Source organism: Eublepharis macularius, chromosome 8, assembly GCF_028583425.1.
Source record: "Eublepharis macularius isolate TG4126 chromosome 8, MPM_Emac_v1.0, whole genome shotgun sequence".
NCBI classification, from domain to species: domain Eukaryota; kingdom Metazoa; phylum Chordata; class Lepidosauria; order Squamata; family Eublepharidae; genus Eublepharis; species Eublepharis macularius.
Window position 1 is genome coordinate 3929542 of NC_072797.1, and position 143711 is coordinate 4073252.

The window sequence follows — 143711 nt, forward strand, 5'->3', positions numbered from 1 at the left end:
GTTCTTACACCTGTGATTGTGTGGAGGCAGGGGGCGGGGCCAGCATGCCTATACAGGACCCAGCATTATAACTGGAGAAGCAATGCAGAGAGGCATCGGGCACACATGGCTTGAGTCAGTGAGTGTCTGCTGGGACCCATGAAACATGGGGAGCCCCACACCAACCAAGATCTCAGCCTTTCCAACCAGTATCTTCTACACCTAGTCAGGATTCAGTTTCAACGGGTTCACAACCAGCTCTTTAACCACAGCAGTCAGGCAGTAGCTCAGGACCTCTACAGCATCACTGAGGGACTTGGATAAAGAGCCATAGAGCTGGGTGTCATCCACAGATCAGTGACAGCCTACTCCAAACCCACAAATTATTTCCCCTGGAAGCTTTATATATAAACGGAATGGAACCTCACTGGACAAGTCGCACATCTGGGTGCCCCATTCCCCTCCGTGTGCTGCTTGGCTTGCATGGCCCCAATTATTCTTTGCCTGTTTAGTGAGGCAGGAGGAGGAGGGGAGCAGGTTGGCAGACCTGAAATGGCGTAACTTGCCTGGATGAGAAGGGGCAACACCCAGCCATGCAGTCTGATCAATGCAGTCTGGGACTGCACTCTTTCCCCTTGGCTCTCCAGAAGGGATCTGCCCTTTCCGGTGTAGTTGTGGAAAATTCCACCTGCGAAAGAACAGCACAATTTTCTAGTTTACAGTATTTTTAAAGTGACAGTGCTCATAACACGTGAAAATGCTTCATACAAATTCAGCAACTCAGTAACAGTATATACATACAATGTTATGATTCATACAAAGACAGTCTGTAATGGACAGAACATTCCCCCCCTCGTGGTATTCAATAGGAGTCAGGGTAGTTGCTCCGGGACCATGAAACAGGTAAGTATCGAAGAGTTCTCATAGAGTCTCAAAGGTAATTGTCTCTTTTCTATTTCAGTTGTCTCAACCTTCATCCTAATAAAGTTAAAGGTGCAGCGACCTAATCCTAGTGAGACTGTCATCCTAAAAAACTATTCAGTAACAGTTCACTATTGAGACCATGAGGCTCCATACTGTTCAGGAAAAAAATCCACTGAGCTTCTTTCTGCAACAGTACATATTGTGTACATTGATTGAGCCCTTTATGCGCTACAAAATAAAGTTGCTACTTTGATGTCACATATATTATGCTGTTGATCAGAGAAATGTTGTGTCAAGGAGGCTTCTAAAACGTTATTCCTTACTCAAGAGTGGATTTTTTATCTGAACAGTCTTCTTTGGTGGAAAGGCAATCACCCACTCCGACTAAAGCATTTCCCATACTCCAAGCATTTATGCGTTTTCTTCCCTGTGTGAATTCTTTGGTGGGAAGAGAGTCGTCCACTCAGAATGAAGCTTTTTCCACACTCCAGTCATTTACATGCTTTCTCCCATGTAAATTCTTTGGTGGTGATTAAAGTTTCCAATGTGACTGAAACTTTTTCCACAGTCCAGGCGTTTATATGGTTTCACCCATGTGAAATCTTTGGTGGGAAGACAGTTGTCCACTCTGACTGAAGCTTTTCCCACGCTCCAAGCATTTATATGGTTTCTCCCCTGTGTGAACTCTTTGGTGAGAAGACAGTTGCTCACTCCGACGGAAGCTTTTCCCACACTCCAAGCATTTATATGGTTTCTCCCCTGTGTGAATTCTTTGGTGGGAAGAAAGGCTTCCACGCTGACTGAAGCTTTTCCCACACTCCAGGCATTTATATGGTTTCTCCCCTGTGTGAAATCTTTGGTGGTCAGAAAGGCTTCCACGCTGACTGAAGCTTTTCCCACACACCAGACATTTATATGGTTTTTCCCCTGTGTGAATTCTTTGGTGAGAAGACAGATGTTCACACCGACTGAAGCTTTTTCCACACTCCAAGCATTTATACGGTTTCTTCCCTGAGTGAATTCTTTGGTGGGAAGACAGTTGTCCACGCCGACTGAAGCTTTTCCCACACGCCAAACATTTATATGGTTTCTCCCCTGTGTGAATTCTTTGGTGAGAAGAAAGGCTTCCACTATGACGGAAGCTTTTCCCACAATCCAAACATTTATACGGTTTCTCCCCTGTGTGAATTCTTTGGTGGGAAGACAGTTGTCCACTCTGACTGAAGCTTTTCCCACACTCCAAACATTTATATGGTTTCTCCCCTGTGTGAACTCTTTGGTGAGAAGACAGTTGTCCACTCCGACGGAAGCTTTTCCCACACTCCAAGCATTTATATGGTTTCTCCCCTGTGTGAACTCTTTGGTGAGAAGACAGTTGTCCACTCCGACGGAAGCTTTTCCCACACTCCAAGCATTTATATGGTTTCTCCCCTGTGTGAATTCTTTGGTGGGAAGAAAGGCTTCCACGCTGACTGAACCCTTTCCCACACTCCAGGCATTTATATGGTTTCTCCTCTGTGTGAAATCTTTGGTGGGAAGACAGTTGTCCACTCTGACTGAAGCTTTTCCCACACTCCAAGCATTTATACGGTTTCTCCCCTGCGTGAAGTCTTTGGTGGGAAAACAGTTGTCCACTCCAACTGAAGCTTTTCTCACACTTCAAGCATTTATACGTTTTCTCCCCTGTGTGAATTCTTTGATGGGAAGACAGCTGTCCACTCCAACGGAAGCTTTTCCCACACTCCAAGCATTTATATGGTTTCTCCCCTGTGTGAATTCTTTGGTGGTAAGAAAGGCTTCCACGCAGACGGAAGCTTTTCCCACATTCCAAACATTTATACGGTTTCTCCCCTGTGTGAAATCTTTGGTGGGAAGAAAGGCTTCCATGCTGACTGAAGCTTTTCCCACACTTCAAGCATTTATACGATTTCTCCCCTGAGTGAAATCTTTGGTGGGAAGACAGTTGTCCACTCTGACTGAAGCTTTTCCCACACTCCAAATATTTATATGGTTTCTCCCCTGTGTGAATTCTTTGGTGGAAAGAAAGGCTTCCATGATGACTGAAGCTTTTCCCACAATCCAAACATTTATACGGTTCCTCCCCTGTGTGAAATCTTTGGTGGGAAAAAAGGTTTCCACGCCAACTGAAGCTCTTCCCACACTCCAAGCATTTATATGGTTTCTCCCCTGAGTGAAATATTTGGTGGGAAGAAAGGCCTCCACGCCGACTGAAGCTTTTCCCACACTCCAAACATTTATATGGTTTCTCTCCTGTGTGAATTCTTTGGTGGGAAGAAAGGCCTCCACGCCGACTGAAGCTTTTCCCACACTCCAAGCATTTATATGGTTTCTCCCCTGTGTGAATTCTTTGGTGGGAAAAAAGATTTCCACGCTGACTGAAGCTTTTCCCACACTCCAAACATTTATATGGTTTCTCCCCAGTGTGAAGTTTTTGGTGGGAAGAAAGGCTTCCATGTTGACTGAAGCTTTTCCCACACTTCAAGCATTTATACGGTTTCTCCCCTGAGTGAAATCTTTGGTGGGAAGACAGTTGTCCACTCTGACTGAAGCTTTTCCCACACTCCAAACATTTATATGGTTTCTCCCCTGTGTGAATTCTTTGGTGGAAAGAAAGGCTTCCATGATGACTGAAGCTTTTCCCACAATCCAAACATTTATACGGTTCCTCCCCTGTGTGAATTCTTTGGTGGGAAGAAAGGCCTCCACGCCAACTGAAGCTTTTCCCACACTCCAAGCATTTATATGGTTTCTCCCCTGTGTGAATTCTTTGGTGGGAAAAAAAGTTTCCACGCTGACTGAAGCTTTTCCCACACTCCAAACATTTATACGGTTTCTCCCCTGTATGAATTCTTTGGTGGGAAGACAGTTGTCCACTCTGACTGAAGCTTTTCCCACGCTCCAGGCATTTATATGGTTTCTCCCTGCTGGGAATTTTTTCAAGGGATGCTATTCCATATTCTGGGCATTTAAATGTTTTTCCTCTATTAGGGATGTTCCAATACAAATTAAAATCCGATTTTTCAGAGAAACTTCTTCTGTGTGCAGGGCACTCATTCCTATTGTCTCCTTTGTACATTTTTTGAAGGGGAGGAGTTTGAGAATTTTCACCTCGTAGATCATTGTAATTTTTCCTCACATTAAGTACAGTTTTTCGCTCCCCCATCCTTAATACATCACAATATTCAATGCTGTCTTCCACATCTGAAAACATGTGTTCTCCCTCCATCACTGGATATTCAGTCATTGACTCCCACACACCATCTGCTGAAAGAAACAGAAACTGGGCATGAATGCACCTCCGAGTGTGTACACACAGAAACAGAGCCTATAACGAGGGAATTAACTAACTGAAACAGAACATGCAAGAATGCAAAGGCTTGGTGTCTGGTCACACTTTCAAAAGTCTAGGTTGGGATTCAGTCCTGTGACTTACTAGATGGTACGGACAGGTCTCTGGGTAAGGACAGTTAAACAGGGAACAGGATGTCACTGGGACATTGGCTGTCAGAGATCCATTTTTAGATGAACAACAAAGAGGCAGCCTCGGTATATAAGCCACACTGCAAACAGGAAACCCCCACCGAGGACCTAATAACAAGAATTAGCTCATATGATCTGGACTGATCCCAAACTGCGTATATCTTGTTGTAGATGTTTGAAAAATACACTCAGGATTTGGGACTTAGTGAGATTAAAAATAGCTTCAGGAATCTCACCAATTTCGACCTTTGTTGCTCAGAACTGGTTTCGCCCTGGGTAAGAACTTAAAGCTTTCCATTCTTGGAAGAATAAACAAATGATCGTATTTCAGATTGGCTTAAGTCAGATGCATACATTACTAAAGAGAAAGCCGAAAAGAAGATGGAGTGCTCTTTGGGGTGGTTTCAATACTTGCAGATAAGAGACCTCTTTCATAAATTAAACGAATCAGGGGAACTCTTTAGGCCACTTACTAAATTTGAAGAAATTATTCATATGGAGGGGAAGAAACATAAAGGTGTATGTTCCTTATTGTATAAATCATGTGATCTAGACCATCCTGCTGCCCCCATCATATTAAAAGAGTTGGAAAAAAGAATTATTATTATTAAAGACTAGAAACAGAGCCCGTTGTGCAAATAAATATGACGGGCTCTAGAAAGCAGGGGCTGGGAAGGGTGGAGAGGCAAGAGGGGGGTGGGGAGGATTGGGAGGTAAAGGGGCAAGGGGGTCTTGGGAGGGCTGAGAGGCATGAGGGGTGTGGAGAAGATTGGCAAGTAGGGAGGCAATGGGGGGGGAGCCAGGGAGGGCGGGCAGGCGGAGAGTGCCGCGCCGCGGCTTCTGCGGGCCTCGTAGGGCGGCGGCAGTCCGCTTGCGCCCCCTTGGCTGGGCCCGTGGAGAGCGGTATGCCTGGTTCCAGCGGGGCCGACGTGGTAGAGAGAGCGTGTCGCCCTCACCCTGTCCCCACTGAAGGTGACGCAGCTGGGCTCTGGTGGGGGTTAGAGGGATGCGGGCAGCAGGCGCTTCGCCTCCTCCGTGGTTTCCCCATGGCTTGCTGGCGCACCGCCCTTCCCACCCGCTGCTAACTGGGTTACGAAGCTGGCAGCAGCAGGCTGGGCCCCCTTGCCCGGCCCTCGCCGCCCTTGAAAGCGGCCTTCCACGGGGCCTTTTTATGCTGGTGCGCCCAGGCATGCGCACCAGCATAAATGCATGTCGTCGGGAAGACGCTAAGGGAATTATATAGTAGGATAAACTACTTGTTTTTTCTATTTTCCCTTACAGGGTCCAGTGCCAAGTACTAGAAGATTGCATCCAGGCAAGTACAGCAAAATATAGTCCAATTAATTAGTATGTAATATTTGTTTTGTAGGTATGACGGCAGATAGTCTCTCCGTTTGGGGGAGTAGATGTAACACCCCGAAAAGTGCAATGGTCAACAAGCTTGCCAGCTTGAACCTCAAATCCCATTTTGCAAGAATCTTCCTCCTGGGCTGACTATAATCTAATTAAAGTCCACACTACATCCTGGAACCTCTTGCAATAAATTACTATTTATTCTAATGTAGAACACTTTAACTATTATAATCAGTGCTATTAGTAACTGTTTCAGCTGGTTTTCTTCCTTGTTGGGTTTATTGTTGTACTGGATTAGCCTTCTTGGTTGTTTACAGAAATCCATTTTTGCCTGAATTACAAGTCATAGGAGCTACCCATGAATGCAGCCACAGGCTAAGAAGTTTGTATCCAGACAACCCATTGGTTCATTATTTCCTCTTCCCAGGTCAATGGTGGATAATGGGATTATGGCAATGCTAACGGCAGTGGGGATTTCCTCCCTATGGTGTTTAACCCTTAATGTTTCCCCTGGTCATAAACAGAATGACATGTTCTCCTATCCTCAGAAAGGCACCCAACAATTGAGGAATAAATCATCATCCTTTCTCTCCTATTCCAGTAAGATAGAGGAATAGGATCCCCACAAACTCTTCAGGACATATCAGGAAGAAAGCAGGTCAAGCATACATTCAAAAAGATCACTCAGCCTGGGGAATGACATCACTCTCCATTCCCCTTGAGATCCTCCTCCCGGAATTCATGCTGTATCCAACTCAGCTCTAGGCTCTCTACTGGGCTACCCGTCCCACTTGACTGATGAATGTTCTGTGTATCTGTCTTGCCACTCGTGTTGAGGTATCTGCTGTGCAGACCTCCCCTGTTAATATCACTTATGCTCTTTGCTTGGGGTACTCGAGTTTCCTGACTGGCTGCTCCGAACATCATGCAATTGTCGGTTAATCAAAAGATGGGAATCCCGCTTAGGGGTTAAAATACGCTAGGAAAAAATAGGATTGCTTCTGCAAGTTGCTGCATTTTACTTTGGTAGGCTCTAGTGTTGGCAAATATTTATAGGCCAGGCCCTTCAGAATGACTGACAAACTTGCTCTTTGTTGGGGTTGAGGAGGAGATAAAGTCTGCTCATGTGCACACTAGCTGGAGCTGTTTGGGTCATGATTCTGTGAGAAAGTCCATGCTTTCCAAGTGCAAGAGCCCTGGTGACTTCCGGTTTGGGATCCATGAAGGTCTAACGCAGTTCAGGGAGCTGAGCTGTCTGTGCCGCTGTTTGTAGGGGCTGGAGGGGCGCAAATTGCCCATAGCCCCGTTCTCAGGTGGAGAACAAGCAAGTACGCTCAAGACCTCGAGAGTGTGTTGATCTCGGGTATGAGGGGGGGGGTCTACGCAATGATCCCCCATCCACCCTTGAGGTCCCGCTTGAAGACAGGCAGCCAAGATCTCTGCAGCGGCTCTGGAGTCAATTTCTGACATAAGACCCTCATGCCCAAGCCTCAGCAATACTAAGAAGTACTTTGAAACGACTGGATAATTGAATCAGTGATTACAACCCAAGAGAAACATCTAAGAAGGTAAAGATTGCTATCTCTCAGTTCGGGACAGATTACAATAAGAAATAAAGTGATAAAGAGAACTAGAAAACTGCGAGAGACTTAATAAATAATTGAGTAAGTTCCGGTAAATAAACTGCTAAGAAGTGACTTTTTAAAGAGAAGTTAGAGCAGAAAAGTGAATATTGTATTGTCGAAGGCTTTCACGGCCGGAGAACGATGGTTGTTGGGGGTTTTCCGGGCTGTATTGCCGTGGTCTTGGCATTGTAGTTCCTGACGTTTCGCCAGCAGCTGTGGCTGGCATCTTCAGAGGTGTAGCACCAAAAGACAGAGATCTCTCAGTGTCACAGTGTGGAAAAGATGTAGGTCATTTGTATCTACTCAGGAGGGGTGGGGTTGAGCTGAGTCATTCTGTAAGAGTTTCCCAGGGTGTGGAATGCTAATGGCGGGAGGCTTCACTGTGTCCTGAGGCGGTTCTTTTGCATATGGATTGGTGCTTGATGTGCTAATCTTCTCTGCAGGGCTATTGTCGGGTGTGGAGTGTTTTGTTGGCCTGGTGTTTTTCAGAACTGGAGCCCATGCTCTGTTCATTCTTAAGGTTTCTTCTTTCCTGTTGAAGTTTTGCTTATGCTTGTGAATTTCAATGGCTTCCCTGTGCAGTCTGACAAAGTAGTTGGAAGTGTTGTCCAGTATTTTGGTGTCCTGGAATAAGATACTGTGCCCTGTTTGAGTTAGGCTATGTTCAGCCACTGCTGATTTTTCAGGCTGTCCAAGTCTGCAGTGTCTTTCATGTTCTTTTATTCTTGTCTGGATGCTACGCTTTGTGGTCCCGATGTAAACTTGTCCACAGCTGCAGGGTATACGGTATACTCCTGCAGAGGTGAGGGGATCTCTGCTGTCTTTTGCTGATCGTAGCATCTGTTGTATTTTTCGGGTGGGTCTGAATACTGCTTGAAGGTTATGCTTTTTCCCAGAGGATGTAACAGCCTTATTCCATCATTGTCTGACAACCAGTTACTTCCAATGGGACAACGAATTCTATGAACAGATGGATGGGGTGGCCATGGGGAGCCCACTCAGCCCAGTTATAGCAAACTTCTACATGGAACATTTTGAAAAAACAGCTCTAGAATCAGCACCCCACAAACCCAGTGTATGGTTCCGGTTTGTGGATGATACATTTATCATTTGGAGCCATGGGGAGGAAGAATTGATGGAGTTTTTGAATCATCTCAACAACATCCACCTGAACATACAATTCACAATGGAGAAAGAAAGTGAGGGAAAACTCTCATTCCTGGATACCTTGGTCATCCGCAAAGCAAACTTTCAGTTAGGTCACAAGGTCTACAGGAAACCAACTCACACTGATCGGTACTTACACAAAAACTCCAATCACCACCCCCGACAGAAAAGAGGCATAATGAAAACATTAGTGGATCGTGCAAGACGGATATGTGAGCCGCGCTTTCTCAATGAGGAAATTAATCATCTAAACCACGCACTTCAGGCAAATGGCTACTCCAGAAATGAAATCCGAAGAGCAATCAAACCCAGGATGAATCAAACAACCAAAGAAAAACAGTCTCCCACAGGAAAAGTGTTTTTGCCATATATCAAAGGAATTACTGATCAGATGGGAAAGCTTATGAAAAAGCATAACCTTCAAGCAGTATTCAGACCCACCCGAAAAATACAACAGATGCTACGATCAGCAAAAGACAGCAGAGATCCCCTCACCTCTGCAGGAGTATACCGTATACCCTGCAGCTGTGGACAAGTTTACATCGGGACCACAAAGCGTAGCATCCAGACAAGAATAAAAGAACATGAAAGACACTGCAGACTTGGACAGCCTGAAAAATCAGCAGTGGCTGAACATAGCCTAACTCAAACAGGGCACAGTATCTTATTCCAGGACACCAAAATACTGGACAACACTTCCAACTACTTTGTCAGACTGCACAGGGAAGCCATTGAAATTCACAAGCATAAGCAAAACTTCAACAGGAAAGAAGAAACCTTAAGAATGAACAGAGCATGGGCTCCAGTTCTGAAAAACACCAGGCCAACAAAACACTCCACACCCGACAATAGCCCTGCAGAGAAGATTAGCACATCAAGCACCAATCCATATGCAAAAGAACCGCCTCAGGACACAGTGAAGCCTCCCGCCATTAGCATTCCACACCCTGGGAAACTCTTACAGAATGACTCAGCTCAACCCCACCCCTCCTGAGTAGATACAAATGACCTACATCTTTTCCACACTGTGACACTGAGAGATCTCTGTCTTTTGGTGCTACACCTCTGAAGATGCCAGCCACAGCTGCTGGCGAAACGTCAGGAACTACAATGCCAAGACCACGGCAATACAGCCCGGAAAACCCCCAACAACCAAAGTGAATATTGTTTACATACCTGCGGCTTGGAGGAGATAGCGGACTGTGAGAAAGTTTTAGTATCGCGAGAGCTGCTGTGCAACAGTGAGGAACAGGAAGTACATCATAACCACAAAGAGATGGGTGAGAAGTGGCTTGTAACCAACGGAAGTGGAATATAGCCATTTTGAAGAAAGGTAGAGTTTTGACTTCAAGGAAAACGGAAGTAGGACATTTTGGATAAGGGTAAGGGCAGCAGCCCCAAACAAGACCATAGAGAAAAGACGCCCGGCATTTTGGATTGTGTAAACATTAACTTTTGGAAAAACTATTTAAATTTGGACTTTTTAAAATAAAGGAGAAGAATAAATTGGCGCCACGGAATTAAGGAAAGGAGCGGACTCGTGGGAGCAAAGTAAATCTAGCCCCACAATGTCGAAAAAGGACTGGCAGTTGGCGCTGGAAAATTTAGATTAAAAAGTTACAGAGGAAAATAAAGAGATGGAGAAAAAAGTCACGGAAGGAAATAAGGAGCTTAAAGATATGATGCAAGAGATGGCGAAACATCTGAAGGACTTTAAAGAGACATTTAAATCAGAGATGGCAGAGCTATCTAAAAATATGGACCAAGTCCAAAAAGACCTACAAGTCACACAGCAGAGAGTTAATGCAGTAGAAAATGCGGCTGACACCTTGGAGGATGTGCACAGAACGGAGATGAGAGGAGTAAAGGGAAGAATGGCCGTAGCGGAATGTAAGCAAATGGAAAAACAACTTAGATTTCGTGGAATCCTGGAAGTTTTGGAAAAATTAACCCAAGAGCATATTACAGAAATTTTGGCAGGCTACCTGGGCAAAGAGGAAGTAGAAATAGCAGCTTTTCTGGATGTGGCATACAGGATTAATTCAAAATTTGCGGCCCAAAAGAAGTTACCAAGAGATATGATTGTGCAATTTACAACTATAAGCATTAGAGAGTCAATTGTGAGTAAACAATTTCAAGATCCATTAGAAGTCGATGGGAAAGCGGTGAGAATCATGAAAGAGCTGCCCAGATCGGTGTTGCTGGAGAGGAAAAAGTACAGAGAGCTGGACCAGATGTTAAAAGATTTGAAAATTAGATACAGATGGGAAATACCTGAAGGGCTGGCTTTTGAATTTGGTGGAATTAGGAGGAATATCAGATCGGGTCAGGAGATGGAAACGTTTATCAAAGACAATGAAAAAGACTTACCAAAGAGAGCTAAAATTTGATCATGGAGTGTAAAATTATATCTTGGAATGTAAATGGACTAAATTCACCTTCTAAACGCTAGATTATATTCCACTGGCTTTTAAAACAAAAATGTAATATAGTGTGTTTGCAAGAGACACACATTAAAAAGCAGGATGTAAAATATTTAAAACTTGCAAAACTTGGAAATGAATTTGCAGCGGCCTCCAAGAAGAAGAAGAGGGGAGTTGTATTGTATATAAAGGAAGAGCTGCAGCCTAAATTAGTTTTATGTGATTCAGAAGCAAGGTATATAGCAGTGGAAATAATCTGGAATTCAAACAAGACTTTGGTGATTGGAATTTATGCACCTAATGGTGCAAAAGAAAATTTTTTCAAGGACTTACAGAAACACCTAGACGAACTGACCTATGATCAAATAATTTTGGCAGGCGACTTCAATGGAGTTACAAACTTGGAAGAAGACAAGAAATCCAAAAGTGCACACACAAAAAAGAGGACTTTTGCCAAAATCTTTTTTTGTGGTTAAAGAACAAGAAAGTCTGGAGGATGTATGGAGGAGACAAAACCCCAAAAGCAGACAATATACATTTTATTCTGCAAGACATTTTACACTATCAAGAATTGACATGATCTGGGCCTCCAAGGAACTGGCGTTATGGACTAAGGATGTGGAGATAATGCCCAAGGTAGGCTCAGATCACAACCCAGTTATGTGGAAATTTGGGAAAAATATTAAAAGAAGAGGATGGAGGATAAATGAGGATTTGCTGCAGATAGAAGACAATATGGCGTTGCTACGAAGGGAGACCAAGTTCTTTATACAATATAACATGAATAAGGATGCACCAACTCACAAGGTATGGGACACATACAAAGCTGTGACAAGAGGAATATTAATGGATTTAAATGCAAGAGACAGAAGGAGAAAGGAAGAAAAGAGATATGAAATTATGGAAAAAATCAAAGCCAAAGAGATACAACTTAAGAAAAGACCAGAGAAGAAGAAAATATATCAGGATATAAAAATTCTGCAGGAACAATTGACGGCAATGAATAATAAAGAATTGGAGTGGAATTTGAAAAAAATGAAACAAAAATCATTTGAGGGCGCAAACAAACCTGGGAAATATCTAGCTTGGCAATTAAAAAAGAAAAAAGAGAAGAAAACTATAATTAAGATTCGAGAAGAGGACAAAATAATGTTGGATCAACCAGCTATTAGCAAAGCTTTCTATAAATTTTATGCAAAATTGTACCAAAAAAAGGAGGTGAACAGAGACTCAATAGCGGAATATTTGGAGAAAATGAAGCTTCCAATGATGTCAGAGGAATGGAAAGAAAAGTTAAACAGGGAAGTGACAGAGGAAGAAATTAAAAAAGCTATACAATCAACTAAACTAGGGAAAGCACCAGGTCCGGATGGAATAACGGCAAAGTTCTACAAAATGATGGATAATGAATTGGCACCTTTTTTAAGGAAGGTAATGAATGAAATCTTGCAAGGCCAAAAGATTCCTGACTCATGGAACGAAGCCAACATATCGTTGATTCCAAAAAACGGACAAGATCTGACTAATGTTAAAAATTATCGGCCAATTTTGTTGTTGAATAATGATTACAAGATATTTGCAAAAATTTTGGCGGAAAGGTTAAAGGGATGGCTGTTGGAATTTATTGCAGAAGAACAGGCTGGATTTCTACCTAACAGACAAATTAAGGACAATCTAAGGACAGTAATAAACGCTATTGAATACTATGACAAGCATTGTGATAAGGAAGTTGGTTTCTTTTTCGTGGACGCGGAAAAAGCATTTGATAATCTGAATTGGGACTTCATGTTTGCCACTATGGAGAAGCTGCAAATGGGAGAAAAGTTCATACAAGCAGTTAAAGAAATTTATAAAGACCAATGTGCAGCGATTGTAGTGAATGACATTTGACCAAAAAACTGAAAATAAGCAAAGGTACAAGACAGGGCTGCCCTTTGTCTCCATTGTTGTTTATTTTGATTTTGGAAATATTGTTGATTCAAATACGAGAGGACAATACAATTCAAGGCATAAAAATAAAGGAATTTTCCTACAAAGTCAGAGCATTTGCGGATGATGTAATGTTAATAGTAGAAGATCTAATAGACAACATGCCAAAAATAATAGATAAAATAAAGGAATTTGGAGATTTGGCGGGATTTTATGTGAACAAAAAGAAGTCGAAGATATTGTGTAAGAATATGACAAAGCAAAAACAGCAAGAACTAATGGAGATAACGGACTGTGAGGTAACTAATAAAGTGAAGTATTTAGGTATTGAGCTGACTGCGAAAAATATAGACTTATTTAAAAATAACTATGAGAAACTGTGGCTACAAATAGAAAGATCTGATAAAATGGAATAAATTAAACTTGTCATGGTTAGGAAGAATAGCAGCAGTGAAGATGAATGTGTTACCATGTGCGATGTTTTTGTTGCAAACAATTCCAATTATCCGAGACTTCAAACAATTCGATAAATGGCAAAGGAAAATCTCAGACTTTGTGTGGGCAGGTAAGAAACCCCAGGTGAAAATGAAAGTATTACAAGATTCGAAAGAAAGAGGCGGACTGCAACTGCCAAATATAAGACTATATTATGAAGCAATATGTTTGGTATGGCTAAAAGATTGGATAACGTTAAAAGACCGTAAATTGCTGGCTCTGGAGGGATATAAAAAACTGTTTGGATGGCATGCCTATTTGTGGTACGATAAAGTAAAAGCGGACTCTATGTTTTTGCACCATTATATTATTAGAAATATAAGGACTATATGGAAGATGGAATCCCCTCATGGGTGGTACCATATGAAGTAATAGATCCGAGAGCTGTTTATAACGAACAACAATGTTTAACTTATAAAGAGATAACATTAATGCAACATAAAATGTTAAAAATAAAAACGGAAGAAGAGTTCTCTCCTCATTATGGATGGTTTCAATATAGGCAGATCAGAGATCTTTACAACTTGGACTGTTCAAAAGGAGGAATAAGATTGGAAAATTCGGAACTAGAAGAAGTGATTTTACAAGAAGGTAAAAAAGAAATCTCGAAAATTTATAAAATACTTCTAAAATGGCATACGGTGTCAGATCTGTGGCTAAATAATAGTTGTATCCAGACTACCTTCTGCAATCAGACAAGAGTCCGTTGATTTCAAAAGATTTACTGAAAAAGGCAACCATTAGAGTCCACGAGCCCAGATGCAATATCTGGGTTGGTACACGTGTATTGTTACGAATGATAGGCAAAGAACAAGGTACAAAGTATCAGAACCCAGCAGGCCCAGCCTCCCCCCATAGTTCTCAAAACAATCCCTTTGAAGCTGAGAAAGTGAAAGTTTCCCAAGGCTGGAAAAGCTGTAGCCAAAACATTCCTCTTCTGTGAGATAGCTGCTAGGGAACATCTTGGCACCTGTGAATGAAGCACTCAGAACACTAAAAGAATGAAAATGGAGTCTCTTTGGTTATAACATACAGGAAAGCATTCTGAACCTGACAGTTGGAAGATGAAACAGTTAAAGTCCAGATGGTGAAATGGGCAATAAATTTTCATAAAGAAATAACAATGGAAGCTTGGGAGCATTTGTGGAAAAATACATTGAAGATTTCAACATGTACGAATATTAAAGAGAATGTATATAAAATGATGTACAGGTGGTATTTAACACCAAAGAAAATTGCGCTAGGAAATACCAATATGTCAGATAGATAATGGAAATGTAAAAAGCATGAAGGATCATTATACCACATGTGGTGGACTTGTGAAGTAGTTAAGCAATACTGGGGAGATATAATTGAAGTAATTAATGAGGTTTTGCAAACTCAAATAAATAAGAAGCCAGAATTGCTACTACTGAACTTGGGAATGGAAGATGTTCCAACGCAGTACAGAACATTGTTATTTTACATGATTACAGCAGCAAGACTTTTATATGCGCAGAAATGGAAGGTACAAGAAATACCAACTATAGAAGATTGGATTTACAAATTGCTGTACATGGCAGAGATGGACAAAATGACAAGAAAACTCAAAGATCTTGATCCAGGAGAATATATTGCAGATTGGGGGAAACTGAAACAATATTTAGAAAAAAATGGGATGTGAAAGGAGGACTGTGGCAGTTTGAGAACTATTAATTTGTGATGTTTTAAATGGAAGAGGAAAGTAACTTTACCATTAATGGGAAAATTTAGCTATTAATTAATCTAAGCTAGTATTATTATTAAGGAGATTTTATTCAAAATATACAGTTTAAATAGTGATGTAGAGAACGGATATATTAGTGGATTTAATATAGTATATATAAGAGAATTTGAATATGCTTAGAGCAAGAGATATAATACATATATGATTTAGAAGAATATAATTGAAAATAAGTTAAGTAATAAGATAGGTTAAGGGTTGGAAAGCTGTTGGAAGTCTATAAGGAGGGGGAGGGAAAGGGTGGGGGTTGAAATAAATTAGGTAGGATGGGGAGTGTATGTATCAATTTTGTATTATGTACTTACCAATAAAAAATTTTTTTTAAAAAAACCCCAAGTGCAAGAGCCCTGGTTTGATCCCTGGCATAGCCAATTAAACAGAACTCGGGGCAACGGGGCTGGGAGATCCTGACCCTAAGATCCTAACCCTAAATATGGACTGAGTGGGTAGAAGAAGCACGTTGCCTATTTACAGCATTCACAACCCACCCAGGTTCTCCTGAGGAGCAGATGTGGGGACAAACAGGACCTCAGAAATACAACAGGCCTTGGAAGGAACCACAGGCAACAAAGAGTCCTATGACAGTCTTAGATAGTTACCTGCCAATCCTTCCTCTTCATCAGAGATCAGGAGAAACAGTTCTTCCTCTTCTTCCAGCCAGGATATGAGGTCAGGTTTGGTAATCACAGGTCCTTTTTGTCAGAAAAAAGAACAAAATGATAATTGTTCCCTGTGCACAGAAATCCAACAATTCCAATATGGGCTCACTCTGATGCTCTGGATATACACAACAGGAAGGTAAGAGAGGAGAGGTGAGATGCAGAGTACATTATGGGCCATGAATCATCCATTTAATATTGGCAGTCCTGTGCCTGCTCTCAGCACCTCTGGGGAACTCAGTCAATGGAGGAGAAGTTGACAGACTTCCCTCCCCAGCAGTGTCTCAGCATAGGTAAGACAGGCCTGCTCTGACCTGGATGGCCCAGACTAGCCGGATCTCGTCAGTATCTGAAGAAGTGAGCTGTGACTCATGGAAGCTCATATCCTACCACAAATTTTATTAGTCTTATAGGTGCTACTGGACTCTTGCTCTTTTCTACATTGACAGATCTAAGCAGGAATAGTGCTGGTTAGTACTTGGTTAGGAGATTACCAAGCAAGTCCAGGGTCATGTGCAGAGGCAGGCAATGGCAAACTACCTCCGGTCATCTCTTACTTAAAACCTCATGTGTTACCATAAGTCAGCTGCGAGGTGAGGGCACCTTACACACACAGAAGGAAAGGCCCAGCCTGGAAGGAAACCACTGCTTACACCCTCCCACCTTCTCCAGAGCACTGAGAAGTTCCCACAGTGAAGGAGACAGTCGGGGAGAAATAGATCCTTACCCAGAGAGGCCACGTTCTCAAAATTCCCCAGCATGACCTCTTTGTAGAGAGTCTTCTGGGCTGGACTCAACAGGGCCCACTCCCCCTTGGTGAAATACACAGACACCTCTTCAAAGGCCACCTGGTCCTGGAATGGAAAAAAAGAGGAAGAAAGAGTTTCTTAATATGGCTGGAACAAAGGTTTGTAGGAAAAGAAACCTACAAACATGGACAGGAAAACAATTCTTGATCTACAGCAGCCAGGGAGAGGGGAGAAGAGTCCTCAATTGGCAGCCATAGGGGCTGCCCTCACTCGCAGGGGGCTTCAGCCTGGGGTGGAGGAGGCCAATAGGGTGCGCATCACAGAGGAGCAAGCTGTTTTCCGGGGGAATTTGGGGTGCAATTTGGGGTGCAGTGTTGCTCGATTGTTCCCGCTTGGCCTTCTCTGAGCCTTGCAGCAGGTAAGGCCCCCTTCCTGCCCTCTGCTGTGCCTCTCCCCGGTTATTCCTCCCCCTCCCTTACTTGAGATGGCTGCATGGGGGCTTTCTCCATGTCGCCGGTGGGAGGAGATGGCGGAGAAGACACCGAGGCGTTGTCTGTCTGCCTGGGAGGGGAAGAAAGAGAGAGGGAGGGAAATCAGTCCTGCCACCTGCCAGTCCTTCCTGGCACCATTCAAGACCTGGGTGAGGAAGGCCAGGAGGCCCCATACCTTCCCCCCCGCCCCAGCCGGCCATTTTGCGCGGGGGGGGGAATGGCCCCTACCTCCCCCTCCCCTTCCTGGACCCTGAGGAGTCCCTGGACCGCCAGCAGCCCCTCACTCCCTCCTGCGCCCTGAGGGAGGCCCAGACCCTCCGGCCTGCCCCATCCCCTGAGGAGAGGCCCTGCTGGGGGCGGGACTGCCGGCCCCTGCCCTGGGCCAGGCCCACCCTGCTTCTTGGCCTCAGGGGGGAACTCCTCCCCTCACGCAGAAAGCTAGCCCCGCAGGGAGGGAGCCTCCGCCCTCCGTGGGAATAACCAGGCCAGTGTCTGGCGCCTCCCGAGCGGGGCCTCTCCCTTCCCCTCCCGCCCCTAAGCACCTGGAGGGGATCCGGCCAGCCTGGCTCCCGGTCTCCGGGGCGCGGGAACCGGCTCCCACCCGCTCCCCTCACGCCTCGAGGAGCGGAAAAGTCGCCCTCAGCCTGAGGAAAGCAGGAGCGCCACGTAGAGGGCGGGACTGAGAGGCTCCTGCATCCTGACTGGCCGCGCTCTACTCTCAGCATCCTCCCATTGGCTGTCGCTGGTGCTTGTCTTAAGCTCCCGACTGAGAGGATAAAGTTCTCCACACCGAGGACGGGACTTAGAGGCTCCTGCATTCTGATTGGTAGTTCTCTGCTCTTACCATCTTCTTATTGGCTCTCTCCGGTGCTTGTCTGAGGCCACATTCAAAGCCTGCCCACCTCCCCTCAGGATTTTCTCTACAAAAGCTCAGAAGGCGGGACGTGTATCCTCCCGCTTCCCGGTTGGCTTCCTTTCTGGTCTCTGCGCCCTCCCATTGGCTCTCCCGTTTGATGGGCGTTCTGCCCTGTGGAAGGGGCCAGATCGAGGCTGCCCCCGGTCCCGCCGCGCTGCATTCCATTGTACGCTTCACTGTCAGGGAGAGGCTGAGAGCCAAGCAGGGCAATCTGCCTGCGTCCGTTTGTGGAAATAGCCGGCTGAAGATTTTACAGGGGAAATCAACCTAAAATTCTAGCTGAGGCACTTGCTAGACTGAATTTTTATTCATTATTGTTATTTAGTGTTATTTTATTGATTTATTGGTCCCCTATAACAGTGCTTCACAAGCAGAGCTAAGAACCAAATGGCAGGCAAAGTCCCTGCCCCGGTGTGTTTACATTCTAAAATAACCGGCATGGGCAGCCGAGCCCTTGGCCTACAAATTAGCCAATAGACAGAGGGGAAAGGGCGTTCCCTCCTACACATTTCACTGTAGGCTAGGAGTTAGAAGCTAGATACTAATTGGTTGCCGCTTCGTTAGCGCCGTAAAAATGGGCCTCGTGATTGGATCACTGATATATCGATCAAGCGACATCCCTTACTGATTGGTTGCTAATTTTCCAGGTTGCATTTCTCATTGGTCTCTTTACCCGCCCTTCAAATAATACAAGGAACAGTTGTCAGTCTTCGGTCCCCGCGCGTCAAAACTGGCAGCCAATAGAAACCAATCATTGCGTTGACGGGCAAACGGCTGGACCAATTACCGAGCAAAGAGGGAGTACGGGGAGGGTTTTTCTTCTTTGAAAGTTTTGGTTTTTAAAGCTGGAACATTTTTAAAAATACCATCGCGTTGCAGTTGCGCGCTAAAAGTCTAACAGATTTTTATTTCCAGATGACCTTTCGAGAGCCAGCGCTCGCTTCAGAAACGTCGGCGGAAGACAAGAAGGGAAAATCTCCGTCACCTCAGCAACCCTGTGCCGTAAAGCAGGTCGCCAGACAAGTCGCCCTCTCGGTCAATTGTCGCACTCGGCCTGCCCTGGAGATAGGAAAAGAGTCCCGAATTCCACGCTAGGAGGCTCTCTCGCCCCAATTGGATCCTATCTACATCGTCACGGCCCCCGTCCGCCCAGCAAGTTTGCTTGAGAAAACAGGCCGGCCTGGGAGAGAGACAGACCAATCCAGCTGTTCGCCAGGCGCTGTGCCTTTTGTCCAATCGTGGAGGAGACTAAAAAAAAATTAACTTGGATTGTCCAATCAGGAGTCGATTCGGGCTTGGGTGCCGGAAGCGAGCGGAGGGTAAGTGGCAGTCAACGTGGTTGCCGCTCAGCCTCATTCACGTGCATAGAGAAGGTGGGTATTGGGCGGGTGGGGCGTGTAGCCCTTTGCTTATTCCGTGCATGGGTGGGGGTGTTGTTTTAATTCATTTTTAAAAATGAATATTGATCCCCCCATTTGTTCCAATGTGGAAGCAGCATGCATGGTTCTCCCCTCCCCTCTTGTCTTTGGTTGCCGATCTCCAGGGGGTGGCTGGAGATCTCCCGGGATTGATCTTCAGATATAGCGATCAGTTCCCCTGGAGGAAAAGGCTACTTTGAACTCATTGAGTTCCTTCCCTTCCCCCAACCTTGCCCTCCCCAGACTCCACCCACCCCCCATCTCCAGGAATTTCCCAGCCTGGAGCTGGCTGTCTCAATCTTCTCTTAAGAACAACTTGGTGATGTGGCAGCAGAAAAGAGCAAGAGTCCAGTAGCGCCTATAAGAGTTAAAAAATTTGGGGTAAGGTATGAGCTTTCGAGAGCCACAGCTCTCTTCTTCAGATACCTTCTTCGGGCATCTGAAGAAGTGAGCTGTGACTCACGAAAGCTCATACCCTACCCCAAATTTTGTGAGTCTTACAGGCGCTGCTGGACTCCTGCTGTTTTCTACAGCTACAGACAGACTGACATGGATGCCCATCTTGATCTATTTGTGATGTTGGGATGTGGTGGGACAGTCAGTAAATGGGTGCTTGAGGACCGTAGTTGGCGGACAGGGACATGAGGAAGGAGACAGTCCTTCCAGTATGTGGGTTTCAGATTGTGAGAGGCTTTAAAGGACACAGCTGGCACCTTAAATTGAACTGAGAAGCAGACCACAGCCAATGTAACTGTTTCCACAGGGCAACATATGTTCCTGGCAACTAGTCCCTGACCACAGTTGGGCTGCTGCACCCTAGGCTAGTTGCAGTTGCTGACTTTTGTTCAGGGGGAGCCCCATGTGGAGCATGCTGCAGTAATCCAGCTGTGAGGTTTCAGAGGCATGGCTCAGCATGGCCTGATTGGCTGAGTCTAAGTTTCCACTGCAGGGACAGAATCAGTGGGTTGGAATCTGTCCTGTGAAGTGCTTCAGGATTCCCAGTTCTCATCCATGCTCTTCAGCGCATGAGGTTGTCTGGAGCTTTGGGGTTGGATGTTATCCATATGCATATGACGTCCAACTCTGAATTTTATATTTATTTATTTACTACATCTATTGAAGGTCCCTGGCCCTAGGGAGGCCCGCCTGGCATCAACCAGGGCCAGGGCCTTTTTGGTCATGGCCCCAGCCTGGTGGAACACATTGTCTCGTGAGACCAGGGCCCGGCAAGACTTGTTAACATTTCACCAGGCCTGTCAGACAGAGTTGTTCTACCAGGCATATGGTTGATGCCTGGTGGTGCCCGCCCCCCCCTAGGCACAGGGGAGGAGGTTAAACCATACGCCCTCCTATGTAGATGCTGTTGTCGATACTTTATACTTCACATATTTGTTCTGGGAAGAACTGCTGTATGGAACGCCTAATTTAAATTATGTGCTGCCTCTTTTTTATATTTTGTGTGTGTGTGTGTGTGTGTGTGTGTGTGTGTTTCTGAGGTCGGTAAAGTGAGTACCCAGTTTCCTGGGGCTAAAGTGTAGATGACTGGGGAAGGCAATGGCAACCCCCCCCCCGTAAAAAGTCTGCCAAGAAAACATCGTGATGCGACGTCCCCCCATGGGTCAGTAATGACTTGGTGCTTGCACAGGGGACTCCCTTTACCTTTATATATATTTTTATATTTGCATAGTTGTAATTTTAATGATGATGTGTAGAAATTTTAAAATTTTTAGTGATATTTAATGTTTGAATTGTGTTGTTATCTGCCTTGAGCCCGCTGATATGGGGAGGGTGGAGTATAAATCTAATAAATTACATTAAATAAATTTATTGACTGTCAGTCTTCCTTGCTGAGGCTCAGACACCGTCCATCTCTGCTCTGAACTGGTGCTTTGAGCCTGGTTGAGTGGAACAAGATTAATCTTAATCCTGGGAAGACAGAGGTGGTGCTGGTCAGGAAAGCTGATGGAAGGACTCGATTCACTTCTAGTGTATGCAGCAGACCCTTTACCTTTTAGCATTTGCACAACAGTTAAAGAACTTGGGGAGATTGAACAGCATGGCCTCAACCCCAAAAGCTGGTTGCAGTCGTGGCCGAGAGTGCCTTTTATCAGCTACGTCTGGTTCAGCGCTCCTTTTTCTTAGACTCTGCTAGCTTGGCTATGCTGATCTGTGCTTTTGTAACCTTATGGTTGGATTATTACAATGCACTCGGCCTTGGGCCCCCCTTGAAGACAACCAGGACACTGCATCTTATTCAGAATACAGCAACCTGATTATTGTTGGAACTGGACAACAGGCTAGTCTAAAAATCGTCATGCTTCATGTTTTGAGCAAACAAAACCTTTTAAAAAACATTTAATTCATGTCAAACACGGCACTGTTTCCAAAGAGGTTTTTTTTCACTGTCCCCTGAGTGTCCCATTTTTTTTCCTGCTGGAAAAAATTGGGGGAGAAATTTCTTTGGAAAACACAGGAAAACTCCATTGCTGGTTTTATTTTTCCGGATTTCCTGGGCTTCCCTATTACAGGGAATCACTCCCTCTCAGCCTAACTCTCCTGTTTGGAATTCGGGGTTAATAATGCTAGTTATACCTCTCTGTTGTTATAAGAGCACTGTTCTATAACAAAAGTGCTATATAAATTTTAAGTACTATTTTTGTCTGCTTTGTGGGAGGCAAGAGGTGCTCATTCCTTCCGATGAGATCAGAGGAGGAATGAAGTTTGTCTAACTTTTGTTGTTGTTGCTGCAGATGTCTGAAGATGCAGAGAGAGATGCAGAGCACAGAGATCAGGAAGGAGGAGAAGCCAACGAGGCTCCAGCTAAGGAAAGTAGATCCCGGGGGAAGAAAAGGCGTTTGGCTTCGGAAGGTCTCCTGCAGCCGGTGAAGATCTGCAAGGCGGAACTCTACAAGCCCCCCACCAGCGAAGAACTGAGTCGGCTGAAGGAGACGGAGAACCTCTTCCATTCCAATCTCTTGCGCTTGCAGGTCAGGGTGGGCGGGTTCCTTTGGGTGGGATTACTTTAAACAGTGCTAGAATGGACCCCAAAGTGGCAGCACAGGGGATTTCCTGCAATATTGTTGGGATCCTTCTGGTGTTTAATTTCAAATGGGTAGCCATGTCGTTCTGCAGTCGAACAGCAAGATTTGAGTCCGGTAGCAACTAGATTTCAAGGGTGTGAGCTTTTGAGCTCCTTTGAATTTCTCGAAAGCTCATACCCTGAAAATCTAGTTGATCTCCAAGGTGCTACTGGACCTGAATCTTGCTCTTCTGATGTTTAGTTCTTTGTCCTTCTCCACTAAAGCCACAGGACCCAGAGTACGTTTTGTTCCAAAGAGTCGTCTTCCGTTCTTTCCTACCTGAGCAGCTGGTTCTCCAGCCAAGCAGCTCCTTGGTGCAGCACAGCGACCAGGGTACTGATTCATGGGAGATGGCAGGCCTTCCCTCCTGGGTCTGTGACGCCAATGGCTGCCTTGCAGTGTGATGGTAAGAAGCGTTAATTCCAGTCTAAGCTCATTGACTTCGATGGGTTTAGACTGGAGTAACTCTTCTTGGGAGTTGCACTATTAGCGTTGCTTCAGTCACCTGTTGGAACTTGTTTTTGTTTTCCATGTTAGTGTTAGTGACTCACCAAGTCCTTCTGTCTGCATAAGTTTCTAGTCCTGAAGCTCTTGGCTTTCCAGTTCCCTACAAGTCTTCGTGTTCCTTGTTTTGTGCAGCCTCTGCTTTCTGGCCCTGTCTTTCACCCATTCCCTGTGTTGCTCTGGTCTCTCTCTGTCTCTCTTTGCCTGCTGCCTTTCCTGATGGCACTGCTGTGGTTTTGAGTCTTCCTCAAGAAAGACTGCCTTCATTGGGTTCAAATATAGAAAAGGGTTTTATGCTGCACCCAGAGCACCTCCCCCCCGTTTGCAAGCCTACCTACCAACAGTGTCAGGGATGCTTCTCTTTTCTGCAGTAAGTTCCCTCATGGCATGGGCTGCTTGGGAGAAAACGTCCCTGGGCCCTCTGTGCTCCCCTTTCCTGCTCTGCCGACTGCCTGTTCCATCCCTTATAGCCGTCTCTTGCCTCCCCTGCCCTGCTGTGTGTGGACTGAGAACCCTCAGGGCTGGGATTGCATTTTTTTTTTGCACTTGGTACATCACCTGCCACCTTGATGATGCGGGGAAAGTAGGAGCAGTCCCAACACTCCTAGGAGCCAGTTTGGTGTAGTGTGTCAGACTATTGAATCCCAGTTATCCAGAGTTCGTCTCCCCCCCCCCCATTCTGCAAGAAGCACAACGTTTCTTGGTTCCAAAAGGTTCATTGAAAAACTATGCTCAGGATACAAGTGTCCATATTCCAAGGACTAGAAAAGCCTTGGCTGAACGAAAGCTTTGTTGAGAATGACACACGAAATGAAAGTAGCAACACTTCAAACACCCCTTCCCAGCCTCCCCCCTCAGTCCTGTCTGCAAAGGCATGGGAAGACGTGGACGTCAAGGTCTTTGGCCGGAACGGGCTGATAAGAGTTCTTCGCTCCCATGGATATATGCGGCACCTGGGCCTAGAGGGAGAAAGACTAAACAACTACAGATTATAGCATGTTAACGTGGCGTAACCCTGGTTAGAAAACTGACAGGCAAACTGACATCCTGAGATAGTGGTTAAGAGCGTGCTGTAATCTGGAGAGCTGGGTTTGATTCCCCACTCCTCTGCTTGAAGCCAGCTGGGGGACCTTGGGCTAGTCACAGCTCTCTCAGAGCTCTCTCAGCCCCACCCACCTCACAGGGTGTTTTGTTGTGGGGATAATAATGGCATACTTTGTAAACCGCTCTGAGTGGGTGTTAAGTCCTCCAGAAGGGCGGTATATAAATCGAACGTTGTTGTTGTTGTTGTTATAACGCAGCCTTCTGATGCCTTGTGTCCTTTCCTCCCCTCTCCCTCCCTGCCTCCTGCACAGATTGAAGAGCTTTTGAAGGAGGTGGTGCTCAAGGAGAAGAGGAAACAGAAAATCGACGCCTTCTTGCACCAAATCAATGCCGCGCTGTCCAAGATCCCGGAGACTCGTGAGGCTGATGTGCGTCCAGATACGTGCTGTTGGCGTGGGCTTTAGCAGCTAGTGGTCAGCCCTGCCTAGACCTCCCAAGGTTTCCCTGGGAGGGGGCCACTGTCTTACACATGCATGAGCCTCGGCCAAAGGTCATCTCATGTTTCCAATGGGGGGCTGAGATGCTGTGTTTTCTTGGCAGCTGCAGATCTTTGATTCTGAATTTTTTTTAATTGATTTTTGATTGTTTTAACAAAAACGTTGCACTCCACTTGGCATGTGCTTTACATAGGCTAGGCATGGTGTAAATGTTTTTAATAACTGTAAATCTCCCCTGTATTGTCAAATCACTAGTCTTTTCAGCCTGTACTGTTTACAGGGGGTGGGGGTGGAGGGAAAGGGCGGGATCTTTCCCAGCCCTGCTGCTCTTCCACTGGAGATGCTGAGGACTGATCCTGTGGTCTTCTGCAGGCGTAACAGGCGCTTTTCCATGGAGCTATCCCATATCGGTTGCTGTCTTGTTTTCCAGATTGCTGACCAGTCCTGGCTCCCAAAGGATGTGAAGGTGCCCTTCGTGCAGGTCCCTTTCACTGTGAAGGGCAGGTTCCGCTTCCTGCCCCCTGTGTCGGTGAAGGTAGTGGGGAGTTACCTTCTGGGTACCTGCATCAAACCTGCCATCAATGTCGACGTGGCACTCACTATGCCTCGGGTGAGTACTGCTGCTGGAAACCTTCCTTTTTATCCCTTTCTGGACTTGCCATGGCTGATGACGTAAAATAAAAGCTTCTCAACTTCATTGCTGGCCTGTTGTACAAAACAGCTGCCCTAAAATTCGTTTGTACAAAATTAAACCGGTGGTATCAAAAGTGGCACATGTGTGTATGCAGCCACCCTAGTATTTTGTCACAAAAATTGGGTGCTGCACATGTTTAATTGAAATAGATGTACATTAAAGTGGCATGTTTATTTTTTTGTGTAGGAAATCTTCCAGGACAAGGACAACCTCAACCAACGCTACCACCGGAAGCGGGCCCTCTATTTGGCCTACGTGGCTCACCGCTTGGCCAAGGAACAGCTCCTTGGGAGCGTGATGTTTGCCTACGCCCATGGCAACCATCTCAAGCCAATGGTGGTGTTGCAGCCCCAGGGTGAGGCTGGCTCTTGCATGCTTGTTACAGCTTCCTTTGATTTGTAGTGCCGTGCTTTCCGCAGCGGAATAACTGTTGCGTGCCTGATAAAGACGGTGTCAGACTGAGCGCAAGTCCACAGTGCAATGCTGTGGCCAGAAGGGTCTCCTGCAGTTTTCACCTACATTAATAGAAGCAATGTTTGGAGAGTTGTAGACAATAAATTCTGGGTTATTGTGTGTCACAGTGGCAATGGTTGCTACTGACCACTTAATCTGTATGTGAGTGTGTGGCTCTCCCAGCTTCAATACTAGAGATGAGGGAAGAAGTTGAAGGCTTTGAGTGTAGGGTTAATGTACTGCTAAAAACGTAAATAAAGAAATGGGAGGCACGGGGTTCGACAGCTGTCAGCAACTCCCCTTGCTCCCTTTTCCCTTCCTCCAGAGAAAGATGCCAAGATGGTGACCGTCCGTCTCTACGCCTGCCCTCCCCAAGGCCTCTTCAAGGCCAGCCGTTTGCATCCCAGCAAGAACAATGTCCGCACTGCCTGGTTCACGGAGAAAGGCTCACCTGTGGCAGGTATGCTTAGAGGAAGATCCAGTGGAGAGAAAACGTTGGGGAAAGCATTTTGAAGACAGGCGTGGTTTGGAAGTTGGCTGTCACGTGTGTGCGGGAAAGGCTAGGATAGCCAGACCGATCAGAAAAATGGTGTTTGCAGCCCCGCTCTCGTAACTACTGCATTTTTACCCCACCCCTCCTCAAAGAAGCTAGTGAGGATCTGAGCCCGCTTCTACCCGTGTCCTAGTCAGACACGCTTAACCACAGCACTAGTGTTTGCTGTCCAGCTGCTCCTAGAGACACAACAGCAGATGAGGCCAGCAAGCTCAGGGGACGCCTTTACTATTCAGTGAGTGACTTCATAAGTAGGAGGGCTCTGGCCAGTTAAATTTAAAAGCAAGCCATTGGCTAATATGCATCCTGCAGTTGCTTATTTTCATAAGCTATACAATGAAGTAATGAACTTCTTGTGTTTCAGGGTTTTTTTGTTTTGTTTTTAATTGCATTCTCATGTAAGCTGCTTGAATCATAGGAGGAGCAGTACCCAGGCAGTTTAAATATCTGAATAATATTCTGTCATGTATCTTATCATCATGGTCTGTTAAATGTGGAACAACCTTAGATATGCAAAATCTATAGTTTCTTTATGCACAATAATGCAGGTATTTCAGTTAAAAGGTGGCTACTGCATTCCTTATTCAGAAAGCTTTAACCTCATTTTCTGAAAACTGTTTTTTCCTTTCCAAAATGTTGTCATTTATGTATCTAATAGGAAATTGACTGGCCTGCCACGCCAGTCATAAAAACATCCAAATCAGGCCACTTGTCAGCAAAATGTGGGTTTCTGCATACTCTTGGGACTCTCTGGCTATATACAAAAATATGACTTTGTCAGTTAACTGAAAGAAAAAAATTCCAAAACCGTCCCGAATAGCATTGAATGTGCTCTGGCAGGCATGAGATGTTAAGGACGTTAGAGAGTCACTTAAAGGGAGAAGAGAACTTAACTCTCAGAGGCTTAGAGTATTCTTGAGGGGGAGATTTTCAGGTGGTGGAAGACTTCCAAATTGCCCTCCTCCAAGCTGTTTGGACCCTGGCTTGCATTAATGTATTTTGCAAAGTGTTTCTGTCCGTATCCATCTCTCTTTCTGTGCGTTTAATGTGTCTGAGGTGAGTGCTCATTTCATGTCGTGCCTGTTTTTTGCTCTGAATGCTTTTAGATGTATGCTCTGCTGCAATGCGGCACCTGCCCCCAACTTGAGCACCGTGGCACCTGCCAACAACCATTCCTATGCCCACCAAGTGTTTTTAAAAGGTGGGAGGGGCCAGGTGGGACTTTCGCCTAGCTCACGTAAAGGAGATAGCCAGGTCAAATAACTGAAAAATGGACGAGAGGTACTGCCAAATGAGAGTTTCTAACTAGCTCAATACGTATATTTTGTGTATATGCAAGGAAATATTTTTAAACAATTCACTCACTTCGAAGGGCATCCCGTTAAACCGAACTTCTGCTTGAAATGTTTAAGCCTCATTAGCAAAGTTACACACAACTTGAGTTCCTCCTGCAGCAGCCGCTTTGTGTCTGCCCCTGCCACACTGTCGAAATTCCAAAGGTGCCCTCGAGCTCAAAAAAGTCGGACACCCCTGATCTGGAGGATTCTTCCATGACTTTTCCCCAAGGCCTTAAGCCGTTGTCTTTATTCTTCTCTTTGCTGACCAGGAAGTTTGTTCAGAGGACCTCCAGTTTACACTTGGAAGGTGGCAGGACTGGGCTTGGCTGCCGTCCATTCTGAACCCGCTGAGAGGGTCGCTTGGTTCACTTGTGCTGAGTTTGGCTTCTTGTTCTTTCCTTCCCCAGGAGCCGATGAGCCACCCACTCCCCACTACAACAACTCCATTCTGTGTGACCTGATGATGGAGTCCCACCTGCTGTTCCTCTCTGAGTCAGCCAGCGACTTCCCAGGCATGCGGGACGGAGTGGCTCTCCTCAAAGTCTGGTTGCGCCAGCGGGAGCTAGATAAGGTAATAGAGACCTTTCGATAGAGGCAGGAGAGAAGCAGGCCTAAGCCACCTTGGTTGCTAGCTGCAGGGGAGTCGTGATCTGGCTGGGAGAGTTTCCATAGGGCTGTCCTCCTGTGCTGCGTCATCTGCCCCGGCTTCCTGTTGTCTCCTGAGCCTAATCTAAGGAGCTGGTTTTCGTTAAAATGCGTATCGATTTTGCAGTTGCCCCAGACCAGCACGGAAAGGCATCTCTGCTCTGATGGAGTTAATTGCAATTTCAGGAGCACTATATAATTTATTTTTTATTTTTATTTCGTTGGACTTCTATTCCGCCCTCCCCGCAAGCGGGCTCAGGGCAGATCACATCATTTAAAACATAAGAGAGCCAGTTTGGTGTAGTGGTGAAGAGCAGCAGGACTCTAATCTGGAGAACCGGGTTTTATTCCCCACTCCTCTGCTTGAAACCAGCTGGGTGACCTTGGGTCAGTCACAGCTCTCTCAGAGCTCTCTCAGCCCCACCCACCTCACAGGGTGTTTGTTGTTGTGGAGATAATAATAACATACTTTGTATGTTATTATGGGCATTAAGTTGTCCTGAAGGGTGGTATATAAATCGAATGTTGTTGTTGTTATTAATAATAACACAATTACATGCATTTTCCATAAAATCAATAAAAGGCATTATAAAAATAAAATATAAACTTGGAAAGCAGTGCAGGTTGAGAGGGTTTGTTCTCGTCTCTCGCCTGCCCTTTCCCCTTTCATCTTAGCTGATTTTTCCTTGTTACAATACGGCGGGATGTCGGATCCTGTCTAGGTCAGCCCTTTGAAGCGCACCAGGGCAACGGTAGGAGCTAGACACTTGTGTTGCATTTCATCTTTTACTTTTTAAAATAAAAGCTGCAGTTGTCAGGAAGCTAAATTCTACAACCGCAACCCCGAGCACATGTTGTTCCTTCTCCCGCCATCACACGTAGCCTGGCCCTTAAGCATCCAGCCGTGATGGCTAGGGACCGCCTCTCCCCATATATCCCCCGGAGGGTGCTTCGATCAGGAGAGAAACAGCTGTCGGTGGTCCCCAGCCCCAGGGAGGCCTGCCTAGCCTCTGGACTATTTCAATGACTTAGTTTATTATTGATTTTATGGTTTTGATTGATTCACTGTGTTTTATGAAGGTTGTTAGCCGCCCTGAGCCCATTTGTGGGGCGGGCGGGGTATAAATCAAATCAAATAAATAAATAAACCAGAGACAGGGCTTTTTTGATCCTGGCACCAACCTGGTGGAACTCTCTGTCTATCGAGACCAGGGCCCAGCAGGATCTGTTATCTTTTCACTGGGCCTGTAAGATGGAGATGATCCACCAGGCATATGGCTGAGGCTGGGCCAGACCTCCACCAGCCTGGTAAGAGGGGAAGAGAAATGGTCTAAATCCTCCCAATTAGGTTGTCCACTCTCTGCTTCAAATGAGATAATATCGACTGCTGCCATCTCTCGCCAGTTATATTGTATGTAATGCTGAATGTTGACTGAATTTAAATGTTTTATTGGTTTTATGGAACAGATGATATTTATTATGGTTTTAAATAATGTGATCCGCCCTGAGCCAACTTGCAGGGAGGGAGGAATAAAAGTCCAGAATAAATAAATGAAAAGTAAATAAATGTTACCTTTGGTTTCTCATCTCTAAAACACAAAAACTGGAAACATTTCGTGGGCAGGGGCAACTGAAAGAAGTAAGGGTTGTAAAGCAGCACTCTGTGTACTGCGAGGGCGATTTGCTAGTAGGAGAATCGGTCTGGGGTCGGTGTGGGTCACGCTGCCCAACCGTAGCAAGTCCTAACTCTTAGGCAAAGATTGTGATAAATTTGGCTTTCGGGGACGGGCAAAAACAGCAAATAAGGACCTTCTAACGAATATCGCTTTCCCCAGGGTTTTGGATGCTTCAACGGCTTCCTGGCCTCCATGCTGGTGGCGTATCTGTTGTCTAAGCACCAGATCAACAGAGTGATGAGTGGCTACCAGGTACTGAGGAATGCCCTCCAGTTCTTGGGTAAGAGGATTTGAGTTCGTCCCTTGCCTGCAGGCTGAGCTGCCTGTTTGGCAAATTCCATGTTGAGTTAGAGTCTTTTCCCCTTGCAAGGAACGTCCCACAGCTAGAAAACTAACACATCAGGGAAAGAGCTAGGCTAGAGGAAGCATTCAAAATACAGTACTCTCACCTGCAGTAAATTAGAAGAGCCCTGGTAGATCAGACCTGTAGTCCATCTAGTCTAGCACCCTGTCTCTCACAGTGACCAACCAGTTACTCTGGAGGACCAGCATCTGGGCATAGAGGCTGAAGCCTCCCCTGAAGTTGTCTCCCAGCGCTGGTATTCAGAGGTTTGCTGCCTTTGAGTACGGACGAACCCTTTAGCCACCATGGCTAGTACCCGCTGATAGACCTATCCTCTATGACGCCATCTAATCCCCTTTTAAAGCCAGTTATGACTGTAGCCCTCCCTACATCCTGTGGAAGTGAATCCCACATTTTAATAACTTGTTGAATAAAGAAGTATTTCTTTTTGTCCGTTCTGAATCTACAGCCTGTCAACCTTATTAGATGCCCCTGACTTCTAGTATTTGGGGAGAGGGAGAAAAAAGTTCTCTCCGCCTATTCTCTCTACCCCATGCATAGTTTTAGAAACCTCTGTCGTGCCCCCCCTTAGTGGTCCCTTTACTAAACTGAGAAGTCCCAGAGTCTTCAGTCTTCCCTTGTAGGAACTGTGCTCCAACCCTTTGTCTTGCAGCACAATTAATGCAAAATACCACGTGACTTTTTTTGGCTCTATGTGTAAGTCTGCACTCTGACTTGCAGAGATCCTCATATCTCTGCAAATTGGAAGGGGCGTTATAGGTCATCTAGTCCAACCCCCTGCCCAGTGCAGGAACAGCCTCAACATCCCCGACAAGCCTTCGTCCAGCTGCTCCTTGAAGACTGCCAATGAGGAGGAACCCACCACATCCCCAGGCAGCCAAGTCCACTTAACATGAAGAAGTTTTTCCTGACATCCAGCCAGCACCTTCCCTCCTGTAGTCTAAACCCATTGTTTTGAGTCCCGTCCTCTGTTGCCAGCAGGAACAGCGCCTTTCCCTCTTCTAAGCAACATCTTTTTAAATACTTCAAGAGAGCAATCGTGTTTGTGGAGAGCGGGCTGTTTCTGTGTAAAGGCTCAGAAATTGCCGTGGGCGAACTTCCTCCTTCCGGGCAGATGTCCCAGTCATCTGCCCCATGAATTTTAGACAATGTCTTCCTGCTTTCCCACATCTGGAGCTCAAAACAAATGTATTGCAGATGTGCTGGATTAATGCAATTCAGGGTGCAGACTGCTGCCCGCCCCCAAGTCTTTAGACTAGGGTCACAATCTTTAATCGGGAAATTTCTGACCACCATGGTGGTTATCGCAGCGCATGTTGAGAGGCAGCTGATGATCTGTCCCACCTGTGCAAATGGGTTGTGCATCTGTAGTCCTTACCTAACTGAATGCTTTTAACAGCAGCAGCTCCAGAAGGGGACACCTCCCTTGGTATTTCCCACCTAGGAATTGGAGTAGCTTGCACCTTTTTCTTCCCAGTCACTTTTGCAGTAGGTTGGACAGCCCAGTTAGATATCCATGGTCACACATGCCCACTGGGGCATCTGAACTCTTGCCAGATGGCTGGGGAATGAGGAGGGAAGAAACTTTTCCTGCTCTGGTTCTTGGGTGTGGGGGAGGCTGCCACCCCACCCCCCACCCCAAATATATCACTTCGCTTCATTTTTATAGAGTTTTTTTTCTTCTTCCTTCCTAGCCTCTACAGATCTTACTACATCTGGAATCAGCGTCTCAAAGGACACAGACGGCTCGCTGGTAAGATGGCGTTTTTTCCTGGAACTTGGGCTGGCCGGTGAAGGCAAGGAATGGGGATTTAATTAATTAACTAAAAACATTCATATGCTGCCTTTCCAGCCAAAATAGGGACCTCAAAGTGGTGAACCGCACATTTAAATAACATTTAAAATGTATATATAAATACAAAAAACGTGTAAACAAACACACACACACAAACCAGGGAGGAGGCCAGTAAGAGTTTACTGGGGGTATGGCAAAAAAGTCTGCAACCACTGGCAAGTGTCAATGACAGAGGGAGACTGGCAAATCACCCTGGGGCGGGCTTTCCAAAGTTTCGACACCATGACCTTTTCTCCTGTAGCCACACATCTAGCCTCACATGGCAAGGAGGCCCAAAGCACGGCCTCTGAACATGACCAGAGTGGATGGGTAGGTTCATATGGGAGAAGGTGGTCCTTAAGGTATGCTAGCCCCAAGGTATAGGGCTTTAGAGATCAATACCAGCACCTTGAATTGGGCGCAGGAGCCAGTGTAGATGGAACAAGACTGGAGTGTTATGGTCCATGTGCCCCCGAACCTTGGATCAACATTCTGGCTACGGCATTCTGTACCAGTTGCACTTCCTGGATAGTCTTCAAGGGCAGCCCCACACAGAGTGCATTGCAGTGTTCTAATCTGGATGTCACCAGGGCATGCACTACAGTGGCAAGGCCTTTCCTGTCCAGGAAGGGCTGCAGCTGGCTCACCAGCCAGAACTGGTGAAAGGTTCCCTGGCCACTGTGGCTACCTGTTTATCCAGCAAGAGGCATGGGTTGAGCAGCACCCCCAAGCTACAAACCTGTTTTAGGGGAAGTGCAACCCCATCCAGAACAGGAAATATCCCCATTCCTGGGACAAACCTCCACCAGTAGCTCATCCATTTTGTCAGGGTTAAGTTTCATCTTATTAGCCCTCATCCATCCCATGTCTTGTAAACTTTATCCGGCTGTCCTTAACTTGTAGACGACTGTATTAAGATGGCCCATCACTTCTCCATTGGTGTGCTTGAGGTCGCAACGCAATTGCATCCAGCAATGATGCTTCATCCATTCTCACAGAGAAGCATCTAGGACAGGTCACTGCCTCGTGGAAATCAGTAGCCGGCTTGTCCATCTGCTGTGAGAAACAGACTTCCCTGTGCCAGCAGCAGGGCTGTCCAGACAAAAGTTACTTCTTTGCCACTTCTGTTGGGTAGAGGATTGGGCAAGATTTTGGGGGGGGGGGGTTCAAGCCACCTTATTAGAAGCTGCCATCTCTGTCCACCACATCTTTTGAATCTGAGCAATATGTTCTTCTACAGCCTACCCTGACAGACTTCCATCGAGCTTTCCAGGTGGTCTTTGTGGACCCTTCTGGGCTGGTGAACTTGTGTGCAGATATGACTTCCAGCAAATACAAGCAGGTAAAGAGGGAGAGGGGTTGGCAAATGGGGGGAGCTGTGACTGGCCCTTCCTGGGAGTGAACGGGTTTAGCCAGACGCCAGGTGCAAACCATGGTTGCCAGCAACCTGACTCCAGGTCAGTAGATTCACAAAGGGTCCTGAAAACTGGCTTCCCAGGAACGTGTTTAGATGTTGCATAGTAAAATGGACCCTTGAGGAGCTATAACTGATGCATGTTTAACCGACATAGCCTCTAGGAAGCTCTGGTTCCTTTAAGAATGGGACCTAAATATGATTTGCTTTAGTGGGGCTTCTTTCACTCTCCCATCCCGGGGAGGGACCATAACGGCACCTGCTTAGTTTCAGTAGTAGTACTTCTTGTTGTTAAGCCGTTTGTGGGCCCCAAAGGCATCACTTTTGGCAGCGGGAGAAGTGGAAAGTCTAAACTTTATTGGGCACATGAAAGACATTTACAGTGCACTCTTGTGCATGTTTACTCGAACGCTTACTGCCGCGTACGTGTGTGTGGGATTGCAGCTGGAGGCTCCTGTGACCACAGAAAGATTGCCGTGCAGCTTCTCTTTTCCATATCTTCTTTGGTCTAACGTAACAGAGCCATCACTGGGTTTGTAGAAAGGTTGTTATTCATTCATACATCATGTTGTGTGACTTGCTTCTTAGTGCTGTCATTCTATCACATTTGATTCTGTGTAGAACGCCAACGGTAGGGTAGAAATCTGTTATCGGAATGGGGTGGATTAGGTTGTGAATGGATGTGATTTGCCCTAAACTACCAGTCAGTTAGTCACATGGCTTTTCTGTTCCTTTCTCTGTTGACCCACCGCGAGGGCACCCCGAAAGCAGAACAAAGAAGGGAGGTGGGACTTCACACCTGTTTCCGGTACTATAAGGACGTGAACCTAAATTACTCTTCACTATTTCCCAGTTGTATTCCCTGCCCTCGCTGGATGTAGTGCTGGGATTTGGGGGATATGATCTTTGCCCGGGATGCCCTTCGAGATAGCAGCCTTGCTGGGCAATCCAGATTTTCACCTTGGTGCCCCTGGTTTAAGAGAACTAAAATTTTCTCCCGCTATCTGGCTGATCTCTCTGATGCCTCCTTGAGAAAGGCATTTATGCAAACTCCTTTTCCAACCGTGCCGTCTGCTTATCTCCAGGGTAGATTCTCAAAACTACCCCTGGAAAAGCGCATTTGCTCCTGCAATTTAAAACAGGTAGATGATATTGCACGCTATATTTTACATTGCCCTCATCATAAGTCTATCTGTAAGAAGTTCTTGCACTCATTTTTTACTAACTTTTCCGGTACAGAGCAGGGTTGTATATACTTTTTATTGGCTGACGCCATTCCGGAGGTTACCTTTAAAGTGGCTAGTTTTATCCTTCCATCAATTAACTTGAGGAAGAAATTAGCCTTGGTTGTTCCTAATAGGAGTTTAGCTAAATTAAAATAATTCTTTTATACATCATATGAGATTTATGTAATGTTTTAGGTATGTATATACGTTTGTGTCTCTTGTGGGGGTATGTATTAATTCTGTATGATTGTTTTGATGTTACAGCCTAGGGATACATTAATACACTTTGTACTTGGAATCACAGCTGTTCTGTAGACCCTTAAGGTGTATTGATGCCTAGACAATGGGAGAGTATCCCTCTACAGGGCGGCCAGAGTTGATCCTTAATATCTAAACACAACCGGTTTGGCTCTTTCTAGCTCCAGTTTGAAGCCAAACACTCGATGGATGTCCTGGACGACAAGACAGTGGATGGATTTCAGTTGTTACTTATGACCCACAAACCTCTGATCCGAGCCTTTGATCATGTGTTCCAGTAAGATTCCAACTGTACACTGAAATTATTGGGACAGTAAAGTTTTGGCCCGTCTGGCATCTTGACTGCTTTGGGGTAGTGTCTTTGGAAACCTTAGCTGCTGTCCCCCCTCATATAAGGATCCTAGTTGTCATGGTTTGATGTAGTTTCGTGTGCACCAGTTTGGTGTAATGGTTAAGAGCAGTGGGGCTCTAATCTGGAGAGCCGGGTTTGATTCCCCACTTGAAGCCAGCTGGGGGACCTTGGGTCAGTCACAGCTCTCTCAGCCCCACCCACCTCACAGGGTGATTATTGTTGTGGGGATAATACTGCTCTGAGTAGGTGTTAAGTTGTCCTGAAGGGCGGAATATAAATCAAATATTATTATTGTTACTATTATTATAGTTGCCGAAGCATTTGAAAAAGAAGGGGAAAGTGCAAAATAGGCTGGGAGAAAATAGTTTCTGAGTCTTAAGCTTTTTTTTGTTAACAATTTTAAAATTGCAAAAAGTATATTTGAAGAACAAGGGCCACACTGTTTCCACTGTTGTGATTTACACGATTAACTTTTTCACTGTTGTGATTTACAGATGTAGCATACCATTGAACATATAATTCAGCTTCTTACGGACCTCGGCTTTTTAAAAGATCTCCTTTAGCCTCTTGGTTTTTCCACAGTTTCAGGCATCTGCTAAAAGCTGCAGATTTGGCTGAACTGGCTTCTTGAAAAAGTTAGCTTCACTTAAAAGCAGATTTCTGGCCCTTGGGACTGCAGAGGTAGCTTTGAATATGTGGGATGCAGGAGATCTTGAAATCTGCGTACGTGTGCAGAATCTAAACAGGGTTTCTTGTAGTCTATAGAGAAGGGATTCCCTGCCAGGAACAGCTTTTTATGCCTCTCTTCAAAAGCCAGAAAAAGCAGGGGAAATGGCAGGTCTTAATTTGGAGCAATTACCCTGGTTGCACAGTATCACCGTTGAGGCAGGATGTGGCCTCTGTTGGTGCTGCCGAGTTTTGATTCTCTTTGAGAGGATTTGAGTCGAGAAGCCCCTTTTAAAAGAGTGCGCAAAGCCCTCCGCTTGCTTAGCAGCAGGCCGAGAGGTTCTTTGCAGGTACAGCCACCCAGGACCTCTGCCTTTTCCCTCCTCAGCCTCAAGCACGTCTCCAAGCTTCAGGCGGCCTGCAGGAAGATGCGGCTTCTCAGTGAACTGCTGGACCACAGTGGGAACTACGTGGCTGCAGCTTTGCCGTTCCTCCTCAGCTTGCTGGAACGTGGGCTGGCCCAGAGAGTGCTATTGCTGACGCACTCTCTCCCCCAAGTCGCTCCGGTAATGGTCTCTTTTCTCCCTGAGGTTTTGGGTAATGCTCCTGGCTTCTTTGATTGCGGTTTATTTCCAGCAGCGTGCTGGTTTTAATCTCTAATAACCGGGTAGCTGAAGAATGCCCCCTCCCTTCTGTGCCCCTGTCCCAACATATTTTAGAGGACCTCAGAAGAAGCCCTGATGTTGGCAGGCTCTGCTTGTCTCACCCTTGGCTGCTGTTTCTAGGGCCTTCTCCTCTGTGGCAGAGAATCCTAGCCAGAGCTCTAAATGCATCTGCTTACAACTTCATGTCTTTCAGAGCTGAGTGGTAGTGGCCGGACCCACTTTTGGCTAAGATTGAGCCTTGCCCCAGTGAGAACGCTAACAACAACTAAACGACTCTTTTTCCGGAGTACTCAATCAAAAGTGTATAGACATATAAAGACAACTTAAATATAAAGTGCTACGGTGCTCAGTTCCAAAACTGTCTACAGTAAATATGAAACGGTATACAATAATATCTGAACATTCTCACATCCAACTGTTGGGAAAAATACTACTACAAAAGTTATAAACCCTGCCGATTCAGAAATTAAGAACAGTCATTCATTCATTCATTTAAAGTGCACAACCAGTATTCAAGTCCATTTCTACAATAGAAGGATAATAATTCAATACAAAAATAGTTTATTCGTCTGTAGTGCGCAGTGAAAATCAATTAGTTTACAAAAGTCCAACATTCTTTGTTTGATGCTGTAGATGTTTATGAAGCCGTGAAGCTTCCAAGTGCCACGCCTACGGGTTTTGCCAGCATACGTTGTCCAATCCCGTTTCGTATAATCCCTTCTTCATAGGCATTTCTTCAATTGCAACTGCTTCAGTCCGAAACACACCACCATATTGGCAACCCCAGGTCAGTCTGACGCCGTGATGTATACCGTTTCATATTTACTGTAGACATTTTTGGAATTGAGCAGTGTAGCACTTTATATATAAATTGTCCTTATATGTCTTATACCCTTTTGATTGAGTACTCTGGAAAAGAGTTGTTTTGTGGTTGTTACTTTGCAGTTTCCGGAGCAGCCCCTTTTTATATTCTGGTCCAGTGAGAATGCTAGCAGGGGACGGGAGGTTCCTGCGTTTCCGGTCTGCTCTGGGGAAAGCGCCGAGGGAGGCTGTTTTTTACCCAGGGTGGCTCCCTAACTCTTTCCCCTTGCATCTTTCCCCACAGTGGCCCATCAATGTTGATCCCCCAAAGCACAAAGACACCGGGCCCCTTTCGTTCGGGCTTTTGCTGAGCCCTGACTTCGCTGCCAGCATCTTGGAGAAGGGGCCGGAAGCGGATTGTCCTGAGGTGAGCCGGGGACGGTGTCTTGCATTTGGTATCCAAGAGACTTCCTACTGGCTCTTCTCTTTCCTGTGGGTAACACGCACACAAGCCGAGCGCTTCTGTTCATTTCAGTTGGTTTTTCTCCACTATTGGTTTTGATTTTTCAGTCTATGGCAAAATAACAGTAAAATAGATGTACTGTCGAAGGCTTTCACGGCCGGAGAACGATGGTTGTTGTGGGTTTTCCGGGCTGTATTGCCGTGGTCTTGGCATTGTAGTTCCTGACGTTTCGCCAGCAGCTGTGGCTGGCATCTTCAGAACCTCCTCAGGATACAGTGAAGCCTCCCGCCATTAGCATTCCACACCCTGGGAAACTCTTACAGGATGACTCAGCTCAACCCCACCCCTCCTGAGTAGATACAAATGACCTGCCAACATCTTTTCCACACTGTGACACTGAGAGATCTCTGTCTTTTGGTGCTACACCTCTGAAGATGCCAGCCACAGCTGCTGGCGAAACGTCAGGAACTACAATGCCAAGATCACGGCAATACAGCCCGGAAAACCCACAACAACCATCGTTCTCCGGCCGTGAAAGCCTTCGACAGGACACTGAGAGATCTCTGTCTTTTGGTGCTACACCTCTGAAGATGCCAGCCACAGCTGCTGGCGAAACGTCAGAAACTACAATGCCAAGACCACGGCAATACAGCCCGGAAAACCCACAACAACCAACAGTTAAATAGATTTCACCAGTCATCAGAAAACTTAGACCTTATATTTAAGTAGAGTCTTACCATCACTCCCAACTTTTGCAGTCCTCGTAAGCAAGTTTGGCGTTAACTGTGCGAAGCTAATCAGTATTATGACATTCTGTTTTTATCTTTGAACTTTTCCTTTTATTTATGTCTAATAGGGAAGAAATTGAAAATGGACTGGAGCTAACTTGTGGTGATAGCCCTTGGAAGGGCTGTGTCTGCTGTGAAGAATTTTCTCCTCGAGTTTTTACCGCTTTGCCTCTGTTCCCGCAGGCAGTGGAGTTCCGGAAGTTCTGGGGAGAGCGGTCGGAACTGAGACGCTTCCAAGACGGGTCTATCTGTGAGGCTGTTTTGTGGAATGCTCCCAACCACAGCCAGAAGCGCCTCATTCCGGAGCAGGTCATTCGGCACCTCTTGCAGTTGTGAGTAGCACTGCTTTGGGAGCACGAGCAGCGGAAGGGGTGGGGGGAGGGAGGGAAGGAGGGCCCTGATGGACAGAATGGATCCTGCTTTACCCTTTGTCGGGCGGAAAGCGATGCTCGCCAGCAACATGGGGGTGCTTCTGGTACCACTTCCATACAAGAGAATGCAGCTGGAAATGGCTTTGGCACGCCTTTAGAGTAGTTTAAAGGGAACAGCCCTGACCTAAGTAAAGAGAGAGTTTTGTGATACTGTAAAGATTAATGAATTTATCATAGCACACATCTTTGCATTTGTTTTTTTGGTTAGCGGTGTAAAATTCCTGGAAATATTTGAAAATATTTGAAAATATGGGGGGAAATAGAAATATATGCAGTCCTTTCCAATCAAGCCCAAATATTTTACTGTTTTATTTATTTATTAACTTCATTTATTGTCCTCCTTTCTCACTGGGACACAATATAAAATGCTTTGTTTATAGCTTAGCATATACAATACAATAGCAGTATTTGACATATCTGTTGAAATTAAAATATCGAGACCGTAATTTTCTGCAAGCAAAATTAGCAAATAATTCAGTTCTAGAGACAGATGGACAGGCTGTGCTTCCCTGTGCTATCTACATGTCCCTTAGTTTCAAAGATAAATTGGAAAAAGGCAATGAGCACTTGTTTTGCCTAAAAGGCCCTACTGGCCCCCACATCTGGGATTAGAATGCTTTTATATCTATGCTGGATGCAGAAATTATCATCCTCTAATGCTATAGAGTTTCTTAAATAAACATCTCCAGATAAATAAAACCTTGTCTTAACAGTATTTTACTCATTCCAAAAGAGAAATGATTCATTGGAAACACCCCCTCCCCATTCCTCTGAACTTCCAGGTTTTGGGCTGGAAAAAATGTTTTTTTTTCCTTCCGGATTTTTTCATGCCTTCATGTCACTCCCTTTGGTTCATAAAAGCTTCCATGATAATAATTTGTCAGTCTTTAAGGCAGAGGTCCCCAATCTTTTTCCGCCTGTGGGCACCTTTGAAATTCTGACACAGGTTGGTGGGTGCAGCGACAAACAACTGCCGTAGGAGACAGAGCCAACCACAAAATACCAGGGAGAAAGATTCTGTATAATTCTCATAATAACCCTTTGATATATCAGGCAGAAGCTCGGTTTAACAGAAAGAATGCTTTTTTTAACTACACAGCCATTCAGATTTCCAGTGGCAAATCAGGCTCCATCTGGCTCCACTCACTTTCTAGAAATACCTGTTGGGCACCAGGAAAGACGTTGGCAGATGGCATTGGTGTCTGTGGGCACCACATTAGGAATCCCTTCTTTAAGATGTCACAAAACTCCTTTTGGCTACCGCTTTCCCCCTGAACTTGATATGGAAAGCCGGACTTGAGTAAGCAGTGGCTGAGAGGTTGGAGAGCAGGAAGTGATGTCACTGTAACCACACTGCCCTTTAGTAATGGGGCCAGGGGGACAGCCGTACTTTCCTCCAGTCGGAAGACAGAATTCTTAAGACAACAGATCTGTGGGATCCAGAGCATGGCAAGTTGGAAGATGCTTGGACACAGAGCAACAAGGCTGTATCTTCTCGACTACTAATATTTATTTAGAAAATTTGTGTGCCACCTCTCCTACTCTACAGTGTATGCTAATTCTGCTCTGAGAAAAACTCCATCTCAATAGCCAGAGTAAATTGTGCAAACCCAGCATATTACTAGCCTCCAAGCTCTTGCCAGCCATTCAACTTTTGAAGCTGCTTTGTACCAAATCAGGCACTTAGTCTCTCAAAGGTCGGTGTTGTCTGTTCTGACTGGCAGCGACTCTCCAGGGTCTCAAGTAGAGGTCTTTCATACTTCCTACCACTTAATCCTTTTATGGATGCCAGAGGTTGAATCTGGAGCCTTCTGCATGCAGACCAAACGCTCTGCCTCTGAGTCCTTCCTCTATGCGGTTTCAATATATTCTTGCTGTAGAAAAGAGCAAGAGTCCAGTAGCACCTATAAGACTAACAAAATTTGTGGTAGGGTAGGAGCTTTCGTGAGTCACAGCTCACTTCTTCAGATACGGCTAGAATGTGAGTCCATCTGTCCTTATATCTTGGACTCACATTTTAGCCGTATCTGAAGAAGTGAGCTGTGGCTCACGGCAGCTCCTACCCTACCACAAATTTTGTTAGTCTTCTAGGTGCTACTGGACTCTTGCTCTTCTTTACTGCTTCAGACAAACCCATCTTAATATATTCTTGACGGCTTAACTAGAATAGGAACTTCTTTTAGAAGGATGTGTTGAAGAGGTGACCCTGGTGAAGGACCTTGCACCTTGTTTAACAGTCACTCTTGCTTTGCTTGCAGACACATGGACATTCCTGAATCTGCCATCTGCTACACAGGTGCCCTTCTGGAGTCTGTAATCAAATTAGGACGGGAGGTAAGATCTTTATCCGCCCAGTCCTTTGAATGTCTGGGAGCGTGCAGAAGAATCGGTGTTTTGGTACCTAGAGAACCCACGTGGTGAAGAGCTTATAATGTTAGGTAGGAAAACACCCAGGCTGAGATCCAATTCAATGCTGCTGGGTAATTTTTCAGCCATTCATTCCCTCAAAACCAGGTGAGAAAACCATGTACACCTGCTCTGATCTCCTTGGAGGACAGGTGGAATAAAAATGTGAGGGGGTCTTTTTGAGTGTTGGTAGTCTAGAAGATAGAGAAATGAGATCCCAAATAAGAGGGAGGGTGCGCGGCGTGAACTACAGAGGCCCTCCGGATCTAATCCTTTGGCCTTAATGGTTCCTCGTAGGTGCCATTGAACATATGACTTGCCTGCAACTATGTTCTCTGGTTCAACCTGTCGCTTCTTGTCCTATGTGTAATGGAAAATACAAACACGTTCTCTCTTATTTCCTGATCTGTACCTCAGCCTAGATGTTTTGACTTTGCCTTTTGTGTCTTGTGTGGCTCTTGTAAACCTGTGACCGCGCTGTAAACTTTCCTCTCTTCTCTCTCTCACTTGTTCAAATCCAAGTAGTTCTAAAACCAAAACACCCCCCTCCCCTTGAGCATTATCACTGAAAATGACTAAACTTCTTCAGCATGAATCTTAGAGCCAAGCTACAAGTGACGCCTGACACAGGTTGGACTCGTCAACTTCCCTCAAGTTTTGATGGGAAATGTAGGCGTCCTGGTTTTACAGCTTGGCTCTCCATTACAGCTGCAAGACCAGGATGCCTACATTTCCCATCAAAACTTGAGGGAAGCTGACAAGAGTCCATCCTGTGTCAGGCGTCACTTGTAGCTTGGCTCTCAGCTGTTTGAAGACTGAATTCTCCTTAGGCGCCTTTTAGGAGTTGCCTGCAATGATGAGATTGGCCTCGAGGTGTCTCCTGCAGCTTGCAGTATTTCAAAGAGCTGCTTTGCAGCCTGTGCTTTGTTTAAAAGGAGTGGCAAGAAAGCTGCCGAAATCTGGTTTTGCCTAAGAAGTGGTCTTGGTTTGGCACAAAGGGAATGTGGCATGTCCCCTTTCAGTGTGTGTTTTCTCATTTTCGTCCACTCTCCCTCCTCCACTTGTTTTCATGTTCAGCAGCCCACACATTTTTTTACAAATGTGCCCATCCTGCTAACTTGCTTGGGAAAATCCCAGCACCATTTAGTTTGGGAGGCAGGGGGGCTCGATCTCCCTTGGCCCCTTAAGCCACCATTAGGGGAGGGGAGGGGAGGAATTTGGGGTGTAAGGCAGAGTGCTAGCAGTAGTGACTATGTAAGAAACGCTGGACGCTCTATGGTAAAGCTGCCACGAAAATATAAAATATAAAAGAAATATAATTATTTATTGCACAGTGCAAAAGCGATTAAAAACCATGGAACAAAGTTAAAAACCTAAAGACCTAGTAACATCAGTTACACAGGAGTCACGAAATTGTTGACACATATACAAGAACCAAGTCACAAAACTGATTGCACATTTACAGAGACCAAATGCGTTTTGGCCCTGTGGTCCTTCCTCTGTGTTCTAATTTGTTATTACACACCCATAAAAATTAGGACTGATAAATATAAAACGTTGCTGGTTCAGGCCAGGTAGTATAAAAACGGAACATTTATAGCCCCTAATATAAGTCACTTGTTAATATCTACTTGGGTGGCCTCAGTCCACAGAAGTGGTGCTCAGCTAGCATTCTGTCCCGAGCCAGAGTTTCATACCAAGTGCGTGTTCCTGTGCTAGTCAATGTGCAAATTATATTATATTTCTTATAATTATAATATAAGAATATATTTCTTTTGTATTTTATATTTTTTGGCTGCTCAACTTTGTTGGTTCCTGACTTGTTTATCAGGTTGGGGTTTTTTTCCCTCTTGTTTTTGTCACGTTCTGTAGTAAAACCATAGAATTTCCAGCGATTCCTAGAGAGGCGTGATGTCACTTCCGGGTGTTTCCCAGAAGTGATGTCACAGTGTTGCTGCTTTTTTAAAATTTCTTCCTCTGACTGCCGGTGTGCTGGCAAGCAATGCCCACTTGGGGGCAGGACATATGGCAACCCTAGATGGTGGGCAATGCTGCCTTGGCGGTCAAGTTGCCTCCTGCAGTTGCTTCAGAGCGGAATGGGCAGCTCAGCAAGCAGCCTCCTCCTCCTCCTCCTTTCAAGGCCTAGTAACTGTACGGTACCCTCTTCTGTGAGACCTCTTCCTCGGCAGCAAAAGTTTAGGTGCCACCCCACTTTTCAAGCCAGGGTTAGGAGGCTAGGCAAGGTTCCCCCCTCTGGCAGATATTTTTTTACATACAGTACAGCAGTTCAGTTGTGAAACTCACTGCCCCAGGATGTGCTACTAGCCAGCAGTTTCAATTGCTCTTAACAGAGGATGGGCCCATTGATGGCTGTGAGCTGTGATGGCTAAATGGAACCTCCATAGGCAGTGTCTCTCCAAATATCACAAGAGTCAAGGGACACTTCTGTGGCCAGCATATACAGATCTTTGGGGAATCTGATTGGCTCCAGTGTGACAGAAGATGCTGGGCCAATGGTCTTGCTCCGTGTGGCCTGCATTATACTTTGGAGGGGTCTCCCCCACATTTGTGGGGTTTTTTGTGTTACTGCTACTATGTGTGTGTGTGCAGGGTCCGTCCTTTCCGACTCCGTCTCCCCCCACGTGTCACTTCCCCATGCAACAGCCACAAGAACAGACACGATTCAGGCAGCCACAGGTGACATTTGCCATGATGTTGGCAGGTACTCCAAAAGGAAGCCTGGGAGTAGGGAGCCGGGGAGGGGGCAGAAGGAAAAGAGCATTTTAAACCAGGCTTTGCTGGGGGGAAGGACTCCTGGTTCCTTTTGCTTGTGCCAAGGGGCAGCGCCAGAGCTACGAACCAGCATCCTCAGAATGCTCCTTCCGGCAGCACCCAGGCCCCTCTGGGAAGCTCAGGAACGGGAGCTGAAGCTGACAGCCGCCTGCCTTTATTTATTTGTCACGTCTGGTATGCAGAAAGCAGTTGCCTCCGCGTGTGGACTTTCCATGCTATAATTGTTGTGGCATTTGTTCTTTCGCTGTTCCAGCTGACCATTTCTACCCCGTTTCCAGGATTGCTGTGTTGAGGTGGGATGAACGTTTTGAGGGATTTTTGCTGGATTTCTCTGAACTGGTTTCCCCCCCCTTGGGTTCATTCGCAGCCGGCAGGCACGGGCGAGGAAGACATGGTGGACGTCGTCCGCTCCTACGATGACCTGAGCCGCAAGCTGTGGAACTTAGAGGGGCTGCCGCTGACAGTGACAGCCGTGCAGGGAACGCATCCCGCGCTTCGATACACAGATGTGAGTCTGGTCCCCGGAAGCAGGGGGTGGGGTGGCAGAACACGTGCGGCCTGCTGAGAGAGTCTGTCAGGATGTCTTGGCAGATGTCGCTTGTCTGGCTGGCAGGGCTTTGGAGCTGATTTCTGTGGAAAACAGATGTGTGGGAGAACTTTGCGTCAGAGTTTGATCTCCCACAGGGATACAGAAGAGCAGCTGTGCTGGATCAGACCCAAGTGGGTCTATCTTGCCCGGCATCCTGTTTTATACTGTCATGGTCCTAGGCATGAGAAGGAGTGTAGGCCTCAAGGCAGCCTTTCTGTCAGGTTTACCTGCAGGCCTACATTTCCCAGGCACCCTCCGAGCCTCAGGAGTGCTCCGTGAAGGGCTGTTCAATCTCTGAAGCTGGGTGGTGTTAAGGCTGTTTTTTGAAGGGAGTTTATCCCTCACCCCGAGGTGCCAGGGTGTGTGTGTGGGGTGTCTGAATATTGAATATTGAAATTGTTCATGAATGAGAGGCAGCATGATGTAGTGGTTAAAGTGTCGAACTAGGATCTGGGAGAACCAGGTTCGACTCCCCGCTTGGCTATGGAAGCTGGCTAGGTGACCTTGGGCCTGTCGCATTCTCTCAGCCTAACCTACCTCACAGGGTTGTTGTGGGGGTGCAATAGAGGAGAATTATGTAAGCTACTCAGGGCTCCTATTGGGAAGAAAGGTGGGGTATAAATAAACATTATTGTTTTTCCAGCTTCCTTCTTTCCCTTTGAGTTTTGCCCTGTGCCCTTGTAGCAGCCCCTGGCTTAATTCGTCCCCGTTTTACAACTCTTATTTATCCAGTATTTGGTCAATAAGTCTTTCCTGTCCACTCCTTCACACCTGGTACAGCAGGACTTGCCCTGACTGACGAGGAAGCTGCCCGGGGGGGTGGGGGGGCAGGGAGACGTAAGCCCTGGAGCCAGAGTGGTGGCAGACAAGCCAAGGCCTTTCCTTGCTCTGGGGCTGAAGTGAGAAGGAGGGTGTGGAGCTGAAAGGGCCTTCCTCTCCCCAACAAACCCACAGTTAAGCCCCACACATAGCGACAGACCAGAGGCTGACGAGAAGGACTGCCGCATCTTCATTGGTGGTGAAACCCAGGTTTGGAGGCTTGGGACCTAGATTACCTCATTGCCCATACTAGCCGGCTTACCTTTTAAGATCCCTCAGGGAGAGATGCACCTGGGCCTCAGCTTCGCAGACTTCCAGTTGGCCTCATGGTGTGAGGAAGGGCGTGGGTTGACCGTCATCCTTGGCCACGTCTTCCGCCCATCCAGGTGCTCTCTCCAGGGTTTTCTTGGAGTCCAGCCTTCCTTCTTCCTCTCTGGTCTGTCTGAGGCCTCTTAAGGCCAGGGCTTCATGGACTCACCTGCCCCTTCTGACAGACAAAAATATAAGCCATGAAAAACTAACTACATAAGTATGTCCTACCATATAAATAAATTCTGGACCACACTCTTATATAACGAAAGATTTTAAATACATTTTTCCAAAGTGCACAGTGATACAATTTTTTAAAGGTGCCAAGGCTTTCAGAAGTGCAAATTCAACATATTCAGTTTATTCAGCATAACAAACGGCGGCCCCGTCGCAGGCATAAGTCATCGCACTCACAATTTTTGTCCAGTTGACAGTAGATAAGCATGACCTTTCAGAAGAACTAGTGCAACCAGAGAGATACAAAGTCAAAAATGCATATTGAACTTCCAAGTGAAGCATAAGCTGAAAAGCGGCAGCTTTGTTGTCACAACAGGGAGCCGGCTTGCGAACCTGTTTCTGACAGAGAGCAGCCTCACTTCCTTGACCTGCCCTGTTCCTTGGTAGCGGAACTATTTTGCAGAGGCACCCTCACTAAACGAATCACAAAACAAAAAGTAGATCACTACACGTGAAGGGATGAAATAATACAGTTGTCAGTCACATATGAAAAAGTCAAACTGTATTTACAGATAATTTTCTAACGCAACAAACAAGTCAAAATACTGCTAAGTGAACCTAGTCACAAACAAGCTATCAATAATGAGTACGTATATATTAAGGACAGCGAATGGCGCAGCCTCAAACCTCTGTTAAACAAAATCAAACGTCCACACAAAAAGACTGGATACGGTCAGTTAAAATCCACTGGGATTTACTGTTCTCATTATTGATAGCTTGTTTGTGACTAGGTTCACTTAGCAGTATTTTGACTTGTTTGTTGCGTTAGAAAATTATCTGTAAATACACAGTTTGACTTTTTCATATGTGATTGACAATTGTATTATTTCATCCCTTCACGTGTAGTGATCTACTTTTTGTTTTGTGATCTGTTCCTTGGTAGCGGCAACGGTAGGCTCTTTAAAAGGCCACACCTGTGCTAGTGGCTCCTTCTGGGATGTGTCCCACGTCCTCCTCGGCCTTGATGCATTTGTCAGTAAGTGAAGACAGAGAATGGCACCGGTTAGCAGAGGGGCCTGTGCTCTTCCCTGAACTCTCCCCCCCCCCCCCGGAGGCTGCTGGTAAGTTCTGGGGTGCCGGAGCTCCTCCCACTACTCCCTTCTTCAAAAGTAGCTCTTTGGCCGATCCACAAAATCCACCAAGTTAATAAGCAAAACATTGGCATGGGTACCACAGGGAAAGAGGATAAAAACAAACCTTTGTGAAGATAAAGAAAACAAAGTACAAAAGTCTTAAGAGGTTATAGTGATAAAAATAGGTCTATTGTGAAGATCTCGCAGATACAATGCACCTTAGCCTATATGGAAGTGATCGTGCAACCCAGAATACAGGTGAAAATACAATTTCAAAAATGCGCAATGTAAACACAGTATAACATTGTACGGCCATAAATCAGTCCGCCATGTGTTGGATCTCTGTAGTCTTCACAACACACCTGTTTTTATAGTTCCAGTCTCTAGTACTTTTGTACTACAAAACCTTAAGGAAGCACTTCTGAACACCATTTATTTCCGCCAGGGCTTGGGGCAGGGGGTGCTTTGGTCTCCATGAGCTACAAGTTGGCCTTCTGGGGGTGGGGTGGGGGGCATCTGGTTGGCTTCTATGGGAAACAAGATTCTGGATCAGATTAACCCCCCCCCCCTTTGTCTGATCTAGCAGTGCTCATCTTATGTTCTTAAGCATATGCTAAAAATTGTAATATAAATGAAGACCATGAAAAAAGCTCTCAAGGATTTGTTAAAAAATAATTTGAATAGAATATATTTTTGAGGGAGAGGGTGTTCTTGAAGGAAACTGCAGTGTTCTGGAGTGAGTAAAATGCTTTAAGATGAGGTTTCGCTCTCAGAATGTAGCATCAAGATTGTCTTAAATAAAAACAGCCATAGAGAATGATAATTCCTATTTATGAGGCATGAACAATGTATTCTAAAAACATGTTCATTGTTTAAATGTGAGTAATTTGACCACAGTAAATATGCTGTAGTGTATATGGTGATATCCCATTGAATGGTTACATATTTTCAGTGTTATAAAGTTTTACTCAGTAGCCAAGTATGCTGTTTGCCCTGCTGTGACAGTGTGAGATAGTTTTTATCATCTGAGAGGTAGGGAAAGTAAAACGTAAGTTTCATGAGACAGAGAGAGAGTTATTTTGATAGAAACAAAGATACATATGCAAAAGCAGTATAGAATGCAACGGTTTGCAGTTCTTTCTTCCCTTTGGGGTATATTTGCAATTTTTCTTTTCTTGATGTTCAAAAATGTGTTTAGTAGTATAATTTCAAATGTTAAATCACAAATGATGTATTTTATGTTGAAGCAGTAAATATTTTTAGACTAGATAATAAAATAGAAATTGCCTCTATTCTGTTTTCCCCAAAACATTTGGGTTTTTTCCCCATGGATTTAATTTTTCCAGAAATTTTACATTCCTATCCAAGACTTTCTTTTTCAAGACTGGACTTTAACGAACAGATCTCACAGAGCACGCCTAAGCAGGTCTGCTCAGAAGTAAGTCCCATGTAATTCAGTGGGGCTTACTCTGAGGGAAAGGGTCTTTAGAATTTCGGCCTTAGTTTCCTATTAATTTAAGGGAGGTTTTTATTTTGGCAATTAACATAATGTCAGTTTTTACAGTGGATTTATTATTATTCTGTGGGATATTCTGGGCTGTTGCAGGCTGTTTTCACCTGACTGCAGAGCGGGAATGTAATTTTGTAAACTTCCTTGTATTTATTCAAAATACATTACAAGCCAATAATATTTACAATAATTCATGAAAAGCAAATCGAAAAGTCTAGTTTTCTCATTCCAAACCTTAATAAAAGGCTATGCCATACTCATTAAACATCTGTTGGGCTCGATTGAGCAAGAGCCGTCTTGTGATTTCCAAAATTAATCTCCTGTTCTTATTATTTGATACTCAAATAAATACGACCTTTAAACATCTCACATCAAGATAGCCTGAAGAGCCTGCCTTGGGGGGCGGGGGGTCTGTCGCTGTCTTGAAATGCATGGGGCGTTCCCTGGTGGGGGTCCCCCCTCCTTCCTCGATTTAAATTCCTTTCCGACATTTCTCTAGGTCTTCCCTCCAGTCCCCATGAAACCAGATTACGCCTACTACGCCAGGAACAAGGATCGAGAGTTTCTGGTGCCCTTGGCGGAGAAGCCCTGCCCTGCTTATGTAGCTCCAATGAAAGGCAAGGATGGGTTTTGGGCACCGCGTTGGCTTGGCGCGAGGGATGTGTTTGGGGGAGGGGAGCACATCTTGGGTCCACCTGCTGCTAGTTTATTTTATAGATCAGTTTTGTTTGTGATGTATACTTGTTTTTTACCTTCAGAACAAGTACGGGAAATAAATGATCATCCCCATTTTATTCTCAAGGAAACAGAGGCCGAGAGAGAGAGTGGATTCCACCAGGTTGCCGTGCGGGTCCGTGGGTGAACCTGGGCGTGGGTGGAATGGAAGCCTGAAGTTTAGTTTAGTTTAGTTTATTCAGTGTTTAACCTGCCCTCCCCACAAGTGCTCAGGATGGGACACAACAGTCATAAAATACAATTACATAGCAGATTCTACAATAAAATTCAGCAATTAAAATTATATATATACAAAAACCTGATACAGTTGGCTACACAATCCTGCCCCCAGCATACAAAGGGGAGGTAGACAGACGCACGAGCTGTACTCGAATACCGGAGACTGGTGGGAGGCTCAATGCTGGTCCTGACGCTGGCCTCAACCGTAAGCCTGGTGGAACATCTCTGTCTTGCAGACCCGCCGAAATGATACAAGACCCTGGAGGCCCCGAGTGTCCTCAGACAGAGAGTTCCACCAGGTTGGGGCCAGGACTGAGAAGGCCCTGGCCCTGGGCGAGGCCAAACGAGCCTCCCTAGGGCTAGGGATCACCAGTAAGTTCTTACCCGCTGAACGAAGCACTCTCCGGGGCACATACGGGGAGAGACGGTCCCTCAGGTATGCTGGTCCCAATCTGTTTAGGGCTTTAAAGGTTAAAACCAACACCAACTGATCCGGAATTCCCCGGAGAGCCAGTGAAGCTGCTGTAGGATTGGTGTAATATGTGTCCTGTATGGAACTCCCATCAGGACACGAGCAGCAGCGTTCTGGACCCGTTGTAGTTTCCGGATCAGACCCAAGGGAAGCCCTGCGTAGAGTGAGTTACAGCCAGCTTTTAAGCTCAGCGCTGCATGCCTGTTGAGTTGGACGGGGTATCTGACCCAGATCTGCCCAAATCAACCCATGGCAAATCTTTCTGTGTTGCTCATGGAAGTTTTTTCTGGATGTTTTCGATACACAGAGCACGGTTTACATCTGGATTAAAATGGGAGGCATGCTTCAGTCTTGCACTCGAAAAGATTCTTGTTTCCTGGGTCAGGATCCAGATGTAGATTCTCCTTCTGTTTGGGGGTGGCCACTGCACCTTGAGAGTTAGGCCGAAGCATGAAGAGTATGCAGGGGTGTATGTGAGAGAAATGTATGCTTTGTTGTATATATTTTTTAAAATTACGTACTTGACCGTTTGGTGCTTCGGAATGCAACTAGGACATGCAAAACGAAGGGCAATGAAGCTCAGTGGCTTGGATCCAGAGAATTAATGGATCGAGGCCTCTTGCCAACCCTGCAGCCCCCGTACCTCTTCCTAACAAGGTGCTCCTGAAAGTTGAGGGATCTTATCTTCCTCCTGCCATTGCATCTCCTTTTCTGCCACCCTGGGGCCCACGATCGGTTTCAAATACACCCGAGGCTGGGCTTTTGCTGCACAAGAGCAAATGCTCTGTTTGCCACAACATTCAGCATACTGAACATTTCTGCTTTATTTTTGACACAAGTTTCTAGCCCTTAAGGTGGCTTGATTCTGAGTGCCTGCTGAAATCTCTGAAGCCAGATAAAGTTTTCGTTGGTCAGCGCGTGAATCTTGAGTGCCTTGTCATTTTTCTTCATTGCCTCCATCAGCAGTGGAAAAGAATCATACAGATACCTGTAGATTACCCTAACATAGGTTAAGTCTGTCTTGGTGTAGAATTTGGGTTATTTTCTTGCCAGCATTTGCACAGTCCTTATTTTTTTTTACCTCTTCGACATCCTCCGTCAGGGCTTTGAACAGGTGCCTGTTAACCTCTTCAATCCGGATCATTGACTCAAGGTTGGCAAAAGAAATTGGGGAGCAGAGAAGAGCTAGTCGCAGTCCCTGGCCCCTTCTTGTTTCATGCTAACATGTTCTTTCTCCCCCCCCCCCCCAGTAATGTGCCACATGGAGGGGAGTGGTCAGTGGCCTCCAGACAAGGACGCCGTCCAGCGAGTCAAAGCTGCCTTCCAAGTGAAGCTGGCAGAACTCCTGTACCGGCAACATCACCTGCTTTGCCGCCCTGGCCCTACCTACACCGATGTCTATAAGGTAATGGTGGTGGGTTTGGAGAGGGTCTGCAACCTCTGCTGTTCTTGGGAGTCATTGTTTTCTGCTCTGTGCCCTCCACCCGCCCTCTCCCATTAAATCAGATCTCTGCATGAAATGAATATTTTTCTTCCTTTGTGAGTGTTTGCTGCCAGACTTTTTTTTACTGGTTTGTCCGGGATTTTTGTTCATTCTTTTACAGTCTTCTTGATCTTTATTCCAGAGAAGTTAGAACTGTGTTAGTCTGTAGTAAGGAGTCCAATAGCACCTTTAAGACTGACAAACTTTATTGTAGCATAAACTTTCAAGAACCACAGCTCTCTTCGTCAGATGCGGAAGAGAGCTATGGTTCTTGAAAGCTTATGCTACAATAAAGTTGGCTGATCTTTGCTGAGACTCTTTTGGCCTGGCTCTGTTATAAGTTGACCAAGTAAGTTCTAGTCAACAGAAGCCTACAGCTGGTGAGTGACCTAGATAAATACTTCTAGCTGGTTCTCGAACCTTGGTTTTCTGTTGGTTCCAGCTTGCCCATGGCTTGGTTTGAGTCCTCCTGGGGCCGTTGGCTTTGCATTTCACCTTGATTCCTTTTGTGGGAAGGGGAACAGCGGAGATGACTCAGCAGAGAAATTCGCTGGGACTTCAATTTTCAGTTCCCTTTCCAGATACGTCATTCTTTTTTTTTTTATCTTAAAAATGCATAAAGAACTGCTTATTCATTGTGAGTTGATAACTTAGTTTTAGCAGAATTGGAGTTCTCTTCCTCTGATTTTTTTTGTGTGTGTGTAAGTGTGTGAGAAGAGAAGCATGAGAAAGTGGCTGTGAAGATTCGTGTTTCCGCTTCCCAGCACCTGGAATGCTGCATGTTTTTTGGAACTTCTCTCTGTAGCCCGGATAGCTAGAATACTGAATGATTTCCTATTAAAAAGGGAAAGAGCAGAGACTCGGGAATTCATTCCAGGTACTAAGTTTTCTTCTAATCATGGCTACTGCTTCCCAAAATTAGATCCTAGGATACAAAAGAGAGTGATGACCAGCCATGGATTTTTCCCGTTCTTTCTGTGTTTTAAATTTTTATTTTGTTTATACCCTGCTCTTCTCTCCAGTGGAAACCAAAAACCGATTAACAACATTGTTCTCCCCTTCTCCATCATACTGGCCCTCTTTCTAGAGCCCCTTGAGTGTCTCCCCTGCCATTTTGCTGGGAGAGAGTTACTGGACCCTGATAGCATGGGAGGCAGACTGGGGGCCTGCAGCGGGAAGAATTGGCAGAAAATGGTGCCCCCTCTTCTGCAAACAGAAATGCCGTTCAGAGAGAGGAAACAGCAGCTGACATAGCTCAGGCTAGCCTGGTCTTACAAAGCTCAGAAGCTAAGCAGGGTCGGTCCTGGTTAGTACTTGGATGGGAGACCATCAAGGAAGTCCAGGGTTGTTCTGTAGAGGCAGTCAATAGCAAACGGCCTCCCTTTGCCTCTTGCCTTGAAGACCTCATGCAGGATCACCATAAGTCTGTTGCGACTTGAGGGCAATTACTTACTTACAGAAGAAATGCATGGTTAGATGTGTGCCAGTAACACCAGAAGGTCTTGTATCTACTCACGTGTGGGGTGTGGGATACTGACCAGCTTGCAGATGAACAGTCAATAAGCACAGCAACTAAACGAACATTTTATACGAAGCACATCTGATGCGAGTATTCTGTGTCGGGGGATGCTTCTTCCTAACTACTGGGATTCATATGCAAATGTATATAAATGTATATAATTGTTTCATTCAAATGTGATTTCTAAAAAAACCCTGGAAAGCTCCCCTAGCCAGACGCCCTTGTTGCATCTTGCTCTCAGTGGGGTGGGTGGGATGCAGCGTTTAGGGCCTCGCCTCAACAGAGACTCGGTTAGCTGAGTGTACCACATAACCAGGTCTGGCTAGAAGGGAAGATGCTCTCAGCTTGAGTGTATTCCCCAACACAATTAATCGGATTCCAGAAAACACATCTTTTTAAAAATTGATTATATTGGAATGTCCGCATAACTACAAGTATATTTAAGTTCCCTCCAGATTCTTCCCCAAACAGTGTCCTCTAAAGTCGCTCTTGGTCTTTTATCCAAAATTGACACTTCTCTCTTCATCACCCTACTAGCATTTTAACCTTGGCTTCCAGTGCAGCCGTGCCTGTAAGCTGTCAAAATAGCAGGCTGACATTTTGTCAGCAAACTCTGGCTTTGGGACGCGTCAGCATGTCCATTGTCACACGTCTTTTAACATCGCACAAAACTCACGGAACGAGGGCCTCTGCATGGCACCATTTCTGAGGTCGTCGTGCCACAAAAATGGCATCATGATGGGATGACGTCAGAAATCGTACCATGAAGGCACTCTCGTTCCGTGAATCTTGCGCGATGTTAGGATGTGTGGAAACAGCCCATCTTTCACAAGGCCGAAAAGCATATTGCAAGTCGGCTGCCCAAGATGATGGAGCCTCTCCGTCACTTTCTGGTTCTGTGCTTCCAGTGACTGACGTGTATTAGAACTGTCAGTCCATCCATCAGGGAAGTGAGATCAGTCCGGCATTACAGCAGAAGGGATGCCGAAGGAGGACTGGTTGTCAGGGACACTGATGCAAGCTCGAGCTTCTTTCTCTCCCAGGATGGCTACATTTTCCGTCTCCAAGTGGCCTACCACCGAGAGCCACAGATCTTGAAAGAGGTGGTCACCCCGGAGGGCATGCTGAAGTATCAGGACACTGAGGAGTCCCTGCGGCTCGAATTGGAGACCATCCATTTGCCCTTCGTGACCAGCGCTCTTCATGGGTGAGAGAAGCGGGGCAACTCCACCGTGCCTGAGATTGCTCTTGGCTCGGCGTCATATGGCTAGTCTCCCTGTCGTTGCTCTCTCATTATGCTGGCCCTAAATCCAGGGCCTTCTCTGTCCTGGCGCCAGCCTGGTGGAACTCTCTGTCTGTTAAGACCCGGGCTGAGCGGGATTTAGCATCCTTTCACCAGGCCTGCAAGACAGTGATGTTCTGCCAGGCATATGGCTGATTCTGGGGCAGGGATAAGCCTCTTGGCGGGTCTCCTGTTGGAGGGGGGTAATTCAACCCCCTGTTCTGGTTCCAACCAGTTAATCTATCAGTTTATCTGGTTAGCTCCTCCACCCCATGGGGTGTGTTGGTTGGGATCAAGAAAGTATAGCTGCCGTTTTGGGTGATGTTTTATTGAATTGAATTGTGTTTGCATTTGTGGTTTTCTTGTCGTTTTAACATTTGTTGTTATCCGCCCTGAGCCCATTTGTGGGGAAGGTGGAATATAAATTCAGTCAATCAAGCAATTAATCAAATCAGTCATCAGTCCAGGCGAGGTTGTGGTACACAGGCTGAATCCCTGCATAACATCCTGGAGCTGCAAGACCTGTTCTAATGATAACTCCCACCCATTTTAATGGTTGGCAGCTTGGAGAATCCAAAGAACCGTTCACACCAGAGCGCCCCCCCCCTCATTTTTGCTTGATTGCTCAGCCAAAGTTGGCTCTCCCTGCCGCCTTCTGTCTCCTTGGCTCTATCCCCTCTCAGCCCCTGCAGAACCAAGTCCTTACGGCACTTTGAGTTTGCCGGGAGACTCGACTCGGCTTTGGCCAGGAGGCAGGAAGCAGAGCTGGAGTCCCTCTTGCTCTCAGCTGATTCGTGGTTTGCCTTGATGATGCCCAGTGGGTAGCCGTATTAATTGAGTTGAATTGATGGAATAAATTTCTGGAAGGTGTGCCTGGGCTTTTGTTTTACGTTTTGAATTGGAGCCTCTCTTCCCTTCCTCACCACTCTCAAGCCCCTGAGATAAAGGGGATGCCAGTTTGGGTGGGTAAAGTAACAAGTAGTCCAACACAGGTTGCTTCCTGTTTTCAGCCTCCAGCAGCAGCACCCGGCTTTTGGGGCCACCTCCCGCCTCGCCAAGCGCTGGGTCAGCGCTCAGCTGTTGAGCGACGGCCTCTCCGAGGAGTGCATGGATTTGCTGGTGGCGTCCCTCTTCCTCTGCCCGGCGCCTTTCACGGCACCCAGGTAAGGGCCCTGGCAGTTGCCTGCTTTGCTTCCTTCTGGGCTTGATTAAAGCGCAGCCTCCCCCGGCAGCCACGCTCATGCTCGGAGGTGGGATACATCTGAGTGCCAGATGGTGGCTGGGATGGGGTGGGGAGGCAGGGGGCGTCCGTTATCCTGCTTGCGTTTGTGGGCTTCCTTACAGCATCTGGCTGGCAGCTCTTGGAAAGAGGACCCTGAACTAGAAGGAGCTTGGGCAGATCCACCAGCAGCTCTTGTCATGCTCTTGTGTCTTGGGCTGCACACTGTCGAATGTCGTGCTGTCACTACGATGTAAGTGGCACCTTAGAGACCAACAAGATTTTCAGGGTATGCTTTTTGAGAATCAGATCTCCACAAAGAAATATCTGAAGAAGGGAGTTTTGACTCTCAAAGGCTTCTACCCTGAAATTTTTGTTGGTCTCTGGACTCAAATCCTGCTGTCCTTCTTTTCTGGGGGTGGCTTTTAAAGTAATGGATGGATGAACGCTGAGGAAAGATGCCCTGCATCGGTGATTGATTTAGGTTGAGCAACAGGGACTCATTGAATGGGATCCTTGCGTGATTTTAGCAACCAGAATGGACCGGGACCCCGCATACAAGGGGTGGCCTTCGTAGATCCCCAAATCCTGCCAACATCCATGATGTTCACTTTGCCACAGTGATCCTTAAATGAACCAGTCAGTGCTCTGGATGCTGTTACTGTCCCAGCTGCTTCCAAATCCAAAACATTAGCCTTCTCGACTGGAATTACCCCCGTCTTTTCTGGGTTTTTCAGCCTCTGCTTTAGCCCCCTGACCACTCCCTCAAAACGCCAGTCTAGTGCCAAGATGGACATGTCTGGAGGCAGGATTTGAGTCCGAGTCTCTGAAGAAGGGAGCTCTGACTCTCGAAAGCTCACACCCTGGAAATCTTGTTGGTCTCTAAGGTGCCGCTGGACTCAAGCCCTGCTGTTCTACTGCAGGCCAACGCAGCTACCCACCTAAACTACGATATAGCGGTGATTAGCAACTTGTCTGTCCGTACAGGAAAATCGTTGCGGATAGCTTGCGGCAGGCCAGTGGCAGTGCAGCCTTGGTTTCAGATCCCTTTCGGTGGAAGAGGGTGGGCATTGGAGTTTCTTGAGCAGAATCTCTTCCTGATCTGCGCAGCGATGGCTCTTCAGCCCCCTTCTTTTGTATTTAGTTGCACAGAGTGCAATACCTAGGAGAGCCTAGCTGGGATCATTCCACTCTGCTGTGCATGGAACCTCTTCTGCTGAAGGAAAGTTCCTTAGACTGAAGAAAGGCTTTGCACGTAGCTGAGCAGAGGGGAAAGATACGGACCCATCATTATAAAGCGCTGATAAAAACAGAAGTGGTATAGCATAGCGGCTAGGGTTGCTCCGTTTCAAACCTCGCCTTATCCGCAAACCTGGCTTTCAACTTCAGCTTCCCCTATCCCTGTCTACAATGTGGGGATGATATGCTTTGGCCCGATAGGCCTGTTGTAAGAATAACAGAAGTGAAGCCATCATTATTGCATTTTTCATCTTGCCCTTTCTCCAAGGAAGTGGGAGTGAGGGCGGCAACCGTACAACAGCCCTGCTAGGAAGGTCAAGCAAAGTGTGAGCGACTAACTCAGGGCCAGCCAATGAGTTTCGTTTTGTAGTGGGGATTTGAACCCAGGTTGTTCCAAGCCAAGCGTGACATGCTCCATCACATCACACTTGTTCACAGCCCCTTAGCGTTTGTGAGGACCAATCCAATATATGCTCACGCTGCTATTGTTGTTGCCACTGCAAGGGGGCTTCCTATCCTTGACTGAAACGGGAATTTGCAGAGAAGAATTCTTCTTCATTCCTTTGTACGGATGATGAGATTAATCAACTTTTTCTGCAAACGGGTTGCAACCTCCAACTGTAAGAAAGTCGTCGAGTATTTTCTTAGGTGGGTGTCTGTTGTGGTCTGCAGTAGAATAGCAGGATTTGAATCCAGTGGCACCTTAAGAGTCCAACAAGATTTTCAGGGTGTGAGCTTTCGAGAGTCAGAGCTGAAGAAGGGAGCTCTGAGCCTTCTCTGAATCTGACAGCTGTCTCTCGGTATGTGGTACCACCCCTCCCATCTCACGCCCCTTTCTCCTCCCACAGTTCTCCTCAGGTGGGCTTCCTTCGCTTCCTTCTTCTGCTCACCACCTTTGACTGGAAGAACAGCCCTCTCATTGTCAACCTGAATGCTGAACTCAAAGGTGAGCGAGGAGGGCAGGGCCAGAGCCAGCCATGTCTGCCGTGCACGCCAGCTTCCTCCTCCTAGAGGAAAGTCGTGAACAAGCCAGGCTTTTTTGAGGGTCAGTGGGAGAGACGACCCTCCTCTCTAGATGTCCTTGTATGGTCTTGGCTCGAGAACAATAGAGTTGTGCAGTTTTCTTTATGAACATTTCCTGTTCTCCTACACCTTGTTGTTGAGGGGTTTAGTAACTTGATCTTGGCAGCCGATCCAGGTGTCTTGTAATCCAATTTGTATGGCTCCTGATTAACACCTTCCTGCTCTTTTGTTTCAAAGAACATTCACCGTTACACACACCCGCAGTGACGGTAACCGCCTAATATTTCTTTTTGAAACTTCAGGACATAAGAATTACTGGAGCAGCCCGTCTTGCCTTTGGGCCATGAATGGCCCGTCCCTGTTTTGTTTTGTATTTTTTCGTCTCCTGGTATTCAAAAGTGTACTGCCTCCCTTCATGGCAATTCCATTTAGCTGTCATGGCCAATAGGCGTTGCTAGGCCTCTCCTCCCTGAATTTGCCTAGACTTTTAAAAAGCCGTCTAAACATCACTGGGTACCCCTCTCTGTAGGCAAGCTGCACCTCACTTACAGAATATTTATTCATTTAGAAAATCGTTGTACTGCCTCTCCAGGAACCTTCGTGTAATAAACTGGCTTTTCCCGATGTAACACTTCCAGAAATATAGGTCCTAAGACCAACGGGAAAACAATTATTTATCAATCATATATTACATATACATAATCATTATTTTAATATAGCATATTACAATGTTGCAGCCAATTTTTATCTTCTCCAGGAACCTGCCTGAGGTAGCTTATGAAATAAAAATAATAAAAACAAAGCGTTAAAAGATATTAGTTATAACCCAGCTTTAAAAGGCCCAGTTCAGCATTAAAACATAGATAATAAAAGCTTAAAATAGCAATTTCCAAGCTAAAATTGTGTTTTAAAAAATCCACCCCTTAATTAAAAGTCTGGGTGAACAAAAACGTTTTGGCTTGGCACCTAGAAGATAGTAACATAGGTGCCAGGTGAGCCTCAAGGGGATGGGCATGCCATAAGTGGGGTGCCATAGCTGAAAAAGGACCTGTCTCTAGTTGCCACCCACTTCACCTCTGCCAAGGCCAGCCAAAGTTTTACCGCCCTTGATCAAAACACAAACAAATCATACGTCGCTGTCTGCATGGACAGGAAAAAAATCTGGCTGAAGGTGACTATGTTTGCAGTCAGTTGCTTCGCAACAGTTGAAAAGATGGTTCCTGTCCTGGCAGCAGTGGCCTTTGAGAAGTTATTCCTTATCAGAACATTTGCTCTTGATCAGACTTTGCCTGCTGTGCCTCCCAGAAGCCAGGCAGATATTTCTGCCACCATCTGAACTGGGGCCTTCAACTCCACCATGGCGCTTAGCTGCTGTGGCTGACAAGCTACAGGCAAAGTGAAGCCGATCTAGTTAATAGAGATAAGATATCCACTGCCCCAGATATCCGCAGGGTAATGTTTTCCTCTGCCCCAGAAGGTTGGACTAGAACCAGTGGGTTGAAATTAAATCAAAAGAGTTTTTGGCTAAACGTAAGGAAGAACTTCCTGACAGTGAGGGCAGTCCCTCAGTGGAACAGGCTTCCTTGGGAGGTGGTGGGCTCTCCTTCTTTGGAGGTTTTTAAGCAGAGGCTAGATGCCCACCTGACAGCAATGGTGGTTCTGTGAACCTGGGCAGATCATGAGGGGGAGGGCAGGAAGGGTTACACCAGTGCTTAGCTCTCATGGCCCCTTCTTACACACCCAGGATAATGCCGATCGCCACCTTGGGGTCAGGAAGCAATTTTCCCCAGGCCAACTTGGTCAAAGATCCTGATGGTGCTTTGCCATCTTCTCGGCATGCAGTAAGGGTCACTGGGGGTGTGTGGGGGGTAGTTGTGAATTTCCTGCACTGTGCAGGGGTTGGACTAGATGACCCTAGAGATCCCTTTCAACCCTATGATTCTATATGAGATGCTTCCTTCCATGTATCCCACTGAGGGATGCAAGGGCAGGGTGTGGATAACGGTGGCCCTGCTTTGCTAGGACAGCCTCCCTTTCCCCACATCTGCTGATCAATGCAGCTGCACCCGCATTCACCTGAGAAGGGCTCCAATTAGTGTCTCTTGTTCCCGTGCCTCTCGGCCTTGCGCCACAAGGGCTCAGTGCGGGGTAATGTTCTTTCGCCTCCTTTCCTCCTCTCCCTCTTTGGTTTCAGTTTTGTAATCCTGCAAGAGGTTTGGTCGTTTGACAAGTTTTTTAATAGTTTTGTTCCAACTTTGATCACCTACAAACTCCCCTGCCTCCCATCCATCTTCGTGGGATTTATACCTGTAGCTTCCGCACATACACACACATACACACACACACACACACACAACCCTAATTGTGGGCTTGCTAGAAGATGAGAGAAGTTTTCATTGAATTTTTAAAATGGCATTTTTGGAAGGAAGCTCCCTTGATGTGGCTGTATGTATATCAGAAGATCACAAATGGATATTGTTGTGGAAAAGAGCAAGAGTCCAGTAGCCTCTATAAGACTAACAAAATTAGTGGTAGGGTAGGAGCTTTCATGAGCCTCATGAAAGCTACCACTAATTTTGTTAGTCTTATAGGGGCTACTGGACTCTTGCTCTTTTCCACCACTACAGACTAACATGACTACTCATCTTGGGATATTGTTGTATCACTTAAGTTTGTAGATGCCCTAGCAGCTTGCAGAGGTCAAAAGATGTCTTGTTCAACCTACTGCTCCAAAAAGGGGGCTGTGCATTCACCACTACACCTCAGAGAAACTGACTGTTGCTGCTTAGTCCTCCCTGTTCCCCAAGCTGCAAGTCGGTGCCCCATTGAGAGGTACCCGAGGACCTCCAGATCACTCAAATAAAAGAGCAAAATTCTCTGCTCATACTTTTTGGGTAGTAGTGTCCAACGGTCTGTGAATGTGAAGTATAAGAACGGCCATGGGGCACGTGTGTACTCCCACAATTTTGCAGAAGTGCATACCTCCCTTGTTGCAAGGATCTGGTATTGCTGATGAGAATATCATCAACTTTCAGCTTCTGATGGCTGATGGCCATCAGAAATGAGTCTCTTGGCACATGTACTGAGATCTGTGTGGCAGCTTGCATGTATCATAAATATGCTTACTAATAAAGTTGCAGCACTGCTTCCGTGTGCTGGTTTTACTTGTGGCTTGGGGAGGCATACTTGGTCAGTCGTACTTTATTTATTTATTATTATTGTGTATATCTACATCTCAAAATATTCCAATCCGAAATCTGCCCAAGTGTAATATTTTTGGAAAACGTATCACAAGGTCCCTAAAAGTAGACCTAGAATATATTGAGTGTCTCTAGCTAAGCTTCATTTCCAGTTTAACTCTGTCTGTATTCTGCCTTTCTCATTGAATGTCGAGGTGGATTACGCATTGTAAATTGGATGCAGTCAACAGGACGAGACATCACTTGATAGGCGCCTTTTTGAACCATTCCATTATAGCAGTGGTTCTAACCACTGCCCCGCATAATCTTATTGAAGTATTTCTCATGTGTCGTTTGTTGGAGCTAGAGAGCATGGCCAGAAGATGTTTCCCATCTTGTTTTATTTTTTTTGCTTCTCTGGTGCCCCAGGAAAGCCCCACCACTGAAAACACCAGCTTTGCGTGCAAAAGATCTCATGATCCGTTCTAGATGTCTCCAGGTGACCAATCTCAGGTAGCCAGCGTCATGGAAGACCTTTCTCTGCTTGAGGAGGAAAGAGCCACTGCCAGTTTGATTAGACAGTTCTGAGCTAGATGTGTATACATGTTTGTGCCTTGGTTTTCCAGATGAAGAATATGTAGAGATCAGGAATGACTTTGTGGCTGCGCGGCCTCGCCTCCCGGCCTTGTTTATTGCTTCCCCGCGGGACCGTCGGAACTCGATATGGACTAAAGAGAGACCTTCAGCACAGGTGAGCAGGGCCTGTGCGGCCCTTCCTTTTACACCCTGGATCTTGCCCTGAGAGTTCAGTCTTGCTGGTTTTGGTGTCTCTATCAGCCTCTTTTGCTGCTCACGTTAAATAGCTCTAGGAGTGCATCCCCCGCAGGAGGTAAATGAGTGGATGAAAACTGGCTTTTCTCAGCCAGGCTCAAAATTCAGCTGTGTTTATAATCTCTGTGTCATATGACATCTTCCTCCATGACTGGATTTGCAGCGTCTGATTTGTCACCCGCTCCGACCGTCGTCGCAAAAGCGAGTTACGCTATCTGTGGCTTAATTCTCACCGGGCAAGTAAACTTCGTATCTAGGCAGGATCATTTTTAACAAAATTACTTGGAAGGGAGGGGTATAAGTTGTATAAAAATTGCAAATTTTTGATTGATTGGTTCAATTAATAATCTGCTCTCCCCACGAATGGACTCAGAGGGGATAGCATCATATTAAAATTTGCAATAAAATTGCTTAAAAACCATAAATAAGCATACAGTTCAGAAAATAAAACAGCTCTAGATGGTGGCTCATATTTAGACCCCAACCAGAAATTCTGTGGGGTGGGAGATGGAGGGGCAGCAGTGGTCCAGCCGGTGAAAAAAATCAGGGTGGGGATTGCAAACCCTCCCCCCACCCAACAGGAGACTGGTAGGAAGGCTCCCCCATAACCCAGCCTCAACCATATGCCTGGGGGAACAAGCTCAGCAAAAAGGTAACAGAGATCTTGTTGGGCCTGAGTTTCAGCAGACAGAGAGTTCCACCAGGTTGGTGCCAGAACAGAGAAGGCCCTGGCTCCAGTTGAGGCCAGGCAAGCGTCCCTGGGGCCAAGGACCACCAGCAGTTTTTTATCAGCGGATCAGAGCACCCTCCCAGGCACATGTGATGGCAGGCAGTCCCATAGGTATGCTGGTCCCAGTCCACTAAGGCCTTTATAGGTTAGAACCAGACTGGCACTTGGGCTGACAAAAGGCAGAATCATAGGGTTGGAAGGGACCTCCAGGGTCATCTAGTCTGGCCCCCTTTCCTTCCCTAGCTCCAGGCCTTTGTCAATAAAAGAGGGGAAGGGTGCGGAGGCACAGCTGGATAGAGCTGGGAGGGGGTACATCTACTGAAAGTACCATTAGCACCCGAATGCCTCTAGCCTGGCTGGTTCTGATGTGAAATACGGTCATGCCTGCGAGAGCCGTGCAGTGAAGATACGGCAGATCTCTCAAAGGAGTTCAGCCTGCTGACCAGTGATGCTGGATCTGTGGGGTCCCCACATCCTTAAATCCCCCCCATCTTGCTCTCTCTCTCTCCTTTCAGATCCTGCTGCGCCTCCTTGTGCTGGCTCAGGAGTCTCTCCGGACTTTGGAGGAACAGCTTATGGATCCTTTGGGAAACCAGGATGTGAAGGTCAGCTGCTCCTCTTTGCTACTGTGGGTGGGTGCAGAGAGAAAGGTGTGGCGTTCAAAGTGCATTTAACCCTTTGCTGCAGCACAGAGTGGTATTGCAGCTACTGGTTTACCCCAGTTCAGCCTCTTGGCATTCAGGTCTTTACTCAGGTAACAGAATCCCATTGAGGTATAATGGACATGGAACTGGAGCCCTGGGTTCAAATCCCTCCTGATCCATGAACTCTTCTACAAACCACTCAGTCGTGTTTTTCTTTCTACCTCCATGAAATGAGAACGTTGCTGATCTCCCATACCCTATGTTGCTTTGGCAGGCAACGAAGTTTATTTCTAGGCTTCTATGGATTGAAGTGGAAAGTTATGCTACTTCGCTCAATGGATCCTTGGCTCGTGGAACTCACTTCCATGAGAATTGGTAATGGTCAACTGGCTTAGATGGATGTGAAAATAAATAGGGCAGATATATGGAGGACTGGGCGGTATTGCTAACTATTAGCCATGATAGCTGAATGGCACCTCTTGGTTCCTTTTTCATATGGTGGGGAGCCATTGGCAGGGGAGGGGGCACTTTCTCTGCTCTCCCTGTTTGGCGGGCTTCCCTATGGCATCTAACTGATGACTACTGGAAACAGGAAGCTGGACTGTATGGGTCAGTGGTGTGATTCAGTTAGGCTACTCTCAATAATCACCTAAAGCTATCTGATGACCCTTGAAAAGTTTCTACCCTGAAAATCTTTTTGGTCTCTAAAGTACCACTGGACTCAAACCCACCTGAAGCTGTGATTGGTGGGACCCAGTTTTAATGGCAAACGCTGAATTTTAAAGGGACAACTTTTTAAAAAGAGGTGTTTGCATGTTCCTGGGGCCATGCAAAGTAGCCGAGGTGCCTCAGGACTGCCTGACTAGCAGAATAAATGATAGCAAAGAAATATTCTGACTGGCATGTGACAAGAGTGGGTCTGCACGTAGGGGAGATCTGCGGTTTGAGCCAAGAACCCCCAACCTTTCCCCATTTCTCCAATTGTTCTCTGCAGTGGCCATGCTAGCATTAGACCTCTTCCAGAGACAGGAGAATGGCAGGGTGGGTCCTCTGTATGGTTGCTAGGCAACTGCCTGTATGTATGTCCCTAAATCATTGCCTGATCTGATGGAAGGATGGGACAGGTGATTGGCTACCAGCCCCCAGCCCGTGCTCTTCCCTCTGAATTCCCAGCAATCTGCTTTGGGAGTTGCTCATTTTTGGCATTCAGTCTGCTCTGGTTCTTTCAGATTTTTGTTGTCATTAAATTGCAAGCTGCCTTAGGGTTGATGGAGCAGAAAGGCAAGGTAGGCCTTGCTTAAATAAGCTGATGCTTCCCTGGGGGTGTTGGCCTTGTGGAGCAGGTGGGGCTGGTACTCCAACCAAGCCCTCTAAACCAACTCAGCAACCGCTTACGGCGGCGCAGTGAGATGGACCACGCTGATGCTTTGCCAGCGCTTGGGCCGCTCCCACCCATCTGCCACAGGGGCTCTGGGCGGTGGAAAAGCCCAGGAGGGAGTTGGATGTGTCTTGCCTGGAGCAACAGAATGCCTTGAACCAGCACTCGGAGCTGTGTCCTGTGAGGCAGAAGGCCTGGCATCAGTGTGTTGTGGTTGGCGTGAAGTGTTGGTGGCAAGGAATTGCATCTGACGAAGAGAGCTGTGGCTCTCGAAAGCTTATGCTACAATAAAGTTGTATCTGACGAAGAGAGCTGTGGCTCTTGAAAGCTTATGCTACAATAAAGTTGCATCTGAAAAAGAGAGCTGTGGCTCTTGAAAGCTTATGCTAAAATGAAGTTGGTTAGTCTTAAAGGTGCTACTGGACTCTTTACTGTTAAGGAATTGGGGGTATGTGTGGGATGGGGAACACCTGTGAATGTGAGGGAGAGTGCTTAATGGTAAACTTAAGGTTTGCCCATCAGAAATTGCAGTTCCTGCCCAAAGCTTTGAGGCAGTGAAGGGCCTTGTCTCTTGGCTGGCTCCTTTTGTATGTGTTTGACTTTGTTTCCCTCTTGTTATGTTCTTAGCTTCTGAAGAAAAATCAGCGCACCTCATCTTGATTGTTTCAGAATGTCCCCAGATTTGTGGTGTTGGGAAAACATGCACAGCTTAGAGTTGTGTATAACGCAGATAGAGGAAAGCCAGAGAATATGGCAGCAGAATTCAGCGTCTTAACAACGTCTGCTCTCACCTTTCTTTTGAAATCCGGTCCCTAGACTTTATGGCTACAGAGATATCCTTAAAAGTGTGTGGATAATAGTTGGCAAAATCTCGGAAGGCAGGGAGGTCACTGAGTAAACATCCTGTAGGTCTGGGGAATTCAGTTTGAGTCTCCTTAATTGCTCTTTCTCCCTTCCCATGACTAACCAGACGCACAATATCATATGCAAAATAAGAAAAAATCATGCAAGTCTGCTTTGTTTGCATAATGTATGTAAGTGGCAAGTGGAGGCTTCTTGCAGCACCCCATTTTTCTGCACTCAGCCTTTCTTTCTAGGGGAGGCCCACTGCATCCTCTGCTTGGCCCAGCGAGGCAGAGGTCCCTTAGACAGACATATTTGCCTGGAGCACAATCCTAGTAAGCAGTCAAGGGGAAACATATGAGTCTCCTATGTTTTTCTGTCCCGATGAAGGATGACAAACCACTTCCTGGATCTGTAGTGCTGCAACCCACACGAGGCCCTCTGGACTTTTTGTTTCTTTCTCAAGGCCACGGTGGTGAGCCAGAGCAAGTCGCAAAGCAAACTTTCACCGGGCTGAAGAGATGACAAGTGAACTGAACGAACTGCGCTGTAGATGAGTCAGTCATCAGCATCTGTGTCAAATTGCTTTGTGCTCTTGGCAGCTGCTAATCTGTCCTGGATTTTTGAGGATGTCCCTCCAGGAAATGGGTTTAGTGGACAGGGAGGAGGTTTTTGTTTCCTCACCAGTGCTGAGTAAGTGAAATTGATCCCTGAAAAGTGAGAGAAACAGACAACCCTCAAAGGGTATCCTGGCACAGGGAGTTTTTAATGAATTCTGTTTAACTAGAAGAACGGGTTTTGCAATTACTTTGGTGTTTTTTTTTCTCCGACATCCCACAGCAAAGTGTTTATCTCCCCCACCTCTTTCCTCACAGCAGAAATGAAAACATCAACTGAACATACCTCTGCCTATAACAATTGTACTAACTCTTCCAAACTGTAGAGAAAGCAAACACGTCTAGACAAAGAAAGCGTGTTTTGTACCATTGAACAAGAGAGACAACCGCTAGGACAATCTCCGTTGTGGTTACAAGGAAATAGCAAAAAAGCCACTTGTAGATTGTTGTATGTGTTGATTGGACATGTGTTTATTTCATCGAATGTGGATGTGTTGGGAAAACACATATATTTTTTAAAAACTTACTTTTTTGTAGCCCACATTTCTCACTGAGACTCAAGGCAGACTACATGGGCTAAAACAACGCGCCGAGAAACATGAGACATCCAATAAACAATGGAATAGGACTAGGAATACAAAAATGAGAAACGGTGCAAAGAAGTATCAGACAGGATAAGTCATAAACATGGAGGAAAAAGAAGGGAATTGCAAAAGTAGAAAACAGTGCAGCAGAAGTAAGATAATACTGACAATCTCTGCGTGACCTGTTTTAAGAGGTACCTAAGAGTACCTCTTAGATGTTTCCCAATGCTGGAGGTCTACAGAAGGAACAGCTTTGCTAGTCAGGCTGCCTAGAGACAGAGCAGTAACTTAAAAATGTATGCTACTTGATTTCTTTATTAACTTTTTTAATAGTCTGCCTTTCTCACTGAGACTCAAGGCAGATTACACAATGTAAGTCAATAGGATCAATAGCTGGGACATCCAATGAACAAACACAATAGGGTACGGATTACAGAAATCTGAAAGCAAGTAGAAATCCGACCCAGAGCTGAAACAGCGCTGAAGCAAAATATAAGCAATTTAACATGACACATTAAACAATGCTAAAACGACCCAGCAGGAGCTTGCAACAACAGAGAGTACGCAGTAGTATAATCTACAGTTCCTATCCTTTTACCAGAGCAGCTTTCTGAACTGTCTTTACAGCGTAGCCCTAATCCATGTGTTAAAAAACTGATTGATTCAGTTTTGCATGGTTTGCTGGACTAGACACCCCACTGGTCCAATTCAGCAGCTTGCCTGATGTTCTTATGAACGAATCTCTGTTCTGCCACGAAGATAGTTTCAGGCTGTATTGAGGAAAATAACAGCTTTATGTGCAGAGGAGTTAGCCGTGTTAGTCTGTAGTAGCAAAATCAAAAAGAGTCCAGTAGCACCTTTAAGATGCATGCATCTGACGAAGAGAACTGTGATTCTCGAAAGCTTATGCTACAATAAAGTTGGTTAGTCTTAAAGGTGCTACTGGACTCTTTTTGATAGCTTTGTGTGTGTCCCCTGCTCCTTCTGGTCTATCTAGTCCAGCATCCCGTCTCATACAGTGGCCAACCATTTACTCTGGAGGGCCAACAATGGGGCACAGAGGCCAAGGCTTTCCCCTGAGGTTGCCCCAAGGAACTGGTATCCAGAAGTCCACTGATACTGAATGTGAAGTTTCCGTTTAGTCACCACGGCTAGTTAGTAGCCCCTGATAAGGCCTCTCCTCCAGGAATCTGCCTAACCCCCTTTTAAAGCTGTCTATGCCTGTGACCGTCACAGCATCCTCTGGCACCCAGGTCCGACACTGCACCCCCACTGGGTGTTGTCCTTCATCAAGCAAATTGCTACAAAGCTGCTGTTGGGCAGGAGGTCTCAGTTTCCCAGCGATTGAGACCAGCGATTGAGCTTCCAGGCGATGCCTTCCTTGCATCTCCAATTCCTTCCTCACGTACCGCCTGTTTGCAAACAGCCTCGATCGGTTTCCCTCTTACAGGTGGCCTTCCGTCCCCCTCTGGATTTCTACGACGTCCTCGTCCACCTGAATCCCAAACAGATCCCAAGACACTTGCAGGCTGTGGACCGGCCGGTCAAATCATTTAGCCGAGGGATGTTACAAAGTAATGCTGCAGTGAAAACCTTCGTTTTTCCCGTGGTGGATTATGACCCCGTACAACTCTATCTCCAGGAGCTGCGGGTAAGTGTGGCAATGTTGAACATTGGCGGGGAGCACGAGGTGGGAAAGCGATAGACTTTGTGGAGATCTTTATGATAGTTTTTGGGAGTTTTGTTGAGCACCTACAGAGATATGAAGACGGGCTCCTCCTTTCGTTTATGATGGCATTATGCTGAAAAGGATAAAGGGTCGCCCATATACCTATATTCCTGTTTCCGGCAGTGGCTAGCCAGGTGTGTAATTGGTCACTAACCTCTAATATCTTATCAAAGTTAAACTTGCTCAGTACAGTTTTTAGGTGAACAGCTAAGAGGTTTGTTTTCAGCATAACCCCCTTTTTGAAAATGTGTGCGTCTTTCTTACTCTACTCTGACCTATAGGTCTTAAATAGCGTTTATCAAATATGACTGGGAGTATGAGGAAGAAAGGAAGCGTTCAGGCCAGAGAGGGCTACAAAAAAGCTGATTTCTTGTAAGTTGCCCAAATTCTCATGGCCTGAACTAAAAATTGAGCATGTTCTACTCCTGAGTCTGCTAATAGTTTAGGAAGTGAAATATCTACCGTAGACTCTGTCCATGGTAATATCAAGGATTTAACCCATTTCTGTCTCGCCTTGTTGTACCAAGGACATTCAAGTAAAATATGATTGACCGATTTGATAGCACCCAGGTCACAGCCACGATACCTATTTGAGAAAGGTATGCCCAGTATGCGGCCATGTGTACATCAGGCATCGCTTCATCATGCGATCGTAGATGTGCTACCATGTAATTTACAAAGGTCTAATTTTTCAGTGTTCCTTGGATGTGACAGAATCAGAGCATTGTTAAAGTGTGGACATCTGTTAACATTATTATATATCCCAGTGCCTCTTTGTCATTCCCTGATATCGGCACAACTATAAAATAGAACTGAGCATGCGGTTCTGTGGACAGTCATAAGCTGTGCCCGTAGCGTCCATGAAGAGAGAAAGTAAATGGCCTTCAGGCAGCAAGGCTGTCGATGGAAAATGCACTCTGTCTCCTTTTCTGGTTTTATACATATTTGTGATTGGTTTTTACTAGTTTCAGGAGCCTGTGCGCTGTGAATTTTGTTAGGTTACAAGTACCTGAAAGAAATAAGGGACACCTTTGCATAAGGGGCCGAATCTGATCTTTGTGCGCGGAACAATATGCGGTTCCCTCTCATCCTGTTGTAACGAGGGGCGTTTTTCTAGTTAAACCATAAGAGACAATTGAAAAAAGTATTCTGGAGAACTGTGATGATTCCTCTAGCCCATGATGCTATCCATGTCAAAACCACAACATGATTCAGATGCTGTGGAAATCCAGAATCCAGACCAGACCAGATCCTTTCTGAAACCATACAATGGCTGGGAAACTTCCCTCTGATGAAAAGGAAGCAGATCAGGATAGAACCTGTTCTCCCTGTGCGTGTGTGTGTGTGTGTGTGTTGCAAGATGAACGCTAAAGCCTTCCTGAAATCAGGGCATACACTGGGCTTGGATACTCCTGTTGTGTCATCAGGTTACCTTAGATGGAGCTGTGCAGAAGAAGTACTTCCTTCCCTTTCTAATTGAGTCCTCTTTTTTTTTCCCCATTGGCCTTTTGGTGACAACATCTCCAAAGTAGCTGTGTCATAAGAAATAGCTCAGAGAGATGCCTCGGTTGGGACAGGGATTAAACGCTACACTACTGGGTACTGTCTGTTGATGTAAATATGTGCCTGCTAGGGAGTTTCCACGCCGCTAAACATGCTGAGGAAATCAGTTATGCTTTGTTTCATAAAGATTTCATCTCTATGCTCGGCTTTATGCTTGTTTAAAATTTTTCTACTGCCATATCCTGTAGTATTTCTTTCACTGAGTGTCCTTGTGAGCCGCCGCTGCACCCGCCGCGCTGTCTCCCCCTTCCGCCGTCTTCCTGGGTGCCTCAGTGGGAGGGTTCCCTCGGCCTCAGACCAGGTGGGGGGGGGAGTGGCTGCGTCACCAAGGCCCCTCCTCCTGCCCACTGGGTTGTGAACCTCCGCAATCTGTCTGACCAACTCACACCCGACTTCTCCTCCCCAGCCTGATGGGGAACTCCTTTCTTTATAGCACCCATCCGCCCCTCCCCCCGAGGGCTTGCCAATCGTCCCTCATCTACCATTACCTGCCCGTTCCTCCCCTTCGACACACCTGAAAGTGTGGAGGAAGTCTCTGGTGGTGGAGGTGGCTTTGGGGAAGGAACTCCATTCCAGCACATGGGTCTGACCCTGTATCAGTGTTCAGCAGGTGGACTTTGACCTCTTTGCATCCTTACCATTGGGGTAAGAAACAAGGAAGAAAAAATGCCGTCATTTGGTCTTGTGGGAAACCCACTTTTTAACACCTTAAATTTTTCTTTATTTTATTTATTTATGTCATTTATAGTCGGCCTTTCTCACTAAGACTCAAGGCGGATTACACAGTGTGAGATTAGTACAATCAGTATCAAGGACATGTGTCAGTACCAGGGAAATTTAATCAAAGTGTGTGTTCCTGACTTACTTATTTATTTAGTTGCAAAATAGTAGAGAGTCCAGTAGCACCTTTAAGACTAACCAACTTTATTGTAGCGTGAGCTTTCGAGAACCACAGCTCTCTTCGTCAGATGCATCTGACGAAGAGAGCTGTGGTTCTTGAAAGCTTACGCTACAATAAAGTTGGTTAGTCTTAAAGGTGCTACTGGACTCTTTTACTATTTTGCACCTACAGAATAACATGGCTAACTCCTTATTTATTTAGATTACTTATTTACTGCCAACAGTCCCAGTAGCCTTGACTCGCACAAACTAGTCAGAGTTTGGAAGATAAACAGGGTTGTCCGCGATCAGTACTTGGGTGGGAGACCACTGAGGAAGAAGGGGGTCGCTGTGCAGAGGAAAGCAATGGCAAACCACCTCTGCTCATGTCTTGCCTCAAAAGCCCCACAAGGTGGAACTTCATGCTGTCACCCATGATTCTGTTGCATCTCAAAGGCACGTTTTACTTTATTTATATTCTACTCTCCCTTTCTGTTCAATAACACTCAGGCTTACAATAATTTAAAATACAAAGTACAGTATTGGCAATAGAATAGAATTCCATAAGACTGAATGCACAATATACAATTCACAAAACTAAAATTGAATTCCGCCGCCAAATTACATTGTAAAACAAGCTGCAGGGTCATAAAATCCAGAATATTAGCAAGAAGGGTTTCATTGCAGCAGTAAAAGGAATACAACAGTTTTTTAAAGGCTTCATTGCTATTAACAGAAGTAATATTGGTGCAATCAATAAGTTGTCCCAAGGGCCCGGCAGAACACTTTTCGTTGGAAGGGCAGACTTTAAGGGATCCTAATATCTCTCTGGTGGCAATGAGTTCCATAGGTTGGGGAACCTTGGCCAGAAATGCTCAGAGGAATTGTCTTGGATAAAGCAGGCTTAGCAAGCAAATAAATCTACATTGAACTGACGCATTAATATGGACACGCTGCTCTCTTCCCCCTGCTCCTTTCCTGATGAGACCCAGAAATGATTATTTTATTTATTTTCTTTGGATTTCTATTCCGCCCTCTCCACAAAGGGCTCCGGGCGGATTACAGCATATTAAAACACATTGAATTACTGTATAAATTACAGTTAAAACCATAAATAGATTGTTAAAAATACAATATAATCTATTCGCATATAAAAATATACATCCAGATAGCGGCAATCAATAGCAGCAGACACAACTCGACACAATAAGGTGGTGGACAACCTTAGTAGGGCGGGTTTCAGATTTTATGTTTCTCCATAATGTAATTCTCCATTCCATTAGAATTATTGGGGGAGTCGGGAGAACATTGCAAGCCGAGGCAGGAATCTTGGGATAATTAAATTGCAAAGCCGTGGAGGACTCAAACTGTTGATGTAGTTTTTGTTGGACTTCAAGAGGACTGTACCTTTCTTAGGGTAGAACTTGTTGGCCAAGCTTAACAGCAGCCTGCTTTCCTTCCAGGAGGCCTTTGACGACCTTGCCCTGTTCTTCTACGACAAGCATGGAGGAGAGGTGATCGGAGTCCTCTGGAAGCCATCCAGCTTCGAGCCGCAGCCTTTCAAGGTGAGGTCTTGTCCCTGGGATGGAGCCTCGCTCCTTTCTTACCTCTGTAGGAGTGTACAGAACATGTATGTGTGAGGCATATCCTGCCTGAGTGCTTACATTTCATGTGATATGGTGGGGATTTAACGGTGCGTATTAGGGTTGACAAAATTGGGGAGTAGACAAGGAAGGGGAAGATTTGGGAATCTGGAATGGTGCAGGCGAAGCAGTGGCAGGATTGGGCAAGGTGCCACCACGAGCTTAGAGATAACCAGTCTCTACGCGAGACATGTGTTGGGAGATGCAATCTTAGCTGGGAAGGGTAGGTTAGGGTTAAAAAGGCAGAGCCGGCAGCAGGGCAAAGGCTTTGCTAGACCCTGGAGCTGTGTGAAGGGGCTGTGAAATGCCAGAAGGGAAACTTCAGTGCATTAGAACCTCTCCAGGTCCAAGCCCGGCTCTGGAAGGCAGCTCCAGCCCATTTCCATTCCTTGCTGCCTCTGCTTGCAATCCTACACAGTTTTAGGAGAGGCGAAACTGACAGAGGTGAAGATGAAATTAACAAACTCTATGAGGAGTGATCTCTGCAGGCTCTGTCTTTTTAAACTACGCTTCCCGGCTAACATTACATCTCCCTACCCTTGACGTACATGTGCCAAGGTGTCTCGTATAGAGAGAGACTGAGGCTGGTGAAGTATCAGACTTTAGGCATCTGTGCACCATGTTGTAGGTGGTCTGGTATCTTGGTACTGGTTAGGCTTGAGCAAATCCCTAGGAGCCTGGATTTCCACCTCTGCTTGGTCAGCAGAGCAAGACTTTCTACTTACTGCAACTTCCAGCTTTTCCAGCTCAATTCACTTGCCTCAGGGACCCTCATCTGGAGAGGTGGGCCTGGCCTGACCCTGACACAGGGAGGAGGGCTTAGCTGAAGAGACAGCTCTCAAAGGGAAGGAAATGGCTGGATGATGCTCTGCTGTGTCATTTTGTAGCAGGAGGTGCAAAAACCAGCATGGGGAAGGCAGATAAGATGCAGACGGGAGTGCAAAAGTGGGAGGAAAAGGCATGCAGAGATGCTGTGTTAGCAGACGGACACCTCCAGTGACCACACCATTTGGGCCAGAAATTAAAAGACCAAGAGCTTTTACTAGCATCAGAGCAGGTTGGAACTGCTTTAGGTCTTCCCGGGCTCAGGGCAGCGTGGATGGCTCCCCTCTCACCCATTTCATTCTCACAACAATCTAGCCAAGTGGGTGAAGCTGAGAGAGGGAATGATGGCCCAAGGCCACCCCATGAATTTAAGCAGAGATTTAAATGTGGGACCGACACATTCGCCACGCTTGAACAGAGAAAGCTTCTTTTATTGGCAAGAAGCAAACATGAAATAGTTTGATGTCTGGCTTGAGTTTGTAAAAAGTTGATTGTCAGGTCTGGACGTGAGTGTGTATCATTTTTTCTTTTCCACCGTTTCCTTCCCCCTCTTTTGAACGCTTCAGCAAAGTAGACTTATCATCATCCTCTTCCTCTTTCTCTCAAAATGCTGTGTGGGTAGCTTACGCCAAGGAAAAGACTAAAGAAGGGTTGGCAGGGAGCTGGTATGAGGCCATGGAGAGAGGTGCCCATAGAGTTGCACATGGGGCTTTCTGGAGAGAATGTAGCATCTGGCTGTCAGCCATCTGCAGATACAGCTTTGGGACTTGTAGTGGGTGTCAGAATGTGTGTGCCTTTCTTTGCCCCGTGACACTGCCGCTAATGAAAACTCTGATAGGAAGGGTAGGCAAGATGCTTTCAAATCACTTCTTTTTTTAAAAGCAGGTTTCTAGGTATTGTGGCAAAGAGTGGGCATTAGATGTGTTTACTTTTATGATGTGTGCATGATAAGTTGCCTCCGGCCTATGGCAACCCTCTGAATGAAAGACCTCCAAAACATCCTATCATTAACAGACTTGCTCAGATCCTGCAAACTGGAGGACGCGGCTTCTTTTATTGAGTCCAGCCATCTTGCTTTAGGTCTTCCTCTTTTCCTACCGCCTCTCACTTTCCCTAGCATTATTGGCTTTTCCAGAGAATCTTGTCTTCTCATGATGTGACCAAAGTACGATAGCCTCAGTTTTGTCATTTTAGCTTCTAGGGAGAATTCAGGCTTGATTTGGTCTAGCACCCATTATTGGTCTTCTTGGCTGTCCATGGTATCCGCAAAACTCTCCTCCAGCACCACATTTCCAATGAATCAATTTTCTTCCTTTCAGCTTTCTTCACTGCTTAGCTTTCACATCCATACATAGTAATGAGGAATACCATAGTTTGGATTATCTTGATCTTGGTTCCCAGAGAGACGTCCTAAACTTTAAGGATCTTCTCTAGCTCCCTCACAGCTGCTCTTCCAAGTCTCAATCTTCTTCTGATTTCTTCATTGCAGTCTCCCTTTTGGTTGATGATTGAGCCAAGGAAGAGAAAACCTTGAATCAATTTTCTCATTGTCAGCTTTTAAATTGTGTAATTCCTCAGTAGTTATTACTTTTTAATGATACACTTATTTTTAATGATACGCTTATTTTTGTAATGATACACTTGATACAGTTTTTTAAAAAAATATTTTTTATACGTCTCTTGGGGTGTAGCCGGCAGAATGGTGCTTTGTAAATATTTTCATAAATTAATTAAAAGCCCTGATTGTGAGATTCTGCTGAAGGGTACATCCTAGAATTAGTGGAATATCAAGCTTTCGTTTCAAAGACAGCCATTCTCCCCGCCCTCTCCAATGAGCTAATCTGAAAGCTGTTTTCTTGTATTTGTTCCTTTCCATCACAGACATCCAACATGCGAGGAAAGATGGTGCTGGCTGCCGGCACAGAGTCTACTGTTCCCAACGTGGCAGCTATTTTGGAAGACTTTGAGATCTTGGGAGATGGACTGGTCAGAGCGGTGGAGGCCCGAACTGAGAAATGGTCCATTTAGAACCTTCTGGAATCCCGTTGTGTGTCTGAGCGGCTGCTCTGGTAGCTCAAGGCGTGTCCCAACTCATAACATTTCACTGTAGAATTCTCTTACCAGGAAGGTATTTTTATTACACAGGAACCTCTTGTAATCCTGTTTTCTCATGTACATTCAATCCTGACTTCCTTGATTAAAAAAAAGGACACTTGTTTTTACTGTAGAGAAATCTATTAAAACGTTTGCCTCTTGAGGCCGATGGAATAATTTGCGAGTTGCTCCTTCGGTCCGTGGAGTCCTAATGGAAACCCAGCCGCCTCCCGAAGCTGTCAGGTGTCCTGGGAGATTCATTTTGCTCGGAGTTAACACACATAACATTCATTATTAGATAGTGTGAGAGAAAAGGTTAAAAAGATGCGAAACATCTGAGCTGGACAAGATTCAGCTGGTGCTATGGCGGCAGAGAAAAAAAGTTTCATTGCGCCATTGCCACCACCTCTGGGGCCTGCGAATGGGCTCTGTGTTCTGTCTGACTTGACCCGAAATCAGCCATGGCCTGGGGAACCCCAAGACGGTGTAGAAGGGCCTCTTGTCTCAAGCCGGCTGAGTCGGCTGAGATTGAATCCCTTGAAGACGGAGGTCCTGCATGTGGGTCTAGGGTCCATGGGCGTGGGACTCCGGCTCCCTGCTCTCAACGGAGCGCTACTTACGCCGGTGTCGAGAGTGAGGAGCCTGGGGGTGGTCCTGGATGCTTCCTTGTCTATGGAGGCACAGGTTGCAGCGGTTGTTAGATCCTCTTTCTTCTATCTAAGATCTTCTTCTATCTAAGATAGGCTCGACAATTTGTCCCCTACCTATCGACCCATGACCTCACAACAGTGATCCAGGCAACGGTCACCTCCAGATTAGACTACTGCAACTCGCTCTACGCGGGGCTTCCCTTGGGCTTGATCCGGAAACTGCAGCTGGTTCAGAATGCAGCTGCACGGGTGGTTGCTGGAGCACCAATCATGGCTCATATAATACCCATCCTCCGTCAGCTGCACTGGTTACCGGTTGAGTACCGGGTCCGGTTCAAGGTCTTGGTGTTGACCTATAAAGCCCTATGCGGACTGGGCCCAGCATACCTTCGGGACCGCCTCTCCCCATATGTTCCCCGGAGGTCGCTTCGATCAGCCACTAAGAACTTGCTGATGGTCCCTGGCCCCAGGGAGGTCCACCTGGCCTCTACCAGAGCCAGGGCTTTCTCAGTTCTGGCTTCGACCTGGTGGAACTCTCTGTCTGAGGAAACTAAGGCCCGGCAGGATTTGTTATCTTTCCGCCGGGCCTGCAAGACGGAGATGTTCCACCGGGCATTTGGTGGGGGCTAGGCTGTCCTCTCGCTGGCCAGACCACTGAAGACCCTCCACCACCCATGCAGGACAATGCTGCATTTTAATATTTAATATTCTACACCCGCCAATTTTAATGTTTTTTATATGATGTTTTAATGTTTTTATAATGTTTTTACTGTTTTTAATTTGTTGCCAAACCGCCCTGAGCCCGTCTGACGGGGAGGGCGGTCTAAAAATGTAATTAAATAAATAAAAGCCTCAGCCAGCCCATTTTCTCCCACAGGAAAGCAAATCCAGTGTATGCCATTGTTCATGTGTTGGGACCAGACCCCCAATCAGGAGGAATGTGCATGGAGGCGGAAATCTCCCCCCAGACAAGCCGCTTCAGGGGCTCCAGCACCAAGTTTCAGACCCACTCAGACTGGGAGCCTAGCTAGGTGAACAACGCAAGAATAAGACTTCTACCCTGCCCTTAGAATTCAGCTCAAGGAACAGACCCAGCTAGAGGGTGGCTGGCTTTGCTTGTATCGGCTAGAGGGAAAAGATTCTTGGTGGGCAGAGAAGGGAGTATGAGGAAAGGGCCTGGCTTTAACAAATAAGACATCAGATTTGGCATTCCTTCATCTCCAACGATCCCAGCCTACATTAAACTCTTAACAGTTCCTCGCTATTGCAGAGCGTTTATGCTCGCACGTCTGAATGCTACTCCTTCAGCAGTTTTACTTGGGAGATACCGTAATTTACCCTATTTGGATAAACTTGGCAAATGCGACATGAAAAAGGCTGATTCTTTGCCCCGTGTAATACTGGAATGCCCTCGTTATAATTCTGATCATGAACTGTAAATTACTCCTATTTTAAATAAACTACCCCGTTGTACCAAAAGACAATATAGTCCCTTATTTGCTGGTGGATAGAGACCCAAGGATCACGCTGGCTTTGGCCAAGTATCTCTCCTCCATATGTTCCTTAAAAAAATACAGAGTCTTTATTTCTTTAAGGAAAATATGGAGGAGAGATCCACTACTCAGGATCATTGGATCAAAGAAGCTGGAGAGGAATAGGACACCAGATTTGGTTACATCATAGCTGAGTTTTGAAAATATCTGGCACTCTACTAGACTGGGAGAGAGACTAAATGTGGCTCACACATTAGCCTATTATTAGGTGTGAAAGGCTCCTAGGGCTTGTAGTGGCCAATTACAGCCACTGCAACTGCCTGCAACTTGATAGGTCTTTTCCAGTGCTGTCGGCCGTTCCCTCCAGGCCATGAGAAAACTGCTGCTTCTACAACCCCTGCAATTTCACCCTGCTCTTTCAAATTGCAAGCAAGAGCTTCTAACTGCAATAAGAGAATGAAATTAAAGGACAGGCAACAGCCAGGAGCAGGTTTTCTTATTCTCTGGCCGAGAAAGTGAGTTATATGACAATTCGGAAAGTTGGCAGCAGTTGCGCTGTCTCTGTGCCTGGAGTGAAGGCAAAGCGAGGGTCCTTCTAGCTTGTATCGCCCATCAGAAATTATGCCCCTTTGCAGGCAGTTAAGAGGCATCTGTGCCAACGAGGCTCTCCTAAAGTGAACTCTGTGGGTCTCTTGCCAGTCTTCTGGGGACCTCCGCAGATCTCCAGCACAGGGGAAAGCTAACGGGCATTCTGTGACTTCTTCAGGCTCCGTGTGGTCAAACCTAGCAATTCTGCACCAAGATAAGCAAATTCTATGCCAAGGAAATCTGAGTTCTGCTGACTGTATCAGGTAGGCAAATCCCCATGTAGTATGTATTGCATAATTTCTCCAGCTTCCTAATCATTGGAGGGTCAGGTCCCTATGTGCAGTTCTTGAGCCACGCCTCCTGATGCTTGCGAGCCCCAAAAAACTCTTGTGTCTCCTTACATTGCCCAGGTAATTTGAAGGCCACCTTTGTTTGCTTTCTTGTATCATTTATACCATGTCTATCTCCCACTGGGAACCCTCACATCAACCCTGTGAGGTAGGTTAAGCTCAGAGTGTGTGACTGGCCCAAGATTACTCAGCAGAGTGGGGATTTGAACCCAAGTTTACCAGATGCTAGTCTGACATGCTAACCACTACACCACACTGGCTCTGCATCCCTAAGGGCTAGAAACTCTACTCTTTAAAGAATCCTGAGGTTCCTACAATACTGAATTATGCGCTGGGGTTCTGTCCTCAAATGCGCACAGCTGTGGCCATGGGCATTGAAACTCTCGTATTGTTTTTTGCGGTTGACGGTTTTGCAATGTATTGTCATTGCAACATGGCTAACAGCCTTGTGGTTCCCCCCACTGCAAGAACCCCAAATGGGGAAGTAGTCTTGTTGATGTCGGATGATGCCCGAGGTTTCTGCTCTCCCTTATTTCTCCCACTTCAGTCGGGCAAAGACTTGCCACACAATCTGGGTAGTTTGCCACACTCGGGCACCTCTGGGATTCAGCCGCTGAGCTGGTGGCCACTAGATCCAATGTATTTGTTTTGCCTTGCCTCTCTGAGCCTGCGTGTGGGATGAGAGGGGTACAAGTGCAGATAGATAGATAGATACTCTAGGTTCTCGTGATAAGTCTCTCCTCTACTTCTCCATAAAAAACAAGTGACTATTTTTTTTAGCATGCTAGTGCAAATAGCAAACCTTGAAGCTGTTCAGCGTTACCAAATATCATTTTATTCATTCTTATAAACCTCGGCCTTTGGACTGCTTTCTCTAAATTGAGTGGGAACAGGAACTGACTTCCGTGTGGGTGGAAGGAAGACCTTGCTTATGATGTTCTGGGAGTTCTGGGAATAAGGGAAACGGGCTTTAGCAATTTGCACAAGTGACAATTGCCAGAGTTTATAAATTGCACTGTGTAAAATGGGTATTGCAAGAGGAAGCCTCTCTTTCTCTCTCTCTCTCTCTGCTTCCTACTGCTTCTTAACTTACTAGTTTTAAGTGGACTACTAAAATAATAATAATAACAACAATTTATATACTGCCCTTCAGACAACTTATTGCCCTCTCAGAGCGGTTTACAAAGTGTGTTGTTATTATCCTCACAACAATCACCCTGTGAGGTGGATGGGGCTGAGAGAGCTCTGAGAGAGCTATGACCTACCCAAGGTCACCCAGCTGACTTCAAGCGGAGGAGTGGGGAATCAAGCTTGGTTCTCCAGATTAGAGTGTGTATATATAAATATAAATATAAAAACTGGACCACAAAACGGTTGCAAAAATTAATCACAAGCACATTAGTTTAGTTTAGTTTATTCGGTGTTTAACCCGCCAACCGCACAAGTGGGCTCAGGACGGGGTACAACAGTCATAAAATACAATTACATAGCAGATTCTACAATAAAATTCAGCAATTAAAATTATATATATATATACAAAAAGCTGATACAGTTGGCTACACATTCCTGCCCCCTGCATACAAAGAGGAGATAGACGGACACATGAGCTGGACTCGAATACCGGAGACCGGTGGGAGGCTCAATGCTGGTCCTGACGCTGGCCTCAACCGTAAGCCTGGTGGAACACCTCCATTTTGCAGGCCTGCCGAAATGATACAAGATCCTGGCGGGCCCGAGTGTCCTCAGACAGAGTTCCACCAGGTTGGGGCCAGGACCGAAAAGGCCCTGGACCTTGTTGAGGCTAAACAAGCCTCCCTAGGGCTAGGGATCACCAGTAAGTTCTTACCTGCTGAACGAAGTGCTCTCCGGGGCACACACGGGGAGAGACGGTCCCTCAAGTATGTGGGTCCCAATCTTAGGGCTTTAAAGGTCAACACCAACACCTTGAAACGGACCCAGAACTCCACGGGGAGCCAGTGAAGCTGCTGTAGGATTGGTGTAATATGTCTCCTGTATGGAACACCCATCAGGACACAAGCACAGCGTTCTGGACCCGTTGTAGTTTCCGGATCAGACCCAAGGGAAGCCCTGCGTAGAGTGAGTTACAGTAGTCCAGCCTGGAGGTGACCGTTGCATGGATCACTGTCGTTAGGTCCCAGGCTGAGAGACGGGGCAAGTTGCCTGGCTTGCTGCAGGTGGAAAAAAGCAGTCCGGGCAACAGATGCGACTTGGGTCTCCATACACAGGGAGGAATCCAAAATCACGCCAAGACTTTTAGCCGATGAGACAGGCACCAACAGGACCCTCCCAAAGGCTGGGAGATGGAACCTCGCATCCAACAGCCCAAGGCCCAAGTACAGGACCTCTGTCTTTGCAAGGTTCAACTTCAGTCTGCTCTGCTTCACCCAACCAGACACGGCCTCCAAAGCTCTCAGAAGGGCATCCGGGGCACAGCCAGGTTGGCCACCCATCAACAGATACAACTGGGTGTCATCAGTATACTGGTGATAACCCAGTCCGAAACTCTGCACCAGCTGGGTGAGGGGGCGCATATAAAGATTGAACAACAGGGACAGTATCGCCCCCTGTGGGGTGCCACATACCAGTGACTGGCGCGTGGACACCCTCTCCCCCAGCGCTACCCTCTGTCCCTGACTCTGGAGAAAAGAGACAAGCCACTGCAAGGTCGTTGCTCAGATCCCCACATCGGCGCGACGGTGGGCCAACAACTCATGGTCGACCGTATCGAACGCCGCTGAGAGATCTAGCAATATCAACAGTGCTGACCTGCCTCGATCCAGGTGTCCGTGGAGATCGTCCATGAGGGCGACCAACACTGTCTCCGTTCCGTGGCCCAGACAGAAACCGGACTGGTATGGGTCCAGGACAGAAGTCTCTTCCAGGAAAGCCTGCAGCTGTTCCACCCCCCTTTCCACCTTTCCCAAGAACGGGAGGTTCGATACTGGGTGGTAACTGGACTGGTTTGTGGGGTCCAAAGATGGCTTTTTTAAAGAGAGGCCTCACCATGGCTTCCTTCAATGCCCCGGGAAAAGCCCCAGAGCTTAACAATGAATTAATAATATCTTCCATTTGGGCCCCCAACCTATCGGCACTGGCTTTCACCAGCCACGATGGGCAGGGGTCCAGGGAACACGTAGTGAGCCTAACCAGCCGCAGGATCCTGTCCACGTACTCCCGGGAGACCAGGCTGAAGTGATCTAAAATTGGACCAGAAGACAGCCAAAGGGCCTCCAGTTCACTGTATCAACCGTGGCTGGCAGATTGCACCGGAGAGACAAGATTTTATATGCAAAGAAGCTCCCAAAAGCCTCGCAGCTAATGGCCGAATTCCTAATTTGGCAGTCTCCCTGTGAGAGGGAGACTAGAGACCGAACACCTTGAAACAATTTTGCCGGGCGTGAACTTGCAGACGCTATGGAGGCAGCAAAGTACTCCCTCTTTGTCGCCTTCACAGCCACCTTATAGGCCTTCATAAATGCTCTATAAGATGATCTTGCCTCTTTACTACGGTTCCGTCGCCACACTCGCTCTAGCCGTCTCAGTTTCCGTTTCATCTGACATAGCTCCTCCGTATACCAAGGAGCCAGTCTGACACGGGGACGGAGAGGGCGACGGGGAGCGATCTCGTTGATGGCTTTTGAGAGATGGTCCTGCCAATCTCTCACCAGCTCATCCAACGAACTGCCAGGGGGCATTGGATCCCACAGAGCATTCTGGAAACTAATTGGATCCATGAGTCTCCGCGGGTGAGCATAAATCAGCTCTCCGCCCATGCAGAAGGGGGTTGGCACTCCCAGACAAGCCTTCAGGACATGGTTGTCCGACCACGGCACCACTGTAGTAGCATCTAGGTCCACCTGAACCCCCAACCCAAAGATCAGATCCAGTGTGTGGCCCGCTTGATGTGTAGGAGCAGAAACAAACTGGGAGAGTCCCCGTGCTGCCATGGATGGCACCAGGTCCTCAGCCTGAGAAGAGGCAGCGTCATTGACATGGACACCAAAGTCACCCAAGACCAACAGTCTAGGGTGCTCCAACGCCCTTCCCAATACCGCCTCCAACAGGTTCAACAGGGTAGCTACTGGTGCGCTAGGCGGTCGGTACACCAAGTAGATAGCCAAACTCTCCTCTGCATCCCACACCAGGCCAACACTGTCAATGCCAGCGATCTTTGGTGCGGGGAGTGTCCTGAAGGAAAAAGACTCTCGAATGAGTATTGCCACACACACACCCCGGCTATCTGTCTGGGACTGGTGAAGGACCGAGAAACCTGGTGGGGCCAGTTCTCCCAAGGCGACTGTTTCACCTTCCCTCACCCAGGTCTCCATCACACATGCCAGGTCCATACTTTCTGCTGCAAGGAAATCCTGCAGTGTTTTGGTCTTATTATTGAGGGACCTGGCATTGCACAACACCAGTGTCGGAGGGAGGCTATATCTCCTAGCCCCACAACCAGCATGCCTTGGGATGGGATGCAAGTTGGAAGGGCACCAAGCTCTACCACGTCTCCATGACCTTCCATTCCCACCCCATGTCCCACCGCCGTACCTCCCTCGACCCCAGAGTACTGGGATCCCCAGCTCCATCCCGGTCTCCTCCCTCACGTCCACCGCCCTCTGCAAACCTCCCCTCACATATTAGCACACAGCAGGAACAACAATCTGCAGCAACTCCCCAAAGTTCAATCATAGTTAATTAACACTATAGTAATATTAATTAAAATTTCACAACTGAGTGATGAGTTATCTTCTAATAAAAGAGGTAATGCCTCCATATGATCTATATTTTGGAGCAAAGGAAAAATTAAAAGATTCAAAAATCAGTTGATATAGTGTCCACCCTACCTATACCACAATTGCACACTCTGTCTGAATATGGTACCCTACAATATCTCCCTTGCAAAACTAGATGGTCTGGCATTGAGATGTGCCAACTCCAGATGGCTAGGCCTTTAGGCAAGCCACTTTTCTCTTTGTCTCCATCTTGCTTATGCAATATGAAGTTATCAAAACTCTCCTACCTGTGCCTGAAACTGCCCTAGACTTTTTTCAGAGCAAAGGTCTGCGTCCTACTAGTAGCAAATAAAAGTATGAAATCTGAGCAGAGCAACTTTATCAGACACTAAAAAAACCTTTAAAACCTCAGCAGCACATAAAAATGATTATAGAAGTGGCAGCCCATAAAACAACTGTGCACAGAGCCAAAAAGATCTAAACAGCTATCTTGCCTGTCCTCCCGTTTAAGTGGTATGATAGAAGACAGAGTAAATGGAGCAGATCTGGAGAAGGCAGAGCCGGCCCCCTGATCTCAGATGCTGGGCTTGCCCAGGCAAATGGCCGGCTTACTCGGGCCCCCAGCAATGCCCCCAACAAGGTGATACATATTTTTCAGAGGCAGGGGTAGTTTGAGTACTATCTTGATGATAATGTTGGAATAGAATCAGAACTGCCTGTGATGGCCTCCTCCACTACCACAAGCTCTGTCTCTGTCTCTGTCTCTGTCTCTGTCTCTGTGTGTGTGTGTGTGTGTGTGTGTGTGTGTGTGTGTGTGTGTGTGTGTGTGTGTGTGCATGCAATGCGTGTCTGTGCAAATCACACACTGTCATCTTGGCCTTTGCAATGCACAGTACCTCTCTCTGCACCCACCTCGTCTAGTCAATGGGCAAAACCATAAGCCCATTACAAAACCACAACATGAATCTATGGATGGTAAACACACAGATTTGGGACTGAAGATCAGTCCCCCAAACATCTGGATACACCCTTTGCCTTTCAGAATTAACCTGTAGTAAATCTTTTAAAGGCAAGTTTGCTTTGGAGATTAACTGAAACCAGAAATGCATTCCTTTATTTCCAACATACTTTAAGAAGACTGGCAAACACTGCCTAACTTTTCTTTTTGCAGCAGACGAGGGCTGTCCTGGCATGTCTAATTGCCTGGCTTTCTTGTTTAATTTGGATTTTTTTCGACTGCTTTAATGTCATTGTAGCTGAAAAGGTGATGAGGAAAATATATATGCAGAGAGTTTAGTTCACCAGAGAGATGGTCTCATGGTCCTAAAGGCCACCTGCCAATCCAGGCAATGCCAAGTTGAAGAAAAATTCCTGGGAACTATCTTTTCAAAATGTTCTTGGGTTTCCATCCTCATTTAATGCAGGGACGGCTCAGTTATACAAACAGCACAACCCCTTCTAAGAACACGGAATGCTTTGTAAACCAAAAAGGACATTGGCCACCATCTGTGGTATTTATAATGATCCAAGAGTATACTGGAGACCATAAGAATTGTTGGGTTGGAGGAAAGCCTCTCTTTTTAAAAAAATACTTTATTTTCATTTTAAGTTTAACAACAAACATCAACAAAACATTAACCCACTTGTGCCAACTAGACGCTGCTGTTGATGTTGTACAACATATTAACAGGAAGATGTAAATAATTTTACAAAAATAATAAAATAAATAAATAACAAAGGGCCCACATTTACGCCTACAGTGCATCAAAGAGTTGCAAGCAGAGATGGGCACAAACTGGGAAAAAACGAACCGTGCGGTTTGTAGTTCTTCGCATTTCACGAACCATGAACTTTAATGAACCTGCCCCGGTTCACAAACCGGTTCGTTTGGTTTGTGAAAACATCACATCCAGGTCAGCAAATCGTCACTTCCTGGTCAGCAGAAGGCCACTTCCAGGTCAGCAAAAGGTCTGCAGGAAGTCCGTCCCCTGTTGCCTAGGAAACTGATTGGTGCCAGGCTGTCTGCAGTGAAGAACCAAAAAATGAACCAAATGAACCAGCCTAAAGTTCGTGGCGGTTCGTCAGAAATGGGCTCTGAACTGGCCCGGTTCGTCATGAACTTTGCTTCGTATTTTGGTTTGTACCCATCTCTAGTCACAAGAATATTGTACGCTGCTGCATCAGGTAATTATGAATGGCAAAGAACAACCATGTATTCTAGAAATGGAAGCCATGTACACATGAAGTTAGACTGAAGTTGCAAATTGTCATACGAATGGAGTCAATCAGCAATCTTTTCCATAACAAAATAATCCCAGGGGTTTTTTTGTACCAAGTCGATAAAGGAGGAAGGGTGGCTTTGTTCCAAGAAGAAGTAATGTTTGATTTAGCAGCAGTGAGAAGGGAGAAAATTAAGTCCTTCCTTATGTTTGGGATGGTGGGGTCTTCCCAAAAAAGCTTAGCAGTACTACCTCAGGTTACATAGGGAGGGACTTTACAGCCTGTGATTCTATACACATGGAGAAGGATTTGTCCCCAATAGGACTGAATTTTTGGGCAAGCCCACCAACACGCTATCTCTTTCTTGAGAAGGAACAGCCAAATTGCTTTGGGAGTTAAGGGTGTGAAGAGAATGGTTCCTTCCTGTTTGGGTCTTCAGTCCTAAAACTGGACTAGCCTCTTGGGCTATCTAGCCCCCAGAAAAGGCCCTTGTTGCTTTTTCACTTTTGGAGAAGATTATTAAAAGGGATTGTTTCAAGTTTGCACGCTCTTTTGCAAAGAGGGTATGAGACACATTCCCCGCCTCTAACAGGATGAAACTGTGCAAACTGGTCACCATGAGTATGAGTAAGAGCTGGAAAAATCATGAGGGAGGATGGCTTGGCAAATGAGACTTCGAGAAAAAGATCTCCAGCTGCTGTTTGGGAGAGGCAATTAGAAAAACACTTCAAATATTGCGTGAGGCACATTAAATGTATAAGAGGTCAAAATGTGTCTTGGGGTGTGTCAACAACAAACCTAAACTGGTTTTAGCAGCCTTCTTGGCAGGAAGATGATATTGTGCTGTTGAGGGTGGGGGAATTAGTGATCTCTTGAGAAACCAAGTGGTATAGTGCTTAGAAGGCCAGGAGCCCCAGGTTCAAATTCAGACCGGGAGCCCCAGGTTCAAATTCCCACCTTGCCCCATAGCTCTCCTTGGGCTGGTCATTCATTTTTTCAACCTAATTATTTGCAAGGCTGTTGTGAAGCAAAATAAGGGCAGAAGAACTATATATGTCAGCTTGACTACTGGAGAAGAAGGCCAAGATAAAAATAAGATTCCTGAGAATTATCACCCTCCTCGCCAAATTGGGCAAAATGATATCTGTTTATAGTAGGGGTACTTTTAGGCTCTTTTTAGACACCTGCCATATAATTCCACAAATGCACACCTGTTGTTTATGGTTTGGGGCAGGGTTTTTTTTCTGGGGAAAGAGGTGGTAGAACTGAAGAGGGAAATGAGGAAGAAACACATGAGATTCTTTGAAATAACATTTTCATGCACTATTGCCGAGTATTTTCTAGAGGTGCCGGAACTCCGTTCCACCGCGTTCCCACTGAAAAAAAGACCTGGTTTGGGGTCTGGAAAGCATTCCTCCAAATTGCATTTCTGTTACATAAGTTAAACAACAGTATTTTTGTCAAAGCCAAAATGCAGTTGTCTCCTCCGCTTGTGCATGTGCACACATGTACACATGTGAGAGCTGCTATAACACAGTGGTTAAGTGGTTCGGCTGCAAATCACCATTCTACTGGTTCATATCACACTACTGCTGTGAGCACAGCAAGTGGTCTTGGGTAAGCTGTCCCCAGCTCCTCAGCTGTATTGTGGGGATAATGATAATGCTAACTTGTTCACCGCTCTGGGTGAGGCACTAATCTGTCTAGAAGAGCAGTATATAAGCACTGTTGTTGTTATTATTATTTATTATTATACTCACCACAGCTTGTGTTGGATGTTATGTGAGAATTAGAGGACCGTATTAGGTAGTGCCTGCCAATACTATCATGTACCCCAAGCACCCCCTTCCAATTAGGGTTGCCAGGTCTAGGTTGGGAAATTCCTGGAGATTTGGGGGATGGAGCATGGAGAGAATGGGGTTTGGGGTGGGGAGGAGCCTCAGAATGGTATAATGCCATAGCGTGCACTGTCCAAAGCCATCGTTTTCTCCAGGGAAACTGATCTCTGTCACCTGGAGAACAGTTATAATTCCGGGAGTTCTCCAACCACCATCTGGAACCTGGCAACCCTACTTCTAATGCTTACCTAATTTTTGTGAAATTTTAAATAAATTAGAAATCCTTTAGAATCTAAATGCTATTCCGGTTTCTCCCTCAAATGCAAGAACAGTCATATAACCATTACAAAGCATTAGGTTTGCCAGGCTGCAGCTGGGAGAATTGGGAGGCCACGGCCTTGTGCATCAGCGTCACTCTGGCACGCTGATGTCTCTTCTGGTAAAAATCAGAAGTGACATCGTTAGATGCTCTGGAATTTACAAAAACTCTATGGTTTTACCACAGCATTCTACAGTGTCCGCGTAAGGGCTGCCATGCCAAGCCTCTGGGAAACTTTTTTTTTAAATGGCACTGGTGCTAGCGTGGCAGGTTACTACTATTACTTCCAGGTTTTCACTGAAAATAATGATGTCACTGTGGCGACAACGCACCATTCTCAACCCTCCTGCACTAGTGAGACACTGGTGAGCAAAGCAATGTGATTCTGGGAGCTCTCCTGGTATAGTGGGGGACTGTCATTAGGGTTGCCAAATGAGGTTGCCAGCCTCCAGGTAGTGGCTGGAGATCTCCCTGAATTACAACTCGTCTCCAGGCCACAGAGATCAGTTCACCTGGAGAAAATGGCTACTTTGGGGGGTGGACTCTATGGAATTATGCCATGCCAAGGTCCTTTCCCTCCCCAAGCCTACCTTTTTCCAGGTTTCTCCAGGTTTTACCCCCCAGATCTCTAGGAATTTCCCATGTCAGTTCCTGGTTGCTCCATTCAGAAGTACCAAAAGTTTGGGAAAGACTTTTCTGGGCCTGAACCCCCCCCAAGAGCTGTTGCCAGTTGTTGCAGATAATATTGTGGCAGGGATTATGAACAAAATGTTACCCGAGTCAGACCTCTGGGCCCCAGAGGTCTGACTCGGGTAACATTTTGTTCATAATCCAGGCCCACAGCAGGGCTTTTCAGTTGGCTGCTTCCTGCCTTTAAGATGTTGTTTTCCTGGTGGATTGCCAAAGTCCTGGCCTTTGCAAGTTATGTAAGTCTGTTCCATTTTATCGGGTATACACAGCAGTAACAGGCAGCTGCATATATTCACTATTGTTACATTTGCTGCTCCCTGTTCTAACTGCATGTCTTGCATCTTTTAAACGCAGAACGTTTTTTAAAAGGCTTCTGTGACATCTGGGCCTGAGTTTGGACGGGTTGAGAACAGAGAGAGAGAGACAGAGAGAGATGTAACATTTTTCTAGAGTGCAAAATAAACAGTGTGTGTCATAAAAAGTTCAGGGAGCCACTTTTAGTACAGTTCCTCTTCCCACAACAGTTTACAATGCGAAATGCCGATTTAATCTTTAACTATCCTGAGTACAGTGAGAGAGTGATGAAAGCACACCTAATCCTGCATCTGACCTTGAAAATATGAAAAATCAATGGCTGTTGTGGGTTTTCCGGGCTGTATTGCCGTGGTCTTGGCATTGTAGTTCCTGACGTTTCGCCAGCAGCTGTGGCTGGCATCTTCAGAGGTGTAGCACCAAAAGACAGAGATCTCTCAGTGTCACAGGTGACACAGGTGACTCTGACACTATCTCTGTCTTTTGGTGCTACACCTCTGAAGATGCCAGCCACAGCTGCTGGCGAAACGTCAGGAACTACAATGCCAAGACCACAGCAATACAGCCCGGAAAACCCACAACAGCCATCGTTCTCCGGCCGTGAAAGCCTTCGACAATACATGAAAAATCAATATTTTTTTCAGTCAGAACCCTAAAGCTGCACAAAATCCCAAAGGGTGAAGCACTCCCTGCCCCTCCAAGGGCACCACCAGGGGACATTGCTACATGGGTCATAGAGAACTCCACTCTTTTACTATAGAGATTTGTGGAATTCCCAGAGAGTTGCAGGGGGCACTGTGATACAACTTCCAGGCTCAAGGGCTCTGCCCCTGGACGTGTCCCAGAGATCTGGGCTGACAGCCCTAGTCTACTGTTATATGAACCTACCTACCCAACCATTATCATTGTCTTTGAAACTGTGGCAGCCATTTTGGATTACCTAGGCAATCTAAAACAACTGCTAAGATCTCGTGAAGAAATCTCATGAGGTCACAGCATTTTAAAAGTTTTTTTAAAAAAAACTCTTAACTCCTCTCATCCCTTCTTAAATTAGGGGTTTTCTACAATCCTGAAAGGGGGGGGCACATTCAACTGGAAGAGTTTTAGTGCAGTTTTAGATGACTGCTATCAGATGGCTGAAGCCCTTAGGTGGACATAAGTAGAGATGGGCACGGACTGAAATACGAACCAAAATTAAGCACGAACCAGGTCGGTTCATGGTTCTCGAACCACGGTTCGTCAGATCTCATTTCTGACGAACCGCCATGAACTTTAGGCTGGTTAGTTTGGTTCGTTTTTTGGTTCATGTCTGCAGACAGCCTGGTGCCAATCAATCAGTTTCTTAGGCAACAGGGGATGGACTTCCTGCAGACCTTCTGCTGACCCGGAAGTGACCTTCTGATGACCCGGAAGTGACCTTCTGCTGGCCCAGAGGTGATGATTTTCTGACCCGGGTGTGATGTTTTCAGAAACCAAATGAACCGGTTTGCGAACCAGGGGCAGGTTCGTGAAAGTTTGTGGTTTGTGAAATTTGATGAACCATGAACCACATGGTTCTTTGTTTCCTGGTTCCTGCCCCTCTCTAGACATAAGATCTCTTTCTCCTTTTCTTTGGGTTCATATAGTAGCCCTGCGTCCATCTGTCCTCTTCCTGCATATTTGTAAATTAAACCAAGGATACAAAGATGTGATCAGCCTCCAGTGCACTCTCCTCCAAAGGGAACCAGCCCAGGTAGGAGCTGCCTTGGAACTTCTTTCTGCTTGGAGAACTGTGGAGCAAGCAGATAACAGTATTTTGGTTTTCTCTAACCTTCACCCCAATGTAATGCGATCTTCATCAGATGATGACAAACCAAATCGCAGCTTCTCCCACCCAATCTTTTATCCTTCGCTGGAGGGTATGGGGCCCCACCCTTTCTCTTCTATTGACACAGAGATGCGTGGCTCCAATGCTCTAATTAAGGCCGGATTGAAATGTGATGCTGGCAAGGCAAAACTGCTGTCCCACGGGACTTTGCGCTTGCATGGTTGGTAATGCGTCAAACTGGGCAGCCCCAACAGCCTGTGGGAGAGGGCTTTTGCCTCACCTATGTCATATTTAAATCAACTCTGACTGTATAACTTGAAGTTGATTTTCAACTTGTTTCTATTCCCCCTCCCTTTTATTAGGTAACTGGACGAACTCAAATTTACTCAGCTAAGAGCCCTGTGGCGCAGAGTGGTAAGCTGCAGTACTGCAGCCCAAGCTCTGCTCATGACCTGAGTTCGATCCTGGCGGAAGCCAGGTTCATATAGCCAGCTCAAAGTTGACTCAAGGTTGACTCATATAGCCAGCTCAAGGTTGATTCTTCCAAGGTCAGTAAAAAGTGTAGATGACTGGGGAAGGCAATGGCAAACCGCCCCGTAAAAAGTCGTGATGCGACATCCTCCTATGGGTCAGTAATTACTCGGTGCTTGCACAGGGGACTACCTTTACCCTTTACCTATTCAGCTTGTGTCTCCCCAAGCCCCGTTTTCTTAAGGTAGTGGATGAATGGATGCGGTGATATTTGGCTAAAGTTCTGGGTGCTAAGGTTCTAGAATAGGAGGTGGAACCCTTCTTGGGCAGCTGGGTTCTGCAACAGACTACTTCTTGCTTTTCAGAAGGTAGCAGTTGGTCAGGAGAAGGGCAGGCATATAAATAGTTAAAATAAATACATTTATAGATCACCTTTCTACAAAAGGGCATCTGAGAGGCTTTAATAAAGTCCAATAAACCAAACTGCAGTCTGTGCAAGAGCAACAGATTTGTTTGCGAGACTTTCAGCGATCAACCACGGTGTTCAGAATTTACAAGCCAGGAATGTGTACTCGGCCAGTTCTTAACTGTGAACATATATCTGATCTGAGACTTTTTTTTTTAAAAAGCCTTATATATTCATTACATCCTCATGTTTTCTCCAGAAAGACTTGGTCTCCCAAACAGGCATCACTCAATGAAGGGTGGAGTTTGCCTTCAGCAATTAATTACAAAAGCCGGTGTCCGTGGCAAGTTTTAGATTCCTGAGAATTGTGCTTTTCGTGCCCAAAACAGCACCTGGTTGAGGGTGGCTTGGTTTGGTCATGCCTGTGTATCGCAGCATCAAGCGGCGACCTGCATATTTGAATAAGCAATCACCGATCCGATGCTGGGATTTTCTTACGATCTCCGTGCTTGTCAGTGGAGTTAGTTCACACGTTCCAAGTGAGGCTTCAGGTTACTGTGTTTGAATGTTCTTCTCCATTGCTGTCAGGTCTACTTATCAGTAAGAATACCAGCCTGATGGCTTTGCACAAGAGGCTCGGATTCACCCTTGCGAGCTGGAAGGACAACAATCCGGTTTGGAAACAGAAGCTGGCACAACAGTGGATCTTCTGGAGCTCTGATTGGAAGGACCCGGTCAAGATGAGTTCCCATGAAGAAAGTGTCTGCTTTGAAGGATAGATTCTAAGGCATTATACCCTCCCCAGGCTCCACCCCCAAATCTCCAGGAATTTCCCAACTCAAAGTTGGCAACCCTACACCTTGCTTGTAATTTTGGGGTTAAAGGGCACAGTGGAGGAGACAGGGACAGCATCGACGCAAAACATCAAAATTCTATATACAAATAATCAAATATGTTTAAAGCTACCTTAGTTGTAATGAAATTTCAGAGTATTTGTGAGTCATCCCAGGGCCTGATTTCTGAAAGAGGGGAATGGAGTTTCTTTGAACTGAAAAACTGACCTGCATTTCTCCCTGTATCTCTGTGGAAGGGAAAGTACTAGTAATTTACTCTTTAAAAAAAGAAATAAGGGGCCTAGCCTATTCTTGAAAGGGCAGTCTCAAGAAGTGCCCTCTGAAGGCAATATAAACAGGGCCAGTGCCAGGGTTTCTGGTACCCCAGGCGAGATACCTACTTGCGCCCCACCCCCCGCTAACCAATCTTTAAAAACAGAAGAAATGTAGGAAAATTGAAAATCACAAAACTTGAATCACAAACTGACCTTCCCAACGTCCAATACACACCATATTTGCAGGAGACCTAGTCCTCACTGTCCCCCCCAAGTTTCAGAGAGATTGAACCCCAGGAAAGGCATAATCCATGGGTCCCCCCTCTTTCCTGTCATTTTCTCTTCACAGTGGCAAAAACTGGAGTGTCTGCTGGAAGCTACTTGGAGGGGCTACAAGCTGACCTTCCCAATGTCCAATACCCACCAAGTGCACGAAGCAATAGGCACAGCCTGATTGCTTCTGTGCTGCGCGGCCCGCGGTGCTGGTGCCAGGTCAGGCCGTGGGGTCGTTGGGGGCCGGCATGGGCCACAGCGCCTCCTTCAGAGAGCTGTGCTCGAGGCGGCTGCCGGCTCTGCCTCAATGGATGCGCCAGCCCTGAATATAAATTGGTACCAGCCACTTCTAGGATGTATTTCAGAGGGGTGAATAAGGCTGCCCCAAACCAATACACTTTGCTGCTGTTTTAATTATGGTGGCCTGTTGGGTTTGACGTTGTATGGGCTTTCGAGAACCACCGTTCTCTTCGTCAGATGCAAGAGAACTGTGGTTCTCGAAAGCTTATGCTACAGTAAAGTTGGTTAGTCTTAAAGGTGCTACTGGACTCTTTTCTATTTTGCTACTGCAGACTAACACGGCTAACTCCTCTGGATCTATGTCCATTGTATGGCTGCATGATAAATCATCAGGAACCCTGCATTTAGCAGAGGTTGTTTTTTTTAAGTTCCATGATCTATTGAAGAACATTTTCTTTTCTTTTTTAAGATCTGGACTAATGCAAATGTAACAATACAGCAACGCACCCAAAGATAAAGTGTCCTAGTGCCTAATGTTGGCACAACGATGTATCATCTTGATTTGCTTTACCTAATCGACTCTGATTGTGGTTTTGAATGAAAACAACAGAGAGTCTGATGAAACCTTAAAGACAGATTTATTATGGCATATGCTTTTGAGCATGAAATGATGCATGCGTTTTTTTAAATCCCGGTATGCGGATAGCTAGATATGCACAAAGTCAGAGGTGCGAAGAGATTTTAAAAATGTAAACATTGTCTCCTACTCACCCCAGATTGAAAAGTATTATGACTATTCCATGTACAGACAACAAGAGGTGCCATTTCTATGCAAGGCGGAAGAGGTGCCTATAAGCACCTTAAAAGCTAACAAGTGTTTAATAATAATAACAACAAGATTCGATTTATATACTGCCCTTCAGGACGACTAAACTAAACTACTAAACTTCTGTGGACTAGAACTCACTTCTTCAGATGCAATGAGCAGATCACCACAAGCAGATGTGTATGTATAGGCACACACAAAGACACCAAGTTATAAAAAAGAAATTGTAAACTGCAGGATCAGAGGGTGTCATGGCCCAGTCTGGGCTCAGTGAGAGCGAGGACTCCTCCTCAGGAGGAGAGGGGCTTTGTGTAGCCAGCCCTGACTCAGCAGAGGCTGGTAATCAGGAGCCACAGCTGCTGGCTAATCGGAGCCTACAGCCAGCAGCTGAAGCAGAGCCATCAGTACTCTCCAGCCCCAGCACCACAGGGGAAGCTCAGTCAGGGACTGCCAGCACCACAGGGGAAGCTCAGCCAGGGACTTCCACAGGGGAAGCTCAATAAGGGACTGCCAGCACCACAGGGGAAGCCCAGCCGGGGGCTTCCACCCCCCCCCCCAGGTTCGCCCACGTGTAAAGAACACCGCAGACAAAGGCTGAGGCTGGAACTGCAGGAGAGACGGTGCAGTGCTCATCTCCTGATCCAACGCCAGCTGCTGGAGAGCGACGATGAGTAGCATCAGGATGGAGCCCCAGCAGCTGGTTGAAAACCACGCCTGGCTATAAAAGCCAGTCAGGAGCAACAGCCAGGCGTGGAAGCAACGTGTCTACTGCCTGCAACCACGCTGTGGGGCCTGGGCCTGGGCCTGGGCCTGGGCCTGGGCCTGGGCCTGGGCCTGGGCCTGGGCCTGGGCCTGGGCCTGGGCCTGGGCCTGGGCCTGGGCCTGGGCCTGGGCCTGGGCCTGGGCCTGGGCCTGGGCCTGGGCCTGGGCCTGGGCCTGGGCCTGGGCCTGGGCCTGGGCCTGGGCCTGGGCCTGGGCCTGGGCCTGGGCCTGGGCCTGGCACTATCGGTAACTGACCTTGGACTGTGCCTGACCTTGCTCTTGGACTCTGGACTCACTTCTGGCATTAGCCTGTGCTCTGACCACTGCTTTGACTTGGCTTTTGACTCCTGAAACTTGGCTTTTGACTTGGTGTTGAGGTTTGGGCTTGAACCACCCTGCTTGGGCTGGCCCAGCCCGTGACAGAGGGCTGTGAGATGCAATTATGTGAAATTCAAATGTACTAAATTTATTGATGTGTTTGGAAATGGCCATTGCCTCACTATGTCGCCTTTATTAAAGAAGACTGTCAAGGTTAAGTGATTACAGTATTTCCAATTAAGACATCATGTTAATACAAGGAAAACAACAGAATCTTATAGGAGGAGTCTTACCAAGTTCAAAGATTTATTATACAAAAATAAAAGAAATAAAAGGATTGATATCTTTATTATATAAAGATATGTCCCAATGGGTTCCAACTAAAGAACCCTTCCTTATGAAATGGAGGGCGGGGCGGGGCGGGGGGGAGGTGTGTTTCTGAAATTACTTATTAAGAATGGGAGACAATACTTACGACAGGTTCGGCTGAAGCTTTAGGTATTAATATGTATGAAAAGTAGGATTGCTAGATCTGGGTGGGGGGTTTCCTGGAGATTTGGAGCGAGGCCATGAAGGACTTTGTATGCGATAACCAGAACCTTGAACTGAGCCTGGTAACTGATGGGTAGCCAATAGAGTGTTTGTAGAATGGGAGGAATATATGCATGCTCTCTTGTCTTGACAATAACTGGGCTGCGGTGTTCTGTACCAGCTGGAATCTCCGAGTCGATTTTGAAGGTAGACCTATGTAGAGTGCATTACAGTAGTCTAGTCTCGATGTCACCGTGGCATGAACCCAGGTGGTCAGGTTGGCCATGTCGAGCTAGGGGGCCTTCCTCCAGGCTAGTCTGAGCTGGGAAAAAGCAGCTTCGTTTACTTCCTTTTCCAGCAGCGTGCTGGATCCAATATAATCCTTAGTCTGCAAGGGTCAACTGAAAGCGGGAAGTATAATGTGCTTCAAGATCTCTGCCTTCCCATCCAGCACCGGTTCCTAACCTTGTCCTGTGCTCCCAACGTAAGGAACGAACAGTCAATGCCAGTTATTGTTTGCATTGGAAATCCGTGGAAGCTGCAAAACTCACAGAGGACAATCGCGACCTCTCCTCCCCGGCCTATAGAGACCATCTCCAATTGCAGTAATCGGTGAGAACTCAATATCTCTAGCTCTGTTAAGCTGGTTAATGCTTATCACTGCTGGAAGAATCCCAAGTCCTTGTTAAGCCCTTGGGAGATGTCATCAAAGATGCCACAATTGCTTGTGCTAGAATAAAAACGTGTTGGTCTTTGTGTCACAATGCTCTGGTTTATGGTTGCTGCAATAGACTTAACTCGGCTACCCCTCTGAAGATAAGCCGGGTTATAACAGCAGGCATTGTGGATTACCCAGTTTTTCTAGCTAATTCTATGCTAATTAAACCTGCGCTGTAATATTAGCATAGCAAAGCTAGAGAGAGAATGCAGTTGCCGTTGGCAGCTGTTGAGAAAGGCCACGGTGCTTATCTGGCTTACATTTTGGACTTTTTCATACGTAGAAATGTTGCAGCCTTTGGAAGCTTGTGCATGAAACTGTGAGAACTCTGTAAAGGGGAGCCTTTTTGCTCTTTGTACCTGAATATGCTTATAGCAAGTCTACACTGTGTAGGTTCCGATATTATTTTTTTCTGACAACAGAACAGATGATAACCATCCATGCATCCGGCAGAAGCGAGCCGTACTCTGGAAAAGCCATCATAAATAGCGCTGCAAATTGAAGTGGTCCCAAAGTTCCGTTTTGGGTTTTTTTTTGCTGCAGCGGTCTAACCCAGATCCAGCTGTGGAATTTGTAAGTCGCCTGTTCTAACTTGCCCTTCTTTTAAGGGGTGCAAAGAGAGGCCTCACAACAACCCTGCAAAGTAGGGTAAATTGAGACACGCGCTCAGCATCACTGATCTGAGTTTGGAAGAGCAAAGCCAACCCTCTTGCCCCATCCATGTACTGCAAAGGGGGGGGGGGGAGAGAGAGAGAGAGAGAGAGAGAGAGAGAGAGAGAGAGAATAAAAGCAGAGTCCAATGGAGAGGTGTAGAGAGTCAATTCCTGAGGCTGTAATAGGATTCTGCAGAACGAGACAAGATCCATATAGACCAGCATTAATGGACTGGCTGTGACACTTTCCTCTAGAGCAAGGACATTCTGATGCAAGACGATTGGTGCAAGGACATGGCCTGAATTTGGCTGGTGGTTGCCCAGGAGGTGACTGGTGTACCTTGCTTGGGGCACCAAATTGCCTTAAACAGGCCCTGTCTCATATGGAGGTGCCCCCCTCCCCGTGGTGAATATTTAAACAAGGAAGCTTTGAAAATTCAGGGACGGCTGATCAGTAGCTACTGTACATCTTTTGCCTTCAAGCTCTCTCTCCTGAGATGTACTTCTCCTTGCTGAGTAAGCCGGTGAATAATACACTTTTGCATATATTAAAAAACAACAAGAGCGCTATGCAAACTCATCCACCCACAGGCCTAGGGCGAAGCTCTTTCCATGGATGCTGATAAATATCGATCTGGGTGCCAACTGCGTATGATGAGTACAGTAAGCCCAGCTGACGGTTGCCGTCAGCCATGAGCGCATCCTGTGTCAGTGAGTTCCACAAGTCATTTTTGCACAACTTGTGTAAACCTACTCTTCCTCTTAGTTTGCATTAGAGAATTCTAAGAAAGGCGAGGCCTTAAGGCGGACCCAGCTCACAGGAGCATGCCATAGCTCAGTGCTATACTGAGTGCTTTGCATGCAGAAGATCCCGCTGTCTATTGCTGGTATTACCTGATGGTGGAGCTGGGACACTTAGGAAAGTTGCTATTCAGAGAAGAAATTCCTACCTGGGCTTGATGGATGGATGGGATACTGCAAGGAAGCTTCAGAGGCCGGGATGCCTCAGCAATTAAACTTCACTTAAGACAAATAGAGCAGCACCAATAGGTACAAAATCAGCCGGGAAAGGCCCATGGCTCAATAATAGGGCTGTGTCAGCTTCCCTGTGGGCCTTGGAGATCCCTTGAAATTACAGCCGATCTCCAGACTATAATTCCCCAGTTCCCCTGGAGAAAATGGCTGCTTTGGAGGGTGGACTCTATGGCATTATATCCTGCCTCCACAAACCCCACCCTCTCTCAGCTCCACACCCCAAATCTCCAGGTATTTCCCAACCCAGAGTTTGCAGCCCTACTCAGCAGTCAAGCACCTGGTTGAAATTGCAAAGCAAAGTCAAGTGTAACCACAGATTACACCAGATTTTTTTTTCCAAAAAATGAAGAATAAGAATTCTCTAATTTCAAGGCACAGATCTAAAACTGCAAATAATGTCCAGAATCCAAATTAGAAAATTACTTTCACTGGTGTTTTTTTTTCAAATTAATCTTAAAATATAGGCCAGAGTTGTAGACGTACTGGTAATATTTTGACGAGTCTTCTTTTCTTAATATTTGTGGCTAGACAGAGATGGTGGTGAGTTTATTTTAGAGAAGGAACGCCTCTCATTAGTACCCAGAAGTCATGCTTGTTTCAATCCAGTGAGTTTGCTGCTTTCCAGTCCTCTAGTACAGAGGTTGATTTTAGTGACCAGTTATGTATTCAGGTTATGTATACATATCAACCATTTCACATTTGAGTGCTTTAAGAATTCAAATGCCATCTAGATACGGAATCTTAATTTATTTTCTATTTGCCAACTTCATCTCTTGTCACCTCAACTTGACTCAGGGCCAAGCTACACATGACGAATGACACTTGAACGGCAAGTGGATTTAGTGGAGGGCAAGTGAACAGGGAGAAATACACTTGCTGTTCAAGTGTCATTCGTCATGTGTAGTTTGGCCCTCAGTTCTTTGGACACCTTTCCTGAAGATAGTGGCTTCTGACTGGTTACATGCCCCATATTTTCCAGAGTGTAAGTGGATGCAAATAATTCATCCATCGTTTCCCATCTTCCATAAGGAATCCTTAAATCCTTTGGTTATCCCAACTACCTCCCTAGCCAGTTTCCTGTTCCTGACAAATTGGAAGAAATACTTATTATTTCTCTTGATGTTTTTATCAATTTGCTCTTCGTATTCTCCCTTGGCTCACCGTATTGTCAACTTACATTTGTTTTACCGGAACCTGTGCTCCTTTTTGTTCACCTTACTTGAGAAAACATTACCCTTTTTGAATGAAGCCTTTTATGGCTTCCTTGATCCTGGAAAACAGCCTTGAATAAACGATCCGTGTGAGATTATTTGGCTCACAGCCCAGTTCTGCTGTAGGCTTTCTCCCCTTCTTCTTTTTCTCCTCAAGAACCTGTTAGACCAGTGAGCAGGTAAAAGAATATATGGGCCATTTCTTTCGAGCAACATCTTTAATCAAGACTGCAACAGTGGAGTTCAGAAATTAAATTATTTAAGCAGCAGCTATATCAGTGTCTTGGCTAGTTTTACAGTTTCCTGCCCCAATGGCCAGTTCTCCACCCGAGAGCCAAGCTACAAGTGATGTCTGACACAGGTTGGACACTTGTCAGCTTCCCTCGAGTTTTGATGGGAAATGTAGGCGTCCTGGTCTTACAGCTTGGCTCTCCATTTAATTGAAGTTTAATTGAAGGGGGGTGCCCAGTGAGAACCCAATGCCTGCACTCCCCTCCTGATCGCATGTTCTCCCTCCCATAGACAGCTGCTCTGTAAACTTCAATTAAATGGAGAGCCAAACTGCAAGACCAGGACGCCTACATTTCCCATAAAAACTTGAGGGAAGCTGACAAGTGTCTAACCTGTGTCAGGCGTCACTTGTAGCTTGGCTCTAAGCTGCTGCTTGGGGTGGCTCAGAGTCTTTCTACACATTGCTAAGTACCTAAGAACGCTCAAGTGAACCCCATTTCATGTGTCCTCCCCTCCAACTTCCCATGCACTTGATTGCACAGTCACACTTCAGTTTACTCTGCATCATGAGTTTGATATTAGTTCCTCCTCAACTGCAAAACGTATCCCCATTTCCCCCATATCCATTCATTGAAATGCAGATCTTGACATTTTCTCACACCTTAAAGAAACTGGCAGTTCAAAGGAACGTACAATACTTGTTCTTGCAGCAGAAACAGAACTGAATTGGCGCTTTGCCCTCCGGAATCACTGGCAGATGCAGTCACACAAAGGGAGCTCCTGTGACATCGGCATTCACGTGCATCGAGCAAGAACAGCCTGCACATGAATTGAGGACTAGACATACAATTCTGTACTTGCGCATCCCTAGGTACTTAGTAAGGTGTAGAGAGACTCTCAGTAAAGAAGGTGCAAAATGTGCTCTGAGGTGCCTCTCAGAGTTGAGCCACTGCTGGCCGACCCCCATGCTCCAACTGTTGACACCGCTCTGAGTTTCTTGGAGGAAGGGCTGGATAAAAATGACAAATACAGAATGCAACCCCCGTCATGAGACTGCCTTCACAAACTCCTGAAGTCCTGCCCTTACAGCTCCAATGACGAATGTGGGCTCTTCTTTATTATTTGTCTATTTGGAAAATGCATATGCTGCCTCTCCAGAGATATGCTCGACATACAGTTCCGTGGCATGGACTAACCAGAGGTCACTGGGAGTGCTAGCTCCCATCTCTGGAAAGAGGGAAGGACCATCAGCTCCTTTCTGCTGGGATCTTCTGGTCAGGGCTTTCCTCCAGCAGCTGCCCCTTCTCTCTTCGCCTTGATCTTCTTTCAGGCCTTACCTTGCATTATGTAATGGCTCCAGAGCTACCCAGGTAGGCCACGACCTGTGCTTTATGTAACCGGTTGTGCAACACCCATGGTTATGTAATGCGCATTAAGGTGAATTCTTAAATGTAGCATGAGGCTGATTTCTTCCCATGGCTGGCAGCCGAGGACTCAAGAAGGCACATTCTGGTGTGGAAGGAATGTGAAGAGCACAGCTAATACGGCTCCTTTGCAAATGCCAGAGACCCTCAAGGGGAAAACTGGCACAATGCTATTGGCTTGCCTCATCTCCTGGTATCTACCCGGTCGTTTTGAAAAGAGACCTGTGCCCTCTACCACCCTAGGGGGAACCCAGAGGCAGGAACGCGGAGCCTGTGGAAGGGGCCGATCATGTGAAACCACACTGGTTGCCTGCTCCAGAAGCGACATCCCTGTTTAGAAAAGGACAGGGATCGCTGCCACGATGAGGGTGGTGTATTGAGCAGTCCTGGCGGCATGAGAAGTCCCGAGGGCAAGAAGGTAGAGCAGGGGTGACCAGGAGATCAAAGAAGATAACCTTTTCTTATTACAAACAAAGTGGACCTTTTGCAAAGACAAAGGTCCAGGCCTCCTCGCAGAGTGAAAATGACAGTGTAGAGTGACAACTGTCAATCTTCAGGCAACTCTTTTCACGTTGACTTGTCTGCTGAAGACCCTCTTGTCAGACTGCCACTGACGACTCTGGCACGTTTCAGAGGCTTCTGGGATGTGTCTAAGAATCCATGTTCTTGTAACCTAGCATGGGGCCCGGGAGGGTGGTCCTTCTGCGTGAACAGAACACTTCCTAGGGCCGCCATCCTCCAAGCCGGGCCTGAGAATCTCCCAGAATTACAACTGATCTCCAGAATACAAAGGTCCCCTGGAGGAAGTGGGTGCTTTGGAGGGTAGACACTGCAGCATGTACCCTGCCCAAACCCTGCCCTCCCCAGGCTCCACCTCTCAAATCTTCAGGAATTTCCCAGTTCTGAATTGGCAACCCTACCATTTGTCACCCTGCCAGTTGCAGCTGCTGGAGAATGTTCCATGGAGTGGCAGGCAAACCACCTGCCATTGTCTGGGAGACTCTTGATCCAACCATTTCAAGAATGCCTGGCAGCAGCTCCTCAAGGCAGGGAAAGGTCTTTCTCAAGAACTGATACCCGGATAGATGCTCACCCAGTTCTTGGAAAGCTTGGAACTCAGAGCAGGTTGGAGCAGAGCTGGAGCGTTCTCAAGGAGCAAGCTAAGAGGAGGTACTGGAGGATGAGCTGTACTGGAGTCCTGTTCCCACCGCAACAAGAGACGACTAAAAACGGAAACAGTTCAGAACAGATTGTCCAATGACATCAAAAGTGCAGGTCATGAAACAGCATCTGTGTATACACTCCTAAAAAAAGAGGAAGACCTAAAACGAGACGGCTGGACTCAACAAAAGAAGCCACGTCCTCCAGTTTGCAGGATCTGCTAATGAGAGGACCTTTTGGAGGTCTTTCGTTTATAGGGTCGCCATAGGTCGGAAGTGACCTGACGGCACATAACACACACGCAATACACTCCTAATTGGAAGAGCATGGAAACATCATAAGATGTCATTCCAAATACAGTATTTTAAATGCAATCCTGGACCTTAACCATATAACATTGGGGACTTGGGATAATAAAATCCTAAAACTGGAAGGGATCTTGTCAGTCTAGTCCAACTCCCATCTTGCATGGTGCAGGAAATGCAGTGAGAGCTTTCTTGACAGATGCCAATGCAGCTTGCAGACTTCCAAGCAACTGGATCCATTGTTAAACTCCTCTTACCAGTAGGACCTTTCTCACTCTGAATGACAGAACTCTGTCCTCATCTTCACCCAAAGAATAGATACACACTCAAGCCTAAGGTACAGAGACTCAGCTATTTAAGTGGAAAAAGCACGAAAATCTTCAGGAGTAGCCCTGGGGCTTGGCTTCTGCGGAGAAACAGCCTTTATAGTACCTGCTGATCTGTAACAGCCAATGGCTCTCTCTCCAGTCTGGGGCTGTTTATTCCTTCAGAAGCAGCAAAATGGCATTGGAAGAGCTGTGCCTATTTTACAGGCATCTTTGGGATGTTTGCAAGGGGCTTCAGAATCCAGTGTGCCATAGGTTGTAATCAAATATAACCAAAACAGAAAGAAGAAGATAGAATGAGTAACACATAGAGTATAAGTTAAATTGGTTGATTTATATGAATGTATGGTTTACATGGTTTATGATTTATAGAAATATTTGAAAATGGAGTTATGAAAAATGGGATAAATTGTTTATCCAATATGGAAATAAGGACTCATAGTTAGAGTACAGAGTACTAAAAATAGTTAAAGAAGTATTGCTTAGAATAAAGGGAGAATATATATTTGTTAGATAGAGGAATTTAAAAGGAGCAAGGGAAAAGGGACAAAGGGTTGGAAAACTGTTGGAAGTCAACAAAAAGGGGGGGAAAGGGAGGGGGTTAGAAATTGGAAAAGGGGAGAATTGATTGTAATGTGAAAATAATTGATCCTAACCCAATAAAAATTTTTCAAAAAAAAAAAAAGAATCCAGTGTGCCATAGGAGACGGTGTGTTGATTTCCCCCTGGTGAAAGCTGCGTTCGAATTCTGAGCCAGTGATATGATCTCCAACTGCTCTACATCACAGGTTTGTTGTGAACATGAAAATAAGCATAATCTCCGTGCTTCCTTGATCTGCAAAGGTCACTGTTGATTTAATGAATACGTAACTGTCAAATCAAGAAAAATAATTGTAATCTAATATGTAGAAGAACTACTATTCTTTAAAAAAAACCCCACAGAATGCAAGCCATAACCTGGAATGGCGGGTGGTGGGGGGTCAAACGGTACATATAAGCATGGCAGCTTCCCCACCCATGTAGGGGCGCTGAGGCCCATGGTGGATGCCCCCTGCCTCTGGACAAAGATTCATTCTGGCACCCTCTTCATCGTTTAGAACCATTTCAACACCAGATGAAAGCAAAAGGCCAGAATTGTCCACTTCTGTGGTTTCGCAGAGTAGCTAGACTCCCTGAAATTTGGTCCTTTTACCCCCCACAACCTTGGAGCCCTGTTCTCCATGCTATGGACTCCTTCGGTTCTCGAACGCAGACTCAACGGCAGGAGGATGGTGTAAAGGACCAAGCACTCTTGGGACACATTGTGCAGGGCTGTGAGGGTCACTTTGGGCACGATTCTCTTTTTCTGGCTTCTCCATTTTGCTGGACACCTCTGAGTTCCCTACGCTGACGGTCACTTGCCCAGTGTGTCCCTTCTGCATCCATGTGGATAAAGGTCAGCTGTATTTGGACTCCCTCATTGGGGTACAAAGCTGGCAACTTCCAGCAGCTCAGAAGAAGAAGAACTCCTTTGTGGCATAGAAATTCCGCTGAATCCTAGATCGGCATGATGTCACTTTTAGGTTCAGCCCAGGAATGATGTCATACTGTTGTTCAACGGTGCCCTCCCATGCCCCTGCCCACCCCAGTTTCCTGCCAGGTATCAGCTGCTTTACTCTATCAGGCCCTCTCAGAGCTCCCGAGAGGCCTGGGCCACTTCCGGCTTCTTGAGGCCCCTAGACTTTAAAAAAAAGGAAAAAATGATGACCCAGGATGGGCACAAGAAACAAGTTGTGAAATGTATCAAAAGTTAACAAGTGTCTGATTAGAGGTCTCCTTTGAACCTTTTTAAAAAATTTTTAAATTATTTTTATTGTAGAAAAGTTAAAAGATAAAGCAAAGAAGGAAAGTAAAACATAACAAAAACACAACTACAAAGAGCCGACAGTGGTCTACATACAAAGTAAAAAAAACCCAGTAAAAAGCATAATAAGCGTATTATTAATCCATTACAGTTTTTCACCTACAACACTTCCTCCTTTACTATCAATCAGCTTGTGGTCTAATTAATATATTTTTCTATATTTTCTTGATATCCCAGATCCTTATTCTTAAAAATCAGACCCACAAATCATGAATTCATTTTTCTTTGTCTCTCGCAGATAGTCCATAAAGGGTTTCCAATTTGCCATGCATATGGAGAGTGTTTTGTCTCTGAATAATGCTGTTAAGTTTGTCCATCTCAGCTAAGAGGCCCTAGGGATCCCAGGTCCCCCGGTGGGGCCAGGGAATTCCCCACTTCTGCGGGGGGAGAGGAGGTGGGGGAAACAGGCTTCTAGGGCGCATTCCTGGGGTGGTGCAACAATATCACTCCGGAAAGTGTTGTCTCCATTCTGCTTTGAGAGCGCTCCTTTTTTTGTGCACATGCAAAGGGTGAAGGGAAACGGACTTGGCAATCCTATCTTTTCCCCTCCCCAACTGGCCATGGTCACCCCCTCTCCTGCCTAAGTACCCTTGCCAGCCAGATCTCTCCTAACTCTACGGCAGTGACACCTCACTGGAGGAATCTCACTGTATCTGGATCCATGGGAAAGCATCTGACATCACTTATTAATTATAACCCTTCCCTTTGAAGACTGGTGGATTTGAACCTCCAGGGCAACATTGCTATGGTGTGTATATTTTTCCTCTACGGGGCAAGAAGTGGCATCACCCCCCCCCCCCCCCCGCTGTGCTTGCCATCTTCTTACTCTGCAGATATTTGGATCAGGCCACACTTTGCCATCCTCATTATACCCACCTGGATTTTGAAAACAAATTCTTTGATTTGCTGTTTCCTCCCCTTGAGTTAAATTGCGAGGTGGGTTTAAAGACAGATTGCAGCTGAGTACCGAGAGAAAGCTCAAGCGTGTAAGAGCAGCTTTCTTGCGGTGGCGGAAGATGCCAAGGAAGGGCGTGCAGTTCCCAACTATGAAGATGATGCCAGGCCAGGAAGGGAGTGGGCGGGACAGCTGTCGGCCAGGTATAAGATGCCTTCATCCTGGGAAGCCAGTGGAGCAGCTCAGAGCTTGAGCTGGCTACCCAGGTTTGAATCTCACCTCTGCTGTGGTCTTACAAGGTGGCCTTAGTCAAGCCACATTCCCTGTTTGGGATATGGGGATGTGGAGAAATGCCCTCCACCCTAGAACTGCACTCTGTTCCTAAGTTTGGAGGCTGTCTGCAACCTTGCAGCTAGCAGAAATGAGGGGGCTGGAGGAAGGGTCCATTGAGCCCAAAACACATCTAGGATATGACAAAGTTAAGGCCAATACAGAGTTTAATAATCATTATGTAAGGCGTGCCATCTTGAAAGTATGGAATAAATATATACCTAGGGTTTGTTCGAAAATACCTCTCTGGTTATCATCGCATGGAGCTCATTTTAAAAGGGAAATGGTGCATCCAGCTAAATGGTTAACTTATCATGACTTGAAGGAATTTTCTCAAGGTCAAGTTAAAATTAAATCAAGGGTAAGCTGACAAGTGTCCAACCTGTGTCAGGCGTCACTTATAGCTTGGCTCTGAATCTCCCAGAAACCCCTTTCCCAGCTCAACCTCCTCCCTTTCCTCTCCTCACCTTGTGTTTGGCAGTTGTGACCACTTTAGGGTCCCATTGAAGTTTGCCAACCATTGCTGACGCCCTGGCAGAGAATGTGGCAGAGGGGCAGGGAAATCTCTTTGGCATTGAGCATCACCTCAGGTACAAAACCAGAAGTGATGCCCTCATGCTCTAAGATTTGCCCCAAACTCTATAGTTAAACCATCGAGTTTGGGGGGAATCCTAGGGCATTGTATCAACATGATGATGTCACTTCTGGTTTCATGGCCGAATCGATATTGTGAGTTGATGAAATGACAAAGTTGCGGTAACAGAGGGCCCAACCTGGGAGGTATCTATAGCAGGAGACCTGGCCCTTCTAGTTCTACCCAGCCCACAGTTTGAGAACCCCATTGTTTTAGGAGTTATTTAACTTTTAGGGGTTATTTTACTTTTACTTTGAATACACAAGAGTCTTTTCAATATTTCCTTAGAGTAAGATTTGGACTAGGACAGCAATGGTGAACCTATGGCACGCGTGCCACAGCTGGCACGCAGAGCCCTCTCTGTGGGCACGCGAGCCAAGTCACCGGATCACTAGATCCAGGGCTCATTTGGAGGGGGAACTCCTGGAACGGCGTTCTGGTAGCTCTGAGCAGAGATCACATGGGTTTTGGCCCTGCCCACGTGATTCCTTTTCCTCAACGCTGCCTCCCTGCTGCCCGTCTCTTTAGCAGCAGGAAGCAGAGGCAGCAGCTGGGCTGCTGGGGCTGGCTTTCTAAAGGAGAGTAAACTGCTTTGATTTAACTTGCTTTACTTTCATTCGTGACTCCTGAGTGAGTGAGTGAGTGAGTGAGTGAGTGAGTGAGTGAGTGAGTGAGTGAGTGAGAGAGAGAGACACTGACTGACTGCAAGCCGGGCTGCTGGTGTAAAGAAGGGCAAACTGCTTTGATTTCACTTGCTTTATTTTCATTCGTGGCTCCTGAGTGAGTGAGTGTGTGAGAGAGATGTTAATTAGTTTGGACAACTGTATGAGTTGTTTTTTCTTAACTAAAACCTCAGTGTTCAGGTTTAATTGCAGTGTTGCCACTTTGAAATAAATAAGTTGGTTTTGTGTTGCAGTTTGGGCACTCAGGCTCAAAAAGGTTCGCCATCACTGGACTAGGAAACCCTTGGAATCTCGCCAGGTTTTAAAAAAATACTACACCTCCTGTCTCTTCCTTCGAGGGTATGCAGATGTTATACTCAAGGTGACAAAACACAAGCGTGAACAGCTCTGCTAGAGAAAGCCATGTGTGGGCAGAGACGCCCCAGAGCGCTTTAGTCAGGACCAGCGATAGGAAAAATGAAGGCGAGCGAGGCAGATTTGACGTAGACCCTGCCTGCAGCAGGTTTCTCTCATTCTTCTCCTGAGCCTTTTTGAGGTTTTCTGACTCAGGGGATTTCGCCAGAGTAATTATGCATAGTAGCGCTGGCAGTGAATCACTTCTCTGAGCAGCGAGAAGTTCCAGGGTTAAAATTCCTTGGGCCAGAAAGGTTCCCTTTGCATATTCCCTTATAACAATTGTTTTATTTACAGATACACAAGACATACAAGAAGAGCACAGGCAGAGGCACGGCTACAGGGAAACAGACCTGCTCCACCAAGCTCAGCCCTGCTGTTTCTTCACATACTTGCTTCACCGTTCACATGCAGGCTAATTCTTTCTAGGAGCTCAAAACAGAGCTACCAGGGGACTGTCCCCTAAATTAGCACCGGTTGACAAAATATCAGCTAGCCAGTCTCAGCCCAGAAGACGCTGCCTAGTCCTCTACCATCTGGCTGGGAAATATCCATCCTTTAAAAGGGGGCGATTATATGCGGTCTTTATTGATCTGAAAGGGGCCTTTGACTCTATCAATCACCCCAAATTGTGGAGTAAACTTGCCCAAACCACCATTGACAAAAGGCTTCTAGGGCTGTTGTAGAGCTTTTTTATTTGCGGCTTTCCTCCCCCACCAGCCAGGTGAGTAGAGATGGGAGGCGGAGGGTGGCATCAGGGGCTACTCCACCCCCAGTGGGGGAATGACAGCCCTACTTTACCCTGAGAGCGCTTCTGTGCTTTGCAGTGGGCTGATTTGATGAATAGCTGCTGCCCCTGCGTGATGACGTCACTTCCCAGAAGTGATGTTTATTGTGCAGGTGTGGGAGCGTGCACAAGCAAAGACATTATGAGTCCCATCCCCTCTGCCAGGAGAGTAAGGGGACCTCAGCAGGGTAAAATGCCATAGAGTCCTCTCTCCAAAGCAGCCATTTTCTCCAGGGGAACTCATCTTCGTAGTTTGGAGATGGTGATTCCAGGAGATTTCTATGGCCCCCTGGGAAGCTGGCAACCCTACAAAGGGTTGAAGTGCGGTGTGCATTTTCATCACCGTGTGTGAATTCCTGTTAAGTAAGTATGCACAAACGGTTGACGTGCTGCAATAAACAAGACAATTTGTAGAAACAACAGCTGGAATGGCAAACGCACAATATCCCTGGAGCTGAAATAAAGACAGCAAGGCAGATGAAGAGGGGACTCACTTTTAGACTTACTGCCCCAGTAAAATGTGCTTTCGGAGGGCCCTTCTGGTCCTTGTATAAGTGCGTGGCTGCTCCAGTGGTGTTGCAGCACCTTGCATATGTTTAGTATAAGTAACTGTTAATTAGTAGTCAGTATGTGGACATTGCAGGCAATTATGCTGGTGCAAATGTCTAAGATATGGATGTTAAGCAGAGCTTTGGGCTGATTTCTAATTGTCATCCTTATATGCAAGCCAAATTTGGATGAGAAGGAACTACTGTATGTAGCCACACACACAAAAAAGAAGGTGGAAAATCCCTTTGTGTAATAAACATACTAAACAGAGTCACATTGTGGTCAATCCGAGATCCTGAGATCTGTAAAGGAAAATATTCCAAATGACTGGAAGGATATTGGACTCTGATTGTGAAGATATGTAGGTGACACAAAGCCAGAGAACACTGCAGATTTTTTTAAAAAATAATATTTATTGTTTTTTTAAATATACATTCCAAATAGTAATGAAGAGGATATCACAAGTTATAAGGGGGGGATACAATAAGTCAAAGTAACAAGAATACATGGAGAAACACGGGAGGAGTTCTTTACGTTGCTCTGCTTACTATAGCATCTAATATATCCTTCAATCTTCTTAATAAGTACATTATAATACTTATAATAAAACATATAATTCCTTATACCTTTTACAAAGTAACAAAGTTCATCATTGTTGTTCACATTTATTATCTTTCGAGTTATAAGGTAGTTTCTACCGTCTAGCTATTTCCTCTATCTCTCTTGGTCTTTATAATCTTCGGTTGGGGGGATATATCCATAACAAACGGGTCTGTCTTAAGAAATATAGGTGTCTATATAATATGGAATAATATATATATGATCTAACATTATCTAATCTTTATATAAACACTGCAGATTTTTTGAGGAAACGATGCAAGTTCCCATTGCAGCCACAATAAACCGCAGGACGTACGTGGCACTAACTGACAGAGTAGCTGTGGAACGGACACAAAAGATAAAACGGGCTAACAGAAATGGAGGTCATGTGAGGACGCCCCTCCTGCACCAGAAACGACTTCTGGGCTCTTTTGTGGTGGTACAGTGAAGAGACGACACGTTCCCTTCGGCGTTTCAGGGCCAGGGGTTATAGCTCAGAAGAAGGGCGAACATTTTGCATGCCGAAGGACTCTATTCTGGCCATGCTGTGTGGTTGTGGATCGTTTCTGCCAGCCGAAGTTCCCAGACCGGTGCTAGAAAGACCAGCTGCTGACTCAGTATCAGTCACTCCATAGATGATGGTGTAAATATAAACCGCTTCATGTAATAATTATAATCTAGCTCCAAGGATCTTTTGGGATTCCCCCCTGTAAACGTATGGATGACCTACTTTGGAGATTGCTTCCTCTTTTAAACATAGTTTATACAAAGGAGGCTGTTTGTTAGTTTCAGGTGGGTAGCTGTGTTAGGTCTGCAGTAAAATAGCAGGATTTGAGGCCCCTGGCCCCTTAGAGACTAGCAAGATTTTTCAAAAGATATAAGCTCTCAAGAGTCAAAGCACCCTTCTTAAAATCGGTTGCCAACTCTGGGCTGAGAAATTCCTGGAGATCTTGTCGGTCTGAAAGGTGCCACTGGACTCAAACCTTGTTGTGTTCTCTGTGTTGCTCTGAGATTGGCTTCTCAGCTTACAGAGCTGAGGGTCCTCTTACGCCAACCCTCAGTTCATAATATCCCACAGTGTGATTCTGGGTTTCTATCCCCTGTGCCAATATATATTTCGATGACATTTTACCAAACTGAGAAGCTGCCTCTTGACAGCCCATCTTTCCTGCTCGTACAATATAAAATTATTGTATATAGAATTGAAATTTGGTGGTTGGGCAGAGGTGGACCTCAGGACCAAATCACAAGTCATGTAGTTAAAGTGGGATACAGGTCTTCTTGAGTAGATTGTGGTTTGTTACATATTACTTGACTTGCTAATGGTAGAATCCTGACATTGTTGGATATTACACCATTGTAATCACTCTGGATTTTCCTGGGCAGACAAGAAAATCCAGGCCATGAGTGACTACAAGGATGCAATATCCGATCATGTGCGGATTCGTTCAACAACTATCCAGTTGGTCCAGGAGACGTCATGGCTTTGGACCTGCAAGAGAGAGAAGCTGCAGTTTGCTCTTTGTGAGGTTGCCCTTGAAGACTGTTTGAAGATGGTAATCATTGCAAAACCTGGAAGGTGACTAACTCCTGAGAGGACAGGCTGCCGGAAGTGTCAGCTTTTCAGGGTCTGCCTGGGCATCCCCTCTCAATTGTAATTATAATGAAAATCATATTTAACTTGACTTAACATGTTCCAGTGGCTTAGGAACTGGTGTGTGTGTGTGTCAAGTGCTGTCAAGTTACAGTGAGTTGTGGTGACCCCTGCTGGTGTTTTTAAGGCAAGAGACAAACAGAGGTGGTTTGCCATTGCCTGCCTCTGCTTAACAGGCAATGGAAAACCACCTCTGCTTATAGGTGGTCTCTTGTCCAAGTATTAACCAGGGCCACCCCTGCTTAGCAGCCGAGATCTGACAAACTCGGGCTTGCTTGGGCCATCCAGGCCAAGGCTAGAATCTTAGTCCCCTGTTTTGTCTGTCATGGCAATTGCTGGCAGTTAAAGTTGCAGTGCTACAGGCTTGCATTGGGTTGGGTATAAAAGGTCTTCCTTGGATAATATGGTTACACTTGCACCACTTCTCCATGGAGTGAGGGGTTCCAGGTAGGGATCCCAGACTCCCAGTGGGGGCGGGGATCTCCCGCCCCTGCTCCTCACACCCGCCCACACTTACCTGAGCAGCGGGGGGGGGGATGCACCTTCCTTGTGCGCTCCCCCGCAGCGCAGCGTGCTCTCGTGGGCCGCAGCCGCCAGGATTGGGCCTGTTTGGGCCTGGATCAGGGCCGCTGCAGAGTGCAGGAGCGCTCCTGCACTCCGCAGCGCTCAAAATGGGCCCGATCCATGGCAAACCGGGCCCGTTTTCAGCAGCTGCAGTGTGCAGGAGTGCTCCACAGCGCCCCAAAATGGCCGGATCGGGCCCATTTTTGAGGCGCTGTAGAGCGCAGGAATGCTCCTGCATTCCACTGCGCCCAAAACGGGCCTGTTCTGCTGCAGATTGGGCCAGTTTTTAAGTGCTGAAGAGCGCATGAATGCTCCTGTGCTCCACAGCGCCACAAAAACGGGCCTGATCCACGGCAGGACGGCCCATTTTGGGTGCGTTCTGCAATGTTGGGGGGCACACGATGACATCACCCCTGAAGTGATGTCATCGTGCCTGTGGGGGCTCATGCGTGCGCTCCGTGCACGTGCACCCCCTTCTCCCCAGAGGTCAGTGCCAGGCTCCTGTCCCCCGCTGGGAGATTGAGGGGGCCTGGCAACCCTAGTTCCAGGGGATATAATACCCACCTTGTTTCTCTTTGAAGAAAAGCACATTGGAGGCAGATAGAATTTTTGTAAGGGTTGCTGTATACCTACCTACACATACCTACCTGTACACACACACACACACACACACAGAGGCACTTCTACAGGCCAACTGATTCACTGTACACATAAGATCTCAGGAGAGAAAGCTCATAGAAATGTGGAGTGAAGGAATAAATTCATGCCAAGCTCTTCCTCAGATGGAGGATGTGGTTTTGGCTACAGTGTAATTTAGCTGACTCATGTTTATCTCACATTTCCCCAGCATTGGTTGAGCTTGCCTGGATTCACAGCAGCAACAATCTACAATGCAAGCGATTATCTTATATACTAATAGTGAAGTGGCCCTGATCTGTGGATACTTAAATCTGAAGACTGGAGCCATGAACAGACAAGACAGATCTCCCTACAGATCTGAAAAATGCTCCAAGTTAGCAGAAAAATCTAAAGTTAAAAAAAAATACATTGGGGGTTAAAAAAATCCCTCAAAATAATAAAAGCAGCGCCCATAGCTTTAACCAGATGCCCTCAGTAGCTGTTACTAATCAATGATAACAGTTTAGCCAGTATTCCAGGCTGCCTTCAGTGGCTGTTGCTAGGCAATTATAACAGTTTAACCAGTATTCCAGGCTTGGTTTCTGTCAGTAAAAGTAAGCAGAAGGGGACAGGGTCCTTTCCACGACTGTTTTGGCCTTTGAGGAAGAACTAATTGGGGCCATGCTCAGAAACAACCACCACATGACTTGATACTACATGACTTCCATGATTCACCCAGGCCTGCTTACTTGCTACTGCTCACCCGCAGCCCCTCCTAAAGCCAGAGGAGTACAGTGGTTAGAGTTTCAGAGAAGGATGTGGGATGTGAGAGACTCAGGATTGAATCTCCACTCTGCTGTGAAAGTTCACTGGGTGACTTTGATCCAGTCAAACACTCTCAGTCTAACCTACCTCTCAGGGTTGTTGTGAGGATAATATGGGGGCAAGAAGCGTGATGTAAGCTGCTTTGGGTCCCCATTTTGGAGAAAGGCAGTAGATAAATGGGAGGCAGGGAAGGGAAAGAGTACGTGGTACGGGAAGGGAACATGAGATGCCCCCTGCAAGTCCTTGTGGGCCCCCCAGTTGTTTAATCTAACCCTTTAACAGTACAAAGAATTTTATAGTGCTCTGCAAGGAACTGCTTTGCACCTTTCTGGCCTCCGTTCTATTCTGCCCCACTTTATCTATTCAAATCTGCTCAACTTTCTACACAGGATGCAGAAATGTGGCCTTAACCACAGGGATGGAAACCTTTTTTTCTTATTTCCCCAATCTTTTTCAGTTTGGACATGTAGCCTCATAAAGAGTTTTAGAAGACTGTTTTGTTTTCATTTGGTTGCTCATAATGAAATGCCTGGATTTAAATTCTTTCTTCCATTAAAATATTTTCAAGCGGGTAGCTGTATTGGTCTGTAGTAGAAGAGCAAGATTTGGGTCTAGGAGCACTTCAGAGACCAACTAGATTTTCAGGGTGTAAGCTTTCAAGAGTCAAAGCTCCCTTTGTTGGACACCAACCCTTCCTCCCTGATGAAGGGAGCTTTGACACTCAAAAGTTTACACTCTAGGGTTGCCAGTCCCCCGCTGGGTGTGGGGGATCCCCCGCACCCAGCCTCTGCCCCTGGCCCCTGCTTACCTGGCTGGCAGGGGGGGGAACATGCCTCCTGGGGTGCACTCCCAGATGGCATTGCCCCCTCAACCTACTGGTGGGGGATTGGGGCCTGGCACTTACCTGCCCGGGGGGGAGCACACCTTCCATGCGCACTTCTGGGAAGTGATGTCATCACGCGGCCCCTGGGAACGTGCCCATGCTCTGCAGGGGCTCAGATTGGGGTAACTGTGGAGCGCAGAAGCGCTCCTGCCCTCCACAGCAGCCCAAAACACGCCCATTTTGGCCCAGATCAAGCTCTTTTGGGGCATGTTTTGGTGTGGATCAGGCCCATTTTGAACCGCTGCGGAGTGCAGAAGCGCCCCTGCGCTCTGCAGCAGCCCAAAAGGGGCCTGATCCGTGCTAAAATGGGCCCGAAACGAGCCTAATCTGGGCCGAAACAGGCGCGTTTTGGGCCACGGTGGAGGGCAGGAGCACTCCTGTGCTCCGCAGCAGCCCCAATCCCGGCCTGATCCAGGCCAAAACAGGCCCAGTCCAGGCAGCTGCAGCGCAGGGGAGTGCACAGTGCTGCAGGGGAGCATGCATGGAAGGTGCACTCCCCCCTGCTGGCCAGGTAAGCGAGGGCGGGGTGTGAGGGATGGGGGTGGGGGGTGGGGACTGGGGCGGGGAATCCCCTGCCCCTGGCGGGGGCCTGGCATCCCTAATTCCCAGTGTGTGTTTATATGCAAACCAGAGATGATATTATAATTTTTATGTGTGCATTAATATAATTTTGATCACTGAAGAAGGCCTTCAGGGCAGAAACTCGTTGGGTCTTTTGGTTACTAGTTTAGAGCCAGTCTGGTGTAGTGGTTAAGAGTACGGGACTCTAATCTGGGGAGCCAGGTTTGATTCCCCTGTCCTCCGCTTGAAGCCAGCTGGGTGACCTTGGGTCACTCACAGCTCTTTCAGAGCTCTCTCAGCCCCGCCTACCTCACAGGGTGTTTTGTTGTGGGGATAATAATGACATCCAAAATATATAAATTGAATATTATTATAATATTATAATAATATTATTATTGTGAACCTGGGCAGATCATGAGGGGAAGGGCAAAGAGGGTTGTATCTGTGCTTGGTTCTTGTGGCTGTTCTTACATGCTACCTTGGGGTCAGGTAGCAATTTTCCCCAGGCCAGTTTGGCTAGGGATCCTAGAGGTGTTTTGCCATCTTCTGGGCATGGAGCAGGGGTCTCTGGGGCAGTCGGTGGGGGGGTAGTTGTGAAGTTCTGACATTGTGCAGGGGGTTGGACTGTATGTTCCTAGAGGTCCCTTCCAACCCTCTGATTCTATTATTCTATTATTATTACTACATGTGTAGCCATTAATTTGGTTCTTTGTTATTGGACATCTAACTTCATCTTGTTAATGTATACTATGATCTGAGTTTTTAACGTTACCTTATATGTGTTGTTTTTAATCCCAAAATACTGTGCACTATGTAATAAATAGTTGTACTTTATTTTATTTTCTGGTTGCTCAACCCTTGGGGTTCCTAGCAATCATATTTAGCAATCATATTTAATCATATTTCTATTTCACCAGCCGCGGATAAACTTGCCTGGATTCACGCACTGCAGCAAATTACTAGTTTGTGGTCATTAATGATTACAATTAATGCAAAATTATTATTTAGCCTAGAATCTGATTGCTCAGAATTTTGATGTCACTGTGGTGAATGCCTTGAGAAAACAGAGCGGGGAACGAATTCTGTGATGGGATCGTTAGTATTCTTTCGGGAGAGAACTATGGAGAACGTGGTTGGTAGCATAGAATCTGGAGAGACCCAGATTCCTGACTTTGGGTCAGTCACAGCTCTCTCAGAGCTCTCTCAGCCCACCCACCTCACTGCGTGATTGTCGTGAGGATAATAACAACACACTCTGAGTGGGTGTTAATTTGTCCTGAAGGGTGGTATATAAATCGAATATTATTATTATTCCAATCCCCACTCAGCTGTGAAGGTCACCGAATAACCTTAGGGCAGTCACTCTTTCTCCACCTAACCTGTGAGGATATAATGGAGGGGCTCAGTAGAGGGTGGGAATAATTTGGTTAATAGATACATACAGGGGTCATTTCATAGAAAAAGAGCTGGAGGAACTCATTAGCACAACTCATGAGCATATGCCATACCCCTTGCCATCACTGGAAGTGTGTTGTTAGCTTAACCGATTTGCATATGCCACACCCCCTGACATCACCTATCCTGGCTGTTTTGGACCCAATCCTGGCCATTCGGGGCTGAAATTGGGCCCAAAATGGCAAAAAGGGGCTGAAAATGGCCGAAAAGAGGTCCAAAATGGTCAAGATCGGGCCGCTGATGAGCAGGAGAGTGATCCACCACCCATCAGAGGCCTGATCCGGGCCATTTGGGCCCCAATCCAGGCTGAAATGGGCCCCAAATGGCCGAGAGTCAGGTGGGCGGGGCAACCTGACATGTGACCTCTTTGGGGAACTGCCGGAACTGCGTTCCTGTGAGTTCCCCCTCGAAATGAGCCCTGGATACATAGAAAATACCCAGAAACCGGGAGTAAGAAAGAGGCCGAAGGGAAGAGAAAATGGGAGCTCTTTCATGCAACCCACCAAGCTTTTCTCCTTTTCCACTGCCTTCTGCAACAACGTGACACATTTCCTGATCTCGCCTCCATTTGCATGGCCTTCATCAGCTAATAACAGGCAGGCAAATGCTGCATGCATTGATCAGCACCCCAAAATCCAGGCCGCTCTGTCATCTTTAGTTGCAACCTCAGCTGCTGAGGCACCTTCTTGCAATCACTGAACAACAGAGGTGGCCTCTCAGATTGCATTGACAGATCGATGATGTGTCAAAACCGCCGATGCTTTCGTAATCCCTGGACTCTGTTTCCTTTCAGATCTCTGCTTGGGACCATGTGCATGAATCAGGCACTGTGAGCGGGGCAAACATTGATGAATATGCTTGCGCTTGACGCCTTCAGCCAGCAGGCACAGGATTAAAGAGGGATAAGGCTTTCTTGTGCGATTCCACCCTGGTTGAATTGGTTTTGTTTGGGCCCCAAGGCCTTTTCACTGAGCTCAGTGCAGTGGGGACAGGACAGAGGTGAAACCTGATATTTAGACGACACCATGCTGGAGAAAGCATATGGAAATGAATTGACTGGGAGAGAGGCTTTGGTCTGCAGCCAAATCTCGGTATAGTAAGACTGGTATCCGGCATTTCTGGAGCTCAGTGTCCAAAGCACAGTAACATACCACAGCCCTGTAAAGTAGGCTGCTGCTATTGTAGCTATTTATTTATTTATTTACTTTATTTATAGCCCCCTTTCTCACTGAGACTCAAGGTGGATTGCGCAGTGTAAAATAATGCAATCCAATAGCATGAGACATCTAATAAGCAATAGATCAGGACTAGGATTACAAAATTAGAAACAATATGAAAAGGAATCAGACATGAGAGAGAAAGGGGACGCCTGGTAGACATGGGAGGGAAGCTGGATGCCCCTTCTCCCCCCGGCAGCTCTGTATGTGTGTGCCATCAAGTCACAACTGACTTATGGCGACCCCAGCAAGGGGCTTTCAAGGCAAATGAGTGGTTTGCCACTGCCTTCCTCTGCAGAGTCTTCCTCGTTGGTCTCCCATCCAAGTACTGAACCTGCTTAGCTTCTGAGATCTGACAAGATCAGGCTATACCATGCCGCCTTCCTTCCTCCCTCCAGCAGCTAAAAGATAGTAATGTAGGTGCCAGGTGAGCCTCAAGGAGAAGGGCATTCCACAAGTGAGGTGCCACAGCTGAAAAAGCCCTGTGTCTAGCCACTCACCGCTGCAGGCAGGGGGCACCCAAAGCAGGGCTTGTGAGGCAGATCTTAACTGGTGAGCTGGACAATATCGGATGAGGTGGTTCTTCAAGTTCCCCAGCTGCAAGCCATTGAGGGCTTTAAAGGCAAGAACCAGCACTTTGCCTTGGGCCCAGAAACAAATGGGAAGCGAGCGCAGATCTTGCAGCACCGGAGAGATACAATCAATAGCCTGTCTGCTGCATTTTGGACCAGCTGAAGTTTCTGAAGGCAGCCCTATGGAGAGCACATACAGTTGCCAGGACAACCGGTGTGGGGCGCGGTGGAAGGGCATACCAGGTGTTGGGGATGCTCACTGCTGATGCTGTCATATTGCATCACTCAGAAGTGATGTCATCACATTGCTGGGACTGCCAGAATGAGTCTGGAATTGGGGCAAAACTCTAGTTTTTGCCTAAATACCAGGACCTCACCCAGTGATGTGATGATATCTCCTCTGGGCACATGGGCATAAGCATGTGGCCACGCTCCCCGTCCTCTGCCCAGTTTCCCAGCCCCCCCCCCTTCGCCAGCCTGCTGAGCAATGGCAGGAAGTGTCATCTGAGGGCGAGGGATTCCTCGTTGCCAGCAGGGGGCTGGCGACCCTAACTGCATGCATTACACTAATTTAACCGCGATGTGACCAGAGCATGGATCACTGTGGCCAAATCACTCTTTTTGAGGAAAGGACGTAGCTGGATATCAGCTGTGTGCCATGGAAGAGCCCTGAGACCCCAACCGGAGGCTAAGATCCAGCAATCCCCCCAAGTTCTGAACCCTCCTTTGGGGGAACGCAGCCCCCTCCAGGGCGGTCTTTGACTAACAACACCTTGAGTTTCATTATTGGCCCCGATCTATCACCTCTTAAGGACTGCCAGCAACTCACTTGGTTCAGCTAATGAGGAAAAACAGAGCCAAGCAGGCAAGCCCTGATTGGACCAACTCAAGTTTACATAATTGTAGGCAAGTTTTCCAAGTTACACAGGAGTCTTCTTTCGTTATAGATATTCAAAGCAAATTTTTTTTGTTAAGGATCAGAAATCATAAGAGGCAGAAGCTGATGGTATCATCAGATAACAACGGAGATAGTCATGTTGACTGCATTACAGGATATCAATATTATCTCTGCCAGTGCTCTATGTGCTTGTGTGTGTGTGTAAAGCAATCTGGCTTCATATTGTGCAAGAGGCTTGGTAGAATGAATAACGCATTGCGCAAACCATAGTGCAGAGACAAAGGGGTTATCTGGGGCTGTGTGGGAAGACGGCTCTTCTGTTTTGATGGAGGGTTCTTTTGTGCCTGTGTGTTTTACGGAGAGGGTCACTGGTGGGTTTGTTACGTGACGTGAGCTTGATGGAAAGGATTATCCAAATGTGGGCCACTAAGCCTGCGAAGACGGTTATTTGTGTATTGAAGGGAAGGTTATCAGCTTCAACGTCACACATTGTGCAGTTGACCTTGCAAGGTCCTCGTGGGGGCTTGGAAGAGGGGCAAAGTGCTCCAGAGACATCTCAGGAAAAACACAAATGTTTCACCTTGTCCATTGGGCAAGGTTAGCAAGGGGCATGTCATTTTTCTCAAAATTTTCCACAGGGGAAACATTGACCATCAAACTACATGTGATGGAGGCGTAGCCCAACAGGGGTCATGCGGAAACCCGAAAAGGGGGAAGCGCAGCCTTGACGGACCAGTGGCGATTAGACATGGGCACGAACAGAAAAAAACCCGAACATAGTGTTTGTTGTTCATTGCCATCCACGAACAATGAACATTGATGAACATGACCTGTTCACGAACATGTTTGTTGTTTGTGGGGGCCAGCAGGCCCTCCTCCAGCCATCAAGATCCCTACCACACCACTCCCAGAAACCCTACCTTAGCAGGCAGCAGGAAATGTACCAAAATAAATAATAGCTTGGCCCCAGAGCCTGGCAGCAGCCCTGGAACTTGAAGGGTAGATCCCTATCCCACCACACACAAAGAAAATTCAAGCTCCAATGCACTCTCTCTCTCAAAATGCCAACAGCGACTGTCTCTCCCTCACTGTCTGCAAAACCAGAGCTGGGAGCCCCCCTCCCCCCTGCTCTTTGCTTCCTTGTAACAAATTTGGAGCTCCACACTTGAAAGGAAGACCTGCCTATCAAGCTAAATTGGGCTTAGATTGGGGTTTCCAGGGCAACAGCAGGAGTTCAGGCAGAGTTCAGGCAGTCCCTGCCTCCGGTTGCCAAGGGAATTGATTGCAGGTGCCAGATTGCCTGGCTTGACGAACATCAACGAACAGCAATGAAGGAGGCTTGCAATGACCACCTGTTCGTTTAGAATGGTGTGTCACATACAGCTTGTTCATGAACAGCAGATTGGGCTGTTCGTGGCTTTTTTTAGTTCGTATTGCTGTTTGTGCCCATCTCTAGTGGCGACTCCCAGATCCATTCCCCAACATGCCTTACTACTAAAAAGATTTTTTAGAAGTTGTGCTGGGAGGGGGTTTCTTCTGCTCCTAGAACCCCATCTCAAAGGGCTAAAAGAAAGCCATTTCCATGGGAAAGGGTGGTTGACTTCTTATAGAGTTGGCAATCGCCAGGTGGGGCCTGCAGACCTCACAGAATTACAGCTGATCTCCAGAGATCAGTTCTCCTGGAAAAAATGGCTGCTTTGGAGGGTGGACTCTATGGCATTATATGTCATTGAGGTCCTTCCACTTCCTACACTCCACCCTCCCAGGCTCCACCCCCAGATGTCCAGGAATTTCCCAGCCCAGAGTTGGTGACACTACTTGTTCAGCTCCTTAGAGGAAACATTGGATTAAAAAATGAGAGATGGATAGATGTGGTTGGCCTCTTTTGGGAGCAGATGGCTGGCCTTGGTTTTCTCCAGCAAACCATTTCTTAAGTTCTTCTTGTCCTTGTGGCCTAACTGTAGATAAACCTAAGATTATGCAAGTACATCGGCCTGCATTCATTGGCTGTCCCTCTTGCATGCATTCCTCTTTCCGTTTGCTATCCTCTCAATAGTCTAGACTTTAAGACTTCTTGGGGGGGTGTCTTCCCTCTTAGAGTCATACACTGTTCATAACACTTCAGATCCACGACTATATGGCCGTTGCTCTCAGGTGCAGAATGGCATGTCTTACCTAGATGTGGATCCTGGTTATGGCATGGAAGATATCCAACCTCCCTGCTGCCCCCAGACCATTGAAATGAGTCTTTTAAAAAAATAAATAAATTTTATTAAGATTTTTTAAAAAACCAAAATATAAAAATATAAATCTAAAGAGAAAAGAAAAAAAACCATTAAAAAGTATAAAAATATCAAGAAGTGACTGTCAATTTTCTTTATGAAAAACACAAGTAAAACCATAGGCTTAACACTTACTGTATAATTACAAAAAATAAGACTCTCCTTTTTATATTATCCAGTTTTTTTCCTCCCCCCCACCCATCATCAAATCCACAGATAATCAATTCATTGTTTTCCTTTTTATGCAAAAAATCTATAAGGGGTTTCTAGTCAGCAATAAATATAGATAATGTCTTTTCTCTAATCAAAGAAGTAAGTTTAGACATCTCTGGAAGTTCCACCATCTCCACCAACCATTCCTTTGTTATGGGTTGTGTCATTGAAATGAGTCTTGATGCTTGGCATACGGGACCAGTAACCCATTGGCCGTTTTCACACGTCTTACCGGAAGTGCAAAATCATGCAAAACTCCCGGAACGACGGCATCTTCCTGGCCCGATTTCCCGTCATGACTCCGGTTTGTGGCGCGATTCGCACCAGAAACCAGAGTCATGACAGGAAATTGCACCAGGGAGACGCCGTCGTTCTGGGAGTTTTGCACAATTTTGCACGGCTGGTAAGACATGTGAAAACAGCCATTGTTAACACACAACAACTGCTCTGTGGAGTGCTCATCTCATTGAAGCTCTTGTTCTGGATAACTCTGATCAGGCCCGATTCAGATACAGGCATGCATTTAAGAAGCCCTGAGAGCTAGTTAGCTTTCCGATGCCAAATCATTTAATTCCTGGCAAGAGGTACACCACAGATAATGTCCTAGGTTTGTTACTGGGTATTGTACACAATTATGGAGTCTCTGCTTCCATTTTAAGCTTTTATTATCATAAAATAATGATTCAGCATTCTTAATATCAATTCAATCAACGGAAAACCATACCATCCATCATAGATACATAGATCATTAAAGGAGAGCAATTACATGAACCGAAAAAAAGATCTCACCCAAAGATATGAAGATCACAGGCAAGGAGCCCCTTCTAAGAGGAAGTTTGCTATCAGTTTAGTTTGCCGTATTTATAGGGTTTCAGAACCTTCTCTTAACAACGGCTGCTTCAAAGACTCAAATTCTTGGATAACTTATTATCTTATGACTTCATACACCAAACTAGGTTATCCATATTTGAAACATATAACAATAGTTAGCTCATCCTTAACAAAGGCTATGTAAAATCAGTGATTACTAGTTTCTCATATATCTGAATATCTTTTGGTCCTCCACCAATGCGTCTATAACATAGGCAGCTTCTGTGAAGTTAGACATCCCTGCCGTTCTCAGCTACTCTCTGCTCCTGGGCCTTGGGACATTGTATGTATTGGTATGAGTTAGATAGTTCTTCTGATCTACACATGGCAATACAACTATGTAACTTTATTGTTTTATGCCCTTCTCCGAGGTTGTTTTATTCTAGGCCTCTAGACTCCCTTTATGGCATGTCTAGTTATGGGGCTGGGCTAGCCCTATTTCTGTGTGCATAGGGCTCTTGAACAACTTCTTTGGTCATATTCAGCAACTGTTCCCCTATAGTTCTAGCCATATCCATGACACTATTTTCTACAAGTTTCCCTTGGCTAAGCTAATATGCGTGTTTGGGGGGGAGCAGAAGTCCGGGGGGGGGCAGCAGATGGTTGACTGCCATGGTTTGGACAAGCTGGCAGTGGAGCACTGAAACAACAGAGGTTGCAGAGTTTCTGGTCAGTGCAAGATGAAAACCGGGATGCTCCAGCCGATGTTTCCAAAGGCAGCCCCAGTGAATGCTCAAGAAGCTGTCGTATACTGTATCAGACTCTCGGTCCATGAACGTCAGTCCTGTCTACTCTGGCAGCGGCTGTCTGGGACCTCAGGTGGAGGTCTTTCACATCACCAACTACCTTAAGAGGAGATTCTGGGACTGGACTTGGCACCTCGTTGCTCCACAACTGAGTCATGGCCCGTCCCTGAACGTGTAACACATGGCCGCCGTCTTGTCTCTTTGGTGCTGCCCCATGAGTCATTCTGGCCAGGTCCAAGAAGGGTGAAGCTGGCATGCCAACCCCAGTTGATGAAAAGTGCTGGAAACAACAAGACGCCTCTTGCGCTTCCATCGCTGTCTTCTGGTAGTGAATTCCAAGAGCACTGGGAATATTGCAGAACGGGGTGAAATTTTTTTTTCTATTGTCACTCCAAAACTTTCTGCCCGTCAGTTTCCCTGGGCCCAACGGACTGCCTCTTTCTGCATTGACAGGGCCGACTCCTCTCTGATTTGAGCAAACCAGCCTGAGCAGAGGAGGGAAGAACTAATTACATAAGGGAGGGGAACGAGTATTTCCATGTCAGCAAAAGTCTTGCTCAATTGTTTACTGCAGTTTGGCAAGCAGCACCTGTGGGCACACCCACTGCACCAAGGATGTGAAAAGGAGCCAGCCTTGGGGCTAGCAAATAATTCATAGCTGATTTCCCCCTTTTCATCTTTGCAGGACGGGGCATGTTCGAGAAGACGGCGCCAGCTGTTAGCTGGGAAACATCTTTTCCTCCATGCTTCTTTCTTTCCCTTCTCGCCCGGAGAGAGAGCAAAAAGCCCAATCCCGAACTATTGGTTGGAGAACAGCTCATGAGCCAGAATCGTTTCTGCAAAGCATCCTAGAATTACTATTTTATCAGTTGTCACCCAAAGGAACAACAACCCCTCACTGGGTCAGCCAGACCAAAAGGCCCTCTACTGCAACATTTTGTGTACTGGGAAGACTGCATGAAGGGCATAAAAGCAACGGACGTTTGTTTTTTGCCCAGCATCTGGTATGCAGAGGTACACTGCCTCTGAACATGGAGGTTCTATTTAGCTGCTGTGGAATTGGTCAGATCAGCTCTGGAAGCCATTTCCCGCCCCCCGCCCCCGCTCACTTACCACCACCACCTGTTCTGTGACTGCCCTCGGCCATGTGTTATGCTCATATGTTATGGCCGATATGCAGACTCCCGATTTAGCCTATATATAAGGCACCTGGACTGTTTTAATGACTGTTTTAAGATTGCTACTGATTTTATAGTTTCTATGATCAAGTTATTGTATTTTATGGATGTTGTGAGCTGTCCTGAGTCCATTCGTGGGGAGGGCGGGGTATAAATAAAATCAATCCATCAATCAAAATGCCACTCAAGTAATTTAATTAATATAATTAAATTTATTAGATTTCTTACCTGCCCTCCCCACGAGCAGGCTCAGGGCAGGTCACAACTAGAGATGGGCACGAACAGCAATACGAGCTAAAAAAAGCCACGAACAGCCCAATCTGCTGTTTGCGAGCAAGCTATTCATGAGGCCCCATTCTAAATGAACAGGTGGTCATTGCAAGCCTCTTTTGTTGCTATTTGTCTTGCTGTTTGTCAAGCCAGACAGTCTGGCACCTGCAATCAATTCCCTTGGCAACTTAGGCAAGGATTGTCTGAACTCTGTCTGAACTCCTGCTGTTGCCCTGGAAACCCCAATCTAAGCCCAATTTAGCTTGATAGGCAGGTCTTCCTTTCAAGTGTGGAGCTCCAAATTTGTTACAAGGAAGCAAAGAGCAGGGGGGAGGGGGGCTCCCAGCTCTGGTTTTGCAGACAGTGAGGGAGAGACAGTTACAGTTAGCATTTTGAGAGAGAGACAGGGAGAGTGCATTGGAGCTTGAATTTTCTTTGTGTGTGGTGGGATAGGAATCTACCTCTTCAAGTTCCAGGGCTGCTGCCAGGTTCTGGGACAAGCTATTATTTATTACTCGTACCTTTCCTGCTGCCTGCTCAGGTCAGGTTTCTGGGAGTGGTGTGGTAAGGATCTTGATGGCTGGAGGAGAGCCTGCTGGCCCCCATGAACAACGAACAACAAACATGTTCATGAACAGGTCATGTTTGTCAATGTTCGTTGTTCGTTGTTCGTGGATGGCAACGAACAATGAACACCATGTTCGGGTTTTTTTCTGTTCATGCCCATGTCTAGTCACAAATTTAATATTAAAATAGCAATACCCAATAATAGGAATAAAATAAACAAGCACAGTATAAAAGTTAAAAACCACACATCCAAGAAACAGCATTTTGATGTTCACAGACCATACAATACAATACAATACAATACAATACAATACAATACAATACAATACAATACAATACAATACAATACACCCCCCCAATAATATTGGGGGTAGGGCAGGCAGATTACAAAAGTATCTAAACTTGCAAGATGATAGGCCACAGCAGAGAAGCTGACCGGGCAGTCTGCCCAAGCTTCAACCTGGCAGAACTTCTCCCTCTTAAGGCCCGGTGGAACTGTAACAGGTCCAACAGTACCCAAGTCTCTAGTCAGTACACATGGCTGGGGAGAGCCAGCGTTTGGATCTCCCAATTTTTTAAAAAAGTGAATAGTAGTTGTCAGAAGGGGAAGGCACCCATTTCTTACCAGTATCATTTTCCCTACAGGGCAAACAGCTGTTACTTTAACATCTGATGTCCCTTGGGGAGAGTGCCTCTGCTTTTGGTCCCTTTCCTGCCACCCCACTGCCAACCTTCATATTATAAGTTCCTTGGACGGAATCTGGACATTATCTTTTTTATGCTTTAACGTGGTGTGGGAGAATCCCTGTTTCTAGCGATGAGAAGAGGAACCGTTTTCCTGCCACAGGATCTCTTGGGGTTGGGAATTGCTTGGAGAACCGCTGGGGTGTCTCTCCTTCTGAGTCCCCCTTCTGCTTTTTACTTTATTGAGCCAACTTTGACAGCCTTGGAGTCGTTCACAATGGAAGTTAATCCGTATCAGTTGCACAACGGAGTGCAAGAAAAACCTTTGCAGCTGATTGCCTAATCTGACCTGTTGCCATTCATAGATGGTAGGATACTGAAGAAATCTCAGTCCTTTTCTGGGGTAAGCACACAAGGACTCCTGTTCCAGGGTGGGGCAATGATCTGTCTAAACTGCTGGCATTGTGCTTTTCAGCCCTGTTCTAAGATTAGCAAAATCTACAGTAGTGTACATGAATTAGAGATGGGCACGAACAGAAAAAAAACCCAAACATGATGTTCATTGTTAGTTGCCATCCACGAACAGGGACTCATGAACAACCATGAATATGGCCCTGTTCACGAACTCGAGCCAGCAGGCTCTCCTCCAGCCATCATCCAAGTCAAGATCCCTACTGCTCCACTCCAAGAAACCTGACCTGAGCAGGCAGCAGGAAAGGTACCAGTAATAAATAATAGCTTGGCTCAGAGCCTGGCAGCAGCCATGGAACTTGAAGGGGTAGATCCCTATCCCACCACACACAAAGAAAATTCAAGCTCCAATGCACTCTCTCTATCAAAATGCCAACTGCAACTGTCTCTCTCCCTCTCCACTGTTTTCAAAGTCAAAGCAGGGAGCCCCCCCTCCCCCCTGATCTTTGCTCCCTTGTTGTAACAAATTTGGAGCTCCACACTTGAAAGGAAGACCTGCCTATCAAGCTAAATTGGGCTTAGATTGGGGTATCCAGGGCAACAGCAGGAGTTCAGAGAGAGTTCAGAGAATCCCTGCCTAAGTTGCCAAGGGAATTGATTGCAGGTGCCAGACTGGCTTGACGAACAGCAACGAACGAGGCTTGCAATGACCACCTGTTCATTTAGAGTTCGTTTAGAATGGGGCCTCACGAAAAGCTTGTTCGTGAACAGCAGATTGGGCTGTTTGTGGCTTTTTTTTGTTCGTATTGCTGTTCGTGCCCATCACTATACACGATGCCTACAGTTTGGCTTGTGCAGTAGGCGGAACTGCAACAGCCTCTCCCCCTGAGAACCTGAGAACTGCATCCCTGATGGAATGGGGAAATAGGAAACCAACCAACCAAAGGACCCCCATCACCCGGGCCAGTTTACAATTCCGAGAATACTTTGGGGGAAGTCATGACGGGCATAAAACCCATATACATTTGTATTGTTTGGCCTTCGTATTGATTAGCAATTGGTCACTGACTCTCCTCTTCACTTGTTTGTGTGTCATTTGTGCCACTATATGTGGCAACAATACAAATGCATTATGGAGTTACATAGGCTTGATCGACGTGGCTTCTCCCAAAGAACTGTAGTTCAGTCTGTTAAAGGTTGAAAAGGTGGCTGTGGAATTCAAATTCAAATGCTACATCAGAGAACACCAGCCTGTGGCTGCATCTCCGTCCTTTGTCTGCAATAAAAAGATTGTTTGGGCCTCTCTCACCCATTCACTACAAAGATGAATGAATGACGGCCCTTTCATAGGGAAGAAGTATTGCCCTCATTTCTGCTTTGCATCTCGGAGATGGTGAGGATAAGAACAGGGATTCTGAAGAGACTAATAATCTATTCCTTGTAATTAGCAGACGGGATGAGCATTAAATGGAGAAGCTGGGGCTAATTAAAAAGGGCACTCTCACCTCTATGTTGCAGCTCCCGTAACACAACCCATGATTCTTTTAATTCAGCTTTTAATTAATTCCAGAAAGAATCCACAGGCATAACTCGCAGAATGCCACACTATCTCTAAATGAAAAAGAAATGAATGGGTGCAGAATAATTAGCATTGGCAGTGTGGGGCAGGATTGCTTTTACTGCTGCAGCTATGCTTGGGCACACCTCTGCTGTTGTGGGGCTTAAATGACATGCAGCTTTGGGAGGGATAATTGACTCCTGGAAGAATCCATGGGAGATGGATGTTGTTTCTAGTGGGGGGCCCAATGCCTCCAGGTGGGCCTGGCAATCTCCCAGAATTACAACTAAGCTTCAAACTACAAAGATCCCCTGGAGAAAATGGCTGCATTAGAGGGTGGACTGTATGGCATTATACCCCATGAGATCCCTCACCTCCTCAAACCCCGCCATCCACAGGCTTCACCCCTTAATCTCCAGGAATGTCTGGACTCTGGGTGTGTGTATGTGTGTGCTAATTTCCTCTCTACATTTGAAGCAGACTGTGTATTTGTCTGATGCCTCTCTTTGTTTCATCTGGAACTGTCTATCTGACACTTTCTCTTTCTGTGCTTCTCTCTCTCCTAGTGGTCTTGCAAGAAGGAAGATGCTTCTGCAAAGCTTCCCTGTACAAGCGTGCCACGGTCTCATACGCTGACTCACGTGCAGCTGGGTTAGCTGGCCACTTGTAATAGGGACTAATCTGATTTAGATGAGGTTTCTATTTTGCCTCTGCTAGTACAAAAACGCAAGTGAATGAATCATCTTCAAGAAAAGTAAGTTTTATCTGTTGCAATATACGGGCTTGAAGAGTGTTTCACCACACGCGATTCCACGCTTTCCTGACTGTGCAACTTTGCTGCATTAACTAACGTCCTCCAGACAAAAGGGGACCTCTTTCACACCAGGATACATCTGCTTTAATTGGTCACTCCGTTCCTGCCAGCAGAATTAAAATGGAGTTCCTCATTGCATTATACTCCCTACCCCCCCACCCAGTAATTATGGTTTCTACAGGCAAGAGGATACTATATGTTTACTTGGAAGCAAGCACCCGAAATTACCCCTTTTAAATTTTTTCTTTTTCCTTCTCATCCCGATTAGTTTCTTCCTGTTTGCTTATGGTGGGTTCATGTGCTTGTTGGTTTTGATTAGTGAAACCATGTGAGGTGGAACACCTTCCATGATCCATACTTGGGTTACCCAAGCTAGGGTTGTCAGCTTCAGGTTGGAAAATTCCTGGAGATTTTGGGGGTGGAGCCTGGAAAAGTTAGGGTTTGGGGAGGGAGGGACCTCAGCGGAGTATATTGCCACAGAACCCACCCTCCAAAGCTGCCATTTTTTCCAGGGGAACTGATCTCTGTTGCCTGGAGATCAGTTGTAATTCTGGGAGATCTCCAGCCACCACCTGGAGGCTGGCAACCATAACCCAAGCACAGATCACCTGGCATCTTGTCTGTTTTGAGCCTTTTTCTTACATGAAGACAATCACTAGCTGCCATGGTGACCTGGTGAATCAGGATTGCCAACCTCCAGGTGGGGCCAGGAGTTCTCCCAGAATCATGACTACAGAAATTAGTTCTCCTGCAAAAAATGGCAACTGCAAAGGATGGACTTCACAGCATCATATCCCTGCTGAGCTCTCTCTCTTCCCTAAATTTCACCCTCCCCAGGCTCTGCTCCCAAGTTTCCAGGAATTTCCCTACCCAGAGTTGGCAACCCTTTGACCTGTTAATGAAAAGCTAAAGAGCTGGGTAGTTCCTAGCAATGTGGCTCAGAGGGATTTGCATCTCTCAGTTATCTAATGTAATGCCGGTACCTCACCGGGGATGGGGGATCCTTTGCTCCCACCCTCCCCCGCCCCCCACTTACCTGGCCGGTGGGGGGGAATGCACCTCCCTGGGGCGTTCTCCTGTGTGTCACAGCAGCCTAAATCAGGCCGAATTCGTCTGGATTCGACCTGAATTGGGCTGCTGCAGAGCGGGGGAGCACTGCTGTACTGATTCGTGCCATTTCAAGCCTAATTCGGCCTGGATTTGCACGAAGGAAGAGCAATAAAGTAGGAACAGGGCCTCTGACTTCCCGCCTGGGGGGGGTCAGAGGAACTGGCAACCTGAGTTAATTTAAAATTTGCAATTAGATTTCAGAAGCAGTGTGGATTTCCTTTGCCTGACAGTCCTGTTTGCTGTCCTGTTATGTTGGTGAAGGGAATCCTAGCCAAGAAGCCCTGCCCCGTGCTGCACTCCACACCCAGCCCCGGTTTTGCAGGTCTAATCCTAAAAGCTCACCTAGAACGGTGCGTACAATGGCTGTGGGTATTTTTCTTTCTTGTACTGGAATCTCAAACATGTCTGGCCTCTTCCAGATTGTTTTCTTAAGGTGTTTCACTCTTGATTGGATATTAATAGGTAATCTGAGGTTCCTCATCTTGGTAGAGGTTTCTGGTGATCATATATCCCACAAGGTGCCTCGGATTTCATCCTGGTATTGTTCAAAGAGGGGGCATTTTCCAAATGTCCAGTAAAGCTTCTTCCCAGGGCCGCACCCTCCTTCCAACATGCACAACTCAGGTGGACGTTCTTGTGTTAGCATAAGCACAATTTTTGTGATTTCCCACAAGAATTGTGTAAATTAGATGCTGGTGTAGAGGAGGCGGGGTTGCTAACTCTGGGTTGGGAACTTCCCGGAGATTTCGGGGTGGATCTTGGGCAGGGTGGGGTTTGGGTAAGGGAGGGACCTCAGTGGGGTATAATGCCATACAGCCCACCCTATAAAAGCTGCCATTTTCTCCAGTGGAATTGATGTCTATAGTCCGGAGAACAGTTGAAATTCCAGGAGATCTCCAGTGTTCACCTGGTGATTAACAACTCTAAGAGGAGGAGACATGGATCAAATCAAATCAAATGTATTAATATGGTCATAGACCAGCACAAGCCTTGTGTGAATTCCCAGTCATCACAACAAATAAGGTTACGTATAATCATTTAAGAATACCTGTTACTAAAATAGTGGATAAAATTGTTAAAGTTCTACAAAATATACAGCTAAAACTTATGGTTGAACCTTGGCTGCAGATCAGCCTCCCTGCATGACGACCAATCAATTAATCTTTATTAAAACGGTCCTACACAAGCACATCCACACATCCCGACATGTCCTGGCGTAGCGGTAAACATTCGCTAAACTTCCAGACGTATCGCTCTTTGTAGCGCGATTTCTGACTCATCGCGTGATGAATCAGAAATCACGCTAGAAAGACGCTATACTTCCGGAAGTTTAGCAAACGTTTACCGCGACGCCGGGACGCATGGCTTCAGCAGCACAAAACGTAACAGCATTCTTATTCTCAAGAGATAACAACAACAACAACAACAACAACAACAACATTCGATTTATATAGATCAAAGGTAAAAATTATTAGCTCCCACATTACTAAAAAAAATTACACAAAAATTAAAATAAAAGTGTATCATCACCAGGGCTCATTTCGAGGGGGAATGCACAGGAACACAGTTCCGGCAGTTCCCCAAGGACGTCACATGACAGGCGGTCCCACCCACCTGACTCGGCCATTTTGGGCCCGGATCGGGCCTCTGATGGGTGGTAAATCGCTCTCCCGCTCAGCAGCGGCTCGATCCTGACCATTTGGGGCCCCTTTTCAGCCATTTTCAGCCCCCTTTTGCCATTTTGGGCCAAATTTTGGCCCCAAATGGCCAGGATTGGGTCTAAAACAGCCAGGCTAGTTGATGTCAGGGGGTGTGGCATATGCAAACCAGTTATGCTAATGACACACTTCCAGTGCTGTCAAGGGGCATGGCATATGCTAATGAGTTATGCTAATGAGTTCCTCCAGCTCTTTTTCTATGAAATGACCCCTGATCATCACCTATTTTTATACCTTCTTTGACTGGCAGATTTTATAAGCTGCCGTGAAAGACTTCACGCTACAAGCAGTAACCTTTGGGTTTTCATCTATTAACAGCATTATAATATACTCAAAGACATGGATCAGTATTGATTTGCATGCACGAGGCCTCGCGGTTGGTTGCTGGCCTCTCTCTCAGGCAGCAGAGGCTGGGAAAAACTTCCCTGCCTGAGACCCTGTGGAGCCACAGAGTAGGGAATGCGGAGCTATGTGGACCAGCAGTCCTGTGTTGCTGCTAGGAGGGTTCTGACATCCTCCCAGAATCCCAATTGACCTTCAGACTGCAAAGCTACAGAGTTCCCCTGGAGGAAATGGCAGTTCCAGAGGGGGAACTCTATGACAGCACGTCCCTGTTAAGCTACATTCCCTACCCCAAGCAGGAATTTCTCAGGCTGGAGCTGGCGACCCTTGTTGCTGCTTACTCATCGACATTAGAAACTGGACTGCTACTTGGAGAGCTGGCAGCTGGGAGGCTGGCGGTCAGCTCAACAGGCTCATGGTGGGCTTCTAGGTAGCCTGCAGATGGTTCACCGGAGCAAGTTGTTCCAACTAATGAGATGCGTTGCAATAAGTGGCCATCTAGGGTCAGATGTAATCTGATTGGCTCCTCAGGTCACCTGATGCTGCTGGGCTGCCACACACCTACAGGACGGCACCACAGGGCAGCAGAGTCCAGGTTGGCTGTCTGGTGGCATAGGAGGGGACAGGGAAGGCGCTTGAGTTCTGGGGTCCTTAAGCACCTCCGTGAATCTTCTTCGACCAATCACAGTTCCCTTCCTCCCGGCGACGGCTGCTTTTGCTGCAGCTCCTACGTGCCCTGCCTGAACCATCATCTAGGCTGCTTCTGCTGACGGTCAAAAGGAGCCCCAGAAAGCCGTAGATCGTGCCCCCCAAAAGAGCTTGGCAGTAACGCGCATCATCTTCATGATGTGGGTCAGTATTAAAGAAGCGAGCTCAGTCTTCTCGTCTCTGGAGATGGCACAGTGTGGGTGAATGGAGAGGTGCCCTGTTTCCAAACTCACTGATACCACAATTCATCCTTGCTTGCTCTTTTGCCTTTATGTTTCTCCTTCTGGTAAAGTAGGCCTTTATTATTCCCATTTTACAGATGGCAGCAACCACTGAGGCGAAGAGTGGCTCACCCAAGGCCAGGCAATGGGTTGAATCCAAGAATCCCTTTCTTATCTGGAAAAGACTCCAGCAGAATCAACCTTGTGCTCTTGATGGAGAGAGTCAGGATCCAACCTGATGAATCCACGCCAAAGGTGGAGCTGAAACTCCGATGTCACAGAGAGTCAGCTCTCCATTTATTTTTCCCAGGGATCCAGTGTGGAATAGTGGTTAGAGTGTTAGGCTAACAACAACAACAACAACAACAAAAACAACAACAACAACAACAACAACAACATTAGATTTATATACTGCCCTTCAGGACAACTTAATGCCCACTCAGAGTGGTTTACAAAGTATGTAATTATTATCCCCACAACAAAACACCCTGTGAGGAGGTGGGGCTGAGAGAGCTCTGGAAGAGCTGTGACTGACCCAAGGTCACCCAGCTGGCTTCAAGTGAAGGAGTGGGGAATGAAACCCGGTTCTCCAGATTAGAGTCCCACGCTCTTAACTACTACACTAAACTGGCTCCCAGAGTCTCTCTACACGAGACATCTTACACGGGGACGCTCAAGTGCAGGGAGATGCAATTTTAGCCAGGAAGGTAGTTTAAAAAGACAGAGCTGATGGAGATCACTCCTCAGAGGGTTTGTAAATTTCATCTTCTCCTCCCTGAAGGGGAGGTGAAATTGACAGAGCCACCTGGAGGCCAAGATGAAATTAACAAACCCTCTGAGGAGCAATCTCCACAGGCTCTGTCTTTTAAAACTACGCTTCCCGGCTATCATTGCGTCTCCCTACGCTTGCGAGTCCTTGTGTAGGATGTCTTGTGTACAGAGACATATCCTGGTTTGATTCCGCACTGTGCCATGAAAGCTCACTTGCTGACTTTGGGCCACTCACACAGTCTCAGCCTAACCTACCCCACAGGTTTGTTGTGAGGGTGGAATGGAGGAGAGGAGAATGAAATAAGCTGCTTTGGGTCCCTGTTGGGGAGAAAAGTGGGGTATAAGTGAAATAAATAAATAAATAAAAACCAGGAGGGGAGCTTGGACTAGATTGTACCACATTTTTGATGTGGTTATGATTAGAGGCTGTTTGGAGATTTTACAGGAAATGTCTTCAGTTCTGCGACTCAACTCTGGACCTCGCTTTTGGAAAATATCCCACACAAAATGATACACAGCAGAAGAGAAACCAGCCAGGGTCAATCTCTGTGGCTCTGTGGATTTGCAAAGCCTGTAAATGCTTTGGCACCCACGTCGCTGCCTTCAGTCTGTCTGGCAGGCTGAAATCGTCTCATAAAAGGAACGAAATCTTTCCAAAGCTATCATTTCAAAAAGTTTGACTTGACTTGTCCAGGAGGATGATTGACAGGTCTGAATGCCTCCCTCCCGACCTGCGCGTCAATGCACAATGGCATTATAGTGAAGCAAAAGCATGAGTCATATGACATAGGAATGATCCACGCTCATGCGCTCGGCCGCCCCACGTACAAAAAGCACTCAGGGAAGTCACTGAGTCAGCCGCATCGTTTATAGTGAATGTGCCGTTCAGCAATCTCACTGGGTGAGATTTTTACTATCCATCTTTTGGGAATTAATTTTCCTGTTAATATCACCGGAAGTAGGGATAGGCACAGAGAGAAAGAAGGGGAATACAGCTGTTGCCAAGATGAACTTAGCCAGGAGAGGAAAAGACTCTGAAGGGTATCAAATACTAAAATCCTGAAACATTGAAAGTTGTGGTTTCCTCTTTCTGTCCTGTTGAGCCACTGATGTTACCTTCCAAGGACATTGTTCGCCTTCTCAAGGTTTTTCCAAAAGGCAGCAGCTCAATCAGAGCACTGTGGAGATCGGCTGAAACTGTATGTTTAGAAGAGCAAGATTTGGTTCCAGTAGCACCTTAAAGACCAACTAGATTTCCAGGGTAAGAGCATTTGAGAGAGTCTCTCCACACAAGACTTCTGACACATGTTCTTCACGTGTTGGGAGACACAAGGTTAGCCGGGAAGTATAGTTTTAAAAGACAGAGCTGGCGACGATCGCTCTGGAGGGGACGGATTCTCTCACAGCCCTCCGCTGCCTCTGGCGTGCTGGACTGTCCCCCTTCCGGAGCCTTTGCCCTGCTGAGGCTTGGTTAATTCAAAGTTTTAAGCAGCAAGGGCGGCAGGGAAAAGGCTTCAGAAGGGGAGACAGTCCAGCATGCTAGAGGCAGCGGAGGGCTGTGAAAGAAACCATCCTCTCCAGAACGATCTCTGCCAGCTCTGTCTTTTAAAACTATGCTTCCCGGCTAACATTGTTTCTCCCGGCACTTTATGAACATGTGCCCAGGCGTCTCATGTAGACAGACTCAGAGTGAGAACTCCCTTCATCAGATATCTGACTCTCAAAAGCTCATACTCTGGAAATCTAGTTGGTCTTTAAGGTGCTATGGGACTCGAATCTTGCTTTTCTACTACAGACCAACATGGCTACCTGCCTGAAACTATATTTGTAGAGTAGCAAGATTTGGGTTCAGCAGCACCTTAAAGATCAACTAGATTTCCAGGGTGTGAACTTTTGAGAGTCAGAGCTTCCTTTGTCAGACACGTGGAGTGGAAAAGGGTAGGAGTCTTTAAAATCCAGGTAAAGGGTGGGAGGGGTATTGCAAATTAGATTGTCAGGCAGCTGGCTATAAAACCTGTTGTAATTAGGTTGATAGAACATAGGTGTGAAGTGTGTAAAATCAGCATCTGTAACGCGAGAAAAATCCTATGTCTTGATTCAACCCTGGGGGATCCACTGTTCCAAATTTGCAAATAAACTCAATTTCAGCAATCTCGTGTTGTAATTTTCCTTTGAAGTTTCTTTGCTTGAGAACTGCTACTTTGAGGTCTGTGATGGAATGTCCTGTCAGACTGAAATGTTCTCACACTGGTTTTTGAATGTTGTGGTTTTTGATATCTGATTTATGTCCATAGTGACTGCTTAACTCGGCGGTGCACTAGAGAATATTTTGCTCACATTGTGGCTCAAAACCATGCTCCTAGTCCCTTAGGAGGAGATATTAGTGTCCAACGCCTCCTGACTTGGCTAACACTAATGAGAGACAGATTTGAGATTTGGGATAGGGTTTAGATACTAGAGAAACATGCATTCCTTGCCTACCAGTTGGGAAATTCATGAGTCTCAGCTGGGCCAGCCACAATTGGTAGCAGATCCTGTAAACTTCATAGGGCAAAGTGGTGTATTGATGCTATGCCCATGGCTGAAAGATAACCAAGAACAGCCACCACAACAAGAATGTAAGCTTGTACTGGATTCAAATTACCGCTCTGCTTTAATGAACGAGGGAGATGACAGAATGTATGGTAATCTCCATAAGGGAATCTCCCTAGACTTCTGGTTCTGCTCTTTAATTCTAATGTGGGGAAAGCCTTCTTGGGGAGAAAAAGTTTAGAACTGTATTTTCATTCATAGATGCCTTCTCAAAGAATTATCTGCTGCAACTCTCCAGGCTGGAATTCTATTCAATCTTTTTTAGATGAAGACATAATTGGTGCCAAAGAAAGGAATCTTTAATCATTGTACAACCCCTACATGTTTTGCGTGCAGTTAATAGATTCCCCCTGACGAAGCTGCATGAGAAACGCATAGAGGTTGTACAATTTTTAAAGGTTCCTTTCCTCTGCGCCAATTCTCTCTTCATCTAAAATCATTTTGCCTTGGTGCAGCCCCCTTTCTTCTTCATTCTATTCGATCTACAAAGTCCTGCAGGTGAGCAGGGCGTTTATACCAGCTGCCCGACGGCATCGCATTCGGGCTTTATGCTGGCCAGGTTATGAGAGTGGAAGTTGTTGTCAACTGGGACCAGGGCAACAGTTCCATAGAATAGCAACCATATCTTTAGCGTTTGCAGAACAATGCTATGTAAGAAGAGTATGCATCGGTCTCTTTTAAGACTCTTTTAAAGCATTGAGATACTAATTTGGCAGACAGAACAATACTTGGAACTGACACCCCTCCCCCCCCCCCCCGGCCCCTTTCTTAACAAGGTTTTCTTGGTTGCTTTTGCTTTCAAAGATACAGTTCCAGATAAATGTAAATTGTTAACTATGCCATTGATCTTATCAGGGCTAGATGTAAAAATTTTGAAATAGAAACATAATCTTTTAGTAAGACACTGGCTTTGGCGACTTATCCTATCAAGCCAAGATAGGATTGCTTATGATGAGCTGAGAAATTCCTGGGAGTTTGAGGGCAGAGCCTGGAAAGGGTGGGATTTGGGGAGGAGAGGGACCTTCAAAGCTGCCGTTTCCTCCAGAGGAACTGATCTCTGTAATCTGGAGAGCAGTTGCAATTCTGGGAGATCTCCAGGCCCTACCTGGAGGTTGGCAACCATGAGCTTAGCCATCATGCAGCACTGTGTATTTAGCTGAACAAAAGTCCCACTGAGTTCAATGGTGCTTATTCCAAAGTAAAATATACACAGAATTGCAGTCTCTAGCTGTGATTCTGTACACACTTATCTATCTATAGCATTTTTATCTTTTTCTTCCTTCAAGGAACTCAGAGTAGGATACATGGCTCTCCCCTTTTCCATTTTGCCTTCACAACATCCCTGTGAGGTAGGTTAGGTTGAGAGAGGGTGACTTGCTCAAGCCACCCAAATTTGGATGGTTATATATAGATTTGAACCTGGGTTTCTGAAGTCCTGGTTTAACTGCTACGTGTACGTTATGTATGTACTGTCAAGTCACATCTAACATATGGTGACCCTATGAATCAAAGAAACAGCCTGTCTTTGACAGCCTTGCTCAGGTCTTGCAAACTGGAGGCCGTGGCTCTTTACTGTATCAATTCATCTCATGTTGGTTCTTCCCTTTTTCTTACTGCCTTCAACTTTTCCTAGCATTATTGTCTTTTCCAGAGAGTCTTGTCTTCTCATGAAGTGACCAAAGTACGATAGCCTCTAGGGTTGCCAGGTCCAGGCTGGGAATTTCCTGGAGTTTTGGGGGGGGGGGGGTGGAACCTGGAGACGGCAGGGTTTGGGGAGGGGCCTCTGAATGGTATAATGCCATAGAGTTTACCCCTCCAAAGCAGCCATTTTCTCCACGTGAACTGATCTCTGTCACCTGGAGATCACTTGTAATTCCAGGATATCTCCAGCCACCACCTGGAGGCTGGCAACCTTACACTCAGTTTCATTATTTGAGCTTCTAGGGAGAATTCAGGGCTGATTTGATCTAAAATTCACTTACTTGTCTTTTGGGTGATCCATAGTAGCCATAAAACTCTGCTCCAACAGCACGTTTTCAAAGGAATCCATTTTCTTCCAGTCTGCTTTCTTCATAGTCCAACTTTCACATGCTTCAATTCGAGGTTATGACCATCACATTTAAAGCCCTTCATGTCATCGGGCCCTTTATTTCTGCGCGACTGCCTCTTCCCCTGTGTTCTGCCGCAGCAGAGTTGCTTAACTGAACTGGGCCTTCTGCAGATACAGCCCTGCAGCTGGGCTAAATCAACAGCTGCCCGCAGAGGTGTTTTCTCTGTTGTAGCCCCCACCTTATGGAATGGTCTGCCTGAGGGGGTCAGGGGAGCCCCCACTCTCCTGGCTTTCTGCAAACTGTGCAAAACTGAATTATTCAGGAGGGCTTTCTACCCAGATTACAGGGCTGTGTCATAAGAACTAGCTCAGATAGATGCATTGGTAGAGACAGGGACTATATGATACTCTGTTGGGTACTGTCTGCTGATGTAGACATGCACCTACTAGGGAGTTTCCATGTTGCTAAACATGCCATGGAAATGAGTTAAGCCGACCATCCATTAATTGATTTATCAATTGATTGATTGATAATTAATTAATTGTCACAACCAACTCAGGCCAACCTCAGACATGGGATTTTCAAGATGAGCAGAGGCAGTTTACCCTTCTCAACCCAGTGACAACAGTCTTCCTTGGTGATCTCCCGTTCAAAGACTAACTGTGGCCAGCCCTGCTTAGCTTCACTCTAGACAACAATAGGACCCAAAGGGTCTCCAGGGAAAAGAACAAATTAATTACCAAAATTGAATACTCGTCAAAAGTGCAGAGTGCTAAATATGTGCGGAGTTAATCATGGAAAAAATCAATATACAAAAAGTCATACATAAGCCACCTCTTCGACAAGTACAATGATACAATCCATACATATAGAAAAACTTAATATGAATAATTTGGTTCGCAGATACTCCAATCTATCTGGTGATAAGGACTGAATTTGTAGGTTTCTTTTTCAATGAGATGGGTACAATAGTTCATGCTTCAAATAGATAATTCATTGACGCAAGTGACCCTCCATGTTTCACGAAGAAAGCAAAAAGGCACAAGGGCTAAAAAGCACAAATGCTGTTGGTAGTATCCCATGTACAGCCGTAGCCCTTTGGGTCCTATTGTTATCAGGTGACTTTTCCAGGGGAGGTGTCGTTCAGCTAGCTTCACTCTAGGGCAAAAACCACACTGTGTTCCCATAATATTACAACAGTCGCAGATACAGATTTCCCAATATGTATTCACTGCGAGTAAACCATATAAAGTGCAAGTGCTATACAATCATAATGATATATATAGTCCCCAGGGCTTTTTTTCTGGGAAAAGAGGTGGTGGAACTCAGTGGGTTGCCCTCGGAGAAAATAGTCACATGGCTGGTGGCCCTGCCCCCTGATCTCCAGAAAGAGGGGAGCTTGCTGCCGAGCGGCGCAGAGGGCAATCTGAACTCCCCTCTGTCTGGAGATCAGGGGGCGGGGCCACCAGCCATCTGACCATTTTCAAGAGGTTCCAGAACTCCGTTCCACCACGTTCCCGCTGAAAAAAAGCCCTGATAATCCCCATTGGGAGTTCCTATAAGAGAATAATACATATACACCAATAAATTCAATCCATAGGTTAATAATAAATCCTTCACAATATTCAATAAATACAATGATGAGCAGCAGTTTTCATAAATAGTACAATAGTCCAAAAATATCACAGTCTGTATGGTAACTTCTCAGTCCAATCGTACAAAGGAAAGTAGAGCGGATACAGTATAATAAGATGAATAATTATTCTTCTCCTGTATAACTGTACCAATGTCGATATGGTCTTCAACAAATAAAGTTGTCACAGGGCACTCCTGTGGCAACGGGGGTCGCCATAAGGCAGCTATGACTTGATGGCACTTTCCACCACCACCAAGGTAGACCGTGGAAGGGGGGAGTCTTTTAACAGGACTTACTCCCAAGAGTGCACAATTAGGATTGCGCCGTCAGATGCTGAATTCGCAAAGTTCGCCCGATTCATGATTCAAGCAAAGTTTTGCCAGCTGGCCCTTAAACGACTTCTTCTTTGCTTTCCAGGGCCCGCTGGCAACATTTCCACAGCCTTTTCTCCGAGGTAAGGAGATGAGTAATCGTGTTGTGCAATGTTTCAGTGCCTAGCCTGCGCAACCTAAGAAAATGTTGTGCAATCCTTCATGGCCGTATAGTAGAATGGCAGGGAGGTGGGCTGGTTGGCGGATGGCGGTTTTTCTCCATGTCCTCATGGCAGTGATTAACTGACACAACACCTCTTGTGTCACTGCTCTCATTTGGGGTATATGAGGGTGAGTCACAGAGCGGAGAAGGCCCCTTGCACAAGGTGGGGTAGAGAAGGATTTTGTTGAGTCAGAGGCACATCACAGTGCTTCCTTTTCAGAGGGCTGGTGCGTACATGCCTACACAGGGCTGGATTTCTCTGCAATTAACGGCAGTGCGCTTGGGATGGTTCACACATGCATGCTCCCCAGTTCGTTCGTTCGTTTGTTCGTTCGTTCGTTCGTTCATTCATTCGTTCGTTCGTTTGTTCGTTCATTCGTTCGTTTGTTCGTTCGTTCGTTCATTCATGTCGTTTATAGTTCACCTTTCTCACAGAGACTCAAGGCGGATTACATAGTGTGAGATTAGTACAGTCAATATCCAGTACATTTCAACAAACCATGCCATAGTGGAAATGAATGCAAGTTTACAAAGACGTAACATCAGCAGAAATCCAACAGCAAGTTGAAGAAATGCCGAAATAGAGCTTAAGCAATTCTAGGACTGACATTCCACAACTCAGAATTACCCAGTAGGGTCATACGTAAAGCAACAGGGAGTGCATAGGAGTACATACTTAAAGCAATAGATAGGACATATGGCAACATAGTGGTGAAGTCTATGTTCCCTAACTGGTGAGTAAAGCATCTTTTTGAGACCCCCTCCCTACAATACAGCCCTTCTATCTGAGTAAAAAAGCCTTTTTAAATAATTCAGTTTTGCCTCTTTTGTGGAACGCCAGGAGAGCAAGAGCTCAGGCAGGCCGTTCCACAGAGTAGGGGCCACCACAGAGGATGCCCGTGTACTGGCACCCGTTGGTTTCGCCCATGTGCAGTGGTGGCCAACATATGTAAATGTGGATCAGTACAGTAATCACTTGGCAGACATTTCATGCCGTTTCTTTTTGCCTCGCACTCAATGCTTTTCAATAGAGCCAATGAATTCATGCCTACTTATGCTTTAAATTCAGAAAGGTTTTCATCTATGTGTTCAGCTTTCTGCTAGTTTTTCAAATTTGAAGCTGCTGTGTTTTATTGTATCTGTTTTCACTGAATGTCCTAACCGTGGATCGTGTTGTATTTTTACTGGGTCAATTGCCTTAGCTATTGATTATATTGTATTCACTTGCAGTATGTAATCCACCTTGGATCGCAGTGAGAAAGGCAGACTATAAACAATAATGCTGTGTTCATAGTTAATAGTTAATAATTTTGCTGCCAACTACCCAGACTTGGTTCACACTTGATTTCTCAGCCCTTCAGCAACATTATTTATTTATTTATTTGTATTTAATTTATATTCCGCCCTCCCCACATCAGCAGGCTCAGGGCAGATCACAACCAAGTTTAAAAACATATTTCATCTTATATACAATTTAAAATCATAAAACATCCTAATACATAGATTAAAACACATGTAAACACATTCACACACATACACACACACATATATATGTGTGAGTTTATGTATGTAAACACAGCGGCACATAATCCAGACGACCCCCTTTTTAGCCATCTCCAGAGTATTTTGCCAGGGATGTATGAGAGATGGAGATGTCACTGGTAGGGAGGGCATATACTGTGCTCCCCCAGCTAGGGGGGCACCGCCCGGCATCAGCCATATGCCTGGCGAAACAGCTCTGTCTTACAGGACCAGCGAAATGCTAATAAACATCGCCAGGCCCTGGTCTCATTGGACACCATTTCTGTGTAGAATCAGCACACCAAGAGGGAGTTTGCCTGCACCCTTTTCCTCGGCATCCAAGTTCAATGTACTGAATGGATCTTCTGTGCAGACCCCACAAAAGACCTAATTGGCATAAGGAGGTGGAGGGGAGGGCGCAGTCCTACTCCTCCCTCCACTGAAGCAGTAACAACTGGAAGGCAATGATTGCTGTGCTCTGGTTGATAATCTTAACAGCATTCTCTTGAGATCATAGAATCATAGCATTGGAAGGGATCTCCAGGGTCATCTAGTCCAACCCCATGCACAAGGCAGGAAATTCACAACTACCTCCCCCCCCACACCCCCAGTGACCTCTGCTCCATGCCCAGAAGATGCCAAAAAACCTCCAAAATCTCTGGCCAAACTGGCCTGGAGAAAATTGCTCCCTGACCCCAAAGTGGTGATTGGCATTACCCTGCACATGTAAAAAAAGAGCCATGAGAACTAAGCGTTGATATAACCCTTCCTGCCCTCCCTCTCGTGATCTGCCCAGGTTCACAGAATCAGCATTGCTGTCAGATGGCCATCTAGCCTCTGCCTAAAAATCTCCAAAGGAGGAGAGTCCACCACCTCCCGAGGAAGCCTGTTCCACCGAGGGACCGGTCTCACTGTCAGGAAGTTCTTCCTAATGTTTAGCTGAAAACTCTTTTGATTTAATTTCAACCCGTTGGTTCTGGACGATCTTCTGGAGCAGTGGAAAACAACTCCGCACCATCCTCTATACGACAGCCCTTCAAGTACTTGAAGGGCTGTCATATAAAGGATGGATCCTAATCGATACTGCCAAGGATCCTATTACAGAAAGAGGTGTTTTCTAAGGATGTGTAGGACCAAAGCCTTTTGGTTTTCATTGGTCATGAGGACTGGTACCTTGAACCATCCCTGGCAGTTTACACTTGCTTTTTTAACTACTTCATGGGTTGATTAAACAAACAAATGTCACCATATTTCAGCAGGAGGGAGGGAAGGAGTTGCATTCTTTCAACTATAGAAACACTGGGGTGGGGGGAAGGAGATGTTGGAAGATTGTAGCAGGGGACTACCAGAATTCTGTATAGATGCTATGATACAGGGAAAGGAAGAGTTTTCGAAGTAGCATTCAAAGCAGAGGCTGTCCTGGTAGGAAGGAGCAAGACAGGGTGTGATGTCCTTTTTATTCCCCCACCCAATCTTCCATCCTGTGATGCCCTGGAAAGATTTCACTTGCCTGAATCATCACAGATACTCATCACAGGAAAAGCAGCATGTCGGCTTATCAAATTCCCGCTGGTGGCGAGGGATGTCCGGCTGCCAGCGGGCCCCTCCCATCTCCACTCAGCTGTCTGACAGGAGGAAAATGGCGGCAAAATGGGGAGGGCAGCATCCCAACATCCCAACATACAGCATCCCAACATGGGTCGCTCCCCATGCCCCAGAATGATCTCAGCGCATCTGTGAGGACGCTCTAGCATTTGGGCAAAACTCTATGGTTAAACCATAGAATTTTGCCCAAATGCTCGAGTGCCCCCAGTGAAAAGCTAGTGTCACTTCCAGGCACACAGGGAATGGCATCAGCATGTTGCCACTGATATCAATGTGTCTGTCATGGACCAACCCAGCCCAGCAGAGCAGAGAGACACAGATGACTCTTCTGAGGAAGACGCAGCTGGTGAACCTGACTGAGATCCACGGCCAGTGGCAGAGGCACTGCAGGAGGAGGCAGTCTCTGAAGCATCAGACATAGATCCACAGCCAAGTCCCAGCACATCAGTCCCTCAGCTTCCCAGCCCTGGGCTGGCAACAGAGAGCTAGGTATGGGCCAGCTCTCTCCCTTCATCACCAGAGCCTCAGGAGCACCGTCAGAGGAGGGCTAGGAGAGCCCTCCCAGCCAGAAGGCACAGTACCCAACTAGCAGCACAGCACTGGCCCAGCATCATTAGTGATGATGTGTGCTTGCAGGAGCAAGACTGAGACAGCTGGCAGGTACAG

At 46.3% G+C, this 143711-nt stretch overlaps 2 protein-coding genes across 2 annotated transcripts; one reads left to right on the plus strand and one right to left on the minus strand.

The window, feature by feature from the left end:
* Positions 1-546: 546 nt before the first annotated feature.
* Positions 547-17712, minus strand: LOC129334970 (zinc finger protein 420-like). Its single transcript, XM_054987367.1, has 5 exons — positions 17600-17712; positions 17046-17123; positions 16545-16671; positions 15758-15850; positions 547-4188 (listed from the first exon to the last, which is right to left on the minus strand). The coding sequence occupies exons 2-5, from the start codon at positions 17073-17075 to the stop codon at positions 1481-1483; spliced, it is 2958 nt and encodes a 985-aa protein (XP_054843342.1). The 5' UTR covers positions 17076-17123; positions 17600-17712; the 3' UTR covers positions 547-1480.
* A 1569-nt stretch (positions 17713-19281) lies between these two features.
* On the plus strand, positions 19282-77707 carry NOL6 (nucleolar protein 6). The gene is made up of 26 exons (XM_054986097.1): positions 19282-19346; positions 22142-22378; positions 24331-24447; positions 24947-25126; positions 25397-25565; positions 25989-26123; positions 27961-28124; positions 30034-30154; positions 31933-31991; positions 33313-33414; positions 35132-35247; positions 36377-36554; positions 37759-37881; positions 38889-39037; positions 41395-41470; positions 44703-44843; positions 49372-49489; positions 51549-51703; positions 54344-54507; positions 55593-55745; positions 57889-57986; positions 61869-61993; positions 63319-63408; positions 68320-68520; positions 72504-72605; positions 75390-77707. Exons 2-26 carry the CDS (start codon positions 22142-22144, stop codon positions 75534-75536), a joined length of 3420 nt encoding a protein of 1139 aa, XP_054842072.1. The 5' UTR covers positions 19282-19346; the 3' UTR covers positions 75537-77707.
* Positions 77708-143711: the final 66004 nt, after the last annotated feature.

Bases quoted from the DNA above. Each gene is read 5' to 3' on its own strand.
- LOC129334970 (XM_054987367.1), bottom strand. From the start codon at position 17,075: ATGGAGAAAGCCCCCATGCAGCCATCTCAA. The intron at 16,672-17,045 runs GTAAGGGAGGGG...TTTCCATTCCAG, and splicing joins CCCCCATGCAGCCATCTCAA to GACCAGGTGGCCTTTGAAGA. The intron at 15,851-16,544 runs GTAAGGATCTAT...TCTGACAAAAAG, and splicing joins TGAGAACGTGGCCTCTCTGG to GACCTGTGATTACCAAACCT.
- NOL6 (XM_054986097.1), top strand. From the start codon at position 22,142: ATGTCTGAAGATGCAGAGAGAGATGCAGAGCACAGAGATCAGGAAGGA. The intron at 22,379-24,330 runs GTCAGGGTGGGC...CCTCCTGCACAG, and splicing joins CCAATCTCTTGCGCTTGCAG to ATTGAAGAGCTTTTGAAGGA. The intron at 26,124-27,960 runs GTATGCTTAGAG...TTCCTTCCCCAG, and splicing joins GAAAGGCTCACCTGTGGCAG to GAGCCGATGAGCCACCCACT.